Here is a 131302-nt window from a genome sequence, read left to right as displayed (position 1 = left end):
GGTCATGGGGGAAGGCAAGGCTGGGGCAACGGCATGTCTGCCCACAGAGAGGGCTCCGAGTGCCGCCTCTGGCACCCGTGCCTTAGGTTCGCCACCACTGAGATAGGTATTCCCTTGTCTCCCAGAGCATTAAACCAACCAGAGATCACTATTGGGCGATCTCAAGTCCTCTCTTTGTCCAGAGAGGAATTATCAAAGAGCCAATCTATTCTCTGGCTTTCATTCTGCCACAATTGTCAGATCACCTTTTAGTGGTGTCTTCAGTTTTACCATTTCTGGAAATCAGGACTGCGGATTCAGGAAAGCGATGGTATCGCTATTGATTGCCTATATGGGTTTCGCTTCCTTGAGTGAAGATACCATACTTCTCCTCTGCTTCCAACCTATCAATCAATTTTATTAATAAGCAAAGAAGCAGTTGCAAAATCAAAGCTATCCTGGCTGTGTAGAGTCCCTACAGGCAACAGCAGCCTTAATTTGTCACGCGTGGCTTCCACATGGCCTAATAATTCCTGAACAACACCAGTGCTGGGATCATACAATAGTTCAGCTAGTTTAAAACAAAGCTAGCTAAATTATGTGATGGCCAATAAAGTCATGGGAGAACACGAGTCTTCTACCAAATAGGGTGAGGGAAGAACAAGAGTTTTAGCTTCCAGTTTCTATTTTTGGAAGTTGTTTGCGCGGGTGTAGAAAAGTATGCAATGACAGAATTGCATAATTGTAGAAACCACCCAGGAGAGTCAAGCTTTGCAACATCTTGATTGTTGTGTAGATTCTAGAGAGACAATGTCAAGATGAAGGTGTCAGCATCCAAGTAAGGAAGGGTAGACCATATCATGAACTGGCCATTCAGAACTTACCAAATATAGAGACACAGACCAGTAAGAACATGTTTTGCTAGTCTACAGGAGCGCCAAGCAGGATAATCGATTCTGACATTGCTAAAGCATTAGATCAGAGGTCCCCAACCTTTTGGGCACCAGGGACCGGTTCTGTGGAGAGAGGTTTTTCCACAGACCGGAGAATGCGTGGTTTTGTGTGCTGCCTTCATCCCGCGAATGGGGCTTTGTGTGGACCGGTTGCTGCAGCCCGGTACCGATCCGGAGGTTGGGGACCCCTGCATTAGATGACTCGAAGCATGAACACAACACTCTATTACAATTGAGGAAAGATTCAGAAAGTTAAAAGATGCAGAGAAGCGTACAGTCCTTCCAATGGTGTCAAATTCAGGATTTATCATTACCTGTGAGTTTTGGTGAGTCACTTGACAAGCTTTGGATTGGTACAAAGCTTCGTTATTTGCACTTAGCATATCTCCTTGTTTATTCATGCGCACCAAAGGATTAAACTGTATGCACCATTCAAACATTGATTTGTAATTTATGAATGTTGAAGTGAAAGTTAGACAGTGGAAAAACAGGTCTGGCAGTGTCCTTCCCAGGAAACTATCCTGCTTTTTTTTTCCTGCTTGCTATTTTCACGTAACAGTGGGATTTCCCCTCCTTAATGTCAGCATTTAGCTTCAGAGCCATTATATCTTCATTTATAATTCAAAAAGCTTAGAAGAAGTTCCTTAGAAGCACAACACAAAGCCCCTTTATACGATATATCCAGAATAAGGAGTAAGATATCAAATATAAGAGGCAAGGATAATTTTATAACATTTGTGCTCATGGAATGGAATGCACTATCATGTGGACTGAAAAATTACATTTTGTGCATGCGTGCAAATGAATTTTATCCCAACATGGAGCTTATTAAACCATGAAAGGCATTGAGAGGACTTCAAAACTTGTTTGTGTTCTAAATCACAAAGATTCTGACAGCTTTGTGTGTTGGAATCATAATCTCAGATAAGGCCGACATTTGTTCTTCTCTCTGTGCCCTTTTAAAAAGGCAGATACTGTTTGGCAAATACTAGTAATCTTCATTTAAAGGATGAAAAACAAGTCGGAATGCTATGAATATATGCATCTGTTTATGATCTACAAACATCTCAACTTATAGAAAAGATACTACAGTAGCTGCCACCACAGAACGATCTTCCACTTAGCCTTGAGTTTGTTTACTGGATTTACTCCCTTCTCTCCTTTATTTTGCACAGCTCAAAAGGGAGTACACAATGTTCCTTTTCCCTCTTAAAACAACAGTCCCACCATTTGGGTTGCCCTGGCAGAGAACGTCCAATTTTACTTAGCTTTTCATGCCTAAGAAAGGATTTGAATGCACATGACTGGATCCCATTTGCAGCCTAAGTTCTGCAGCCTGCCGTTACCTCACGATGCAAATTTAAAGTGAAATAGGTGACAATGTGCCCTGTCTTTAGACAAATGTGCTTTGGGTCTCTAATCCTCGGTGAGTCGTGACAAATATTTAAAATAAAAACTTGTCGATTTTGTTCCCATGTCTGAATTTACGATTCAGACAGAGGCTCAGGCATTTTTGACCACCTATTGAGTGCTTCCCAAGGACCTGGGATGGACAGATGTGGATATTTGGTGCCGTTCAACACGTTCAAATGTATTATTATTGTTGTTTTTATTTAAAAATCAACTGGAAACCTCGGTCAAAACTGCTATTTGGATTGCTTTCTTCTGTTATGAAGTCATAGCTTTTCACAGCCAAGGGTCACAGGAGATGAGCAGAAGTTAAGCGCTGGAAGGGCCACTGCCATAATTGCTAGAATGATGATTAAAATGAACAAGCAAATAAAAAGGAGAAAAAGGGGAGAAGTGATATGGGTTTTCAAGAAAAGATTGGACGACATTTGTCCGAGATAATACCGTGTTTTCCCCAAAATAAAACTGGGTCTTATTTGTTTTTGCCTCCAAAAGAGGCACCAGATCTTATTTTCGGAGTAGGCCTTACCTCACCTCCGGCACCGATAGCCCCACCCAGCTGGTCCACTTCTTCTGGGGCCGAAGTTCTGCAGCTGCATTCGGGCCTGCATTTTGCAGTCAGGCCATTCCAGAAGGTCTAAGCAACTGTGTACCGAGCTATGGATTCAATCCATAGCTTGGTGCTCAGCTGCTGAGATCTTGCAGAACCGAGCTACGGATTGGATCCATAGCTCAGTTCTTGGCTGCAGAGGCCTTCCGGAAAGCCCTGTAACTGCGAAATGCAGGCCTGGCTGCAGAAGAGGCTTCAGAAGAAGATGTGGGCTGGCAAGGAGGGGCCTGGCTGCAAGGCAAGTGGGTGCAGGGTGGGTGGGGCAGCTCCACACCCTCACCCCCGCCCTAGCTTGATTTTTAGGTGTGTGCTTTGCCCCCAAACTAGGGCTTATTTTGGGGATAGGGCTTATATAAAATCAAGCTAGGGCTTATTGTTGGTGTAGGCCAGGGGTAGGCAACCTTGGCTCTTTTATGACTCGTGGACTTCCTCCCAGAATTCCTGAGCCAGCATGGCTCAGCTTGGAAATCTCTCCCTTCCCCTCAGCATGGCTGGCTCAGGAATTCTGGGAGTTGAAGTCCACAAGTCATAAAAGAGCCAAGGTTGCCTACCCCTGCTCTAAACTAATAAAGTCTATATTAATTAACATTAATTATGCTTTCATATGTTCTTCTAGGTCAGGGGTAGGCAACCTTGGCTCTTTTATGACTTGTGGACTTCAACTCCCAGAATTCCTGAGCCAGCATGACTCAGCTTGGAAACCTCTCTCTTTCTCCTCAGCATGGCTGGCTGAGGAATTCTGGGAGTTGAAGTCCACGAGTCATAAAGGAGTCAAAGTTGCCTATCCCTGGTGTAGGCCTTACTTTTGGGGAAACATGGTATAAGGGGAGAGAGTTGGACTAGAAGCCCTTCCAGCCCTGTGATTCTATGATTCTGTGAATACAGGTAATCCTCAACGTACAACAGTTCATTTAGTGACCATTCAAAGTTACAACATCAACTGAAAAAAAAAGCGATTTAGGGCCATTTTCTACACTTAGCAACCGTTGCAGCATCCCCCATCTTCACGTGATCAGAATTCAGACGCTTGGCCATTGGCTCATATTTATGACCTTTGCAGTGTCCCGGGTTCACGTGTGATTCCCTTTTGTGACCTCCTGACAAGCCAAGTCAATGGGGGAAGCCAAATTCACTTAACAACCGTGTTACTAATTTAACAACTGCAGTGATTCACTTAACCACTGTGGAATGAAAGGTCGAAATCTTGTGGAAAACGAAACGACTCTTACAAATTCCAGAGGGTTTTAGCAGAGAGATTTATTGCGCAGGTTCAGAAGCAATAGAACAAGCAATTCTGAACCCCGAGGGCGGCTTCAGACTTCAGTTTTATACTTTCCTTTCTTCCTCAGGAACAAAGGAATACACATTGAAATACACATTGTAATACATTAGGTTCGTTTCTCACGGGTATACAATGGAGAGTTTGCTACATACATTGTATCCAAGTGCAATGCGCATTAGGTTAGTCCAGGGGTAGGCAACCTCTGCTCTTTTATGACTCGTGGACTTCAACTCCCAGAATTCCTGAGCCAGCCATGCTGAGGGGAAAGGGAGAGGTTTCCAAGTTGAGCCATGCTGGCTCAGGAATTCTGGGAGTTGAAGTCCACGAGTCATAAAAGAGCCAAGGTTGCCTACCCCTGGGTTAGTCACATACTACTAACACAGCACTATTTCAGTAATTATGCAGACACATCATTATTCTAGTGATTGTTCATCATTCCACATTAGTAAAATGGAGCAAAACTCACTTAACAAATGTGTCCCTTAGTAGCAGAAATTTTGGGCTTGGTGGTGGATGTATGTTGAGGGCTACTTGTAGCTCGCCTGCTTGCACACACGTGAATCAAATGAACAAAGACGAGCACTTTTAATATTCTGCAGTAGGGAAGGAACTGATCTCTGGTGTCTCAAGAGAGAAGACAAAGGACGGATTAGGTGTGCTGCCACTTGGCTCGCCTCTTTTTTTGTTGCAGAACCAGTTTCTTTAGTCCTGAACCCGCAGAATTTGCACACACAGTATAATTTGGCCTCAGGTCTTCTCATTCATCGCTTGCCAGGAGTTATGGAGATCCTGCTTTGAACAGCCACGCTGAAGTCCGAGGGATTAACAAAGGAGAGAATTGCTCCACGCATGCACAGAGGCAATGCACTGTCATAAACATGACAGCGTCTGAATTTTGACCATGGGTCTATGGCAGTGGTAGGCAACCTTGGCTCTTTTATGACTCGTGGACTTCAACTCCCAGAATTCCTGAGCCAGCATAGCTGGCTCAGGAATTCTGGGAGTTGAAGTCCACAAGTCATAAAAGAGCCAAGGTTGCCTACCCCTGGTCTATGGGGATGCTGCAATGTTAAATGGAGGAAAATGGTCATAAGTCCCTTGTTTTCAGCGCTGTTGTAACTTTGAACGGTCACTAAAGGAATGTTTTTAAGCCTTTACAGCAGTGGTTCTCAACCTTTTTAATGCCGCGACCCCCAACTGGTCGTAAGTCGAGGAGTACCCAACCGGTCGTAAGTCGAGGACTTTCCCTACCTGGGAGTGCCGCGCATGCATGGTGCCGCCCCCTGTGCCGGCCGAGGTGTAGCTGGCAAGCAGCAGAGATGGACCAGGCCGACCACCGGCTGGGCCACCAGTTGGCCCAGCCCAAGGGAGGTAAGGCACCTGCCAGGCCCCATGCGCGCCAGCAACCCTCCCTGCGCCCGCCGGCCTCCCACCTCCCACCCCTGGCCCTCTTTTCCTTACATTTTTAGTAGTTGCTCAGCAGGGAGGGGTGGAAGCTTCCAGACAGCTCGCCTTCGCTGCAGACAACTTGCAGCACCGTTTGCAGAATGGGACTTTTGGTGGGCTCAGCAGGGCAGAGACAGCCTGGACAATTCCAATTGGCTTTTGAAAGCCAATAGAATTAGACTCTATTCAAGAGAGTCTATTCTATTGGCTTTCAAAAGCCCACAGAATAAAAGGGAGTAGCACAGCTAAGGAAAAGGGGGGAAAAAATGGCGGACTGCGTTGTTTGGCGACCCTCATGAAATGGTCGTTCGATCCCAAATGGGGCCCCAACCCACAGGTTGAGAACCACTGCTTTACAGGATGTCACAGGAGGACACTTTCTTGGTTTGGATGTTAAGAGCTGAGGACGTCTCCTAGTGGAGCGAGGCACCAAATTCCCAACATTTCCAGGGAAAAGGTTTAATGTTAATATTTATATAAAGGAGTTCTCTTTATTAGGGAAACTGACGGTGATTTTCCTTCTGTGCTCTCAGAAAGGGGGAGGGAGTCTGGATCTTAATTCAGAAGATCATGCCTTCTGGGGTGGTCTTTGGAAAAAGAAATATATACATCAGGTATTTATTTAGCCTCTGTGCTCAGTTCAGGGGCATTAATACACTCAATTTTGTTGTGCGGTCTCTGGGGCTGCCCAGTATTGCCACAAAGAAGAGGGGTTCACGTTATTCTCCAAAGCACCAGAGGGCAGGACAAGAAACAATGGTTGGAAACTGATCAAAGAAAGAAGCAACTTTGGAATTAAGGAGAAACTTCCTGACAGTGAGGACAATTAACCAGTGGAACAACCTGCCTCCAGAAGCTGTGAATGCTCCAACACTGGAAGTTTTTAAGAAGAGACTGGACAGCCATTTGTCCGAAATGGTGTAGGGTTTTCTGCCTGAGCAGGGGGTTGGACTAGATGACCTCCAAGATCCCTTCCAACTATTATTATTATTATTATCGATCATCGCATATTATTATCATCATCATCATCATCATCCCTGGCTCAATGTTATAATCTAAATCAGGGGTGTCCAACCTTGGCAATTTTAAGACTTGTGGACTTCAACTCCCAGAATTGGTTCTCAGGATAAACGGTTGTCCAGGATAATATAAGGCAGTGAGGGTGAACCTTTTAGAGACCGAGTGCCCAAAACCGCAACCCAAAACCCACTTATTTATCGCAAAATGCCAGGACTGCATCAGCATTGTGGTGCCCTCCAATACTAGAAGAATGAAGGAGGAAGAAATAATCAGGAAAAATATTGGAATGTGCAGAGATGGACAGACTAACTATGAGGTTGAAAGACAAAGAAGATACGGACTACCATCAAATTTGGAATGTATTTTATTCTTGGTTAGAGAAAAGAATGAAGGATTAGGAATTGAACATGTATTAGCTTAGCAAGCTCCAGATAACTTGTTGATTGGAAAAATTAACATATGTTGATGAAAATAATAATAATAATAATAAAAAGCATTGTGGTGCTCTCAGGGTGGGTGTGGGTGTGGCCCACGGGTGGGCATGGCTGCGGTAGTCATGGCAGACTGAGTGGGCGTGGCTGGGATGGGCGTGGCCACCTTGATGTTGCTTGTGGGGGGACTCCTGTGGGGGCTGGGCAGGATTGGGGGAGATCCAGAGTGTTTTTGGTGGGTGGGGCAGTGATCAGTAGGCTTGTTCTGTGGAGTGAGGCAGAGGTGCCATTTTTGCAGGGCAAGGTGAGGCAGGGGTGACTGAGGCCCGATACCATCAGCCCCCGCACATAGAGGCCAGCGAGCACATGGGGGGGCATGCTCTACCATCTCTACTCCAGCTTGCTAGCCAGTTACTTCACCTCCTTTGTGCTGGGTGGGGCCGCCGCTCTGGGCACCAGCTATGGCCTAATGGACCTGCATGAGCTGGCGGTGGTGGCAGGTGTGCCCACAGAGAGGGCTTTGAGTGCCGCTTCCGGCATACATGCCATAGGTTCGCCATCGCTGATATAAGGTCTCCTGCCTTGTGCAGAGAGTTGGACTAGAACAGTGGTTCTCAACCTTTTTAATGCCGCGCCCCCCAACTGGTCGTAAGTCGAGGACTACTCAACCGGTTGTAAGTCGAGGACTACTCAACTGGTGCAGCACCGTTTGCAGAATGGGACTTTTGGCGGGCTCAGCAGGGCAGAGACAGCCTGGACAATTCCTATTGGCTTTTGAAAGCCAATAGAATTAGACTCTATTCAAGAGAGTCTATTCTATTGGCTTTCAAAAGCCAATAGAATAAAAGGGAGTAGCACAGCTAAGGAAAAGGGGGAAAAAAATGGCAGACTGCGTTGTTTGGCGACCCCCGTGAAATGGTAGTTCGACCCCAAATGGGGTCCCGACCCACAGGTTGAGAATCACTGGACTAGAAGACCTTCCAGCTTAACTCCTAGAATTCCCCACCCAGCTTAAATTTGCTGTGGTTGAGCAACACTGGATAAAGCACTAAACTGGAGCCATAGGATGTGGAAAGCAAATGCTTTGGGTATCCTACAGGAGGTGCAGGCAAGAGAGCACAGCCCATCATTCTTTTATGGCACTTCATGTTTCCAGGCACAGTCAGGAGAGCGAAAGCTCAGGGGAATCCAGCCTACAAGCGCCGATGGGATCAGACAGGATGGAAAAGGCAGGTAAAAGGAAGGGTCTGTTTGGGGCTTTAAAAAGGCTCTTTGTCCCAGATTGTAAAGTCTCCCGGATGTGCATTTAAAATTAAAAAGCAGCTTTTTTTTTTCCCACGCCAAGGAGAGAAAACCCGGCGTGCCATAATGGAGAAATCGAACACCTTGGAAGAAAGTCCCATTAAAGCCGAGGCAGTTTTCCTTCCTGATAAACACCCCTCCTCTCCCGAACATCAGCTGTTTTTTTTCCCTTTTCTTTTAAGGGATGCAAACAGATCCGTGCAAAGCGAGGAGGAAGGAGGGAACCGAGCGGGACTTTCCACGCAGCAGGGCGATCTCCGCCCGGTTGCACCGCCGCAGCTTCGCTCAGCGGGGCAGGGAAAGAGAATTGAATGGAACGGAACAGAATAGAAAATATGGAATGCAATAGAATAGAATAGAATAGAATAGAATAGAATAGAATAGATGGGATAGATGGGATAGGATAGGATAGAATAGGATAGTATAGATGGGATGGGATGGGATGGGATGGAATGGAATAGAATAGAATAGAATAAATGGGATGGGATGGGATGGGATAGATGGGATGGGATGGGATGGGATGGGATAGGATAGGATAGAAGGGATAGGATGGGATGGGATGGGATGGGATGGGATGGGATAGGATAGGATAGAATAGATGGGATGGGATGGGATAGGATAGAATGGAATAGAATAGAATTAGAATAGAATAGAATAGAATAGAATAGAATAGAATAGAATAGAATAGAATAGAATAGAATAGAATAGAATAGAATAGAATAGAATAGATGGGATGGGATGGGATGGGATAGGATAGATGGGATGGGATGGGATGGGATGGGATAGAATAGAATAGAATAGAATAGAATAGATGGGATGGGATAGGATAGGATAAGATAGGATAGGATAGGATAGAATAGAATGGATGGGATGGAATGGGATGGGATAGAATAGAATGGGATGGGATGGGATGGGATGGGATGGGATGGGATGGGATAGAATAGAATAGAATAGAATAGAATAGAATAGAATAGAATAGAATAGAATAGAATAGAATAGAATAGAATAGAATAAATGGGATGGGATAGGATAGGATAGGTTAGGATAGAATAAGAACTTTATTATCACTTTAAATGTACATTAATCAGCACACACTAAAATGAGATTTTGTCATAAATATGACAAAAATTATGCATATACCCACATGCACAGGCATATATGACCGAGGGAAACAACACAGTCTAGTTTGGATGTATACATATAAAGGGGGAGAGCTCCGTTTTGTCAGCCCAATTGCAAATGACACTTGCCTGCCACGCTCTCCCCACATCTACCTTGCACGAAGAATACCTCCTCCCAGTCAGCCTTTCCTTCCTTCCTTCCTTCCTTCCTTCCTTCCTTCCTTCCTTCCTTCCTTCCTTCCTTCTCTCCCTCCCTCCCCTCCTCCGTAGGCGAGCGAGCGAGCGAAACGCCGAAGAGGAGCAGGAGAAGGGAGGGGGAATGAGGGCAGCAGGGGAAAAGCAGCCTCGGCGTCGCTTGAGCCGGCTACGCATGCTCGGAGGGGCGGGGCTGCGGCTGGAGGAGTCCGGCGCCTGCGCGCCGCCCGGCCGCGGCGCGAGTGGGCCACCGCAGCAACCGCCGCGAGCGAGCGAGCGAGGGGGCGGGGCGAGGCGGTGGGCGGGACGGCGAGGCGGCGCGCGCCGGCTGGCTCGCGGGCTCCGCCGGGAGGGCGCCCATTGCGGAGCTGGAGGGTGCCGGCTCCGCCGCCCCGATGAGCTCCACCAACCCACCGGCACCCGCGGGCGGCGGCGGCGGCCGGCTCAGGCAGCTCCTCTGGCCGCCGCCGCCGCCGCTGCTGCTGCTCCTGCTGTTGCTCCCGCCGTCGGCTCAGGCGGATGTCGCCCTGACCGTCCCCGCCACGCCGGCCGGACGCTGCCCGTCGGGGGACAAGCGAGACAGCCCGGCCAAGGCTTCCGCTGAGAGGCGCCCGCTGGGAACCGGTAAGCTGAGCGGCGGCGGGGACGGGGACGCGGAGGCGGGGTGGGCGGACACGTGTCTCGGCGACGTGTGCACCGGACGCGGCTGCCACGTCATGCGCGGTAGCGGCGGCGGCGAGCGGGGCCCGGACGAAGCGGACAGGCGGGGATGCGGATGTGTGTCCGCGTGTGTATGTGTGTGTGTGTGTGTGGGGAATGAACAGTCGCCGCGAAAGGTGGGAAAGGATATTTCGGGGCACTGCTTGGTGGTCCCTTGTCCCCCGAGGGATGACCGGACACGGGTGTTGCGTGTCGAGATGAATTGCGGGGTGGGTGACTGGCAGGAGGGACGGGAGCTGGTTCCTGGTAGACAGACAGACATTGGAGATGATAGATAGATAGATAGATAGATAGATAGATAGATAGATAGATAGATAGATAGATAGATAGATAGATAGATAAGTAGGTTGGTAGGTAGGTAGGTAGGTAGACAGATCAGATCAGATCAGACAGAAGAGATGATAGAGAAGATACCATAGATAGATGTCGATAGATAAAGAGAAATAGACATTGGAGATGATAAATAAATAGATGGATGATAGACAGATAGACAGATAGATGGATAGATAGATATAGATTAGATCAGTGATTCTCAACCTTTCTAATGCCGTGACCCCATAATACAGTTCCCCATGTTGTGGTGACCCCCAAGTGGGTGTGGCCACCAATAAGAGGGAGTAGGACAGCTAGGGAAAAGGGAAAAAAATGGCGGACAGCGTGGTTTGGCGACCCCCCATGAAATGGTCATTCGACCCCAAATGGGGTCCCAACCCACAGGTTGAGAACCACTGGATTAGATAGATAGATGGAGAAAATAGATAAGAGATAGATAGATGAGACACAGACAAACAGAAGAGATGATTGAGAAGGTACTATAGATAGATAAGTAGATAGATAAAGAGAAATAGACATTGGAGATGATAGATAAATAGATGGATGATAGAGATGGATAGATATAGATATAGATGTAGATATAGATAGAGAAGATATAGAGGATAGATAGAGAAGATAGACATTACAGATGATGGATATAGATTAGATAGATAGAGAAGATAGAGGATAGATAGAGAAGATAGACATTACAGATGATGGATATAGATTAGATAGATGGAGAAGATAGATAAGAGATAGATAGATGAGACAGACAAACAGAAGAGATGATCGAGAAGGTACTATAGATAGATAAGTAGATAGATAAAGAGAAATAGACATTAGAGATGATAGATAAATAGATGGATGATAGATAGATAGATACAGATATAGATAGATGGATAGATAGATAGATAGATAAGATAGATAGAGAAGATAGAGAAGATAGACATTACAGATGATGGATGGATGGATGGATTGGGTGAGTGAGTGGATGATAATCCCTTGTTATTGTCTGAAAGATCCTTTGCAGGACTGGCAATGCTTGTTCCGGGTTTCCCCATTGCAATGACTGCTCCTATGCAAATGGGGTCTTGCAGGATACTTGGTTGGTTTCTTTTTTCCTCCCTTTCTTCAAAGGAGCTGCTTTTTGTCACCTAGCCCTGTGGCTGCTTTGGCCTTTCTCCACCAGCCCCTTGACCTCTGCCCAGTGAGGGTTCTTTTGCTCCTGGTTCTTTTTTTGCGGGGTGGGGGAGAGGGGGAACCCTATGCAGTTGGGAGGGATGTGTGTGTGGGGGGGGGAGGATCAACAGCAGCAGCAGCAGCAGCACCCCCAGCAACAGCAGTGCGCAACTGACGCTTCTCCATCCAGGCTTCGGAACCCGGCTCCAAGTTGCTGGAGCATCTTTACAAGACAGGAATATATTTTTGGGGGCAGGAATGTATTTTTTGGGGAGGGTGAGGGGTGCGAGAGAGGGAAGAGAAGGAGGGGCAATGAACATCAAGACCTGCGGCCCCAGGGGTGGGTGGTTGGGAGCAGTAGCCGTGGCCTTCAGCACAAGGGAAGGCACAACAACACACACCAGCACCGCGGGGCATCTTTGCTTTGGCGTCTTGCTGGAGTCTTCCTCCAGCCAAGTTGGAATGAGACAAAACAGTCCTGCGAAGGGTTCGTCTTGCACGATCAACAGGAAGACTCCCTGGAAAGTTGTGGAATTCAACCCCAGGAAACGGATTGGCCTTTTTTTTTTGTGTGTGTTGCCAATGAGGAGCTGGAATGCAGATTGTTTTTGTAGAAAATGTGCCGGGATGGTGGAAGATGAAGCTTGAGCCCCAGGCTACGGGGCCACTGTGGACTTCAGAATTTTTTTCAGAGGGAACATCCTGAGGGTTAAGGTTGACTCCTGGGATCCATCCATCCCAAACAGGGAAGCTGTTTTCAGAAGCCGTCTTTGTATGTTGTGTGTGTGTGTGTGTGTGTGTGTGTGTGTGTAGTACGTGTAAAACCAGCTTGTTACGCCCACACACCTGGCATGTCCTGGTGGTCTTCTTTCCACATATTAAGCTGATTCAACCCTGTTTAGTTTTTTTTTTTAGATCAGGCTAAGTGCTGCCACCTACTGTTAGGATGTATGTAACAACATGTAGGAAACATTTCATATTGAAAAAAGAGGTTTTTTTTGTTTGTTTTATTTCGTTTCTTCAAAAGATGGAAGTTGTGCTAAAGTTATCCCTATGACATCCAGTGTTAGATGTGAATTCTGGATTGGAAGCTGACCAGAAATTTGTGTTAGCTGAGAGCAAATATGGGTGAGAGTCTAAACAAAGAATTTTTTTTTTTTAAGTATGTAAGTAAATCAAAAGATATACATCTGAATAAAAAAATTACCTTCTGTGCTAGATCCATTTTAGGGTTTTTTTCCTAAGCGAAAAAGGCTTTAAGTTTTGTCAGTCTGTTACAAAAGACTGTTGCAGCAAAATTAGCAGCTTTATGGTACTTAAAAGACACAGCATAAACTCTTTTGGAGTACAATCTGATGAAGTACATTATTGTCAATAAGCACCACAATACGCCTTTATTGCTTAGCTTGGATAATTTTGATTTTATTTTCTGCCCTTTTTCAAACTTCTGAAGATCACTTTTGAGATGTGATATATGCCCTGGTCTCTCATCATTTTAAAATCAGATCATATCAGCATGCATAGGAACCTAAATTATTTTTATAATATATCACTTTGCATTGGTTTACATGTTCATTCTCCCACATCAAAGAGGTCTTACAGAACCAACCTTCCTTCCTTCCTTCCTTCCTTCCTTCCTTCCTTCCTTCCTTCCTTCCTTCCTCTAGCTGCAGATCATGTGTGAATAAATTAATGTATTGATCCACTACTTAACAATTCCACTCTGTGTATGCATTCACCCATTACAAGAGCTATCCATTTATTCCTAATTGACTTTTTTCTTCTTTAATCAGTTACCAAGTAACACAACAATTTTCTTCTTGTTCCATTATTGTTAAGTTTTCTGGGAGATATTCATGAAAAGCCCTTAAAAGCCACATAAACACAATTGATTGGGTCACTCTGCCCACTGGCTCTTGTCAGCATCCTCAGAGAACTCTTAAATTACTTTTGCAGAAGTTTTTTGTGTATGTTTATCCTGACAGTTTGTTATATAATGCTTTTACCAATTTAGAGGAGTGAACATTAAGATAAGAAGTCAGTAATTTCCTGCATCCTCCCTTGATTGCTTAAAAAAAGAGATGTTGCATTGGCTGCTGTCCAGTGCTCGGCTACAACAGCTGATCTTAAAGACATGGCACATGTTTTTGTTAAAAGATAAATAATTTCACATTTGCATTCTTTTACAGTTCCTGAGTGACTTCCATTTGGACCTAGGAACTTGTCCGCTTTCAATTTTTTGGGCAAACTTCAACTGCATCTTATTTTCACTCAAACTCCCTTTTTAAAATCTCCAATATAGAAACTGGAAAAAAGTAAAATATTTAGTTGGCTTTGGTATACTTTTCTTGACTATTTTAGAACTCCCCTTTGTTTTCCTGTAATCCAGTGGTCTAAACATCACCTTAGGCTGGATTCTTATTTTTGATATGTATTTAAGTTGTTGACTTCAAACCTTAAAACGGTTTTTTAAAAAAAATATATATATTTTTTTTGCATTCTCATTCTCTTTCTTCAGTGCAAGTTTTCATTCCCTTGTATTTTTCTTGATTAAATTAGGGCAAGAGCCTTATTTTCTGACAGTAGCCATACATTATTTCATCACTGTGCTTGTGATTGGACCTTAATTGTTTTGCGATATACCGTGATAATTCAATATTCTCCAGCTTCGTTTAATACACACATGCCTGTATAGACATAGCCACCCATCAAGAGTCAGATCACAGTGATCAATGTCATGTCATCTCAGCATAATGAATGTAACAATTTTGGGCTCCTTTATAGATTTGTCGTGCTTTGTATTCGCCATGACTCCTGTCTCTCGCAGGATGTGGGCAGCAGTGATAGAATCTACTTTCTGCATTGTCAGGATATTTATAATATATATTTTAAAATTAGGGAGATGGCGGGAGATGCTCTTCAAAACAGAAGTCTCTCTGACAGTTAAATAGCGCTCTGTTAAATGAAATAGGCAAAGATAAATAAATAAATACTAGTTGTCATTTTTTTTTTACAGTATACCTTAGGATCTTTTGGATTGGCACCAAAGACGGTCAATAGAAAAATATCACTCAAGCCATTTTGAACAATCACTCTCGATGTCATTTAAGTGATGCTATTGGAGACGAGTATTGTGGCTTTTTTGATTGGCATCTTTTATCCAGCTCTTGTAAGCCAGGACAAAGTATGGACGATATACTGTATATATCAACCTATATCAGGGGTAGGCAACCTTGGCTCTTTTATGACTTGTGGAGTTAATTCCCAGAATTCCTGAGCCAGCCATGCTGGCTCAGGAATTCTGGGAGTTGAAGTCCACAAGTCATGAAGGGGCCATAGTTCTCCCATGCTGGCTCAGGAATTCTGGGAGTTGAAGTTAGAAGTCATGTAGGAGCCATAGTTTCCCCATGCTGGCTCAGGAATTCTGGGAGTTGAAGTCCACACGTCATGACGGGGCCATAGTTCCCCCATGCTGGCTCAGGAATTCTGGGAGTTGAAGTCCACGAGTCATAAAAGAGCCAAGGTTGCCTACCCCTGACCTATATAAATGTCATATGTGCTAATCATGAAATGGTCAAATATTTCTGGTTCTCCCCCTTCCAGAATAATTTGTACTGTGGCAGAAATATAAAAATAAGAGCCCTGCTGAATAAGAACACCAACATTTTTTCTAGATATGTGGCCTTCGTTTTCATAGTTTATATAAATCAGGGTAATTTTAAACAGTGTTTGAGTTCCAACATCATTCTTTAGTGCAGCTGGTAATGTGTAGAAATGTGAGGTCTTACATTTGCATACTTTTCCTTTTCTTATGTGGCTGGGAGTATTTTTATGTCTGTTAATGCCAATTCCCTGGATAATGTGGTCCAAAACCTGCGGTTGATATTAATAATATTAGCTTAAAAGTATACCAAATTTGGAAACTATGTTTTGCAAAATTTCCTGGGCATCCTCCAGATCTGTAGGACATATCTGGAATAAGTCAGAGTGACTAAATCACCGTGTTGCATTTATAAAAATGTGATACTAACATCAAAGAAACTATGTAGCTGTGTAAAGAGCAACAGTGTGTGAATCCCACAAAGATAATTCTAAACGAGAAGACTGATAAGTTATGGGAAACATAAAAACTTCCAAACTCATTGTAACCATATAGGAGGAACAGTGTGAGAGCTGATGTCTCCATGTGAAATTGTTGTGTTTTAATGTAATTATTAAATTAGAATTCTAAGGCTAGTTCAGCCCATGGATTGGCTTCTTTCAGATCCACCCATGCACACCATGAGCCTCCCCCCTTTTTTTCATGCAGGACATAATTCACTTGATTTTTACAAAATTATTACTACAAAATGTGATGGTGGCCACTGGCCTTAAGAAGGGATGGGATAATTTAATGGAGGACAATTCCCTGAGATCTGTAAAGATAAGATAACCTCTATTGTCATTTTCATCAAAAATGAAATTTAGTTGCCTGCTCTCAAAGTGAACACATAGGTGACACGCACTTAAACATACTAGATCAGACACGTCAAATACAACGCCCGGGGGCCGGATGCGGCCCGTGAAGTGGTTTCATGTGGCCCGCGTAGCCATCTGGAAACAGTGAGGGAACGGCCCCTGCCGCCATGACCCTGGCCCAGGGTGGCCAGGAGCCAATGCACAATTTTGTGGAGGCATCTATGCTGCAACGCACTCAGTCTTAGCTCCACAAGGCCGTCTAGAAACAGCGAGGAACCAGCCCCTGCCGCGTCGGCCCTGCCCCCTGGGTGCATGCTGGGGAGGTGTCACCCTTTGTGAGGAATGAAGAAATGGACCATGCCTTGGCACTTGCCCCGGTCCCACCCCCTTCTGCCAGAGACCCTCAGATCTGTCCCACTCCTGCCCAGGCCCCCACAGGCACCATTGGCGCGAACGATGTAGAGCTGGCCATGTCCACCCAGTAGGCCACACCCACTCCATACACACTCACCCAGTAGGCTGCACCCACCCTGGCCACACCCACCCGGCCTCCCGAGGGCAACCGCAATGCTGATGCGGCCCTCAATGAAATTGAGTTTGATACCCCTGTACTAGATACAACATATGTATAGACCTACACCCCTACATATACATAACGTATGAATATTAAACACTGTCCAACTTGAATCTATAATGGAAGGAGATCTAATGAATTGTGGGCAGCATATCTACAAAAATGGTGACGGTGAGTTTGTTTCTACTTGGTTGCTGGACTAACAGAGTTTAACAAAATTAGAAGATCAGAATCTGTTGGAATTAAAATGAAATTAAACAGAAGACGGGTCTTGACCTGTTCCATCAAGTCACGCTGGCTGAGGAATTCTGGGAGTTGAAGTCCACAAGTCATAAAAGGGCCAAGTTTGAAGACCCCTGGTGTAGGAATGAGTCATGAGGGGTTTTTTTTTGCCTCTTCAGCAAAATTATACATTAATTATCAAAAGATGAGCCGAGGTGGCGCAGCAGTTAGAGTGCAGCTCTGCAGGCCACTTTAGCTGACTGTGTTCAGCAGGTCAGCGGTTCAAATCTCACCAGCTCAAGGTTGACTCAGCCTTCCATCCTTCCAGGGTAGGTAAAATGAGGACCCAGATTGTTGGGGGCAATGTAAAAATATATATATATATATATATATATATATATATATATATATATATATATATATACACACATACATACACATTGCTTACTGGTGTACACCGCTTAGAGAGTGCTTGCACTTAAAGCGGTATATAAGTCTCATAAATAAATAAATAAAAGTTGAAGGTTCTGGTCTTTCCTAAGTCAAATAAACACAAATGACAAATTCTTGACCAAGGCTTGATAAATATTTGAGTTGACATTCAGGATTTGGGATTGTACAACACTTGTAGCTAGGAGGACTCAGAGGAGTGGGGCTATCACTTGAGTTTTTCAAGTCTAGACTTGACCAGAATATTCCTCTTGCAAGTAAGTTACTCTGTCCAAGGAGCCCAGCTGCTTTGAGGATCAGAGATCGGTGCCTACCAAATTTTTTGACCCCACTGAAAGTAACTCTTCCAGTTTTTGAGAGTTGTATGTGCATTAGTACCTCTTGAGTTTGGGATGGCCCCGACTGAGATTGAAACTTGTATCTGGTTTTATAATTTACGACTTAATACTTTTCCAACTGGTCTGGTTCCTTTAACTTTGCTAGACGCCCTACCAACTGGAACAGCTTGCCTCCAGAAGCAGTAAATGCTCCAACACTGGAAGTTTTTAAGAAGAGACTGGACAGCCATTTGTCCGAAATGGTGTAGGGTTTCCTGCCCGAGCAGGGGGTTGGACTAGATGACCTCCAAGGTCCCTTCCAACTTTACTACTATTACTATTATTACTATTACTGAAGGGGGAAAAAAAAACTTCAGTCATACAGGTGTTCTCATGAATACAGGTGGCCTTTGACTTACAACAGCTCATTTAGCAACCGTTTGAAGTTACCTACCCCTGAAAAAAGGGACTTATGACTGTTTTCCACACTTACGACCGTTGCAGCCTCCCCGTGGTCACGTGACCAAAAATTCAGACGCTTGGCAACGGGCTCATATTTACAACGGGTTGCAGTCTCCTGGGGGGGGGGAATCACGTGATCACGTTTTGCGACATTGACAGCAAAGTCAATGGGGAAGCCGGATTCCCTGAACAAGCCGTGTTGCTAATTTAACAACTGCAGTGACTCCCTTAACAACTGTGGCAAGAAAGATTGTGAAACGGGACAACACTCACTGAACAACTGTCTTAATTACTTGTGGACTTCAACTCCCAGAATTCCTGAGCCAGCCACGCTGAGGGGAAAGGGAGAGGCTTCCAAGCTGAGCCATTGCTGGCTCAGGAATTCTGGGAGTTGAAGTCCACGAGTCATGAAGGCGCCTAGGCCTAGGCCAGAGGTAGGCAACCTCAGCTCTTTTATGACTCGTGGAGTTCAACTCCCAGAATTCCCGAGCCAGCCACGCTGAGGGGAAAGGGAGAGGCTTCCAAGCTGAGCCATGCTGGCCCAGGAATTCTGGGAGTTGAAGTCCACGAGTCATAAAAGAGCCAAGGTGGCCTATCCTTAGTCTAGAAATAATAGTGCACCCCTTACATCGGGCATGTCAAACTCGCGACGTGACATCGTGCAACATACCAGGCCAGTTTTGCCATTGCTGGCAGTGGGGTGGGCACGGCTTCCATGTGACACGTCCAGCCCGCGGGCCGTTTGACACCCCTGCCTTACATTCTCAGCTTTCCTTCTTCAAAGTGCCTTGTTGAAGGCTGTTGAGATAAAAATGCATTTTTCTATGTTGGCTGTGTCTTAGAGTTATCTGACTTAGTCATATAGTACTAGATACATGCCAAGCAGGACTGTTATGATTTAGTTACTTCCCCCCCCCCATTAGATTAGCTTTTGGCAATTTCTGAAGTTGCCAGGTTTGGGGCTGCTGTTTTTATGCCTTGTCAGGGAGTGACTCAGTCTTCCTCCCCATTGGCTTTCTCTCCATTTGTTCTCTTTCTCTTAAGGGTGTGCTGATTTTAAGTTAACCTTCCCTACGTGTTTTTAATGTCCTTATATGAGCCTACGGTTGCAGATTAGGACCAGTCGACATTTAACACACCCGAGCAGCCCACCAAATAATTTTGGGCACAGGAAAGACGTGGCTCCTGTGTTTTTTTTATTTATTTAAAAGTTTTATAAATTTATTACAATATAACCCCCCCCCACCCCTTCCCCCTTCCCCCACTTCCCAGAGCTGATTACAGGATAAAAAATAAAATAAACATAATCTAACTAACATTAATCAACTATATTATCAATCAAAACCATAACACACTTTAACTCCTTCTCCCAACAAATATTAACAAATTAAGTAAAAAATAATAAAATAATTAAAACTAATAATAATTATCTAAAATCTACTCAAAAGCAAGATAATATTTTTCAATCTCATATTTCTTCTGAATGTAATCAATCCATCTTCTCCAAACCATAATATATTTTTCTTGTGAATGGTCCTTCAAATAGGCGGAGATTTTCGCCATGTCTGCTGAATTAGACACTTTATCCATTCTTCCAAAGTAGGCAATAAGTTTTTCTTCCAATATTGCCCCACCAATAATCTTGCAGCTGTTATAAGGTTCAACATCAAATTAGTTTCTTTAACATCAAAATCTACAATAATACCAACAAAAACAATTGCGGAGTAAACTTTATCTTTCTCTTAAAAATCTTTTGAATATTCCACCAGATCTTAATCCTGTGTTTTTGAATCAGGCAATCTCAACCACTGTTGAGAACAGTCCTGTCAATGCTGCTAACATTGGATGTTTTTGCTTTGACAACATATGGAGATGCAACCATTTTCCTTCTTATGCTTTACTCTTAGAATTAGAGTTAGAATTAGATGATACTGGGGCGGGGGAGGAGGAGGAGGAATGTGCATAGGAGTTTAGTTAGACATAACAATACTGTAACTAGGGTGTGAACCAAGGTTATTGAAATAAGAGATGATAAGAAATGGCCGGGTTGAAGAACTGGAGGGAAAGCCTGCATTTCAAACTAATTGGAGAATGTGATTTATGACTGTGAATTAGAGGAGGGAATTGTGCTTTGATATTATGTGCTCAGGGGAGGGGAATTCAGTTTTTGGCTTTGACTGTGTAAGTGCCGATGCTTTGTTTCTCGAATAAAGATTCTTTAAGGTAAACAATGCCTCAAAGTTCTTTGAAGAGTTTCATCTGTCGGAACCGTGACATTATGCCAAAGTCCTTTTCTCAGTGCAGAAATATTTCTCAGCAGCTCATTTGACTGATGCTGGAAAGTTCTGCAGAGCCATTGAGCCCACCTACCCATTCCCTGTTTCACAAGAAGCTTTCACAAGGACACATCTGCCTGAGGTAGCCTTGCCCTCATTCCTAGTTTTTCTGTTTCCTTTTTAAAATGATTCTCTTTAACATGTTTTAAGATTGTGCCTGTTGTTTTGATTCTAACAACAGGGGCCTTTTATGATCCAGAAGTATAATTGTTCATGGTGTAGCATCTTCTTTGACACTCACTGAGGCCAGCCAGATACGAGTCTGTCTGATTTTTGAGGTGAAAAGAGTTATTTCCGTATGGAAATTGAATCATGCTGATTAGACTTCTTTTCTCTCTCTTTTTGGATCTGAAACGTAGCAGCAAAATATTTTGAACCCCAAAAAGAAAAACCCAGTTGACCTTTCTTTCATTTCATCACACGACTTTGCACAGCATGTGCTCCTTCGGCAATGACTGGTGATGACCCAGCACGAACTGGCATCTGCCTAGCTCGTCTTATGTGCTTAGTGCCAGCACATTTTGCTTCCTCCCTCCTGACTTCCCTCCATACCTATTTCGGGTTGGGTTGATGGACCGTCATGATACCATGGGAAAAGCAGCACCAACAAAGCTAGCGGAGAAAGCTATGGACCACTTCTCTTAAATGATAAACCAGGGCTTGTCTGAGAGGTCCTGGACTACCATTTTGCCCAGGTATATCCTTAGAAAAGGTAGCAGGATGTTCCTAAAGAAGTGTAAAAGTTCTGAGACATGTCTAATGTCATGGTTCTGACAGCTGAAACTCTTCAAAATAACTTTGAGGCATTGTTTACCTTAAAGAATCTTTTATTCAAGTAGCATAATATTGGCAGTTACATAATTGAAGCCAAAAACTGAATTCCCTTCCCCTGGGCACATAGTATCAAAGCACAATTCCTTCCTCCAATTTGCAGTCATAAATCAGATTCCCCCAATTAGCTTGAAGCATGGGCTTCCTCTCCAGCTCTCCAGCCTGCCAATTCTTTATCAGCTCTGATTTCAACAACCTTAATTCTCACACTAGGTTCAGTGTTGTTATGTCTAGCTGGAGTCTCACTCGCATCCCCCATCCTCCCAGCATCATCTAACTCAGTGTTTCTCAACCTTGACAATTTTAAGGCATGTGGACTTCAACTTCCAGAATTCCACAGCCAGCAATGGTAGCTGTGGAATTCTGGGAGTTGAAGTCCACATGCCTTAAAATTGTCAAGGTTGAGAAACACTGATATTCTAACTCTAAAAGCGAAAGGAAGAAAATGGCTACATTTCCATCTGTTGTCAGTGCAAAAACATCCAATGTTAGCAGCTGTTGACATCTAAACCTTCTGCTTTAGCCACTGTCAATATTAAAGAGGCTGCATGGATGGGTTCTTTGACTAGCCCAGGGGTAGACAACCTTGGCTCTTTTATGACTCGTGGACTTCAACTCCCAGAATTCCTGAGCCAGCCACGCTGAGGGGAAAGGGAGAGGTTTCCAAGCTGCGCCATGCTGGCTCAGGAATTCTGGGAGTTGAAGTCCACGTGTCATAAAAGCCAAGGTTGCCTACCCCTGGTTTAGCACTTCTCTAATACTGTGTTACTGTGTTGCTGAAGAACTCTTAGGGTTAGGGGTGTCCAATCTTGGCAACTTTAAAACTTGTGGATTTCAGCTCCCAGAATTCCCCAGCCAGACCTGGGAGCTGAAACCCACAGGTCTTAAAAGTTGCCAAGATTGGACACCCTTCCCTTATGTCCTTTACGTTACATGAATTTCTATCTCTGGTGCTTCCAGCTTCTCCCTTTTGAATCAAGTGCACATTTATGAACAGATGCTAAATCTGGTCGTTATTATAGCTACTCTGAGTCAGTGGCAGGTGTTCATTTCCTCATAGGTCAACTAGATGCCTGTGTCAGCCTAATATATATATGTGTGTGTGTGTGTTTCTGCCATGAGTGGCACAAAGAGCCATGGAAAGACACATGCTCCGCATCACAAGTCAAGGTAGAAAGATCCGCATGTGGATTAGAGAACAAATGAAAATACATGATATCACCAAGAGAGTGAAATAATTGAAATGGAAATGGTCACAGAGCAAGAAGAACCAAGGGCAGGTGGACCAAGGCAGTCATAGAATGGATCCCACCTGATAAAAGCATCCATGAAAGAGACCTAAAACAAGATGGATCAATGACATCAGCAAGTATGGCGGGCCCAATGGGCAAAAGAAAGCTCAGGACCGTATTAAGATAAGATAAGATAAGATAAGATAACCTTTATTGTCATTTTTTTACTGTGGGCACAACGGCACACATCAAAAATGAAATTTAGTTGGCCGCTCTCAAAGTGAAACATGTACATGACACACACCTAAACATACTATGTACAACATATTGGAAATATGCGGAAGAGGCCTTTATCCTGCAGTGGATCGACCAGTGGTTCTCAACCTTTTTAATGCCGCGACCCCCAGCCAGTCGTAAGTCGAGGACTACTCAACCGGTCGTAAGTCGAGGACTACTTGCCTGGTGCAGCACCGTTTGCAGAATGGGACTTTTGGGGGGCTCAGCAGGGTAGAGACAGCCTGGACAATTCCTATTGGCTTTTGAAAGCCAATAGAATTAGACTCTATTCAAGAGAGTCTATTCTATTGGCTTTCAAAAGCCAATAGAATAAAAGGGAGAAGCACAGCTAAGGAAAAGGGGAAAACAAAATGGCGGACTGCGTTGTTTGGCGACCCCCGTGAAATGGTCGTTCGACCCCAAATGGGGTCCCGACCCACAGGTTGAGAACCACTGGGCTAGGCGATGATGATGATGATGATCTCTCTCTCTCTCTCTCTCACACATACACACACACACACACACACACACACAAAAACACTTTATACGCAGTTAGTATCTAGCTAGGAATATTGGTCTTCTGTGTTTATTGTTGGTTCCAACTGACGATTAAATGTGTTTTAATCGGATAATGATGTAAGTGATCAGAACACTAGAACGAACACCAGGTACATTAACTTTAGCCTCAATCTTTTCTTTGAAAAAAAGAACAGAAAACCGAAAACAGCTGAAGCAGAAGTAATGGTTTCATGTGAATTGCTCTCTTGTTTATAAAATTGCTAATCTTGAGTCGAGCAACTCTTGATAATTTGGAGGCTTTTCATGATATGGTGTCCCTCTCCGAAAGTCGGGGAGCCAGTTCTTAGTGTATCCCTGCAGATGGTGGAATTCCATCTGATATTTATAACGACATTTTTTTTTAAACTCTGAAAGGTTGGCGTTGGTAGAAAACCAAGCGACGTGATACCCACAGTGGTTAAAAAAAAAAAAAAAGGCGAGAGAGATTACATAACACTTACACGCTTTCAAACAATCAACCATGCATTTGTGTCACCCATTGAAAATAATAAAAAAGGATAAAATTAAAAATAGGGGTTTCCCAAAAGCCAGCAAATTGCCGCACAGCACAGGCATGCGTTTCAGATTATTGCATAAGGCTCTATTGTTTGCCTGCAAGCATTTTAAGGCCTGCTTGAATTAAGAGAGATTTCCATAGCAACCGGGAACTTCGGAAATGCAGCTGGGAAGATGCAATGAGTACAAAGTAGAGATCTTAACTTTTGGTTTCTCTGCGTATCTTTGCATCCGTTGGGTTTGCCAAAAAACGGTGCAGGATTTCATTTGCATGCAGATCTTTGATACGAAGGAGTGGTGATTGTGCTTTGTTGTCCTGGAATTTTCCGCAATGTGTGTGACTCTGGAAAACACATTATGATTTTGCTTCTGGAACCATGACAGTCAGATTCAGTCCTCAAAGCCTGTTTTTGAAGCGTTTGCAATAAAGATTGGCCTGATGAAAAGCAATTAAGGGGGCAGTCGGTCATTTTGCAATACTACACTCTGCAAAACGTCGCACCACGCTTGCATTATAGCTTTTTGTAATTTTTATTTCTAGAAAGAAGAAAAAATCGTCTTTTCATTTTTAGCCTTGTTTTCTTTCTGGGTCCTTAACTTGGCTCCGGTTTCCGTGTCGGCTTGTTTTGAGTTTTCAGTCACGTTCATCGGTCTGTTTAGTGTTCTTTTATAAGCCTTTTGAAAAGCAAAGCCCACCCCCACAATGGGAGGCAAGGGGGATCTTTTATAATTCCCTGGAAACACCACAACTCTCAGCTTTTGTAACCAAAGCTGAAAATATTTTAAAATAAACTCTGTGGATACGAGGGTAATTCCTCGAAAAATAAGCTGAATTTTTTGGGGTCGTATATATTTAGGAAAGTAAGACAGTGACTGGTGTATCTTTTCATTTCCCCCAAATTCAGTTTAAAAAAAAAGGGTTTTTTTTTTCGTGTTCGCTTAAAATTGCTGGAAACTTTAAATCTTTAATTTCTTTTGGGAACTTACAACAGTTCATTTAGTGACCGTCCAAAGCTACAACATTACTGAATAACGTGACTTAGGACTGTTTTTTCACACTAACAACATTGCAGCGTCCCCCGTGGCCGGGTGATCAAAATTCAGATGTTTGATAACTGACTCTTGATGATGGTTGCAGTGTCCCGAGCTCATACGATCAGCTTTTGATGACATTTTGATGAGCAAAGTCAATGGGGAAGCCTCAAACTGGCTTAACAACTGTCTCACTTACCAACAGAAATTTTGGGCTCAATTGTTGTTGTAAGTGGACGACTTCCTGTATATAAACGTGGTTTATATATCTTAGTAGACCTGTTTGCCGTATCGTTTGGTTATGGTAGCAAGAGCTTTTATAACAAATTTTATTAATTTTTCAAAATTTTAACCAAGTAATTAGGAAACAGCGTGGTGACAAGGTAATCAATAATCCAATAACAGAGTAATACATAGATATCTCAGTTTACATCAATAAAGATTCCTTCTATTTCCCTTAAATATTACATCACACTCATATTAGTACATTTATAACTAAAGTTCAATCAATCTATACATTTATCAATAACATTTTAATTATACATATCCAAGTCCTGTTTTTAGGTTTTATTTAATTCCAATTATCATATTCCAATTTAGTCTTTTATAACCAATATTGATAATTCGGATAGGTTTAGTTTCCCTCATTTTATTATAAACTGATTCTCATGACTAAAATACAACTATTATTCCAGAATTTAAATTCTTTCTTTATTCACCAATATATTCTATTTCTCATCCGAATAACTCCTCATATACTAATAACATATCTCTCGTTGTCACAAATCCATTTCCCTATAACCATTAAGCCTATAATCTATCAGGTTATTTTAATTTCCCTTGTTAATCTAAATCCTAAATATTAAATCAGTCAATATCTCTAAGAACAGTCAAAATCTCTACAATGAAACTGCTTAGACCTCCAATAAATTTTTAAATCCCATTTTTAAATCTAACTCTGGCTTTCTTTTTATGCCAGGCAGGCTTCCATACCAGTGCCCTTAAATCCTCCAATGTGTCAAGAGCTTTATTTACCCTCCGTATGCCAATCTGTTTTTCTTCAGCTTGACTTTTTCGGCAACTCTGGCATGGCGCTTTTTAAGAGTCTGAGCCAGTGACAGGGTGATCTATAATTTAGAATAGATAGAATAGAATAGAGCTGGAAGGGACCTTGGAGGTCTTCTAGTCCAGCCCCCTGCTCAAGCAGGAGAGCCTATCATGTTCCATAATCGGCATTTGGCACTGTCAGAAATATGTTTGATTTTGGCTTTGATGGCATCGTTTTGCAGGGCGTGTTTTGAGCTTCCACAGTCCTTTAGGGCTTTTTTTTAAAAAACTAAAATTCTGTTAGATTTTAAACCTGCTTTTCTTTTAGTACTGTACTTAAAGTGGTTGGCTTAGCTCGTGTTCATTTAGCTTTGAATTACTTCCTCGTGTTCCAATACAGGATAGTATTTGATTTACAATCGTAACATTTAGCAAGTTACAACGGCAGTGAAAAAAGTGGCTTATGAACGGTCCTTGCACTTGAGTCCATCACGGCATCCCCACGGTCACAATGTACAAAATTCAGGCACTTGGCAACTAGCATGCCCTTCTGATGTTTGCAGTATCTTGGAGTCATTTGCAAGTCAAGCCAAGTCAATGGGGAAAGTTGAATTTTCTTAATTGGCCATGTGATTAACAACTGTGGCAAAAAAGAACATAAAATTGAGCACGACTCAATTAACAGCTGCCTTCTTCGGCAATAGAAATTCTGCTATTGTCATAAATCTGCCCGTCTATTTAACTATTTTCGTTTTTGTTCTTGTTTTATGGCTTTCCTTATAAGCTTAAGTGGACTTTTTTCTACTTTTGCCTGATGCACTAATTTGGACTTTTGTTTTATTGTTTGCAGTTGTCTTCCGTTATATATAATCTGTGGCTGTCACTTCTTGGGTGAAGTACACAGCTATGATAATTAGTTTCTTTGTAGCCTAATCAATATTGTCCAATTAGGCTTGAGTCCAGTCAATTATCTCTGCCCAGTATATTTAATTTAGAGACTGCCAAAGACATTGCTCCATTAACAATATTTCTATCATTTAGTCTAGATTTTATACTAGTTGTCTTTTTCACTTGGTCAATCAATAAATTGATTACGCTCAGCATGTAGTCCTCAGTGGAACTTCATCTACATGGAGATAAACCTGTGGCGGGATCATCTTGAGATTATTCACTAGCATAGTAATGCTAAGTGACTAATACAACAGTGTGAAAAGAAATGGAGCACCAGCATCACTGCAAATGGTATTCTCCTAGATCAGGGGTCTTCAAACTTGGCCCTTTTATGACTTGTGGACTTCAACTCCCAGAATTCCTCAGCCAGCGCATGCTGGCTGAGGAATTCTGGGAGTTGAAGTCCACAAGTCATAAAAGGGCCAAGTTTGAAGACCCTTGTCTTAGATGTTGCTGCTACAAATAGTCCTTGACTTACAACAGTTCATTTAGTGAGTTTTCGATGTTACGACACTGAAAAAAGTGACTTATGACCATTCTTCACACTTAATGATGCATTGCAGCATCCCTGGGAAAAAAATTGCTGTTCAGTGAAAAAAAGCAACCAGGGTCAAAACAACAATCACTGCATAAAACGATGCAAAACATTTAGATACATTTTCTAATCTATGTGGCTGAGCTGCACGTTGTTGTTTTTTTTGCAACTTTTACTGTAACGTTTCTCTTAACAACAATTGTTAACAAAAGTTACACAGCAAACAGAGGTCCCTTCCAGGAAACAGCATTAAAACATGACTCACAAACTTTTAATACCACATGGAGTAATTGTGCTACTTCATACGCACTGCGGCAAGTGCCCTGAAATCAGCCATAAACCAGTTCAGAAGAAAATAATATTTATTTATTTTTTTGGAAAAATGGGGTGACAACATGGGGTGAGATCATTGAGGTAATTGGTACACAATTTGTTGCTACAAATCCAGCCAAGGGAAACTGAGGAACATGTAGTATACTGCATATCATGCAAAAATAGGCAAAACTAGACCAATATTTACAAAGACGCTTTAAAATTGGACATAATATTAATAATAATATTTGTGTACCTGAAAAACCTTATTCACTTCAAGACATGTGGGGAAAAAAGGTTCCATTTGGATCAGGTGAAATTTCAGTTAATTCCAACTTTTTGCTTTCTGCTTTAGCCCATCTTATTTATTTATTGATGCATGGACAATGTCTCATTGACTTGCTTACATCTATTTTAATTTTGTGTCTACATAGCTTCTTCATTGTTTTTGACTCCTGATCTTAAAAGTAGATCTTAAATTAATTTCACACACACAAAAAAATGTTTATCAGCATTTTCCTTCTTCAGGTTTGCACCTGTAGAAAAATGGATCTCTTTAGGATTCAAGTGGTTGCGTTTCCCTCTGGATTTAGAGTCCTGCAAATATTTATGTCTACATCATAAATTCTGTTCCCAGTGAGAATTGATAGTGGTGCTGAATGAATTCCTTTTAATTCAGGAACAAGTCAGAATTTTCAATGTGCTTGAGTATCGTGGAATTGGCTCGGAAGGCAACATGAATGTAATGAAGGACCCTAAGGAAGACTTTTGGTCACCAAGGTGTAAAAATGATGTTGAGACTCTGGAAAGAGTAGAGAGAAGAACAACAAAGATGATTAGGGGACTGGAGGCTAAAACATATAAGGAACGGTTGCTGGAATTGGGTAGGTCTAGTTTAATGAAGAGAAAGACGAGGGGGGACATGATAGCCGTGTTCCAATATCTCAGGGGCTGCCACAAAGAAGAGGGAGTCAAGCTATTCTCCAAAGCACCTGAAGGCAGGACAAGAAGCAATGGAGGGAAACTAATCAAGGAGAGCAGCAACCTAGAACTGAAGAGAAATTTCCTGACAGTTAGAACAATTAATTAGTGGAACAATCTGTCTCCAGAAGCTGTGAATGCTCCAGCACTGGAGGTTTTTAAGAAGAGACTGGATAACCATTTGTCTGAAATGGTATAGGGTTACCTGCATGAGCGGGGTGGGGGGTGGACTAGATGACCTCTAAGGTCCCTTTCTTCTTCTCCTCCTCCTTTTATTGTTGTTGTTGTTTGGTCATGTTGATTTGCATTGGGTGTACCAGAGCCATGGTTAAGGCACCATTGTAGACATTGAGAGACCATGAAAGCTGGCTGAGTAACTTTGGGTCAATCACCAGGTGACGGTGAGTTCTAGTCCCACTTTAGGTGTGAAAGCTGGCTGGGTGACTTTGGCTAATCACCAAGAGATGGAGATTTCTAATCCTGCCATAGGCATGACAGCCAGTTGGGTGACATTTGGACCAATCATCAGAGACTTTGGCTAATCATTAGGAGATGGAGACTTCTAGTCCCACCTTATCCATGAAAGCGGGCTGGGTGACTTTAGGCTAGTTCCTGTCTCTCAGCTTAGCCCTGTGGTGGCGAACCTTTTAGAGACCGAGTGCCCAAACTGCAACCCAAAACCCACTTATGCGTCATTGGGTGCCGGGTGGGCGTGACCACCAAGCTGTCGGCTCGTGCTCGCTCGCTGTCCGCTCCGACTTGTGCTCACTCTCTCGTTGTCTGCAGCAAATGCTGCTTCCGCCGAAAATTGCTCCCTTTATAGCCTCTCGCTATAGTCTATTCCCAGACTGCGCATGCACGGAGAGCTGCGCATGTGCAGAGAGGAGGAGGGGACAGCTCCGCCCAGCAATGGCTCGCGTGCCACCAGAGACGGCTCCGGGTGCCGCCTGTGGCACGCGTGCCATAGGTTCGCCACCACGGGCTTAGCCCCTCTCATGGGGTTGTGGGGAAAACAGAAGGAGAAAGGAATATTATGTATGCATCTTTGTCTGGAGTTACTTTTTCATATAATAAGTAAACTTCCTTTTCTGGACCATGTTCAAGAGCTGCTCAGGAAAGAGCTAATTTTCCTATGTCAGCCTTGAGTTAACAGAGTGTAAATCACTGCAGTCAAGTTTATCTTCTGAGTAAGGATGCACCTGTAGTACCAGCTGTTCTTCACACTGATGCATCCTTAATGGAAGAGATAAATTTACAGATGTTAAAGTCCCACCCCTGGAATCACTAACCTTGCTGCCTTATCTGAATCCCACTTTATTGTTCTATTTTTTTAAATTAGTTTTATTCATTTATTACATAAAATGCGAAAATACAAAAGCAGATAGTCGGGGACAACAGCAGAAAAGGAAAAACAAAAAAAGTGTGAAGAAGGGGAGGGGAAGAATCAAAAGGCTTCCGACTCTCTGTTGCAGTAAAATCAGACATTAAAATCAAATCTCAACTTTTTACATTTCTGTGGCAGTAGGCGCTAGCCATTTCTGCATCAGCCAATCAGTCTAACCGGTAAAACCCAAAATTGTGATAGCATTGTTCTGCTTCTTTACAACCTAGAAAAATGGCCTGCAGTAAATTTTGAAAAATAGGAGAAATATGTATTTTGAATAGGGATTCTTTTGAATACGAATTTCATAGTACTCTAAGGTTTTATAACTGAAACATATTTTTTTTGTCACACCTGCAAATCCAATCTTGCAGTATTGACTTTTGTGCTGTATTTGGAATTGATAATTCTCTTTTATCACTAATGTTACTGCCCAGCATCTATTTATTTACCATATATATGGTAAATATATATGGTAAATAAAAGATATATCTACAGACTTTGGTTTTGCCTCTGGAACCAGCAACTTCTCTGCCTTGTCTGAATTCTCTTGATTTTAAATTACAGATCTAAGTTTACGTATAATGGCATTGTCAATGTACCGGCATATGTTTTTAAATACATCTGATGCCAAAATGATTCTAGGATAACTTGAGGAATTTTTAGACTATCTACTTGACTCCTGAAACACTAGTGATTGATACTACCTGAAGTAATATTGAGTTACAATATATTAGTTCAGGGATAGGCAACCTTGGCTCTTTTATGACTCGTGGACTTCAACTCCCAGAATTCCTGAGCCAGCATGGCTCAGCTTGGAAACTCTCCCTTTCCCCTCAGCGTGGCTGGCTCAGGAATTCTGGGAGTTGAAGTCCACGAGTCATAAAAGAGCCAAGGTTGCCTACCCATAATAATAATAACAACAACAACAACAACAACACCCCAGATTTAACAATAAGACAGGGTTAGTCTTTTAAGTTTGATACTCTCTTTAATACCTGAGCTATAGTTACAACAGAAATGAACACGAACATTCTGGCATATGTAAACAAGCAGGGCTGCACTGATTTCAAGAACAGTTTGTCTTCTTATTGCATAATTCGCCTTGCGGATAAATGATTTTTGAAGTTGAAAGTGAACCTTCACCAAAAGAGGAAGCACACCCTCTTGGAAATGTGCAATTTGATTTGGTGGTGACCGAGCTGCAGAAATCAAGAAATCTCTGGGGTTGACCTAGTGGTGATTTAAAAACATTTCTACAGGAAGAAATGACTAATACAGAACTAAATATTGTTCAACAAGATACTGTACCAGGAGCTTTTCTCTATAGAATAGTGCTCCAAGACCTGTAACATATTGCAGATATTTGGAAATAGATGATACATTTTTTTTAATGTAGCGATCATTCAGTTCCCAACATACAAGGAAAATTGATTTCTGTTTCTCTGCTTTAACTTTACACCAAGAAATGAAGTATACAAAGAGAGGAGCCATCTTTCTTTAATGGGACCTTCCTATTCATTACAGTTTGCTTCTTAGTATTTTGCTAATGTATAAAAAATGTTTAGGCAAATCATCACCTTGTTGCTATGTAATTTCAAACTAAACTCTATAAGTCTTCAAAAGAATGAAAGTAATTTCTCTTCAGAATACACATAATATACATTCATTTCCAGCAAATCGGGATTGACAGTTTATTGTTATGTTGTAATAAATAGCAGGACAAAAAATAATAGATATTAAATTAACTTAACTTAAATTAACTTATTTTAGAAGTTAATCCAGGGCATGATTCACAATCATGGGAGGGTGGATAGATGGATGATAGAATAGGTTTTTTTTTTTTGTAACCCAGAATAATCTGTGTTCTGTTCTGGTCCAGTTTTAGCACTGAATTAAGATAATTTCAGATTCAGTAAAGTGATTTTAATTCTGTTTGTTGCTATTTTGAGTTATCTCTGATGACCCTTTGATTGGTTACAATAAAATGTTGTACAACTATTGTATCCAATCATTTTTTGTTGAAAAAGGATTATTCTTAATTTACTGAATATTGGCAAGACAGTCTCTGGTTATTTAGTAATTCTGTAGCATATCTATATCCAAATATTCCTCCCTTTTTACAACCTTGTGCAGGTAGTCCTAAACTTATTGAGTCCATAACTGAGCCCACAATTTCTGTTGTTAAATCAGACATTTGTTAAATGAGTTTTGCCCAATTTTTTTTATGACACTTCTTGCCTCAGTTGTTAAGTGAACCACTGTAGTTGATCAATCAGTAACCTAGTTGTTAAGTGACTCTGATTTCCCCATTAACTTTGTTTCCTGGAAAGTTGCAAAAGGTGATCACGTGACTTTGGGATACTGCAACTGTCATAAATATGAACCGGTTATCAAGCATCTGAACTTTGATCATATCGTCATGGGGATGCTGCAAAGGTTGTAACTGTGAAAAATGGTCATAAGTCACTGGTTGTAACTTTGAATGGTTGCTAAACAAACTGTTGTAAGTCAAGGACTACCTGTAATCCCTTAATTCAACGTCGAGTCGGGGTGACTGGATCTATATCCGTACATTAATTCCTTAAAACTCTTAAAACGTTATAAGACTACTGTGTTTTCCTGAAAATAAGACCAGGTCGTATTTTTTTTTGGCCTACAAAAGAGGCACCAGGTCTTATTTTCAGGGTAGGCCTTACCTCACCTCCGGCACCGACAGCCCCACCCAGCCGGTCCACTTCTTCTGGGGCCGAAGTTCTGCAGCTGCATTCGGACCTGCATTTTGCAGTCAAGCCTTTCCAGAAGGCCTAAGCAGCCAAGTACCGAGCTATGGGTTCAATCCATAGCTCGGTGTTCGGCTGCAGATCTCTTACAGAACTGAGCTATGGATTCAATCCGTAGCTTGGTTGTTGGCTGCACAGGCCTTCCGGAAAGCCCTGTGGCTGAGAAATGCAGACCTGGCTGCAGAAGAGGCCTCAGAAGAAGAAGTGGGCTCGTAAGAAGAGGCCTGGCTGCACGGAAAGCGGATGCAGGGTGAGTGGGGCAGATCCACACCCCCACTCCCACCGTAACTTGATTTTTGGGTTGATTTTTAAGTGTGTGCTTATATTAGGCCCACCCCCCAAAAATCAAGCTAGGGCTTATTGTTGGTGTAGGCCTTACTTTCGGGGAAACACGGTATTTACCTACCATCTTTAGCAATCTACAAATGGTAAATGAATTAAGAGGCAATACAAAGAAAATTAGGAATTTGCAATCTTTTAATCTTTTTTGTAATTGTCATTTTTCCACAGCCAGGTATCTAGCAGGCAGGTAGTTCTTTTTCATATATATTTTTTTAAACATGAGAAGTATCAAATCTTCTTTTGTCTGAAAAAACTATAGCGTTCATATTGACATGTTGGAAGGTTTTAAAAATGGACTGAGTGCTATTGTCACACACCACAGTTTATTTTACCACTCATATATGATTAAAGCTAACTGCTTCCAATTTGCTTATATGTTCTCAATATGTAAATCATTTTTTTTTCTTATCTTCACAAATATTCCAAACAAAACTATGTGTTTATTTTGATTTCCTGTTTGCTTGTTTTATCCATTTGTATAAATAATAGATTCAGAAGTTTCTGATCTTTGAGCAGATCTACCCCAGATGATAATATATGCTGAACTTTTTAATAATCTGAAGAAATATGAGTAATAAAAGCTCATTTTTGAATAGTGTAAGTAAATTTTATTTTATTTTCTATTTTTGGTTGTGTAAAAGTTTTCGGCTTAATTGGTCTTCATAGATTAAGAGATAGATGCAAGTAGCCTGTGAATTGTGCCATCCCCATTATTAAAATAGGCTTTTTATTAATTTAGAAACACAAGGGCCATCTTTTAATATAACCTAGCTGCATAGTGCAGTTGTATTTCAATCAAGGAGAAGTTTTGTAACTTTGCAATTTGCTAGTAAGGGTGCATATAGGCGGCTTGATTTGTTTTTGAAATGTTTCGATGATCCTATTTTCTCTAAATAAAAAAAATAAGATCTGAAAGCTTGCATATTCCTATACAATTATAATAATTGTAAACTAAAACTTTTAAAAGATACATTGATCTCCCCTTACTTCCTCTTCTTTTTATTTCTTTATGAGACGTTAAGAAATAATCCCACAACAAAAACATATGCCAGTCACTCTTTCTCTAAGTTGCTAATGAATACTTTTGGCAAACAGTCCAAAATCAGGTCATGTGTTCTGGATTATTAAAAGGAATGTAGATACCAGTCTCTTAAATTTCATTTGCTTAAATCTTTATTCAGCAAGAAAGCAATTAAAAGTGTTTGTAAAGAACCACAACGAACATTGTGTTCTTTTATGAAGCTTAATTTGTGCAGTTTAGATGGAGATTGATTAAATCCTTTTGATTTTAAATTTTAAGTGGGTTGGGGTTTGTTTGTTTTTTGAATCCTGGCAAAACTTACAACAGAGAGATGGTAAATTGTATCAAACATCAAAATGACAGTTGATCTTGAATTTGCATTGAATTAACAATCTGTGAAAAACTAAAATGATATTCTTATAATGCACATTGTTGATAAATACAATTGTTCATTTTATAGCATTAACTAGAGGACTTATTATCTCAATTGATGCGAGTTCTGTTAAACTTCAAATGTTAGGATTGCAGTCATAACACAATTTAGTTTCTAAACCCCTGTAAAGAGGCAGTTGCTTTTTGGAAAACCTAGATAAATCATTATGTTTATATAAAGCGCATGGGTTTAAAACTAAGCAAGTTTACTTATTGGAATGTTTTAAAAGTATTATGGTATTAAAATTGAAATAAAAAAACCTTTTTATTACAGTTTATTTACTTGCTAATGAATGTGGCTTGGCTTTTTCGCTCTTATTGTTGCACATATTCAGTTTCCTCCTGTGCAAATATATAACGAGAATATTGTTTGTAAAAGAAATAATAATAATAATAGTAAAGTTGGAAGGGACCTTGGAGGTCATCTAGTCCAACCCCCTGCTCAGGCAGAAAACCCTACACCATTTCGGACAAATGGCTGTCCAGTCTCTTCTTAAAAACTTCCAGTGTTGGAGCATTCACTGCTTCTGGAGGCAGGTTGTTCCACTGATTAATTGTTCTCACTGTCAGGAAGTTTCTCCGTAGTTCTAGGTTGCTTCTCTCCTTGATTAGTTTCCACCCATTGCTTCTTGTCCTGCCTTCAGGTGCTTTGGAACAAGGGTAGAGAAATGTCCACACGGAGAACAATTAATGAGTGGTGGACAGCCAGACTCACTTCTCTAAATCATGCTGCAGAGATTGCTAAAGAGACATTGTCCATGACTAAAGTAGAGTTATCTACTCTGGGGAACCTTTGTGTATTTGTGAAAGCTTCATTGTCCATCACCTGGTCCATCACCTGGTCCATGGACCAGTACCGGGCTGTGGCATTCCAGCAACCAGTCCGCACAAATAAGTAAAGTCCCATCCACAGGATGCAGGTAGCACACAAAACCACGCCCCCTCCGGTCCGCGGAAAAACCTCTCTCCACGGAACCGGTCCCTGGTGCCCCACAGGTTGGGGACCTCTGAGCTAGAGCCCTGTGTGTGTGTGTGTGTGTGTGTGTGTGTGTGTGTGTGTGTGTATGTATGTATATATATTGAATTCTGCATAGGTATATAATATCTGAACATTATTATTATTTGTTGTTATTATTATGATTATATTATATAAATAATTCTGTTCATGTATGTGAAAGATGTTGCATAACGTAGCATATTTTGGAGTAGCTTAGAAAGGTGGAGTTAGATCTATTTATTTTAATACCTCATCTTTCTGCTTGGATAAATATTCATGGTGGTTCATGAATAAATGTATTCATGTCAAATGTATCTGAAACACTATTAGTTTCTTTCAACATCCTATGGATTAATAGCTAAACAATATACAAAATCTCAGCGTAAATACTAATATTTAGATGCCCAAGGCTAATCCTGTCACTATTAATAACAAACTCTTTTTAACATATCTTGCTAGAACAGTGTTTCTCAACCTTGGCAACTTTACGATGTGTGGACTTCAACTCCCAAAATTCTTCAGCTAGCAATGCTAGCTGGAGAATTCTGGGAGTTGAAGTCCACACATCGTAAAGTTGCCAAGGTTGAGAAACACTGTGCTAGAATGACAAAGACGTTGCAACTTTCCTTAATTATGAGTCTCTTCCATACTTTTTTACATGTCTTTTTGATATGACTTACACAATTTCTAGAGCTAATAGCCTGAAGGCTACCTAGTTAGAAGTAGGCAATACATATATTTTTCTTTATTCAATGGCTTAAAGCTGTATTTGGGGGTGTCACCTGATTTGCTGATAAGATACCTGTAAACCTGAGTAATAGACAACACACATCAAAAATAGATAGAGATATCTATGTTTACATTTCCTGGAGGAAGTTTTATGTTATCACCATATTTAGTAAGCAGAAAGACTGAGGTGCCGTAATAAGCACACAGCTACTATACAGGTAGTCCGTGACTTACAACAATTTGTTTAGTGACCGTTTGAAGTTACCCCGAAAAAAGGGATCTATGACCTTTTTTCACACCATTGCAGCTTCCCAATAGTCACATGATCAAAATTCAGACGCTTGCCAGCTGACTTGTGTTGATGACGGTTGCAGCATCCGAGGGTCACGTGAACCCGCCCCCTTTGCGACTTTCTGACGAGCAAAGTCAGTGGGGGAAGCCAACGTCACTTAACAAGCATGTGAATAACAACTGCAGCAATTCGCTTAATAACTGCGACCAGAAAGGTCGTAAAATGGGGCCAAACCCACTCAACTGTCCTGCTTAGCAACAGCAATTTTGGGCTCCATTGTGGTTGAAAGTTGAGGACTACCTGTATATAAACGATGGATTGTTGTGTATCTCAGCCAAGGAAAGTGATGATCCCTGGGAGAAAAATTGACCTCCAGCAGACCTGATGTGTAACATAATGCCGAGCTGAAGACCGATTTAGATCGCTTACACAGTAATCTTTATTGTTTTAAAAAAAAACAACCCGCAGTGGTATTCACACCGATCAAAAAGGGATTTGCAGTTCCACAAAAGTATATAGTGTTGGCGTATCCCACTATCAACTATTCTCAGAGGCTCAGATGGCATCACAGATTTGCAGTGGTTTGAAAAAATCAGAATCAGGATAGAACTGGAAGAGACCTTGGAGGTCTTCTAGTCCAGCCCCCTGCTCAATCAGGAGACTCTAATACAGTGGTTCTCAACCTTTTTAATGCCGTGACCCCCCACAACCGGTCGTAAGTCGAGGACTACTCAACTGGTGCAGCACCGTTTGCAGAATGGGACTTTTGGCGGGCTCAGCAGGGCAGAGACAGCCTGGACAATTCCTATTGGCTTTTGAAAGCCAATAGAATTAGACTCTATTCAAGAGAGTCTATTCTATTGGCTTTCAAAAGCCAATAGAATAAAAGGGAGTAGCACAGCTAAGGAAAAGGGGGGAAAAATGGCAGACTGCGTTGTTTGGCGACCCCCGTGAAATGGTCGTTCGACCCCAAATGGGGTCCCGACCCACAGGTTGTGAACCACTGCTCTAATACCAGTGGTGGCGAACCTATGGCATGTGTGCCAGAGGTGGCACTCAGAGCCCTCTGTGTTGGCACGCGCGCCACCGCCACCAGCAGCAGGTCCATCAGGCCACCACCGCCGCCCGGAGCAGGAGCCCCGCCCGGCACAAAGGAGGCGAAGCAACCCACTAGCATTTTACATGCGTGCATGCGCACATGGGGCCATGAGCACGCACGCACTGCAAATGGGTCAGGACTAGTGCCTGTGTGATACTCACTAGCCCTGCCCCGTTCTTGTGTGGTGCAGCGCCTTGTATCTGCATCTTGCGGCGCAGTGGCAGCCGTTTTTGTGCCTTGCAACATGGTGGTCCATTTTTGTGCCCCCGGTTTTTGCATGCCAGAGGCGGCACTCAGAGGCGCCTCCCTACCCCCCCCCAGGGTACCACAATGCTGATGCCCTGGCACTTTGCAATAAATAAGTGGGTTTGGGGTTGCGGTTTGGGCACTCGGTCTCTAAAAGGTTTGCCATCACTGCCCTATACCATCCCAGACAAATGGCTGTCTAGCCTCTTCTTAAAAATCCTCCAGCGATGAAGCGCCCACAACATCTGAAGGGAAGCCTTTCCACCGGTTAATTGTCCTTTACGTAAGGAAAAGCTCGCACGAGTAGTTACAACTTTGGACGGAGATGGCTTTCCAGTAATTTTTCACGGCCTGGTAACCTCCTGTTTGAATTGAGTTATTGTAGCCTGTTACGTAAGGAGCTGTCTCTGGAAATGGCCCGGAAACTTCACTTCAAAACACAGCAACTGTACTACCAGCTTTGAATGACTGATGCCATTATGTATTATGTTAGCACATTGCCATCTGCAGCTGCTGCCACTCATTTCTTTCGGGGACAATTCAGAATGCCGGCATTAACCTACTAAGCTCTAAATGGCTCTAGGCCAGGCTCCTTGGATGAGTAGCTGCTCCCAAGCTGCTCTTCATCAGAGCTCCTTATCCAAGTAGCTTTTTAAAAGAAGCTCCACCAGGTGTGACAGTGGGCGGACATCCATGTTCATCTTCTGTCCTGGAAGCTCACCGTGCAATATGTTACTACTTAGTAGTAACTGTGAGCTCAAGCTATCTTCCTGGGGTTTGGTTGGCAAATAAGATTAGAGGAGTAATATGTAATAGTAGTAAAGTCGGAAGGGACCTTGGAGGTCATCTAGTCCAACCCCCTGCTCAGGCAGGAAACCCTACACCATTTCGGACAAATGGCTGTCCAGTCTCTTCTTAAAAACTTCCAGTGTTGGAGCATTTACTGCTTCTGGAGGCAGGTTGTTCCACTGGTTAATTGTTCTCACTGTCAGGAAGTTTCTCCTTAGTTCTAGGTTGCTTCTCTCCTTGATTAGTTTCCACCCCTTGCTTCTTGTCCTGCCTTCAGGTGCTTTGGAAAATAGCTTAATTCCCTCTTCTTTATGGCAGCCCCTGAGATATTGGAATATTGCTATCATGTCCCCCCTTCTCTTCGTTAAACTAGACATACCCAATTCTAGCAACCGTTCCTTATATGTTTTAGCCTCCAGTCCCCTAATCATCTTTGTTGCTCTTCTCTGTACTCTGCGTGTGTTACTTGAGTACGGGAAGAAAGACGGGATGTAAATCTAATAAAAGAGAAAATAAACTACAGGTACTCCTTGACTTACGACCACAGTTGACCCCAAAGTTTATGTCGTTCAGTGAGTTTTGCCCCATTTTAACCACCTTTCTTACCACAGTTGTTAAGGGAATCACTGCGGATGCTAAGTTAGTAATGCTCTTGTAAAGTCAACCTGCCTTCTCCCTTTGACTTTGCTTGTTGGAAGACCACGAAAGGGGATCACTTGACCCCAAGGATGATTAGGGGACTGAAGGCTAAAACATAGGAAGAACGGTTGCAGGAATTGGGTATGTCTATCCTAGTGGAAAGAAGAACTAAGTATGACATAATAGCGGTGTTCCAATATCTCAGGGGCTGCCACAAAGAAGAGGGAGTCAAGCTATTCTCCAAAGCACCAGAAGACAGGTCAAGAAACAATAGATGGAAACTAATCAAGGAGAGAAGCAACCTAAAACTAAGGAGACATTTCCTGACAGTTAGAACAATTAACCCATGGAACCAGATTTGCCTTCAGAAGTTGTGGCTGCATTTCCTGGTCTGGTATCATCCATCCCCCTATTTCCTGTACTGGAAACATATTTTTGGAAAGTGTACAACTGAACCATAGAACATATTGAGATATTTTGTCTGGGTCTCTATATATTCCAAACTTTGTCAGGGTAAAATCTTTAGATTCTTATAAAACAAAATAAATGTTGGGTTTTTTTTGCCTCTCAAGGTTTTAGGTAATCAAATTCTAAAATTTAACTGTATGTTTAGTGGGGGCCGTACAAATCATTTGACAAGATGCACCACTTGTTACTTGAAATTTGCCTTTGTTGCTGTTTTTCACAGTTATGTAAGCCAGTTGAAGACTCTCCTACTTCAAGGTCTTTCCGAAGAAAATATGTCCATCAAGATACTCAGGAAAGAGGAGGGAAGTAGGGAATGTTTTAAGAGAGGGTGGACGCAGCCTGGGGGGGGAGTGGGCAGGTCGCACCAATGGTTATGAATTTATCTTATTTCAAAATTGTATTGTAATTTTTTTTATAATGTTTACATGGAAAAAATAAAATAAAAAACTTTTAATTCCAAAAAAGATAATCAGGAAAGCAGATTTGGAGATTGAAAATACCCCACTAATCAATTATTACCCCCTTAATATTTCTCATAATCTCTTATTTTATGCTCCAGGTACAGCAAATAAAGTATACAGGTAGCCTTTTCATACAGCTGTTCATTTAGTGATCATTCAAATTACAACGGCATTGAAAAAAAGAGTCCTGTGACCGTTTTTTCATGAGTTACAACTGTTTCATCCTCCCAGGGTCATGTGATCAAAATTCGGTCACTTGACAACTGGCTCAGATTTATGACGGTTGCAGTGTCCCGAGGTCATGTGATCCCCTTGAAACCAAGTCAATGGGGAAGCCAGAGTCACTTAACAACCGTGTTACTAGCTTAACAACTGCAGTGATTCACTTAACAACTGTGGCAAGACAGCTTGTAAAATGGGGCAAAACTTACTTAACAAATGTCTTGTTTAGCACTGGAAATTTTGGGGGCCAATTGTGGTCATAGGTTGAGGGCTACTGGTATAGGATTTCTCAATTGTTTGTGGAAGAGCCTTACCAAATAATGCCATCTTGTCCATTATAAGGTTTCATGCAGCTTATTTTTTCTGGGCAAGTTTGTTGAACAAGATTGTGCCCAAATGAACACCTGTATAATTTCACGAGATGTTTGAGGGACCAAAATTCAAATGTACAGGAAATCAATTGGACTAGAAGACCTTCAAGGTCCTACTCTACTCTACTCTACTCTACTCTACTCTACTCTACTCTACTCTACTCTACTCTACTCTACTCTACTCTACTCTACTCTACTCTATTCTTTCCATAGTCTAATCTATTCTGTTCTATTTTATTCTTTCCATATTCTATTCTATTCTATTCTATTCTATTCTATTCTATTCTATTCTATTCTATTCTATTCTATTCTATTCTATTCTATTCTAATTCTTATTCTTATTCTTATTCTTATTCTATTTCAATGAGTCTGAGTTTCTTTGTCGTATAGCCTACTCTAAATTTTCAGGATTTCTTTTTCTTTTTCTTTCTTTTTTTTTTAGTAATAGTTTGTCATTTGCCATATTAGGAAAATCCTTGGGAATAAACAAAAGGTCTATCTTAGTGCTATGATAATTAGGATCAGATGGAAGAAAAGGGCGTAGTTTTATATCTGTGGTAGCCCCATCATACTAAGCATGCAGTCACAAGAGGCTGGGTTTGCTGTTCCCCCACCTCCCCCCCCTTTTAGTTTTACAAGTATTGTAGTTCAGAAGTTTTCTTTCCAAGCAGTTGAAAATAATACTTTATTGAGATCTCAGTTAAAATCTTGTTCTGGCCTTGGGTCTTTCATTAGTACAGTATAGAGGAAAGCCAGTGAAGCTAAAAACGTATTGTTTCCTTGTTTATATTTCCTGTATTTGGCCCTGCAGTCATTTCCAGTTGCTGTCATTAATCATATACAGAAGAAATTGTCTCTTTCGCTAGAATTTGCTAGCTGGCGGGCCAAGTTTGCCGTCAAGCTCTTACAGGAACTTACATGACCGTGCCTATTAGAACCTCTTCAATTTGGAAATATATACATTTTCAAATCTTGAAGCAATCAGAACAGACCATAGTTTACTAGTGTTTGCATCTGATAATTTATAAATTTGATAAATAATATTAAGTTGTATATCAGTGGTTCTCAACCTTTTTAATGCCGCGACCCCCAACCGGTCGTAAGTCGAGGACTACTCAACTGGTCGTAAGTCGAGGACTACTCAACTGGTGCAGCACCGTTTGCAGAATGGGACTTTTGGTGGGCTCAGCAGGGCAGAGACAGCTTGGACAATTCCTATTGGCTTTTGAAAGCCAATAGAATTAGACTCTATTCCAGAGAGTCTATTCTATTGGCTTTCAAAAGCCAATAGAATAAAAGGGAGTAGCACAGCTAAGGAAAAGGGGGGAAAAATGGCGGACTGCGTTGTTTGGCGACCCCCGTGAAATGGTCGTTCGACCCCATATGGGGTCCCGACCCACAGGTTGAGAACCGCTGTTGTATATTAAGTGTAGGAGTTAATTGAATGGAGGAAGGTACTTTTCATTGCATTTCAATGCATCATCCCTTGGGGGCCCTGTAAGCTGAGGAGATAGAGAAATTGCCGCTCCTAGCTCTTTCCCCTCCTTAAAGTCTCAGTATTGCAATTTTACCTTTATACCTGTTTCCAGCTTAAGTAGTCCCACATCTCTGGCTGAGTCTGTTTGGCTGTTCTGATTAGCGTGGTCACCAACTATTTTGCAATGTGATGGGAAACTAAAACTAAAAAAAAGAACAATAATGCGTTGAAGCTGAAGATTTGTTTTTTTAAAGCAGTGTTTCTGAATCTTGGCAACTTTTAAGATGTGTGGACTTTCAGCTCTCAGTTGGCACGTCCTAAAAGTTGCCAAGGTTAAAAAAAAAAGTGGTTTAAATCAAAATCGATAAAGGTGCACCCATTGCTGCCCTATTGCCCTCAAATAATTGTCTGCAGAACCCTTCCAAACTGCATTTGTACATGTGCACACATGTTTGTGTATTTTTCTGCATGCATATAATCATAGTTACGGTGGGTTTCCCCCCACCCCCTTTCATAAGGTCACCAAGGGTGAGTTTTTGAGTGATCTGGTAATTTAGTGGTATCCTTTTTTCTGTTTCTCTCAGATGTTTAGACTTTTTTGGAAAACGTCTGCCACATAGGAAGAATCATGGACTCTGGCTTAAAATGATCCAGGACAAGATTATCACCTTGTGGCTGCTAGTTTATAGCTTCCCATTAAATTATGGATAATGCCAATATCAATGTCACCGCACTTTCCTTGCTTAGCAAACTTTGGCACATACACAAAATAGCGTTACGTCCTATGCATTTAACTTTCTGTAGCAGGTAGTGTATTTCTCTTGAACTGTTTCCTAATCTTTACATTATTATTGCTGTTTACTCAAACTCATTTTACTTTTTTTATAGTAATTTTATTAAAGGTTAGAATTATAACAGTAAGAGCTAAGGCAAGCTGTAAAAACAGAAGAATAAAAAGTTGAAAAGGCAGAAGAAAAGGAAGAAAACAAAATAAGAATGTAGTAGAGAAAAAGAAAAGAAATATATATAAAGAAATGACTTCCCCTTTACCATAAGTATCAACAATTTTAGTAATTTATCATCTTCTCTTAAAATATGGCTAATGGTGTCTTCTTCACCTGTACCATTTCTTATCTATAAACAAATTGATATTGTCACTTTAGCCCTGATGTCACCAAAAGTCCATTAAGAGATCAAATAAACCAACTTTATATTCATTCCTTTTATATTTAACAAACTTGACCTTTAGTTTTCAATCTTAAAACAATGCCCTAGAACTTAATTTGTTTTCATTTTTAATTTGTCCCTTTTCACAAGATTCTTCAAAGCTTATGTGTCTTTTGTAAAACCAATATGAGAAAATTAGGTGATTCTCTTAGTTTGTTATTTGTATATCCCTTTTAATTATTAAGATATCAACCTTTGGCATGTTCAGTATAAGGTATTATTCTTGCAGCTTATCATTTTTAAATTGACTTTCAACTCAATCTCGACCTTGTCAAGTAGAATTTGTTCCTTCTCTATAATATCTTTTAGAAAGAGTCTGTCCATATAGGTAGACACTACTAAAATTAACTTCTAAGTCCATTGTTCAAAAATATCCTTCTGTATATTTAATGTTATAATATTTTACTTCATTCTGTAATTGTAAGTGTTCTCCTTTAACTGTAACATTTAGTTCCCTCTAGTGTCCAATAAAATCTTTTCTTATTAAGTTTTTTTTTTAAAAAAATGAAAATAGCATTTTCCTGTGCGAAGAATTCTTTATAATTAATTCCAAAATCTTATTTCAAATTTATTCAGATCCTTAGTTTGTTTGTAATTTTTTAAAACCAAAGTTTTATACAACCTTTTACAAATTATTTGCATTTTTTTGAAGTTCTAAATCTTGTGTTAAAAGTTCATTGAAACTTACCTCATGAAGTATCTATGTGCATGTATATCTTTTCTGAAGACATTGATTAATTATATACAAATCAGTTCAGTTTTATAGAAACATTGGAGGTTCTTATAAAATAGCTGGGAATATAGTTCCCTATTTTATATAGCTTTTATCCCAGCCATATTTTAGTTTAAGAAAGAATATATTTTTTAAGGAAGATATTGAGCCAAGGGGATACAAACAATTGAAATTTCCAGGCTTAAATTCACTGATCATTTTTTTTTTTAAAAAAAGAATTGTGCTATATAAATCAGAGGTTCTCAATCTTTTCTTCACCACGGACCATCTTTAAATACCTTTTGTGGCCACAGATCATGGCCACAGGCCACCAAGATTTACCTGAAGATTTAAATCATAACATTTCTTCAAGCCTTTGCGTACCGCCAGTGACAACATCATAGCCCCCCAGGGGTCGTGGACCACAGGTTGAGAACCGTTAAATGATTTTAGTGTGGTTGAATTAGACTACACAACTGCCATTGTAGTGAACATACTATTGTATTGATTTACTAGTTTCCCTGCTGAGTACCAGAGCAAATCCTAACTTGGTTACAAGTTAGGACAAACTCTCTTATGAGTATTAAACCCTTTAATAAATTACTATAAGCAAAAACTATCAGAATAGGCATTTCTTCCCATTCTCTTCTTGCTTTCACTTTTATTCTATCACCTGTCAGCTGCTTCTTCTCACATGCCTTTAAATCCATTCTATCTCCTTACATTCTTAAATTTTTCATCAGCAGCACAACCCTGCAGATTTTTCTTCAACAATTCTGGAACTCCCAAAAGCACCATTTCGGTCATCTTCTTAATCGCTTTCTTTTTATTCTATCTATAATTAATGTGTCTCTTCATTATTTGACCACCAATTTTCAGTCTGCCTCTCCATTCTTGTTCTTTAAAGATTAGCAGATTTCCTGAAGAATAAGCTAATAGGATGGATTACCAGTCGTTTCTGGGGTCACGATGCTTGAAATCTTTCTTTCATCTCTCCTTACTTTGTGTCAAGTGCCAGGGAAATTAGTTAATTCGGGCAGTTTAAATGAGTATAAAGATATATTGCAAGATTAGCTCTCTATGAGAATCTGACCAACTAGCAGTCAAAGGAAATGAGCGGGAGATAAGAAAGGCCGTCTAGGCTTGAATATCTTGCAAGTGCACAGGGACCTGTGACTTATGACACATTTGACCCCTCCCTCGGGCTCAGTCTGGTCATCTTCTACACTTTGTTCTTGGGTTTTAGAATCTAAGATTTGTTTTCATGAAATTTAGCAGATCCTGTGGTTTCTGTCACACAATTAGTCCAGCATTCTGTGCCAATTCTACGTTTGGGAAACCCATAAGCTTGTACCGGGGACTGAAAATCTATCACTATTCTTTTTTTTGGCAAACAGCCCCTTAAAAGTCAAGCTGCCCGTGATCCAAGAGATAATAGAATAATTTTGCCACTCTGAACCATTTGGTATCATCTGCAAACATCTCTGCTCAGCCCTAACTCGGCACTAATCCCAATGAGAATTGATCACTTATTCTCACCCTTCATTTTTCTTTTTTTATATACAGTTAATCAATGAGATTATCTGTCCTCTTTTCCCATAGTAGCTGAATTCATATGGGGTTTGTGGAGGATGTTTTTTTTTTTTTTTTTTAAAAATCAAGTGTGCAATGTCTTATTTATAAAATCCTCAAAACTGTGTAAGACAGTGGTTCTCAACCTTTTTATACGGCGACCCCGGACATAAGCAGGCGGTGCGCATGCGCGGCGCTGCCCCCTGCGTGGCGTGCATGCGCGGTGCCACCCCCATGCATGGCATGCATGCGCGGCGCCACCCCCATGCGGTGCCCCCTGTGCGGCACGCATGCGCGGCACCGCCCCCTGCGCCGGCTGACAAAAAAATGGCGGATCGCGTTGTTTGGCAAGCCCCGTGAAATGGTCGATCGACCCCAACTGGGGTCGCGACCCACAGGTTGAGAACTGCTGGTGTAAGAGAAGAGCAGGTGGAGCTGGGAAGTGGTGGAGTTAAGCATGTCATTAGCTTAGAATCGTTACATTGGCACAAACGGTCCAAATCCAATCCTTCTTCAATTGCGGTGATCCTTTTCTGGTGCCAATTTCGGATTGAACTTTAATTGACCAGATTCTTGTGTCAAGGCATGAGCATGAACTGCAACATAGCATATGGTCCTAATCCTTTGCACCTGACAGGTAGCTAGCCAAGATCTTGCTTCTCATTAAGGCTCTTCCTGCATATTCGCCTCAAGTATCAAGATCATGGGAAATACGGTCCTCTGTAATATGTGTTTTGTTAAACAAATGTTGGATTTAGGGCAATTATGGAGCTGGGACCTAGTGCTGATTCACCTTCTAGCTTCCTTCCTTTAGACCAGGGATGTCAAACTGCTGGCCCACAGGCCGGATGCGTCACATGGAAACCACACCCACCCCATTGCCGGCAATAGCAAAATCAGCCCGATAGTTGTGTGACGTCACGTGACATCGCGAGTTTGACATGCCTGCTTTAGACAGAAACTGAACAAATTTTATTCCAAATGGTTCTTCAGCTGCAGTTATTTTAAATTAACTAACACGATTAGCACATTAAAATGGTATTGTTGTGAATTCCACCACTTTCTTGTAAGTTGTAGGATTTTTTACTTTCAGTTACACCTGAAAACCGAATAGAATTCTAGTGATAGCAGCAAGTGTAGAAACCACTAGTAGTTAATAGATTGCATTAATCTTAGTCGAAATAAACTTAGACAGGGGCAGAATTTGTATCTGTTTAGGCTGTCTGTTCCTTATTTCTCACAAAATGGTTGACCTCTGTTTTTCAGTCTGGTTACTGTTATCCTTCCTCTTGACACATTCAAGAACTCGATCTGGGAAGAGTATCAAGTGTTTTCCGGGGGAACTGACACTGTTTTCCCTTCGCTTCTCTTAAAAAGAACTTCATAAAGAGTAAATGGAGATTTTTTTTCCCCCAGTACCTAATTAGAAATGAACTGTTTTCTTCATTTCTCCATATTTGTAGGTTGTTGTTTTTTTTCTCCTTACTGTGCCTTTTGCATGCTGTCTTCCAAGTCGTTTATAATATAAACTATCAGCTGAGGTTTATACTTATTTATTTGGTGGATATTTTTACTGCTTTGATGTCTTTTAAACTATTTTAGAATTTTAGAATTGTAAGGCACCCAGAGTCACTCGGGTAAGTTGGCTGGCTAGACAGATTGAATAAACAAATTCCCAAAAATTAAAATACAGTGTTATTGATAATTACAGATAAGCTTAAGGAAAGCAAATATTAGTTTCTGGGTAATAGCACTTTGAATGGCATCCAAGAACATAATGGATTGTGTTTGTGTGTGTGTGTCTCTGTGTGTGTTTATAAACATATATGGGAAAGGATTTCTATAATTCTTGGAGGTCATCTAGTCCAACCCCCTGCTCAGGCAGGAAACCCTATCCCATTGCAGACAAATGGTTGTCCAGTCTTTTCTTAAAAACTTCCAGTATTGGAGCATTCACAACTTTTGGAGGCAGGTTGTTCCACTGATTAATTGTTCTAACTGTCAGGAACTTTCTCCTAGGTTGCTTCTCTCCTTGGTCAGTTTTCATCCGTTGCTTCTTGTCCTGCCTTCGGGTGCTTTGGAGAATAGCTTGACTCCCTCTTCTTTGGGGCAGCCCCTGAGATATTGGAACACCGCTATCATGTCACCCCTAGTCTTTCTCTTCATTAAACTAGACATACCCGATTCCAGCAACCGTTCTTTATATGTTTTAGCCTCCAGTCCCCTAATCATCTTGTGTTGCTCTTCTCTGCACTCTTTCTAGAGCAGTGCTTCTCAACCTTTCTAATGCCGCGACCCCATAATACAGTTCCCCATGTTGTGGTGACCCCCAACCACTTATACATCACCGGGTGCCAGGGGTGTGGCCAAAGAAAAGGGGGAAAAAATGGCGGACAGCCTTGTTTGGCGACCCCCGTGAAATGGTCGTTTGACCCCAAATGGGGTCCCGACCCACAGGTTGAAAACCACTGTTCTAGAGTCTCAACATCTTTTTTACATCCTGTGATCAAAACTGGATGCAGTATTCCAATTTGAGGATATATGTTTAAAATGCAGTGGAACCTAGAAGATGAACTTTTGAGCAATGGACTAATTAGTGGGTGAATGTCTATGGGAGTTGTTGGAAGTCCAGTCCAAAGGTGGTGAATGTTTTAAAATCAAACAAGCACTTTGAGTTCAGCATGGAAGTAAATAAATTAGTAACAAAACAATACAAATGAAATAAAAAAAACCCAACGTGTTCATGTTTGTAGTTTCCTCATCAAGTAAGATTTGGGAGCGGATGAAGTTTCGCAAGATATTAAACAGTAGTTTGGTCTCGACTGCAATAAAACATGCCTCCATGTTGTCTTTCTTGAAGAAGTTGGCTAACTGGCACATCCAAAAATTATTGTACCTTCATATTAATGTAGAATATTGATGTGTCTGCATAATTATTGAAATAGTGCTGTGTTAGTAGTATGTGACTAATCTAATGCGCATTACACTTGGATACAATGTATGTAGCAAACTCTCCGTTGTATACCCGTGAGAAACGAACCTAATGTATTACAATGTGTATTTCAATGTGTATTCCTTTGTTCCTGAGGAAAAAAAGGAAAGTATAAAACTGAAGTCTGAACCCGCCTTGGGGGTTCAGAATTGCTTGTTGCTATTGCTTCTGAACCTGCGCAATAAATCTCTCTGCTAAAACCCTCTGGAATTCGTAGAGTCCTTTCGGTTTCCACGAGAATATAGTATAACTTTGAGATGGAGCTTTCGGTTTCTTTTTTATCCATCTCTGTACCTAAAGTAGAAAATAACAATTTGTGTCATTTTGATAGCTAATGAAGAAAACTTAGCTAACTAACCCCTTAGGTCTCTTGGAATCTTGCTCTTCAATAAAGCAGCGAAATCTGAGTCACTGGCCTGACTTTTTGAGTGACTCTCTTTGAAAGGTAGGGCGGAAAAAAGTGATACTGAATCCACGTGTTGCATAAGGTTTTTTATTTTTAAATCTGCCCTCTAAAATCACAGACAGGATGTTGATACCCTGTGCTAGTAAACATTCTGCACTATTTAGAAATAGAAAATGAATCAGGGGTTCTGAAAGGTGTGTGATTATATGGAATAGAATGAAAATTAATTCATTTTTGGTATAATTCACCTGATAAGGGCTAAGTTTGCTGATTCATAAAAGTGAACTTCATCTTCAATTTACACTGACAAAAAAAATAAGTGGGAAGAGGGAGATTTCTTAGTACAAAATATAACTCCATTCAAAATTAAAAACAACAATGTGTGATTGTGGTTGAGAGAGTATTAACTGTTTCTCATGTCTTGTAAATAGAACAGAATAGAATAACAGAGTTGGAAGGGATCTTGGAGGTCTTCTAGTCCAGCCCCCTGCTGAGGCAGGAAACCCTATACCAGTGGTTCTCAACCTTTTTAATGCCGCGACCCCCAACCGGTCGTAAGTCGAGGACTACTCAACCGGTCATAAGTCGAGGACTACTCAACTGGTGCAGCACCGTTTGCAGAATGGGACTTTTGGCGGGCTCAGCGGGGCAGAGACAGCCTGGACAATTCCTATTGGCTTTTGAAAGCCAATAGAATTAGACTCTATTCAAGAGAGTCTATTCTATTGGCTTTCAAAAGCCAATAGAATAAAAGGGAGTGGCACAGCTAAGGAAAAGGGAAAAAAATGGCGGACTGCGTTGTTTGGCGACCCCCGTGAAATGGTCATTCGACCCCCAAATGGGGTCCCGACCCACAGGTTGAGAACCACTGCCCTATACCATTTCAGACAAATGGCTGTCCAGTCTCTTCTTAAAAACTTCCAGTGTTGGAGCATTTACTGCTTCTGGAGGCAGGTTGTTCCACTGGTTAATTGTTCTCACTGTCAGGAAGTTTCTTCTTAGTTCTAGGTTTCTTCTCTCCTTGGTTAGTTTCCATCCGTTGCTTCTTGTCGTGCCCTCAGGCGCTTTGGGAAATAGCTTGACTCCCTCTTCTTTGTGGCAACCCCTGAGAGATTGGGATACTGCCATCATGTCCCCCCAATCCTTCTCTTCATTAAACTAGACATACCCAATTCCTGCAACTGTTCTTCACATATTTTATCCTCCAGTCCCCTGAATGAAGGATTTGATGAATGATGAATGATTTTTAGAAAAAGGAAAATGGATCCAGTTCCAAGCAGTTTTATCATCTCCTCCTCATATGAAACAGGTGTCCTGTCTAACACGTCTGCCGCTTTGTTGTTTTGTATCTTCCCCCCACCCCAAGCAAAATATATATTATCTATCTATCTATCTATCTATCTATCTATCTATCTATCTATCTATCTTCATTCAAAATTTCTAATAATTAGTTTATATGATGGGTTTTCCTTTGAAACGATACAGATGACTGACTTACAGCCAGATGCTGACAGTATGGAATAGCTTATTTGATCCCTATTGTGCTCTCTTTTTAAAAAGATTTTAAAACTATTTTGATAGGAATTTGAGGCATTAGAGATACAGTTGAACTATCTTTTAATTTGGGGATATTTTTATGGTTGGTTCCGGCTTTTAGTTTAGATGATGGTTTTATTTAGCCACAGTCGGTGGCTTTGTTTTCACATTCAATATATTATACTGTTGTCAATCATTTGGAGTCTTCGCATTATGGCTAACATTCAAAAGTTTATACTAGTAAATATCTATTTTTAAAAGATCTTGCTGTGTGCGGCTTGAAAGATTCTGTCTTTTGTTTTCATGAATTAGAAATTTAAAAAAAAATGAAGATTTTTTTTCCCCCTAAAGCAATAAACTGTACATCCCAGAATGCGCCAGTATAGTTGGCGGAACATGGGCAAGAGAATGTCGGTTCTCTAGGTAAATCACAGAGGCTAACTTGCAAATACAGGTAGTCCTTGACTTATGACCACAATGGGCCCAAAATTTATGTTGCTAAGTGAAACATTTGTTAAGTGACAAACATTTTGCCCCATTTTATGACCTTTCTTGCCATAGTTAACAACTGTCAGTCATTACATCATTAGTAACACAGTGGATAAGTAAATCTGGCTTCCCCATTGACTTTGCTTTGTTAGAAGATTGGAAAAGGGGGAATCCCGTAACCCGGGACACTCCCAACCGTCATAAATATGATCAGTTGCCAAGTGTCTGAATTCAAGGGGATGCGACAATGTTCGTAAGTATGAACAACAGTCATACATTACTTTTTTCAGTGCCGTTGTAAGTTTGAAAGGTCACTCAATGAACTGTTATAAGTCGAGGACTAGTATGAATGAGATGGGAACAAAATTGGCTTTGGGTGTACTGATAGCAAGTTGCTCCCCCCCCCCCCAAAAAGGGGAACGTGTCATTGATGAATGGATGTGAATTGAATACTCAACTGAACGATCAGCCCCAAAAAGAAGCACATTTAGGTGGTTGGGTCATTTGGAGAGAAGTGAAGTGCAGGCCAACTCGTACAAAACAAATCTCTGAAGGGAAAGTGAACGGGTTGAGAGGAAGAGGAGGAACAAGAACATTGCAATTATGGCATTTCGTGAAATTGTCAAAAGAGAAAGCAATACATGCAAAGGCTTACAGGCACTCTGTGAATCAGTGGCAATGATTTTGCATGTGGCAAAATCAAAATCGTTTGCAGTGCCAGAAAGGCATCAAGAAGTATAGTGAACAGTGACGATGTAAATTTCCTTTTCCTTTTGTTTTCCTTCCCCCTCTTCTTGTTTTACATGTCTTCCTTCTGTATATTTATCAAATTCATCTCTGCCTGCTGATGACCAAAAGGACTGTCAGTGGCTTACATAGAATATAAGTAGAAGCAGTTTAAAACATCCACCTTTAAAACTATACACAATGTGCTTGCTACTTCTGTCTTTATGTTCTTTGTATAATATTGCTTACAGTGAAAAGAAATGGCATGGAGGGTGTGTGTGTGTGTGTGTAATGTATGTATATAATATGTATGTATATGTGTGTGTATTCAAAATTTTGTGGCTGACAGAGTCTTTGTCAGCTACAAAATTTTGGATTTACAGTATTCACAATAGTGAGGTCTGCCTGCAAAATATGCTCCTATATTGGAGCAAAATGCAGAACAGACTGATTTATATTTAGTAGACCGGGTGCTTCACCCAACAGATAAGATATATATGTGTATATATATACTCAACAGAATTCTCAATTTTATTTATATATATGTGTGTGTTTTCTGAGGTTTTTGCGGGTGTTTGTATGTAGGTCTTTGGTTATTCGGGTTTTCTCCCGCGTAAAATTGGAAGTGTCTTGACGACGTTTCGATGAAGTCCCATTCATCATCTTCAGGCTGGTGTTTTCGGCTTCGTGCTTCACGAAGCTGACAAGATATATTGCTGACAAGAGTTAAAGATTTAAGTGGGAGACTAGTATAGCTATTTTGGACTCATTTTGTCCTCATCAGCTAGCCACACCCTTTAGGGGATTCAAAAGTGGGCAATCTACATGCTAGGCAGTTGTATTAATCACCAGGCCACAGGCTCTCCTCCCCTCTTTGTCAGCCGAGTCAAGGGAGTATATACAGGAAGTTTTTCAGACAGACGGTCTGATTGATTGCACCTTAGGCATTTTGACTGCTATACTGCAGTTCTACTTTTTTATAATCTCTTTTGCCTTGCAGCCCCCCCAACTAGGGGCGTTAAGCAGGTTCAAGTCGCTATTGCGATACATTACAAATTGAGATTTCTTTTTTGCTGACAAGAGTTAAAGATTTAAGTGGGAGACTAGTATTGCTATTTCAGACTCATTTTGTCCTCATCAGCTAGCCACACCCTTTATGGGATTCGAACCTGGGCAGTCTACATGCTAGGCAGTTGTATTATATTACACACACACACACACACACACACACACACACACACACACACATTAATTGAGAATTCTGTTGAGTATATACTAATACAAATAGAAGGGACAGAGTAGAAAAACAATGCAGCAGATAGAATAAAATAAAAAAACCCAGGCAGGGCAACTCACAAAAGTTACCGCGTATATGGCATCCTGGAAGGATGTGTTGCAACTGAATATTTGAATTTTAAAATTACCCTTTTCTGAACTTTCAAGATAGAATGAGAATCCTTCCAGTCCCGTTTTGACACTGGTTCGGTTAGGAGTCAGGCATTTAAAATACTTGTGTTAGGGTCTGGGATAGCCAAACTGAGATAATAGACCAGGGGTGTCAAACTCAATTTCATTGAGGGCTGCATCAGCATTGTGGTTGCCCTCGGGGGGCTGGGTGGGTGTGGCCTACTGGGTGGGTGTGGATGGAGTGGGTGTGGCCTACGGTGGGCATGGCCAGCTCTACATCGTTCGCGTCAAGGGTGCCTGTCGGGGCCTGGGCAGGAGTGGGACAGATCTGAGGGTCTCTGGCAGAAGGGGGTGGGACCGGGGCAAGCGCCAAGGCATGGTCCATTTCTTCATTCCTCACAAAGGGTGACACCTCCCCAGCATGCACCCAGGGGGCAGGGCCGACGCAGCAGGGGCTGGTTCCTCTCTGTTTCTAGATGGCCTTGTGGAGCTAAGACTGAATGTGTTTCAGCATAGAAGGCAACCACAAAATTGTACATTGGCTCTTGGTCGGCCTGGGCCAGGGCCAAGGCAGCGGGGGCCATTCCCTCACTGTTTCCAGGATGGCTTCGCGGGCCTCATGAATCCACTTCGAGGGCTGCATCCGGCCCCCGGGCCTTGTGTTTGACATGTCTATTAAAATTAGGTGTGCTGAGTACCTCTGTCATAGTGTTTTGCTTCCATCACTTCAGCTTGAAAGTGTAAAAGAATAAGAATTGTTTGTGTCTTTTTTTATCTTTTAGATTTTTGCCATTTACTGAGCCCGCCCTGTTTCACGGAGGAAGATAAATACAGTCTGGAAGCCCTCTGTACAATTCATAAACAGATGGATGATGACAAAGACGGTGGCATTGAAGTAGAGGAAAGCGATGAGGTTAGTATGGACATATGTTAGTTTTAGTGCTACGTGTTCCTATGTAAATGTACAGCTGCGCTATTTCACATAATCCTGGCAGACAAATTAGAAGGAAAAAAAAAAAACCACCCTTCACTTGGCGTTTTGGCGCATTCCCCAAGAATGCAGATGACAGATTTAAGATAAATCTTGAAATTAATTTGGATAGCAGTGCATAGATATTTCTGCTAAAAGTGTAGTTTGTATACCGAAAGACAGACGGTGTATGCCGCTGGAATCCAAATAGTCAAGTTAAAACCAGCCGTTATTTTATTTTCTGCACATGTACAGGAACAGGGTAAAAGCAAGGCTGTGGTACATGGGGTTTTTATACTATTCTGCAGCATTTACTGTTCTTAGCAGATCTGCCTCTCCGTAGTGGAGAAGGACTGTATCAATCACATTAATTGAATCAAGGCCCCTCAAGTATTTTTCGTGCTTTTTGTGTTACATGTATTTTCTGTTTTCTTGGTCTTTCTGCTGCTTGCTTTTTAAAACGCCTGTTCAAACAAGTGGCTTAATATGAAAGCTATTTTAATTCAAACACTGGTTCAGTTTAGTAAAGATGGGAAAAGTTTAAAAAGCAGCAAGACAAAAAAACGAATAGTCTGACTCATCGTTAGTGGTCGTTTGGTGCTATTAATGGGGTATTAGTAGCCTAGTTCAAATAGTAACTCCAACTGTTCTCCCCCCCCCCCCGTGGTCCTCGTCTATCATCACCATAGGGAAATTAATAATGCGGTAAAATGTAGACTGCACCAAGATAGGAACAGGACACAGACATGTGAGAAAACGCGTGTTTTGGTTTGCGCTCCTCTCATGCAGAAGTGGGAATTTTTAACAATTCCTATTTAGATGTCCTCACAGAATGTATGTCATCAGGTTGGGTGAAGTCATCCTGATGTAAAGCTGCAACATGAAGAGCTTTCTAAGGGATAATAATCAGCAGTTTGAATTGGACCCCACAGTTGTGTGGCCACTGTATTCTCTTAACAGCTGTAGCATCTGCACATTGCAAAAGTCCAGACCTGTGGTGGGAAAGCGACTTGGTATTTCCACAACAGAAGATCCTGTCATATTTGCCACAAGTGACAGAATGTGACTTCGTGATTACCTGCAGTGAAGTGTTTTTCTTGGCTGCTTCTGTTTTTCTGAAGTACTTTTCCTGCTTAAATGTGTGAAGTACCTATTGTCACATCAATCTCCCCTGTGTTAACCTTCTATAGGTAAATATTATTGATGGATATATTTCATTGCCTTTTTTCCTTCCCGTTTTTCATATACACATTTTCATCTATTTGCTTTCTTTTACTGTAGTTTCTCAATCTATTTTAATGGCGTTTTTATTTGTAAATTCTCTTGAGATGTGGCTACATAGGAATCATAATATAGCAGAACTACTGTCAATAATAATAATAATAATAATAATATTGGGGCTTGTGTACTCTGAGGAAGATGAGAGCTATGCCAGAGGTTCAACCATACTGGACAGGTCTCATCAGAGGAGTCAGACAAAGAGTGTCTCTCCCATAAAAAATATGGTGAGACGTAAATTTCAGAATGCCATACCGGCTCGGACGTCGCCCGGGTTAACAAGGTCCGCGCTAGATATTGGAGTTCCTGGATATCTGGTGAAAAATGGGTTACAGGACTCAGGACTGTTGGCTGAGCAACCAGGGCCAGCAGCTGCAGAACTACTGGAAGAAAAGGTGTTTACCCGTCGCAGATACACAGTGATGGAAAACAAAGAAATAATGATCTGTTACTACAGATCAAGTCCAACAAGATGAGGATATCTAAAACGAATGCACCAGTTCTGGAAAGAACAACATCCAGAATCAGAAATAACAGAACAGAGACTAGCAGATCAACGCCGATTTATAACACGAAATAAAGTATTCACAGAAACAGAATTGGACGAACTGCAAAGGTTTACCCAGGGCAAAGAAATCAAAGCCTTACCAGAAGTAATTCAGAATGTAGAGGCAAACCAGGGGGAGTTGGCAGTGAAAGAATCCAGCAGAGATATACAACTGTTCTCATTTGGAAACCAGGCACCTCTTCCTCAGGAAGAACAAAACCCTCTAACTAAAGAAATAAAAGAATTGAAACAAAGAATAACTGAGCATCTAGAACAGCACAAAAACAACAGAATAAGGCTGCCTGCATTGAAGCTTGTTCCAAAGAAACAGCTAGCACAAGCATTAAAAGATGCAAATACTGCAATATCAAGTATAAGCACCAATTCACTGCAAGAAACAAACCAACTAATGTACAGCACAGCTGCAGTTATAACAGAATACCTGGGATGTAAAATCAACAAAAAAGAAAAACAAACAAACAGTGCACCACAAAAATGGAAGGTTAGACTAGAAAATAAGATCAGCAAGTTAAGATCACATGCAAGCAAGCTAGAACAGATGAAAGAAAAGAAGCTGAAGAACAAGAAGACCAAAGAATACCTAATCAAGAAATACCACTTAGAAACAAGGAAGATCAAGGAAGCACTGGAAATAATAAAGCAACAAATAACAGCTATAGCCAGGAAAATCAGTAGATATGAAGCTCGAATTGCAAACTATAGGCAGAACCTCCAATTTCAATCCAATCAGAAACGTTTCTACCAATCCATCAATGGAGAAACTGCAAGGAATCAGTCAGTACCTGACAAGGAAGAAACAGTGCAATTCTGGAAGCAGATATGGGATAACCCAAAGAAATACAACAAGGATGCGGCTTGGTTAAAAGAGGTGGATGCAAATAAAACAGAAGTTGAAATGAAAGAACTAGTAATAACAACAAAAATGGTAGAAAAAAGAGCAAAGAAAATCAAAAATTGGTCAGCACCAGGTGAAGATGAACTGCATGGGTTTTGGTTGAAACATCTAACTGTTATACACCCACTCATTGCCAAGCAATTCAACAATATACTACAAGGAGGAGAAATTGAAAAGTGGCTAACAACTGGGAAAACCTACCTAATAATGAAAAATCCAGCAAAAGGGGCAACACCAGGTAACTACAGGCCAATTACCTGCTTACCAACAACATTCAAATTACTAACTGGTGTGGTAGCTGATGCAGTACAACAGCATCTAGTTGAAAACAATCTCTTTCCACCTGAGCAGAAAGGAAACCGCCCCAATAGCAGAGGAACAAAAGATCAACTCCTAATAGACAAAATGATCTTGGAAAACTGCAAGAGAAGGAAGACCAACCTGAATGTAGCATGGATTGACTACAAAAAGGCATTTGACTCTCTGCCACATGATTGGATAATAAAGTGCCTAGAAATAACAGGAGTCAGTAGAAACATCAGAAAATTTGTGCAAAGATCGATGGCACAATGGAAGACACAGTTGCAGATCAATGGTGAGAAGCTGGGAGAGGTTAATATCAAGAGAGGAATATTTCAAGGAGATTCATTATCACCATTACTATTTGTTATTGCACTGTTTCCTCTGTCAACAATACTGAATAACTCAGGACATGGCTATCAAACATCAAAAACATCTGCTAGACTATCCCACCTCCTTTACATGGATGATCTGAAGCTGTATGGAAAAACATCATCTGAAATAGAATCGCTGCTCAACACTGTCCGTATATATAGCCAAGATATTGGAATGGAGTTTGGCTTGGACAAATGTGCCACACTTACTATCAAACAAGGAAAAATAGAGAAAACTGAAGGAATCAAGATGCCCCACGAAAATAACATTAAGAGTCTGGATGAGGAAGAATACTACAAATACTTGGGTATCCTTCAAGCTGACAACATCAAGCACACTGAAGTCAAGAAAAAGATTAGAGGTGAATACATCAAGAGAGTGAAGAAGATCTTAAAATCCAAACTCAATGGAGGAAATACCATAAAGGCAATCAACACCTGGGCAATCCCAGTCATTAGGTACACAGCTGGAATAGTGGACTGGACTCAAGCAGAACTAAAAGCAATGGATAGGCAGACCAGAAAAATAATGACAATGAATCATGCCCTTCATCCACGCAGTGACATTGATAGACTTTATCTACCAAGGCAAATAGGTGGGCGTGGAATGCTACAAGTACATCAGATGGTTGAAGAAGAAAAAATGGCTTTGGAAGAATATCTGAAGAACAATGATGAAGATGCACTGAAATTAGTATATCAGGAAGGCTTACTAACTACTGGAGAGACCAAACTGGCCTACAAGAAAGACCAAATGAAGAACAGAATAGAGGCATGGGAAGACAAAGCACTACATGGCCAATACATGAAAAAAATAGCTGGGAAAGCAGATAATAATAAAACCTGGCAATGGCTAAGAGCAGGAAAATTGAAGAAAGAGACCGAGGGACTAATTCTGGCTGCACAAGACCAAGCCTTAAGGACAAATGCATACAAAGTCAAAATTGAGAAGACAGCAACAGACAGTAAGTGCCGCCTATGCAAAGAAGCTGAAGAAACAGTGGACCACTTGGTAAGCTGTTGCAAGAAGATTGCACAGACTGATTACAAGCAGCGGCATGACAAAGTAGCAACAATGGTGCATTGGAAGATCTGCAAAAAATATCATTTGCCTGTAAGCAAAAACTGGTGGGATCATAAAATAGAGAAAGTCATAGAAAATGATAAAATTAAACTGCTCTGGGACTTCAGAATTCAAACAGACAAGCACCTGCAACATAACACCCCAGACTTAACAATTGTCGATAAGAAAGACAAAAAAGTCTGGATAGTGGACGTGGCAGTGCCTGGAGACAGCAGAATAGAAGAGAAAGAACTGGAGAAGATAACAAAATACAAAGACCTACAAATAGAAATAGAAAGACTGTGGCAAAAGCAAGCAAGTAGTACCAATAGTAATAGGCTCCTTGGGTGCAATCCCAAAACAACTGGAGCACCACTTGAACACCATTGGCATTGACAAATTTGCTATTAGTCAATTGCAAAAGGCGGCCTTATTAGGAACTGCTTCCATCCTGCGACGATACCTGTAATACCATCAAACATCCACATCTGCCTATCCCAGGTCCTGGGTAAGGACTCGATAGGTAGACAAAATGCCAAATCCAGTCTGAACATCTGGCTGACTGTGCGATGATTGATAATAATAATAATAATAATAATGTTGGAAGGGACCTTGGAGGTCATCTAGTCCAAAACCCTATACCATTTCAGACAAATGGCTGTCCAGTCTCTTCTTAAAAACTTCCAGTGTTGGAGCATTCACCGCTTCTGGAGGCAGGTTGTTCCACTGGTTAATTGTTCGAACTGTCAGGAAGTTTCTCCTTAGTTCTAGGTTGCTTCTCTCCTTGATTAGTTTCCACCTGTTTCTTCTTGTCCTGCCTTCAGGTGCTTTGGAGAATAGCTTGACTCCCTCTTCTTTGGGGCAGCCCCTGAGATATTGGAACACTGCTATCATGTCCCCCCTTGTCCTTCTCTTCATTAAACTAGACATACCGAATTCCAGCAACCGTTCCTTATATGTTTTAGCCTCCAGTCCCCTAATCATCTCTGTTGCTCTTCTCTGTACTCTTTCTAGAGTCTCAACATCTTTTTTACATCATGGTGACCAAAACTGGATGCAGTATTCCAAGTGTGGCATTACCAAGGCATTGTAAAATGGTATTAATACTTCACATGATCTTGATCAATATTTTTTTCCCTTAAGATAGGAAAGGAAATATTCTATACTGATGGAACCTTTTAGAGGGTGCTCAGTCCGACGCTGGAGTTTACCACTGTGCTTTCGATGAAGATGATGATGAATTAAATTCACATGCTGTCCAACTCCCCGCAACTCCAGTCTGTTGTCAATTGCAAGGAATTCAGATTTATTGATGGGCCTGTGATCATCTCGTCTTTTCTCTTTCTGTATCACCTGCTATTGCAGTATTCTTTTAAGAATTATACCAGAGGCAGTCAACCTTGGCTCTTTTATGACTCGTGGACTTCAACTCCCAGAATTCCTGAGCCAGCATGACTCAGCTTGGAAATCTCTCCCTTTCCCCTCAGCATGGCTGGCTCAGGAATTCTGGGAGTTGAAGTCCACGAGTCATAAAAGAGCCAAGGTTGCCTACCCCTGAATTATACAAAGGAAAAGAAAAGTATGTTCTTCATTTTTTGTTTTTTTTAGTGCGGGATGTGCAGTTTTATGTGAGGAAGGAAATTCTGTCCGAAGAAATTAGCCCTTTTTCCAAAACCGGCTTCCTGTTCATTTAATACATGCCTGAAACAATTAACCTTGTGTTCGGTGTTGATACAAGGAGTAGCTGGCAAAACTCTTAATTACTTTTTAGTAGTAATTCGTCTGTTCAGAAAAAAAAAAGGGTGGTGACATTACAGAATATAGTGTCTCACTACAAAATAACAATGGTAATCTATTTCCAGAAGGAAGCAGCGTCTTTACGTGTCACTGTAATGACATAGAGTCTAGTGCCAAAATACATAGTGCGTAGTAACCTTACGTTTTAGCTAACGGGCACATTTGCAATACGAGGACGCTCCTAGCTTTGAATCAGAGTGATTCAGCTGAATTTGAGAAAGGGAGAACGGCCTGTTCTTGAAAACGTTTTTTTTTCCCTTCTTCTTCAAAGAACAAGTGATGATAACCAGGACGCTTCCAGCTTTTATTGGAATGGATTGAATGGAAGGAAGAACAATCAATGGGTAGCTAATTTGAGGATAGCAATTGTTGTAAGGACAGCTGGGCAGGTTATCTGGCCTCTGGAAGGGTCGGCAGCATCGTCTCTCTTTCTGAGAATAAAGCATGTTGATCTGAATTAGAAGTCTAGTAATGGAGAGTGGGAAAAAAAAGGAAGAAGCAGACTTCCTAGAGCAGTGGTTCTCAACCTGTGGGTCGGGACCCCATTTGGGGTCGAACGACCATTTCACGGGGGTCGCCAAACAACGCAGTCCGCCATTTTTCCCCCCCTTTTCCTTAGCTGTGCTACTCCCTTTTATTCTATTGGCTTTTGAAAGCCAATAGAATAGACTCTCTTGAATAGAGTCTAATTCTATTGGCTTTCAAAAGCCAATAGGAATTGTCCAGGCTGTCTCTGCCCTGCTGAGCCCGCCAAAAGTCCCATTCTGCAAATGGTGCTGCACCAGTTGAGTAGTCCTCGACTTACAACCGGTTGAGTAGTCCTCGACTTACGACCAGTTGGGGGTCGCGGCATTAAAAAGCTTGAGAACCACTGTCCTTGAATACAGAATAACAGAGTTGGAAGGGATCTTGGAGGTCTTCTAGTCCAACCCCCTGCTTAAATAGGAGACCTTATACTAGGGGTAGGCAACCTCGGCTCTTTTATGACTCGTGGACTTCAACTCCCAGAATTCCTGAGCCAGCCATGCTGAGGGGAAAGAGAGAGGTTTCCAGGCTGAGCCATGCTGGCTCAGGAATTCTGGGAGTTGAAGTCCACGAGTCATAAAAGAACCAAGGTTGCCTACCCCTGCCTTATACCATTCCAGACAAATGGTTGTCCACTTTAGTCCTTTCTTAAAAACCTCCAATGGTGGAGACCCACACCTTCTGAAGGCAAGCTGTTCCACTGATTAATTGTTCTAACTGTCAGGAAGTTTCTCCTTACTTCTAGGTTGCTTCTCTCCTCGATTAGTTTCCATTTACTGCTTCTTGTCTTGCCTTCTGGTCCTTTGGAAACTAAGATGACCCCCTCTTCTTTGTAGCAGCCCCTCAAATATTGAAACACTGCTATTGTGTCAGCCCTAATCCTTCTTTTCACTACAGTAGACATACCCAATTCCTGCAACCATTCTTCATATATTTTAGCCTTCAGCCCCTCCCCCAATCATCTTTGTTGCTCTTCTCTGCACTCTTTCCAAAGTCTCAACATCTCTTTTTATAGCGTGGCGACCAAAATTGGATGCAGTATTCCAAGTGTGGCCTTACCAAAGGCATTATAAAGCGGTATCATCACTTCACGTGATCTTGACTCTCTCTCTCTTAATTCAACGGGATGGAAAAGCAGCAGCAAATTCACAAGTTAGAAATACATATCCAAGATGAAATGTGACCAGTGCAATCAACCATGGTGTATATATTTATTTATTTAAAAAAAATCTTGCTGGCCTATCCCCTTAGTTATCCGAATATCAGCCCTTGAGGTTTAAAAATCCTGATTTATGTCTTGGATCCCGTTTTCATTTCTGGTTTGATTTTTTTTTCCTCCCCCCTCCCTCTGTTTGTGTGATCTTCTGAGCTTTCAATCTTGGGCAATTTCACTTCACCACCGTATGTGCTTTCTGCTACCTGATTGCCAGGTTCTGTTAATGGCATTCAACCTTGGCCCAGGACAGCAAGTGAATTCTATATTTAGTAACCTGAAGTGAAGATTATTAGAGGAAACGGGGGATGATGAATCTTCCTTTGGGATTTTTCAGATCCTGCTTTGCCCAAACATTTGCCTTTAAAATTTTCTTTTGCTGTCGCTTCAAGTGCTCCGTTTATTCAGTTGCCTCCAAGAGGCTACGGTTTACCTCCAGCGTGCTAAACTTAGAGATGATGGAGGAAGGCTGCAGATGATATGAATGTTGCATGGGCTACTGAAGACAGCAGACTCTGTGAAATGAAGAAGAAGGTGTCAATTGCTCAGCTGCTTCTGCTCCTCTGCGCCTTCAGGGCAGCTTGTGTTACAAGAAGAGCATCAAGTCTGTGCCCATCTCCTCAATGCGAGGAAAACGCTCTGGGCTAAATCCGATTTGAAATGGCGGCGAGAGTGCAACTCCTGTGTATTTTCACCATTTCGTTACCTAGCTGGAGATCTGTGGCAGTTACAGATGTATAAATAGAAGGGTTTGAATCATTTAGAATTTGAAGGGCTTTTTCTAATTGCTTTAAAGGCATTTGTCTTTGGAGAATCTCAAAAGTGCTTTTTCAATAGGCAACTGGCCTTTGTTTTTCCTTGAAGACTTTTTGCTTCGCAGCAGCTTCCCATCCAAAAGGCTGCTTCCGTTCTGACGGAAGCTTTTCTTGGATGAGAAGTGAAACATCTTCAAGGAAAAACAAAAGTCCAGTTGCCTGTTGAAAAAGGACCAGTGGGACACTTTTTAAGCAAGTTTTTAAAAGATAAGTGTACAGCGGGGAAAAAAACCACCTATTGTTGTGATTCCGTGCCAGCCTGTGCTCCCAACAGCTGAGTCTGAGGAATCTGAGGAGGAGGTGGAGGAGGCATTTGAAGGGCCATCAGGGGCAGAGGGAGGCTCTGATGAATTACAGGACTCACGGTTTGATGCAGAGCCGGGGCCCTCCAGTCGTGTTCCTGATGAAGCTCAGCTGTGTGAGGAGAATGAGTCAGACATGGAGGACTCACACCTGAGGGACATGCTAATTGATGCACGTACACGTCGTCAATTAGCAAGAGTAAATCAGCAGCAGTCAATACGGCAACTCCAGGGTAAAAGGAGAAGGAACTGAGAGACAACGCCTTGGGACTGCTGTATAAAAAGAGAAGGTGTGGGCAGTGCTGGTTGCTGAAGGCAACCGTTTGCAAAGTAATTCTTTGGATCCTGGTCTGTTCGTCTTGCTTGTGACTACTATTCTGTTTGCATCGTGTTTCCTGTGGACTATTTCCTTCCTTTGGACTTGAGTTTTGCTGTTTGTGTTTTGGACTATTTGACAGTTTTGTCACCCATATTAAAAGGGGTTTGTTTTGTTTTAAAGTCTCCAGCCTATTTTATCAAGAGGGGTTTGGTCCTTGTGCCTTTAACAAGGACGGCAATAGGCTGGGATAGAACACCTATGAAGTCTAATATGCGATTACAACCACAGTTACAATTTTATAATTATCTAAGGTAAACCTTGTGCATACACACAATAATAAATTCCGCTCTTGTCTCCTCCCATTGATTCGGCCTGACATCAAATTAGAAAATTAAAATTAACACCAATTGTGTGCCTCCAGTGTTTAATACTTGGCTATGTAAGCTTGATGAAATAGCTCCAGATTTGGAAAAATCACCTCCTCCCTCATGATGAATTGGATTTTTTTTACAAATATTCTCGGAACTGCCTTACTTCATAAAAATTTTCAAAACAAAGAAGTTCTTTTTTGAAAACAGGAATTCCTCTCAGAAGGTAAATTAATCTGAGAATAATATTCATTTTGAGAGTGTTGACCTTTCCCCTAAGGGTGAGGCTGAGTGACTCCCATCTCTCCATATTTGAAGGAATCTTTTTTATATATTTTATCTATTTATTATTCAGTTTGTTTGTTGCCCACCTTGCTACAAGGTGACTTTATTTGTATTATCGGTTGCAAACTAAGTTGACATCTTTTGGTGTGCACATACCTGAATATTTAATAGATTTGGTACAAAAACAGAACTGGTATTCCTTAAGTGACTGGGTAAGCAATTTTTTAACTTACTGGCATCAACCCCAAAATTGTACCAATTGATAGAATATCCTGGTATTTTAATTAAAAGCATCTACCATTTGCATCAGCCCAGACCTAAAAGTGTGAGGTTTAGAAATAAACAAAACGATTGCCCTCAGCAAAGAAAACTGTTCAACTGAACAGTGCACAAGTAGTCCTCAACTTATCACCTCAATTGGGACCGAAATTTTCGTTGCTAAGTGAGACAGTTGTTAAGTGAATTTTGCTCCGTTTTATGACCTTTCTTGCCACAGAATCACTGCAGATGTTAAGTTAGTAACATGGATGTTAAGTGAATCTGGCTTCCCCATTGTCGGACGGTCTCAAAAGGTAAGGTGACCAACCGTCCTCCTTTAGGGAGGACAGTCCTCCTTTTGTAAGTTCTGTCCTCCCTCAAAAAGTGTCCTCCTTCATGTCCTCCTTTTCGATATTTGAAGACTAATTTGCAGGGCTTTTTTCCCCCTCATAGAACGCTCAGAACGGTGTTCCGGCACCTTTTTTTGATGGGTTTTGTTTTCACCTTTTGCATGAGATGTACTACTCCCGCTATTGCAGTGGTTCTCAACCTGTGGGTCGGGACCCCATTTGGGGTCGAACGACCATTTCACGGGGGTCGCCAAACAACGCAGTCCGCCATTTTTTCCCCCCTTTTCCTTAGCTGTGCTACTCCCTTTTATTCTATTGGCTTTTGAAAGCCAATAGAATAGACTCTCTTGAATAGAGTCTAATTCTATTGGCTTTCAAAAGCCAATAGGAATTGTCCAGGCTGTCTCTGCCCTGCTGAGCCCGCCAAAAGTCCCATTCTGCAAACGGGGCTGCACCAGTTGAGTAGTCCTCGACTTACGACCGGTTGAGTAGTCCGCGACTTACGACCAGTTGGGGGTCGCGGCATTAAAAAGGTTGAGAACCACTGCACTATTGGCTTTCGAAAGCCAATAGGAATTGCTGCTGAGCGCGCCAAAACACCCGGCTGGCAAACTTTGCACATGCAAGTTGTCTGTTTTATTGTTGCAATGAATAAAATGTTTCTTTTATTTACGATATTTTTTTTCTTCAATTTATTTGTGTCCTCCTTTTTACTGTAAAATAGTTGGTCACTTTACAAAAGGGGTCACGTAACTTGGGGACTCTGCAACCATCATAAACACGAGTCAGTTCTCAAGCCTCTGAATTTTAATCACCTGAGCATGGGGATGCCACAAAGGTTGCAAGGACAAAAAAATGATCAAAAGTCTCTTTTTCCCAGTTCTGCTGTAACTTTGAACGGTCACTAAATGAACTGTTATAAGTTGAGGACTGCCTGTACCACTCCACAAATGTCCCTACCTTGCCTACTAGCCCAAGTCAAGTGTTCTACACAAATATCAAAAAACAAGGGATGAAAATGGACATTCTTGTCTAGTTCCTTTAAATCAGGGGTAGATAACCTTGGCTCTGAGCAATGCTGGCTCAGGAATTCTGGGAGTTGAAGTCCACGAGTTATGAAAGAGCCAAGGTGGCCTACCCCTGCTCTAAATCATTGGGAAAGTATTAGAAAATATACCGTTGAACAATCAATTGGTAACTAATCTGAGGATAGCAATTGTTGTAGGGACAGCTGGGCAGGTTAGCTGGCTTCTGGAAGGATCTGCAGCTTTCTGGAATCATGGACCATCCCCTTCTCTCTGTCTCTCTCTCTCTGTCTCTCTGTCTCTGTCTCTCTCTCTCTGTCTCTCTCTCTCTCATCATGTTGATGATCTGAATTAGAAATCTGGTAATGGAGAGGGAAAAAAGGAAGAAGCAGACTTCCTACAATCATTGAACTTAAATTGAATACAGAATAATAGAGTTGGAAGGGACCTTGGAGGTCTTCTAGCCCAACCCCCTGCTTAAACAGGAGACCTTATACCATTCCAGACAAATGGTTGTCCACTGGAGGCTAAAACATATAAAGAACAATTTCTGGAATTGGGTATGTCTAGTTTAATGAAGAGAAGGACGAGGGGTGACATGATAGCAATGTTCCAATATCTCAGGGGCTGCCACAAAGAAGAGGGAATCTAGCTATTCTCCAAAGCACCTGAAGGCAGGACAAGAAGCAACAGATGGAAACTCATCATGGAGAGAAGCAACCTAGAACCAAGGAGAAACTTCCCGACAGTGAGAACAATTAACCAGTGGAACAACCTGCCTCCAGAAGCTGTGAAGGCTCCAACACTGGAAGTTTTTAAGAAGAGACTGGACAGCCATTTGTCTGAAATGGTATAGAGTTTCCTGCCTGAGCAGGGAGCTGGACTAGATGACCTCCAAGGTCCCTTCCAACATTATTATTGTTGTTGTTGTTATTATTATTTCTAATAATATTCTTTCATCAAATATTCCATCATACAAGTGGCAGCATTTTGGCACCATAAATATTTTATATGCCACTGTATACGACATCCAGTCAATCCTGGTGTCTTACCATTAGCCATTTTTTAAAATTATTTGTTTAAATCTCTGCCTCAGAAACTGGGACAAATAAAGGTTCTTTCTGTGTATAATTTAAGGGTGATAAGTTTGTATAATTTAGAAAGACCTCTAGACTCTCATTTGATATACTTTTTAGTTTACTATGTGGGTCTGAGTATGATTTTTTTTAAAGAATAATGATTTATATTCTTTGAAGTTTCATACATCACCTCTAATAATTAGACTCATTGCCCCTTGCTTTAAATGATTAGCCCAAATCCTATAAGATCTTCCACCATTCTCCTAGTATCTCTATTGTAAACATGTTAACATGAAATCTCTTAGTTTGTATTTCTGAGGTACTTTGCTTACCAATCTTTGCTCAAGAGCTACTACTGATAAAGGCAAGCATAAGGATATGCTCATTTTAATATACATTTTAACATATGTTCATCTTAAGATGAAGCCAAAACGTATATTTTGTAATCTAGATCACATTTGGAAATGTCAGTATACTGGCAGTACGGCTGCAGTGTTATCCATTTTTTTAAAAAAATAACAACTTTTATCTGAATTTTTTAATTTTAAATTTTTGAATTACATTAATTCCTTTTACTTTATGTTCAAGAAAATAATTGCGACACATAAGCAACATCTGTCACATATTTCTATTGTGAATAATTCATTTCAAATTTCTGGAAAGTATAGGACAGCCCAATATAGAAACATTATTTCTGCTCTGGAAGGGTAGTCCTTATAAATTTCTATAGCTAATCACACTTGGCCAATAAAGAATATTTCTCTTCCTATTCCTATTCCATTCCTATTCCTAATTCTTATTCTATTCCTATTCGTATTCCATTCCCATTTCCTAATCCATTCCTAATTCGTAATTCCTATTCCATTCCTAATTCCTATTCCTAATTCCTATTTCATTCCTAATTCCTATTCCAGTGATGGTGAACCTTTTAGAGACCGAGTGCCCAAACTGCAGCCCAAAACCACTTATGCATCATCAGGTGCCGTGTGGGCGTGGCCCATTGGCTGGGCGTGCCCATTGGGTGGGCGTGCTGCCTTGGTAATGGCAGACTGAGTGGGACTAAAAAGTTCAATCAATCAATTCCAACTTTGCAAGATTTTTTTCTTCCCGTGAGAAGTTGAAATTGACTGATTGATTGAATTTTATTTTTTTTTTGCACACAGCGGCGGAGGCCTAAAGCGAAAAGGTTTTATAAAACCCAGCTGAAGGGCTAGGACTGGGGCGACGGCACGCGTGCCCACAGAGAGGGCTCTGAGTGCCGCCTCTGGCACTCATGTCATAGGTTCGCCACCACTATCCTATTCCTATTCCATTCTTAATTCCTAATGCCTATTCCATTCCTAATTCCTATTCCATTCCTAATTCCTATTCCTAATTCCTATTCTTATTCCATTCCTAATTCCTATTTCTAATTCCTATTCCATTCCTAATTCCTATTCCCATTCCCATTCCTATTAGTTTAGCACCATTGTAAGTTTGAACCATCACCGGAAAGTGGTCATTAAATAAATGTAATGCAGTTTGAACAGCAGGAAAGCCGAACGCTCGAAGTTCATGCTGATTGATCGCCATCTTTCTTCATGCCTACCATGTTCCGGGGAGCAAGAAATTAGCCCAAAGTAGTGAATATCAAACTGATCAGAACGTATTTTATTTGCACATCATTAAAAATGGTGCCCAGCTTGAACCAGATGCATGTGGCATTCTCAGCAATGCGATTTGCAAGGACCGTGTGGAAGTGTGTTAAAAGTTCTGTTTTATTACCCATGATTACCCATTACTGAAAATTACTCTGAGAGGAGTGTTACTTTGCGGCGTTGGCAGAAAAGCACACATCCTTTGCAGTTGCGACTAGCATTCGCAATGATCTAAAAATAAAAAATAAATCCTGGCCTGTATTGATCAGCGCGATTTGATCCAAGGCCTTTCCCAATATTGATTCAAAGGAATGGTAGCAACTTGGTTATGTACATATAACGTATGTTATAGCATGTTACTGATTGACCAATTTGTCCTCTCAGGCACTTGCTTTTCCCAATGAATGAACAAGTGTATAATGTTTTGGGCTCATTTGTTTAATTGGGTTTTCGGTCTAATTTTAGACAAGAGTGTTCTTATGTGGAGAACACACCACATTTTCAATATTCAGAAACATTGAAAATTCACTTTTAATATTGAGTATCGGGACTCTCAAACTTTTCAGCACTGCTATATATAGGCTCCATTGGTATTTCCAGACCTTAGTGGCATAATTTTTAGGACTGTGCAGTGACCGTGAGAAGCCAGGAAATGAAAGCAGGTGCTGATGTGTGCAGTATATATACGCTCACACCTGTTCTGAAGCAGTTTTCCCAGTTTGAATTAAAAGTCCTGTCTATTCTTGGTAAACGAATGGATTTATGCAGATACACATATTCACATATTTCAATGGCTTATAAGTGCAAACATTTGGGAGAAAATACGTTCAGGCTTGGTTTTGGCTGGGATTCCCTAGTTGTGAGTGATGTACCACGTTTTTCTTTCTCTGTTCATGTATTTTTTTTCCATGTGATCTTTTCTGCAGGATTGTTTTAAATTTCAGGGTTGGCTCTTTTTTTGGTAGACAAGAGTGTGTTTCTATCTGGAGGGTTTTAACACTTCATATTCTCAAGTAACAGTGAATCTCTAGGATGTTGCATTCTTAAGGGCTTCTGAAGACCCTAGTCCAGTGGTGAGCAACCTTGGCTCTTTTATGACTCATGGACTTCAACTCCCAGAATTCCTGCGCCAGCATGACTCAGCTTGGAAACCTCTCCCTTTCCCCTCAGCATGGCTGGCTCAGGAATTCTGGGAGTTGAAGTCCACGAGTCATAAAAGAGCCAAGGTTGCCTACTCCTGCCTTAGTCTACCCTTCCTTTTTTAAAGACTACTTGCCAAAGGAGGTATAGGCTTGCCAAATGAAAATAATAATAAAAAGAAAATGTACTTAATGGTTATTGCAGTACAGATGAAAATCTTAGCTTCAGTAGGATCTTACTATATCAGAATATCAAGAGTTGAATGGGACCTTGGAGGTCTTCTGATTCAACCTCCTGCTCAAGCTGGAAATCCTACACCATTTTGATATGGCAGTCCAATCTCTTCTTGAAAACCTCCAGTGATGAAGCATCCACAACTTCTGAAGGAAAATCGTTCCACTGTTTAATTCAGTGGTTCTCAACCTTTTTAATGCCGCGACCCCCAACCGGTCGTAAGTCGAGGACTACTCAACCGGTCGTAAGTCGAGGACTACTCAACTGGTGCAGCACTGTTTGCAGAATGGGACTTTTGGCGGGCTCAGCAGGGCAGAGACAGCCTGGACAATTCCTATTGGCTTTTGAAAGCCAATAGAATTAGACTTTATTCAAGAGAGTCTATTCTATTGGCTTTCAAAAGCCAATAAAATAAAAGGGAGTAGCACAGCTAAGGAAAAGGGGGGAAAAATGGCGGACTGCGTTGTTTGGCGACCCCCGTGAAATGGTCGTTCGACCCCAAATGGGGTCCCGACCCACAGGTTGAGAACCACTGGTTTAATTGTTCTGTCAGGAAATTTCTCCTTAGTGCTAGGACTAGGTTGACTCTCTCCTTGATAATTTTCCACCCATTGCTTCTTGTTCTGTCTTCAGGTGCTTTGCAGACTATCAATCAAAGACCGGACACCCCTTTGATATCAGTCACCCATAACGGTATCTTTATATAGAAGTCAACTTTGGCCATTTCTTTCAAATACTACACTGTCCCAGCAATTTAAAATTTACCCTTTGCAATCCTTCCTAGAGCACGCTTCTTCGTTCATGCTTCTTGCCGGCTTTGGGACTTAATAATTCATTGGATGTCATGCCGCATGTTGAAGAAAGTGCAAATGAAGCTGAGGAATGGCACAGCTGCTGGAGTTGTGTAGCTGTTAAAAGAACTAAGGAGGTTCTGAGATCTTGGAAAGCATTCTGAAACCTAGTTGGTGGATGAAGGGTTAATAACTGGACTTCAAATGCAGGAAGAAAAAAAAACATCCTTCCTGTTTTAAAAGCAATGAGCAATTAATAGTTGGCGGTTTGTTTGGGCAAGATTCCGTAATTCTTATTTTAAGTATGTTCTTAAGTTAATTGGTCGTGTCAGAATATATTTATATAAATCCCTATTTAAGTGTTAGTATATTTACCTAGAATTTTGTGGTGGATATCTTGGAAATCATTTTTTTTTTTATTCCTAAAATTATTTTTTATACCATTATTTCAACAGAGCCAAATCGTGTAGCTCTCTTTGTGAAGGTTAATTTCTCTAGGACTCTTTGCTTTGCCCAGCCCTATAGTAGCTTCACAAGGGGTTGGACCACCATGTATATGATTTTGGAAATTTCCACTTCTAGGTTGACTGGATCATCCCTGATTTTATGATATCTGGGCACAGGGAACGTGATCTGCTGTTTTGAATACTATGGCCTGTGCCTCATTAAAAATTAGTAACCTCTAAGATTATGAGTTAATTGTAAGGGAAACGGGTGATTAATGGAAGATACACAATGTTTATCTATATGAAAATTATTATCTCTAATAAGATGATTTATTTGTTTGATGCTCAATGAATTGAAATAATTTAAGGTTTGATGTTATCTTGTCAGCTTAAAGAGATTGATGGATTAGATAGGTCTAGGATAGATCAATATTTTAGCTAAAAAAGGAGATATTTTCAGGAAATAGATTAAAGGTAATCTAGAATTATGGGTTGATTTTAGGATTAAGATTGTTAGAAGTAAGAGAAAAAGGGATGATTAATGGAATATATATTAATTGGATTAAGAATGTGTTCTCTTTTTAGGATGATAGGGTTACTTGTAAGAAAATTATTATGTAATGTTGAGTTAATCTAATAAGATGATTTGATTATTTGATAACATGGATCTTATTAGTTATGACAATTAACTGGATGTAATTTGAATTTTGTTTAATAGATTGAAATGATTTAAGGTCTGATTTTCTTCTATCAGTTTAAAGAGATTGATTAATTGATGGACTAGATATGTATAGAATATTAATATGTTATTTTAATTAAGGGATTAAAATTTAATTAATTAAGGGATATTAGTGGAAGAAGAATTAAATAAGATTTATGATAAAATCAAGAAACTAGAATATATTTAGAAGGGATACCCAAGTTGATAATGTTTGTACTTAAAGTTAATTTGATTATGATAATGTAAATTTCTAAAGCTTTAAAAATGGGTATAGGTTGCATAAATTTAAGCTAGAATTGGACTATTTTAAATAAATTATGTTACTTAAGGGAAAAAGAGAGGGAATATTAGATGTATTGACTGAATTATGTATATATGTTTTGTCTTTGGATGTTTGACTACCCTAACACCACTGCGTGTCTTGAGCATTTTGTTTGAAAAACCAAAAAACCAATAAAATTTCTTCCTAAAAAAAAATAAATGAAAAATTAGTAACCTCTTTTCCATGTACAAAGAATTGTATTATTCTTATAAGTTGCTAAGCACAAGTAAAAGAGCCTGTTCATTGACCTGTTGAGAAGCTTGTCTCTTTCCTTATAAATCTACCCTTGCTTTAGAAGACTAATCGATGGCAACCGAGAGAAAGACATTTTTAAGCCCAGCATACCATCTGTGGTAGAACTTGGATAAAGAGAATTTTATTTATCTAGATATTAACTTTCTAGATTGTGTTCACATAGCTTTTAAGTCCTTTTCTTTGCTTGTTCATGTTTCCTTCTCTAATTACATTATGGTAAGGCCCAGTGGACATTTAAAACTACAGCATGAAAAGCCACAAGACATAGTTTGAAATAAAATCTGCAGTAATTTAAGGCTGAAAATATAAAAGGCATGCTGGTAGAAATTGCAGAATTGGTTTATTGACTTCTTATCTTCAGTGACTTCCTCTGAACCACGATTGACCTTTTTTTCAGGCTGAAAAAAACATAAAATGAATCAGATAACCTGTGACATAAAATGTCAGCTACAGCCAGGGGTGTCCAGTTTTGGCAACTTTAAAATTTGTGAACTTCCAACTCAGAAAACTGCCCAGCCAGCATGGCTGACTGGCTGGGGAATTCTGGGAATTGAAGTCCACAGGTCATAGAGTTGTCAAGATTGGACAGCCCTGATTTACGCATTTGCTGAACTACATATAGCTCTGTGTAACAAATTTATTCCTGCACACCTTTGTTATAAAGCTCAAGGGGACTTAGTCTCGTCTAGATATTTTTTGATAGGTTTTTAAATACCTGATATTGGAAAATTTTTAACATAACAACGTTCAATGATGTATAGTTGCTGTCACAGATATAGAAAGGAGAGCTGTATTTTCTCTCCATTATACTGTAGTACAGGGGTGTTCAAACTTGGCCCTTTTATGACTTGTGGACTTCAACTCCCAGAATTCCTCAGCCAGGCACGCGTGCCTGGCTGAGGAATTCTGGGAGTTGAAGTCCACAAGTCATAAATGGGCCAAGTTTGAATACCCCTGCTGTAGTATCTAGTTCTCAAGTGTTAACATTAGATTTGAAAAAAATGTTTTTGAAAAATTAGAGTTTGTGATGATACACGTAGTCCTTGACCAACAATCATTCCTTTTAATGACTCTGCCAAATTACAACAGCACTGAAAAAAAAAGTGACTTATGACTGTTTTTCACATTATGACCGTTGCAGCATGTGATCAGAATTCAGAGGCTTGGCAGCTGACTCATATTTATGACGGTTGCCGTGTCCTGGGATCATGTGATCCCCTTTTGCAGACCTTCTGACAAACAAAGTCAATGGAGAAGCCAGATTCACTTAACCACCAAGTTACTAACTTAACAGTTGCTGTATTCCACTGACCAATTGTGGCAAGAAAGGTCATAAAATGAGGCAAAAACTCATTTAACAATTGTCTTGTTTTGAGAGTTTGGGCTCAATTGTTGTAAATTTAGGATTACCTGTACTATAAAATGAGGGGTACGGTTGACTGCATATTGGTATAGTACATGGGTAGGCAACCTTAGCTCTTTTATGACTGATGGACTTCAACTCCCAGAAGTCCTGAGCCAGCCATGCTGAGGGGAAAGGGAGAGGTTTCCAAGCTGAGCCATGCTGGCTCAGGAATTCTGGGAGTTGAAGTCCACAAGTCATAAAAGAGCCAAGGTTGCCTACCCCTGACCTAGAGGAACATATGAAAGCATAATTAATGTTAATTAATGTAGACTTTATTAGTTTAGAGCAGGGGTAGGCAACCTTGGCTCTTCTATGACTCGTGGACTTCAACTCCCAGAATTCCTGAGCCAGCCACGCTGAGGGAAAAGGGAGAGGGTTCCAAGCTAAGCCATGCTGGCTCAGGAATTCTGGGAGTTGAAGTCCGCGAGTCATAAAAGAGCCAAGGTTGCCTATCCCTGGTATAGTAAGGAAAGGAAAGCAAAACTCTTTTTCCTTTTATTAAAGGATGGTTAGGGAAGATTTATTTTTGTTAATGTTTTGTTTTTGCGGACGATTTATATAGGAAAATAAGAATACATCTTTTGCATCACCTTGTACAAAATGAAATCTACCTACATAGCTGTCATTGCTGTGAACATTCAGTACATCATATTGGAAGTGTTGTTGTTGTTAGTTGCAAAGTCGTGTCCGACCCATCGCAACCCCATGGACGACGTTCCTCCAGGCCTTCCTGTCCTCTACCATCTTCTGGAATCCATTTAAGCTCACGCCTACTGCTTCAGTGACTCCATCCAGCCACCTCATTCTCTGTCGTCCCCTTCTTCTATTGCCCTCCATCTTTCCCAGCATTAGGCTCTTCTCCAGTGAATCCTTCCTTCTCATTAGGTGGCCAAAGTACCTGAGTTTCAACTTCAGGATCTGGCCTTCTAAAGAGCAGTCAGGGTTGATCTCCTCTAGGACTGACCGGTTTGATCACCTTCCAATCCAGGGGACTCGCAGGAGTCTTCTCCAGCACCAGAGTTCAAAGGGCTCAATTCTTTGGCGCTCAGCCTTTCTTATGTTTTGGGACTGTCAAATTTTCTGAAGCATGGCTTGTGTTGTTTATGGTTTCAGCAGCTCCTTTATGTCTGTCTGTCTGTAAGTTTGTAAGCGTCTTTGTGTTACGCAGATGTGAAATACAATATTGGAGTATTCTCTTGAAATACCTATACCTCTGCACAAATCAGATGATAAGCCCAATTGAAACTGGCAATCTGGTGATTATTACAATTTACTTTTTGGAACACATTGGCCACAGCATTATAATTGCCACATACCTTTGCAAGTCTGTTCTTGTCCCTTTTAAAACTTTGCTGCTGACTTTTACAAGAGCGCTAGCTTTGCGGTGAGGACTAGTTTCAGAGATTCAGGGACAGAATATTAAAACAGTAACATCTCCCAGTCTTCTGGAGGCTTGATGGTCTGTTGCAGGAAGGGGTTTTTCCCCCTACTCTAATTAATTCCTCTAAATTGAGAGGAGCTGTCAGCGTCTCAGAAGCATCAGTGAATGGTTGAAAATAAAAGAGCAGGCGGGAAATAAAGCGTGTTTGGATGCCTCTGAAGGTGGTCCTTTAGTTGGAAAGGAATGGTTGCTTGTGAATTTAGAGCCACAAGCAGTCGGATGGCATATAAATTTAATTTTATTATGGTTGGTCACACAGCCAGGTGTTCAAGAGTGGGTTTCGCTTTTTTGTCCACCCGTGGAGTCCTTCCCAAGGACCTGGGATAGGCAGATGTTGTATAATAATACGTTTGAATTTGGAACTCCCGGAGCAGTTTAGCTTTTTCGCTTTCTATTTATCTATTTTGTGGTCCCACCAGCAGTTCTGCTTTCAGGCAACTGGCATTTTTTGCAGGTATTCCAATGTGACATATGTAGTCTGTCTGTGTGATCTTTTTCCACCGGTTATTTGGTGATCCACTGTTTGGTCAGCTTTTTTTATTATTATAATTTTTAACATCCACAGTTGTAGTTTTTGAATAGGGCTTTCTTTCTTTCTTTCCTTCTTTCTCTCTCTCTCTCTCTCTCTCTCTCTCTCTCTCTCTCTCTCTCTCTCTCTCTCTCTCTCTCTCTCTCTTTCTTTCTTTCTTTCCCTATTTGTCCTTCCTTCCTTCCTTCCCATTGTTTTTAAATCTGTTGACTAATTTATCAGACTCAAATAATTCTGGCTAATAATTAAGTTTTTTCCTTTCTTTCTTTCTTTCTTTCTTTCTTTCTTTCTTTCTTTCTTTCTTTCTTTCTTTCTTTCTTTCTTTCTTTCTTTCTCTCTCTCTCTCTCTCTCTCTCTCTCTCTCTCTCTCTCTCTCTCTCTCTCTCTCTCTCTCTCTCTCTCTCTCTCTTTTGCAATTTGCTACCCTCAACTCCACCTCCAACCTCTATTGTCTTAATTTTGTCTGGTCCTTTTGTAAGGGGAAAAACTGTATATGAAACAAGATAATTATTTTGACAAGGAGGAATCAGTGGAGGTAAATGAAATGTCTTTTTTAAAGGCACTTTATTAAAGTACATGGCATACAGTATGTACTTATTTGCCCATCTGAATGTTAATCACTGTGTGACCACGGGAATGTTGCAACCATCATAAGTATGAAAAAGGGTCATGTCGCTTTTTTCAGTGATCGTTGTAACTTTGAACAGTCACTAAACGAACTGTTGTACATCAAGGAATACCTGTAGTTACTTCAGCCAATATTCCAGTTATTTTGTCTTCTATTTTTTTTTTTTTGTTATTCTTCACTATTGGTAATGTATTTGTAGCATGTGGACTGAGAGAAATATTGTCCAGTTGTGTCATATTTGAAAGAAATAAATGATATTAGGTGGTGAAGTTGTCCATCCCTGCTTAGGGATTATTTCTATTTTTTTTTTAATTGTAATGACTATCCAATGGAGTGATTAAGAATAATGACTAGATATATAAAGAAATTTCTCATCTGAACCCGGAAGTGACTAATTTCAGCACCATTGGTTTGAGTTGTTACAACGTGCCCGACATAGCGTATTTCATACCACAATTTTCTCTTCTCAGTTTATCAGAGAAGATATGAAATATAAAGATGCGTCTAATAAACACAGCCACTTGCACAGAGAAGACAAGCACATCACCATTGAGGATTTGTGGAAACGGTGGAAAACGTCAGAGGGTAAGGCCTTCATTTTGTGCCTTTTTCCTTTCTGGTCTGTATAATAATAAAAAGCAATTTAATGCAATACAAACGAAGGAGAGGAAGAAAACGGAAGCTAAAACATGTAAAGCCAAAGTGTATAACGTAACACAAATTAATCTCTTAAAAGAAAATAAATGCTTCCTGCTCTGGGCCTGGATGGCTTTGGGAAATGACGAACTTTTGAGATAAAAATCATGATTTCGGCATTTGACAGACTATCCCATGAAAGGTGTTTGTAGACATTTTGAGGTAAGTGGAAGAAGCCTCTGCCAGGTGCGAAAGATCAGAGCCACATAAGGAAGGTTCAAGTCAGCTGATTTATTGCTAAAAACCTATGCACAGGAAACTTCTCAACTAAAGCTTAGCATATGCTAGGAGTTAGATAAGAGCCAACGATTTAAAGAGGGTTGGACTTAGTTCATTTGTTGTTACGTAGGGATTCTAGGTTGATTCCTCTTTTGACTCTTTCTCCAAGTTCTGCCCCTCCTTCTCCTACACCTATACCAAGGGTAGGCAACCTTGGCTCTTTTATGACTCCCAGAATTCCTGAGCCAGCATGACTCAGCTTGGAAACCTCTCCTTTCCCCTCAGCATGGCTGGCTCAGGAATTCTGGGAGTGAAGTCCACGAGTCATAAAAGAGCCAAGGTTGCCTACCTCTGGCCTAGGTCTAGGCCTCTTTATGACTGGTGGATTTCAACTCCCAGAATTCCTGAGCCAGCATGGCTCAGCTTGGAAACCTCTCCCTTTCCCCTCAGCATGGCCGCCTCAGGAATTCTGGGAGTTGAAGTCCACGAGTCATAAAAGAGCCAAGGTTGCCTATCCCTGACCTATACTATCAAATTTGATTTTGGAAATGCAAGTCAGATTTAACATAGAACTAAATCACAAATCTTCTTGATACAACAGGGATAACTCTTGGAATTTTTGGAATTCCTGTTTGCATTTGTGAATGTCAAGTGTTCGTTAAATACATTTTTTTCAACAACCCTTTGAACAGTTTAGGAAAGCAACTCTCAATAGCCCATATTCGTAAGTAGTAATCTCCCATATTTCAGGCAGTTTTTTGCATTCTCACTTACTGAAATGTGTGCAATTCAAGACAATATGGCATGTGGTTTGTGATAGCTAACAAATTCAATATTCTCTCTAACGCTCATTTTAAAAAAATACATATTTTACTCGAATTGCTAGGCATAGAGATGTCTTTCTTAATCATTTCTCAACTGTTTAAATATTGAAGCTGTGTACCTGTCAGTATTTCTTGCTTTTGTCTTATTTACTGGGTTTGTTTAGTAATGAAATTCCCAAATCCTTCTCTGCTGCCTCATTGTAGTAGTGGCATTCCTTGGAGAGAAGAGGAAAATAAAGAATTTTAAGAGCGTATATATAATTCCAGCAAGGTCACCAAAGTGACGAAGGTCATCCCTGTTGCCAACTAAAGCAAGCAGGCACTTATATTGGGCAGCAGATGCTCCCTTTGAGTTACCATGATTCATATTGCATGAAAGAAGACAATAATAAATCATTCCTGTATTTTACCAGAAGACCTGATATGATAAAGACGTGATAAAGGGATGATATAGTGCCTGACTATGGGCCCTCTCAGGTCAGATGGCATTCAACATGATAGCAGTATTATCAACAGGGCTGCCACAAAGAAGAGAGGGTCAACCTATTCTCCAAAGTGCCTGAAGGCAGGACAAGAAGCAATGGATGGAAACAAATCAGGGAGAGAAGCAACCTAGAATTAAGGAGAAACTTCCTGACAGTTAGAACAATTAACCAGTGGAACAACCTGCCTCCAGAAACGGTAAATGCTCCAACACTGGAAGTTTTTAAGAAGAGATTGGACAGCCATTTGTCTGAAATGGTATAGGGTTTCCTGCCTGAGCAGGGGGTTGGACTAGATGATCTCCAAGGTTGTGCCTTCCAACTCGGTTGTTCTACATTCTATTTTCTAACATGGTGCTGAGGAAGAGCTGAAGTCTTTTTCTGGACTAATGGCATGGCAAGATTAAGACCTTTAGGGCATCTAATTGCTCATGTTGGCGTGCAGGAAAAGCAAATACAAATCTGCAGAGGCAGAATTACAGTGGGAACATGGCACGCAAGAAGAAGAAAGCTGAACACAGTAGAAGATAAATCCATAATATGTTGACATTTTAAACATCAACTGGACTGGAATTGTACCGTCAGAAGATCATATTTTTATACAGTGTAGCTCTTTTTCATTGTAAATTGTTTTTATATTTATCTTTTGTATTATTTGTAAGCCGCCCCAAATCACTTTGTTTTGGTTGTTTATTTATTTCCCACCTTTATTATTTTTACAAATACCGTATTTCCCGGCGTATAAGGAGACTCGGCGTATAAAACAACCCCCGACTTCGGCGCCGATTTCCATGCCTAGAAAGTCGTCTTATACGCCGGAAACTATCGTAATTTCCGGCGTATAAGACGACTCGGAGTATAAGACGACGCCCGACCGGCGCCGATTTCCACGCTTTAGAAAGTTGTCTTATATGCTGGAAAATACGGTAACCAACTGCTCCTGTTCTCCACACAGCCACAGCCCTGTGAGGTGAGTTAGGTTGAGAGAGGGCGACTGGCTCAAAGTCATCCATCTGGATTTCATCCCTATGGTAGAACTAGATCTACCACTAGACTAGGGGTCTTCAAACTTGGCCCTTTTTTTGACTTGTGGACTTCAACTCCCAGAATTCCTCAGCCAAGCAATTTCAGTATCCTCTTCATGCTTTATTTCTCTTTGATTGTCAACTTCCCTTTTTTTCTAGATTTTAACAGCACAACGAGAACTTAGAGGGTATCCAGTGAAGAGTTCACACACAAAGAAATGCTAGCATTGGGGGAATTTTTCCTCTCACATTTAGTTTCCCGCACACCATCCCTGCTTCAGAAGTTGGAGATTTTTTTCTTTTCCAAAGAGTTAGAAAATGCCGGGGAACCCTAAGGTGCTTTTCCAAGAGGCAACTAGACTTTCTCTGTTTTTCCTCGAAGAAATTTCGCTTCTCCTCTGAGAAGCTTCTTCAGTTTCTCAGTAGTTCTGAGTTGTTCTTTTTCAGTTCCAAACTGAAGAAGCTTCTTAGATGAGAAGCGAAAAGTCTTCAAGGAAAAAGAAAGGAAAATCCAGTTTCCTTTTAGAAAAAAAAGCACGTTTGGGGCAACCATGACCTGGATAATTGAGAATCTCCATAGACAGATGCAGGGAAAATGCACGGGAAAAATAAGGGGAATGGGTTTGCAAAAAGAGGGCGCTGTTTCAGACATGCGGCCAAGGTTAGCAACTAATTTTTATAACCAAATAGGAATCCGAAGCTGCCATTGCTCTGTTGACTTAGCAAGGAGACAATACTGTGAAATATGCTACAGATAAGATCTCCCTTGTCCATCTCATAAACCTACTGATGAATTAATGTCTCTATTAAAGAGTGCATTTTTTTGTTAGATCTAAAAACATATACTTCAACAGTGTAGGCATTCCTGTGTGTGCAAACCATGATCTCTCCTGACCATGATTGGGCGTGTTCATTGGAACTGTCTCAATCCCATTTCTGTGTGGGTAGCACACCCCAGTTTATCATGGCAGGCATGTAGTTGAGGCTTTTTAAAGGAATTTGCTGGAGTGACAGTTCTACGTCTCTCTTCTTGAGAGAGTTCTGTAGCAGGATTAGTCTCTTAGTAAAATTAACACGATTAATCCTTGCGAGATCGTCAGCCAGATTCCACACGAAATCAGTTTTATGGTGGACAGAAACCCTCCCTGTTTCAGTAATGTGCTGCTGTATGGTGAAACTTCATGACTTGTACTAAATTGTTCTCATGACTGACTTCAGTTCAGAAGGATCTTTTAAACTCTTACTTGCCTCAGAACGATGGCTAGAAAAATAAGTTGAGATTAGCTGACTGGTCAGATCCCAGAATGAGATTAATTTAGTTAATTCATTTATAATTATTTAACTCCACTGATGCTGGAATCAGCAGCTGCATATTTATCACCCTAAAATAATGTTATTTTTTTTCCTGAAGCCTTATGCATCTTAATTCAGTGGCACAAACGGATAACTTTGACGTTTTTAGCTACTTTATTTATGTACTGTTTCCCATTTTGAAGCATTTCAGCATACTTTGCAATAAAAGCAGCAGGTTTTTTTTAAAAAAAGAAGCTTGATACTACTAACCAGGTGTGCCGAATTAAAAACTGTAAATAGAATCTTCTGGAAAACTATGATTAGTGCCAAACCAGCTTCTAAACGGCATGGTCTCAAGAGTTTTAGGATGATCCACTAGTGAACAGAACCTTCCAGATTTATCTGGAATTTTCCATTCCCAAATTGCCAAAGGTTGTACAGGTAGTTCTCAACTTATACCCATTTAGTTTACTGACCATTCAAAGTTACAATGCCGTTGAAAAAAGTCACGACTGTTGATCCTATGATCACGTGTTCAAAATTTGGAAGCTTGGCAACTGTTGTGTATTTATGAAAGTTGCACTGTCCTGGGGTCATGTGTTCTCCTTTTGTGACCTTCTAACAAGGAAAGTCAATGGGGAAAGCAAGATTCACTTAACTGCGATGTCACTAACTTAACTGTTTCAAGAAAATTCATAAAATGGGATCAAACTGCCTTAACAACTGCCCTGCTTAGCAATAGAAATTTTGGACTCAGTTGTGCTTGTAAGTAGAGGCTCAGTACTCTTCAACATCTTCATCAATGACTTAGATGAGGGAATTGAAGGGGAACTCATCAAATTTGCAGAGGACACCAAGCTGGCAGGAGTAGCCAATACCCCAGAAGACAAACTCAGGATCCAAAAAGATCTTGACAAACTTGAACAATGGGCTCTATCCAACAAAATGAGTTTCAGTGTGGAGAAGAACAAAGTTTTACATTTAGGCAGGAAAAAAATCAAAGATACAAGTACAGATTGGGCGAGATTTAGCTTAAAAACAGCAACTGTGAGAGGGATCTTGGAGTCCTAGTGCACAATCACTTGGGCGGAGAGCTTGATTGAAGAGTTTAATTAAAAAGAAATAGAGGCTGCTGTGCACGAGTTCTCTCTCTCTCTCTACCCCTCTCCCCCTCTCCCCCCCTCTCTCTCTCCCTCTCCCTCTCCCTCCCTCCCTCCCCTCTTCCTCTCTCTTTCCTTTCTCTTTCCTCTCCCCCCCCTCTCTCCGATCTTCTGCTCACCTGGCAAGCTGGCTTCAGGCTGTTCTCCAACAAGCTGACACACATTCTTATTGGCCTGGCTCTCTCCTGCCCTTCCTGCTTCCTGCTTCCTGCAGAGACGCAGCAAAGGGAGGAGCCCCGCCCAATAGGTTTGTCAGCTCGTCGCAGAACAGCGTGAGGCCATTCTCCTTTTTACACACATACACACACACACGGAGAGAGAGAGAGAGAGAGAGAGAGAGAGAGAGAGAGAGAGAGAGAGAGAGAGAGAGAGAGAGAAGAGCGCAAGTGCCTGTCTCTGTCTCTCTCTCTGCAAATGACGGAGGAGGCTGGGAGCCGTAGGAGAAGTCTCAAAGAGCCGCATGTGGCTCCGCAGCCGCGGATTTCCAACCTGTAGGCTAGGGCTGGACTAGAAGACCTCCAAGGTCCCTTCCAGCTCTACTCTATTCTAAGTCGAGGACCACCTGTACATTCCTAATAGTAATATATTAGTTCTTCTTTGACCTGCTGCATTTCAACAGGAATCCATTTCATCTCTCCAGACCTGCCTTATCACATCTTCTCTCCACCATAGCTTCCACTCTTGTGTCAACCAGAAATAGTTATCCTTTCCAGTGATTCCAAGATAAATGGCTGTGACGAAGCAGGAAGTTTGGGATACATCGCCATTATATACTCTATAAACACTTCTCTGTCTCCTTGGAAATAAATCGCTTCTTCTTTTCCTTGGGAGTAAACTATGCACCCCTCATAAATTGTGCAATTATATATTTGGCTGCCCAGTTACGCTCAGATGTCAAAAGTTTGTAGTGGACAGTGCTCTTGAGGAGGAATAATGGCTTCACATCACAGCAGTAAAAGTTTCTGTATTTTGCCTTCAAATCCTGGTATGGCCCCATATTTATAAGCTAATCATTTATCATTATTATTATTTTTAGATTCAAATGGTACACCGGCAAAATGTTAAAAATAAAAAGTAGGTGATAAAGTACACAAGCAATAAAAAGAATGTTGGAGTAAACATTAGAAAAAGTACGTTGGTTGACAGTGTTTATTAGTATCATATGTGTAATCTTTAGAGATATAAAGAAAGAAAAATGGCGTCTCTCTCTCTCTCTCTCTCTCTCTCTCTCTCTCTCTCTCTCTCTCTCTCTGTGTGTGTGTGTGTGTGTGTGTGTGTGTGTGTGTGTGTTAGGGTATAAGAAAAGGAAAGGGTATAAAAGGTGCCTTGATCTTCTGAATCATGGTGATATATACAAGTTTGGAAGTGAAGAGGCAGGGCTTACGCATATGCCATAAAGAACAAATTGCTATCTGCTACTCTATTGTAGAAGCAGTAAAAATTCCTACACTGGAGATAGCTGTATGTATCACATACCAATAAACTTGGATAAAATTGTGCAATGAATGTGCTCTAAAAAGAAATTGAATGTGATGTGGGAGGAAAGTTATTGCCTTAACTGACGTCAAGATAAAATACAGGTAGTCCTCGACTTACAACAGTTCACAACCTGCCTCCAGAAGCCGTGAATGCTCCAAACACTGGATGTTTTTAAGAAGAGACTGGACAGCCATTTGTCTGAAATAGTATAGGGCAGGGGTAGGCAACCTTGGCTCTTTTATGATTCGTGTACTTCAATTCCCAGAATTCCTGAGCCAGCCACGCTGAGGGAAAAGGGAGAGGTTTCCAGGCTGAGCCATGCTGGCTCAGGAATTCTGGGAGTTGAAGTTCACGAGTCATAAAAGAGCCAAGGTTGCCTACCCCTGGTATAGGGTTTCCTGCCTAAGCAGGAGGTTCGACTAGATGACCTCCAAGGTCCCTTGCAACTTTATTAATATTATTATGTGACTATTCAAAGTTACAATGGCACTGGAAAAAGTGACTTATGACCATTTTTCCCACTTAACGACCGTTGCAGCCTCCCCACGGTTAGGCGATCAAGATTCAGACCCTTGGCAACTGACTCATACCTATGATGGTTGCAGTGTCCCGGGGTCACGTGATCCCCTTCGGAGAAGCAAGTCATCAACGATTTGGACAAGGGGATAGATGGGGAACTCATCAAATTTGTGGATGACACCAAGCTGGCAGGAATAGCCAACACTCCAGAAGACAGGCTTAGGATACAGGAGGACCTGGACAGACTTGAACACTGGGCACTAACAAAATGAAATTCAATGGTGAAAAAAGCAAGGTTCTACATTTAGGCAAGAAAAACTAAATGCACAAGTACAGCATAAGTGGCACCATGCTCAATAGTAGTAATTGTGAGAGGGACCTCCGAGTCCTAGTAGACAGTCACTTAAATATGAGCCAGCCATGTGCTGCAGCTGCCAAAAAGTCCAATACACTGCTAGGCTGCATTAACAGAGGGATAGAATCAAGATCACGTGAAGTATTAATACCACTTTGCAATGCCTTGGTAAGGCAACACTTGGAATACTGCATCCAGTTTTGGTCACCACAATGTAAAAAAGATGCTGAGACTTTAGAAAGAGTACAGAGAAGAGCAACAAAGATGATTAGGGGACTGGAGGCTAAAACATATAAGGAACAGCTGCTGGAGTTGGGTAGGTCTAGTTTAATGAAGAGAAGGGCGAGGGGGGACATGATAGCAGTCGTCCAGTATCTCAGGTGCTGCCACAAAGAAAAGGGAGTCAAGCTATTCTCCAAAGCACCTGAAGACAAGACAGGAAGCAATGGATGGACACTAATCAAGGAGAGAAGCAACCTAGAACTAAGGAGAAACTTCCTGACAGTTAGAACAATTAGCCAGTGGAACAACCTGCCTCCAGAAGCGGTGAATGCTCCAACACTGGAAGTTTTTAAGAAGAGACTGGACAGCCATTTGTCCGAAATGGTGTACGGTTTCCTGCCTGAGCAGGGGGTTGGAATCAATGACCACCAAGGTCCCTTCCAACATTATTATTATTATTATCAATCATCGCACAGTCAGCCAGATGTTCAGACTGGATTTGGCATTTTGTCTACCTATCGAGTCCTTACCCAGGACCTGGGATAGGCAGATGTGGATGTTTGATGGTATTACAGATATCGTCGCAGGATGGAAGCAGTTCCTAATAAGGCCGCCTTTTGCAATTGACTAATAGCAAATTTGTCAATGCCAATGGTGTTCAAGTGGTGCTCCAGTTGTTTTGGGATTGCACCCAAGGAGCCTATTACTATTGGTACTACCCTTGCTTGCTTTTGCCACAGTCTTTCTATTTCTATTTGTAGGTCTTTGTATTTTGTTATCTTCTCCAGTTCTTTCTCTTCTATTCTGCTATCTCCAGGCACTGCCACGTCCACTATCCAGACTTTTTTGTCTTTCTTATCGACAATTGTTAAGTCTGGGGTGTTATGTTGCAGGTGCTTGTCTGTTTGAATTCTGAAGTCCCAGAGCAGTTTAATTTTATCATTTTCTATGACTTTCTCTATTTTATGATCCCACCAGTTTTTGCTTACAGGCAAATGATATTTTTTGCAGATCTTCCAATGCACCATTGTTGCTACTTTGTCATGCCGCTGCTTGTAATCAGTCTGTGCAATCTTCTTGCAACAGCTTACCAAGTGGTCCACTGTTTCTTCAGCTTCTTTGCATAGGCGGCACTTACTGTCTGTTGCTGTCTTCTCAATTTTGACTTTGTATGCATTTGTCCTTAAGGCTTGGTCTTGTGCAGCCAGAATTAGTCCCTCGGTCTCTTTCTTCAATTTTCCTGCTCTTAGCCATTGCCAGGTTTTATTATTATCTGCTTTTCCCAGCTATTTTTTTCATGTATTGGCCATGTAGTGCTTTGTCTTCCCATGCCTCTATTCTGTTCTTCATTTGGTCTTTCTTGTAGGCCAGTTTGGTCTCTGCAGTAGTTAGTAAGCCTTCCTGATATACTAAGAATCAATGACCACCAAGGTCCCTTCCAACATCATCATTATTATTATTATTATTATTATTATTATTATTATTATTATTATTATTATTACTACTACTACTACTACTACTACTACTACTACTACTACTACTACAACTGTATTTCTAATTTAACAAATGCAGTGATTTGTTTAACGACGATGGCAAGAAAAAAATATTGTAAGATGGGGCAAAATTCCCTGAATAAATGTCTCCTTTAGCAACATAAATTTTGGGCAAAATTGTGGTCGTAAGTCGAGAACCGCCTGTAGAGGAAAAAAATGATTGGCCCATCTGGAGAACCCACAACGAATGAGGGATGATGTAGCAGAACATTATTTGGGGTTACAACCGTTTTTCACACTTATGAATGTTACAGGCAGGTGGACGCTTGTCAGCTGGTTCATATTTATGACGGTCGCGGTGTCCCAAGGTCGTGTGATCCCTTTTGCAACTTTCTGACAAGCAAAGCCAGATTCACTTAACAGCCATGTTGCTGACTTAACACCTGCCATGATTTACTTAACAACCAGTGCAAGAAAGGCCGTAAAATGGGGCAAAACTCACTTAACAACTGTCTTGCTTAGCGATGGCTGCTTTGGGCTCAGTTGAGATCCCAGGTCCAGGATCACCTGTACAATTCCTTAAATGCCACAACTGATTGTATTTCGCTATCTGCCTGTTTCTGGTGTTTCTTTGTTCTCTTTGCCATTCTTTGGTGTTGTACACACGCCAGAATTACACAACTGGCGTGGGATTCCGAAGCAAACACATTGACTCCATTGTTTGAGAAAAAAGATGCCAGGTCAATTCCAAAGCCAAGTTTCTGCAGAAGAGGATGGCATGGATCAAAAGCTCCCGAGCGCATTTTATAGGTCACAAGATTTCATGTTTCAAATACGCCCTGGAATTTTTAATAAAGGAATATTTTAAAGAATTACTCGCTTATAATCTTTTGATAATCTTCATTCTGATGAGCACATGATGAGAACGGCAGACTTGCCAGTAAAGTAATTTATTTATTTTGCTTTGTGTTTGGACTGTTGATTCGGTTCCGGATAATCGGGCCTGCGCAAAATAATGTCTCTTTACATTTGTTGCAGTTCACAACTGGACGCAAGAAGAGACGCTTCAATGGCTGGTGGAGTTTGTCGAACTTCCTCAGTATGAGAAGAATTTCCGAGAAAATAATGTCAAAGGAACAACGTTGCCAAGGTCATTTTTTTTTCAATCTAATTAATTTCGGTAGAAGTTGTAACTTTACACCCTCCATTTTGATCATTTTCTGTGAAACACACATACTTCCTCTGTTTTTAATCCTGCTTCCAGCATGTACCGAACATGAAGAGTGAAATACTGTATACCAAGGCCAAAGCAATGTAGATATTTATATTAAAATATTGTTTACAGGTTCTTTTCTTTGAGTGCAGGATTACATGTACATGAAGCGATTATGTCCGTAATGACTATGTCTGATTATATGGCATCTATGTCCGTTATTTTTAAATTTCCTAAAATTGTACTTTAAACCAATCTACACATCTTTTGAACAAAAGCACAATCACTAATCAAGGAGAGAAGCAACCTAGAACTAAGGAGAAACTTCCGGACAGTTAGAACAATTAACCAGTGGAACAACCTGCCTCCAGAAGCGGTGAATGCTCCAACACTGGAAGTTTTTAAGAAGAGACTGGACAGCCATTTGTCTGAAATGGTATAGGCCAGGGATAGGCAACCTTGGCTCTTTTATGACTCGTGGACTTCAACTCCCAGAATTCCTGAGCCAGCCATGCTGAGGGGAATGGGAGAGGTTTCCAAGCTGAGCTATACTGGCTCAGAAATTCTGGGAGTTGAAGTCCACGAGTCATGAAGGGGCCAGAATTTTCCCCATGCTAGCTCCGGAATTCTGGGAGTTGAAGTCCACAAGTCATGAAGGGACCATAGTTCCTTCATGCTGGCTCAGGAATTCTGGGAGTTGAAATCCACAAGTCATAAAAGCCAAGGTTGCCTACCCCTGGTATAGGGTTTCCTGCCTGAGCAGGGGGTTGGACTAGATGACCTCCAAGTCCCTTCCAACTTTATTATTATTATTATTATTATTATTACTCTGCTTCAGTAGGAACATTGTAAACTACATTTATTTAGAGGGATTTAAGAGACAAAATTGTAGTTTTAAGCCTTTCTTAAACACACATACAAAACAAATTTAGCTTTCTGGACGTGAAGTCTTTGCTCTTACCACAGTACTGATGATGGTGAGGATGATGATGATGATGATGATGATGGGATGATGATGATGATGAGGAGGAGGAGATAACATTATTGGGGAAGAATGGATCCATCCATTATGTAGGATGATCTTTAACCTGCTGTGGAAATCTTACAGATGGACATTTTTGTACACAGGTAGTCCTTGACTAAGAACAGTACGTTTAGTGCAGGGGTAGTCAACCTTGGCTCTTTTATGACTCGTGGACTTCAACTCCCAGAATTCCTGAGCCAGCCATGCTGAGGAGAAAGGGAGAGGTTTCCAAGCTGAGCCAGGCTGTCTCAGGAATTCTGGGAATTGAAGTCCACAAGTCATGAAGGGACCATAGTTCCTTCATGCTGGCTCAGGAATTCTGGGAGCTGAAGTCCACGAGTCATAAAAGAGCCGAGGTTGACTACCCCTGGTTTAGTGACTGTTCAGAAACACTGAAAAATGTGACTTATGACCATTTTCATAGTTACGACCTTTGCAGCATCTCTATGGTCACGTGTTCAAAATTCAGACGCTTGGCAACTGGTTCATATTTATGACGGCCGCAGCGTCCCAGGGGGGTCATGTGATAAACTTTTGTGACTTCCTGACAAGCAAATGTCTTACTTGACAGCAGAAATATTGGGCTCAACTGTCATGGCAAGTCGAGGACTATCTGTATTTACTTTAATATATTACAGACCTATTGCTATTTCTGTACCTGTAATCCATGAAACCAGTTAAATAGGAAAAAAAAAAACCCTGCCTCCGTGATTGTAGGTCTTTGAACGTGACACAGAATGCATTTTAGTGACACCCTGAACAGTTCCTTTCAGGACAGTGTTCTTAAAACCTCTTATTTTATTGTGCACAGGATAGCAGTTAATGAACTTGCATTTATGATCTCTCAGTTGAAAATTATCGATCGGAGCCACAGGCAGAAACTTCAGCTGAAGGCCTTGGATGTCGTTTTATTTGGACCTCTTACACGTTAGTACATTTTGCACTGTCTCCCATAAAAGCATGTCTTATTTGTAACTACCAGCAGAGATTATACTTTTTTTCAATGTTTCTCCTACATTTATGCTTCGGCGTATTCTCAAGTGGTGTTTACAAGAGTGCTGTTACTTAAGTGTCCCTGTGAATGAATTTCCGTCCATTGTGTATTTTTGTGTCAGTGAGAAGGAGGAAATACAAAGCAGAAGCGAAGACGTGAACCTTTACATCAAGTGCCCAACTACTCTCTTTTGGCCAGAACTGAAATTACTAGTTGTTGTAGCAATACAGCTTCCTACCTCTAGATTTTCTTCCTGTGTATGTGCTGTATAAAGTCCATTCGGAGGAGAATAATCCAGGTCCAATTATATAGCTTAGGAAAAGTGAATTGTTGAAAATCTATAAAGTCGCTTTAGTTTAGCCTTTTGTGAAGTTCTCCTCCTCGTCTTTGACTCAGTTTGAAAAGCCTGTTGCAACCTAAGACTCTGCTATTCAAATATAATTTAGGTCAGGCACTTGAGAAACCTCCTGGGGTGATTATTAATTGCTTCCCAGGGCCAAGCATGGAAAGCTTTACATATTTTTTTTTTTTAAATTGTTGAGTCACAAGTGATTGAAATAGATGTGGGATCTATATCTTAGGCTAGTAGCTGTTTCTCTGTGTTTAGGGGTTTGGTTTGTTTGTTTGTTTGTTTGTTTTTTGGATTTGTTTTGCAAGGCTATTTTAGTCTTAACACCTGCCCAACTGGGTATCTTGTTCTTTAAGCAAGTCCAATAGCACTCTGTGAGTTTATTGTGGGATTCTTTCAATTTCAGAAGTGCGTGGCAGACCATTAACCTACAGAATGCAACCCTCAAGCTAGTCAGTGTACTTAGTTTTTGGGAAACAGGCTATTAAGTAAAAAAACAACAACGTTGGACTAGGTTAGATCGTGTGAAAGAGACCATAGAGACGAGTAAGATAGTTTTCAAAGCAACAGTTGATTCTGAACTCTTCAAGCTACAGTAAGATAATATAGAATAGTGGCCAAAATTGTGGAAACCTTTGGGAAATGTGTACAGTAGAAATGCCACCTTTGGTTAAGTTTCCACCTATTTTTCTTCTAATTTTTTTACAACTGTAGCCTTGTTCACTTAATAATACTATTTTACATTGCTTTCTGGGCAACCGGTCAATTCTTTCCACCATTACTTTAATTTTATTACATTTTGCAAGCTCACTCAATGAAAGAACACAAAAAAACCCCAACCAACTTGACAGCGATAACACACTGACAAATGTCCTCCTCTCAGCTTCAATACAGGACATCAATAACTGAATCCTCCCGTGATCTGATTGGCTCATTGCCAAAACAAGATGACACCTGATTGGCTGTCTAAACACTCACGCTCATTGGCTACAATCAGATGAAGGAAAGCTACCTGAGATCAACCTAAGCAAGTTGTGCTTCCTTTTTCTGGTTATTTGGCCATAACTTTTCATAGAATACAGTACAGATAATTGAACAAACTTCGTTGCATTACGTTCTTGATTAAATTATCTTTCCACTGATATATAATTTTATGGTACTACTCCAAAAATAAAAGTGGTGTCATTAGCCATCAAACCTCAAAAATACACTTTTCCCAAAAGGTTTCCACAATTTTGGCCACTACGGTAAATGATGATTAGTGGAAGGCGATAGGTTTTCAAAGGTTGCACTCAACGCTGCTAGCTTTAGAGTACAAGGAGTCCTAAACCTACGACAGTTCATATAGTGACCGTTCAGAGTTACAACGGCAGTGAAAAAAGTGACTGAGGGCCGTTTTTCACACTTACGACCGTCTCAGCATCCCCGTGGCCGCATGATCAAAATTCAGATCCTTGGCCACTGGCTCACATTTATGACAGCTGCATGTCCAGCCGTCACAAGATCACCTTTTGCAACCTCGTGGACAAGCACAATTAATGGGGAAGCCAGATTCTCTTAACAGCTGCGTTACTAACTTAACAACTACAGCAATTCACTTAACGGCAAGAAAGGTCGTAGAATGGGGCAAAACTCTCTTAACAAATGTCTCCCTCGGCAACATAAATTTTGGCTCAATTGTGGTCGTAAGTTGAGGAATACCTGTATTCTTTTTTTTTATTTTTTTAAAAAAAGATGAAATTCATATTAGGGCTGAATCCAACATGCTGCTTCAGAATGCACAATGATCATGAACGCTGCACTTGCTGGCAGTTCATTAAAGCAGCTGTGTCCTTTTCTATATTTCTATAATGAGTTACATTACAGCCCTGGAAACAGTTACAGTTGCTTCGGTGATACTCTTTGGAGGTCAGTCCGAAGCCGTGTGCCATCTGCCTTGCTTTTACTGTATGGGGAATGATTTTTAGGAGGAATGCTTTGTTTTAGAATAGCTTGAAAAAAAATAATACCGTATGTTCCGGTGTATAAGACGACTTTCTAAACCCTGAAAATCTTCTCAAAAGTCAGGGGTCGTCTTATACGCAGGAATATACGGGTAGCTGTTCTCTGAATTTAAAACCAATCTGCCCCCTAGTGGCCAGCCCTATTTTTTTTTTTCAGAAATAAGCACTAACAGGACAAAGCTTTCTAGCAGCAAAGGAGCTCCTATTGTGCTCATCTATAAACAGAAATGCAATATTGTACTGTATTTTCTGGCGTATAAGATGACTTTCTAAACCCTGAAAATCTTCTCAAAAGTTGGGAGTCGTCTTATACGCCCAGTCACCTTATACGCCGGAATATACGGTAACTGAGTTTAGATAGAGCAGTGGTGGCAAACCTATGGCACGCGTGCCAGAGGCGGCACTCAGAGCCCTCTCTGTGGGCACATGCGCCATGCCCCGGAGATGGCAACCGTCTCTCTTCAACCAGCCGCCCGCTAACTCACCGAGGTCCCACGTGGCTGGATGCATCCCAGCATGGATGGTTTCCCTCTCCCCCCCCGTCCCATCCCTCCTGGCCTCGCATGCTCTCCTTTTCCAGGGCACGACCCACTGCATTGCCTCCTCAGCTGTCGGCCGACCGTCCAGCTCAGAGGCGGCTTCTCTGAACTGCTGGTGGCGGGTTGCGGAGCCCCAGAGTGCGTGGGTCGAGGATCTGGCAGGCTGTGGCTGCTGACGGATACTGTCGGCTCCCATGCGCTCGCTGGCCTCTGTATGGGGGGGGGCGATGGTGTCAGGCAGCAGCTGCCTTGGCCCCTGCCTCGCCTTGCCCTGCGACAATGGCACCCCCGCCCTTCCTCGCCTTGCCTCACCTCACCCCGCAGGATGAACCTCCTGCCCACTGCCCCACCTGCCAGAGACCCCCTGGATCTTCCCCAACCCTGCCCGGCCCCCACAGGTGTCCCTCCCCACTAGCAACATCAAGGTGACCGCACCTACCTTGGCCACACCCACCCAGTTTGCCATGACCACCACAGCCACGCCCACCCAGTGGGCCACGCCCCCTGGCACCCGGCGATACATAAGTGGGTTTTGGGTTGCAGTTTGGGCACTCGGGTCTCTAAAAGGTTCGCCACCACTGAGATAGAGTACGTAACTATACTAAGTAATTTGGGGCTTTGCTTAATTCTTTCTCCTTTGTTCTGCTAATCACAATGAGGATGTGGGCTTCTGTTTCTCCTTTAGATTTAATTAACTAAATTAGCCTGTCATCAAAGCCTAAACTTTGGTTATTTTTTTTTTCCCCCTGTGGTTAATTAGTAAAGTAGAAACAAGCCAGAATCGTAAACTATACCGCAAGACGTGTCTGGCTAACTTTCAGAAAAAGGGAATTTTCAAAATCTTTCTCAAGTCTCCATCAGAGAAGAATAGCAGTGCCTCTCTTTTCTTTATCCAAATAATGCTGAAATATGTTTTTTTTTCCCCCAAACAAACCTAATACATAACTGCTTTTTCTAGGCCCACCCCACAATTGGATGAAAGATTTTGTACTCACAATCTCCATAATGATTGGTATCGGAGGGTGCTGGTTTGCTTATACACAGAACAGGACTTCAAAAGAACACGTTACCAAAATGATGAAAGACCTGGAAAGCCTCCAGACCGCGGAACAGAGTCTTTGTGAATTGCAAGAAAGGTACTTGAGAATGCTGCTTTTTGGATTAAGATACGGTGGAATATTCAAAGAATTTTCAAAAGAAGGATAAAATTTACTCCACAATTGTTTTTGTTGGGTATTGTTTCTGATTGTGATGATAAAGAAATTATTTTAATGTTAAACTTAATTACAGCAGCAAGGTTGTTAATAGGACAATATTGGAAGAAGGAATTTTTGCCTACTTTGCAGGAATGGTTTTTTAAAGTTTCTTACTTATCTGAAATGGCAAAAATTTCGGCTTTTTTGAAAGATCAATCGCAAGAGAAGTATCTCTTGGTGTGGAAAAGATGGATAAATTTTATACAACATAGGTATGATATTAGAAAATATTATTTAGCTTTTGAATAATTTATATTTAAAGTTTAAGATATTATTTAGAAGTGTAGAATAGTTTTCTTTTTTTTCTTTTTATTATTTTTTTATTTTCTTTTTTTCCCCCTTCTTTTTCTCCTTCTGTTTTTTATATATAATGGAGTTAAAGTACTTAACAATTCATTTATTGATGTAATCATATTTCTTTGAGGTTTATTTGGGTTTAAAAGTTTTTTCTTTTAAGTTCTAGTTAACCCTGTATTCAGCTCTGGGAAGAATGGGGGGGGGGTTTGGGGTGGGTTGGGAGGGATTGGGGAAGGGGTTTTTATTGTAAAATTGTAAAAATTTATATATATATATAAAAAGAAAGGTACTTGAGAATGCTGGGATTATGCAGACCATTAGGGCAGGGGTCTTCAAACTCGGCCCTTTTATGACTTGTGGACTTCAACTCCCAGAATTCCTCAGACCCCTGCATTAGGCTGTTCAAAAACTTTATTATAAAGCTGTTATTACATTCTCTCTACATTCAGATTCCTGTGAAAGAGGAACAAGGATGTGTTTGACTAAGCCAGTGTTTCTCAATCTTGACAATTTTAAGGCATGTGGACTTCAACTCCCAGAATTCCACAGCCAGCAACGCTGGCTGTGGAATTCTGGGTGTTGAAGTCCACATGCCTTAAAATTATCAAGGTTGAGAAACACTGGACTAAGCCAAAATGCTCCTGGCCTGATTAAGGATCGTTTCAAGAATAAAACTCGACCGATCTGTCAAGAGATTGGCAATCTTTCACTGTGCTGCCTCCACTTTTACGCCCTGCTTAGAATCGCGTTAAAGTGTTTGCCCAGTGAATTGAACCGTGCACAGAATTAGATAAATGTGGTTAATTTGTGCTAAAAATGTTTACCCCCCCCCCAAGGCTTGAAAAAGCACAGGAGGAGAATCGAACCGTCGCCGTAGAAAAACAGAACTTAGAACGCAAGATGATGGATGAAATCAGCGATGCAAAACGGGAAGCCTGCCGACTCAAAGAATTGAGAGAAGGAGCCGAGTGTGAACTCAGCAGACTTAAATACGCAGAAGAGGAGCTGGTGCAGGTATTTTTCAAGTTACATTCAAAGTTTCAGTTTCCATCTGGATCCAGCAACGCTTGCAAAGATTCTTGTGCTGGCCAAAAATCAAACTTTGAACTTTACATCTCACAGGCAATTATCCCCCCGTACATTTCTCACGATAAAGGGCTGCCCTACGATGGCTTTTGAAGGGTAGAATGGAAGGGTCCAATCTGGAATTGGATCCGATCTTTTAATACAAGGGCCTCCATCATCCTACTCTAGGTAAATAAACAATAAAGCCAGGGACAAATGAAACTGTAAATCAGCGAGGCAAATTGAGGTCAGCCACAGAAAGACATTTCAGAAACCTGGAAAGAGATGGATAAAAACGGGGTAATTTGATCTATGGAAATAGAAAACATGGAATGTCTACAGGCTACCTGTGGAGCAAACTAGAACAAGAACTAGATCAGGGGTCTTCAAACTTCACCCTTTAAGTAGTGAACTGGACAGATTCTTGCTGGAAAAAACAGATCAACACTGATGAGAACATAAGCTAAATAGGGAACTCCTAGGGAATCATCAGCACCTTGAATTTGGCCAGTAGCCTACTGGCAATCAATGCATCTTCTACTGAATTGACTAAAGCTGGTCAGCTGCATTCAGTCCCAACTGTAGCTTCGAAGTCATCGTCATTGGCAGCCCTGCATCGTTTGAATTCCAGTAATCCAATTGATAGAAGACAGGTCATTTGTAGTCAGTGCCTCTTCTACCTAAAGCAGTGGTCTTCAAACTCGGCCCTCTTATGACTCATTGACTTCAACTCCCAGAATTCCTCAGCCAGGCATGCTGGCTGAGGAATTCTGGGAGTTGAAGTCCACAAGTCATAAGAGGGCCAAATTTGAAGACCCCTGATCTAGATTCATCTTCTGTTTGGTTAACTGAAGATCTTTCTTTCAGATGTGTTAATTGACTAATCAATTCATTAACTCAATATCCTAGTCTTGCTTATAAATGTTCAACAAAGCATTGGTTCTGTCAGACATTGTCTTGGCAATATGGTTAACAGGCCGGTGCCTTTATCAAATCGAGTGCCTTCTCTTCGCTCCCCTCCCACCCCTAGGTCCGTATGGCTTTAAAAAAAGCCGAGAAGGAGTTCGAACTGCGAAGCAATTGGTCTGTTCCAGACGCGCTGCAGAAATGGCTGCAGCTCACACACGAAGTGGAAGTCCAGTACTACAACATTAAGAGACAAAATGCAGAAATGCAGCTAGCCATTGCCAAGGAAGAGGTAAAGCTGCACGGTTGAACAATTCAGGTCAAAATTGGGAAAATGAAGATGCGGGTTCGGTGGGCGGCTGACGATTGTCACCTCTCAGGACATAGGGCTATCCCTCTCACCGGTGCCGAGATGAAACTTTCTCGAGAATGTCCTTAAATGTTCCATTTGCTGCTCTGGACCTTTTTCTGGACCATCCCCTTTTTTAGAGGAGGGTGGCGGCAGGTTTTTTATTTTTATTTTTAAAATTTATAAACCGCCCCACTCCCGCAGCACTCTGGGCGGCTAACAATTAAAACAACATAAAACATGACAAAACAAACAGTACAATAACTGTCATCCAGGGGTCAGATTTTATAAACCTCAGGCCTGCCGGAAAAGCCAGGTCTTAAGCAGCTTACGGAAAACCAACAGGGTGGGAGCGGTCCTAATCTCCGGGGGGAGCTGGTTCCAAGACGTGGGCGCGATCACAGAGAAAGCCCTCCTCTGCGGCCCCGCCAAATGGCACTGCTTGGCTGACGGGACCCGAAGGAGGCCCAGCCTGTGGGATCTAACCGGACGAAGGGAACTATGAGGTAGTAGGCGGTCTCGCAAATAGCCTGGCCCTGAGCCATATAGGGCTTTAAAGGTAATGACCAACACCTTGAATTGGACCCGGAGACCAATAGGCAACCAGTGCAGCTCACGGAGGATAGGTGTAACGTGGGTGTATTGAGGAGCACCCACTATCACTCGCGCGGCTGCATTCTGGACCAACTGTAGTCTCCGAATACTTTTCAAGGGTAGCCCCATGTAGAGCGCGTTGCAGTAGTCCAAACGTGAGGTGACAAGGGCATGAGTGACTGTAAGGAGAGCCTGTAAGGAGTTCTAGAAATGAATGTTGAGAACTTAAAAAAGTTTTCCAAAAGGCCACGATTGGGACACGTCCATCTTGCTAGCCTTAAGAGGATTTGCTTCTGGAAGCGGCTGAGGTGCTCCAGGGTAACGGCGTGGTTTCAAATCATGCTGGTGGGAGGACGGGACTCTCTGCTCCTGGATCTCAAATCAGTTTCAGATGGTGTGAAAAAGAGGTAACCCCTTGAATTCTAGAATTCCACGTTCCCCTGTCCCCCATTCTTAGGGCTGTAGCCTCTGTTTTTAAGAGTTGTGCCCTGTGGTTCTAACAACCTTTCTGTTAGACCAGTGGTTCTCAACCTGTGGGTTGGGACCCCATGTGGGGTCGAACGACCATTTCACGGGGGTCACCAAACAACGCAGTCCGCCATTTTTTCCCCCTTTTCCTTAGCTGTGCCACTCCCTTTCATTCTATTGGCTTTTGAAAGCCAATAGAATAGACTCTCTTGAACAGAGTCTAATTCTATTGGCTTTCAAAAGCCAATAGGAATTGTCCAGGCTGTCTCTGCCCTGCTGAGCCCACCAAAAGTCCCATTCTGCAAATGGTGCTGCACCAGTTGAGTAGTCCTCGACTTACGACCGGTTGAGTAGTCCTCGACTTATGACCGGTTGGGGGAGGTCGCGGCATTAAAAAGGTTGAGAACCACTGTGTTAGACACAGTGCAACCAGATTTTCATGAGTTTTTTGTGATTTTCACCAATAGTAACACCAGTCATCTCTGCCTCAGTAGTAGCTAGCTCGTGAAATGATACTGCAAAAGGGATGGGGGGGGGTCTTTGAAATAAACATGGCAGAGAACTGAATGATCAAATAAGATTTCAGTCTTGACTATTAGCTCACGCTGCAGCAGCAAGCTGTTGCTGGTCATTGGTCACTGAAGACCAATGACCAAGAGCCGAGGTGGCGCAGCAGTTATAGTGCAGTTCTGCAGGCCACTTTAGCTGACTGTGTTCAGCAGGTCAGCGGTTCAAATCTCACCGGCTCAAGGTTGACTCAGCCTTCCATCCTTCCGGGGTAGGTAAAATGAGGACCCAGATTGTTGGGGGGCAATGTAAATATATATATATATATATATATATATATAATATATATATATATATATATATATATATATATATATATATATACATATATATATATATATATAAATATATATATATATTATATATATATACATACACATACACATTGCTTACTGGTGTACACCGCTTAGAGAGTGCTTGCACTTAAAGTGGTATATAAGTCTCATAAATAAAATAAAATAAAATAAATAAGACCATCTGCAGATCTCATTGACCACGGTCTCAGAGCAACATCCTGGAGTCTACCTTGGTGTCAAAAGTGAGAACATATTTGTTTCGTTTTGAAGATGCAGCTGAGATAGAATGACTCTTCAGGTACTGGCGCCAAGAAGGGAATGCCTCTCTCTTTCCCCTTCTGTGCGACTTAAAATGGCTTTTCAACCAGTGGTACAGGTACCACCTGTGGTACATTGGCACCTGGCAGGTGGTACGCGACCATTCTAGAAAAGTGGTAGTGGGGGTGGGGAATGAGCTGAACTAGTGGCAGCACCGCACAAGCCTGAGCGAGAGACGGCTGGAGCTGCAGGGCTGTCAGGGCTCAGCGGAAGTGCCAGGATCAGCGCTTCTTCGGGGCTGTCAGGGCTCAGTGGAAGCGACAGGATCAGCGCCAGGCTCCAGCTGGAGCTCGGCACTGATCCTGGTGCTTCTGCTGAGTCCTGAAGAAGCACCAATCAGCTGGAAAGCAGCACTGATCTTGGTACTTCTGCTGAGCCCAGAAGAAGCGCCGATCAACTGGAATGTTGCAGCATCTCCAGGGTCTTGTGATTTACATTCAGATGCTTGGCAACTGATTCATATTTATGACGGTCACAGTGTCCCAGGGTCATGTGAAGCGACCAAAACCTGCTGCAACCACCCAGCAGACGGGGGGGGGAATAAAAACCAAACATCCCCCACCCCACCCCTGCTGCCAATCCTCAACAGAAATGCTCACAACAATGAAAACGTCGGACAGGAGGAAGAGCGCAGCCGGGTGGGCAGGCAGGTGTCTTGCTCGGCTGTGCCTTGGGGGGCACTTTTTTCAGTGCCATTGTAACTTTGAACAGTCATTAAGTGAACTGTTGTAAGTCAAGGACTACCTATACTTCATCACTTTTTTCCTTTTTTTTTTTGATCATCAAGTTTTTGACACCTTGCTAGGCGACTGGTGGTACTCGGATGTTGCCATATCCTAAAAGTGGTACAATGGGTGAAAAGGTTGAAAAGCCCTGGCTTAAAAGAAGCCTTAAATTCCTGTGATGTTTAATTTTAGGCAGAAAAAATTAAAAAGAAGAGAAATACTGTATTTGGAACGTTACATGTTGCACACAGTTCTTCACTCGATGAAGTGGACCACAAGATTCTGGAAGCAAAGTAAGACATTGAATGGATATTGGAAATCTTGTTCTTTTTTTTTTTTTTAATGGGGCTCGGACATTTTAAATTAAAAACTCAACATAATTTGAACAAAGTCCTTCAAGCTGGTGACGCTTGAGGAAGGGATTGGATTGTCTGTAGGATGACTACAGCTTCCTGCTGATTAAATATTGTCTATTATGGCTGATATTCTCTGCTAAAATGGGCTCAAAGGCATGAATCCAGTATGGACAGTCTGTTGTTGGAAGGGTAATACACCCAGTCCTTAAGGAGACAGGTGCTCCACCTTCTTAAAAAAAAGATCCCTGGGGATTTGGCCATCTTGGAGAAATATAATCCAGCCTTGCAAAATTCTGTTAACGTCGCCTCAGAATAATCATGGTTCATCTAGTCCTGCTTCTTGTCTGGCTCACCTGGCAGGGCTGACCCTAACTCAGGGGTAGGTAACTTTGGCTCTTTTATGACTCGTGGACTTCAACTCCCAGAATTCCTGAGCCAGCATGGCTCAACTTGGAAACCTCTCCCTGTCCCCTCAGCGTGGCTGGCTCAGGAATTCTGGGAGTTGAAGTCCATCAGTCATAAAAGAGCCAAAGTTGCCTACCCCTGCCCTAAGTGATACGGTCACATGATGTGTTATGCCTATGACCACATTGATTAATGGTGATAATTCCGGTCCCACTTACCGCCGTAACTTGGGGACTATTTGTTTGTTTGTAAAATGTATTAGCCTCCCATCTTACTGCACAGTAACTCTGAGCGGCTTACAGTATGAAATGATAAAACTATATAAACTAATAATATAAATACTACTTTAAAAAAAAATCAACCTAACTAAAAAGATGGGGAGGGAAGAAGCATGATGAGATGACCTACATTTGTAACTCTTGCTGGAAAAACATGGCTCTTAAATCAGGGGTCCCCAACCTCCGATTTGTGGACCGGTATTGAGTCACGGCATGCCAGCAACCAGGCCGCAGAAACAAGCAAAGCCCCATCCGCGAGATGCAGGCAGCACACAAAACCACGCCCCCTCCGGTCCGTGGAAAACCCTCTCTCCATGTAACCGGTCCCTGGTGCCCAAAAGGTTGGGGGACCTCTGTCTTAAATGAAGTAATACACAACCTAGGTGTTCTTGTGGACCCATAGCACCAGGTAGATGCTGTAGCCAGGAAAACCTTTGGCCAGCTTCAGCATTTCTGTCAGCCAGGTTGTTTCTTGCCCCAGCCCTGCATAAACTCATTTCTCAGTTACCTTAGTGCAATTTTACAAAGGGTTGCTCTTGAGCAGTGGTGGCGAACCTATGGCACGCGTGCCAGAGGCGGCACTCAGAATCCTCTCTGTGGGCACATACGCCATCACCCCAGCCTCACCTCCCCCCGTGACTCCCTCCTCACCATCAGCCCCCTGGAGGAGAGTCGCCCCCGAGCGCGGCCCACGCAGAGCAGCCCAGCCAAACACATGGCAGCCAGGCAACAGGGACAAGACTCCACCCTCATACCCCATTGTGTGCAATTGATGATGTGGGGTGTGGGCGGAAGGCATGGCTGCCATCGCTCTGCTGGGCCGCCTGGGCGGGCTGTGGAGGCGGTGGGTGGCCCTGTGGGTGGGCAGGACGGGGGCGGGTCTGAGTTTTGTGCACTCGGTCTCTAGGAGGTTCGCCATCACTGCTCTTGAGGATAGTGTTGCTGACCGGTATTTAAATATCACGGTGGCTATGTGACATGGCTTGTTTTAACCTCTGGCCTCTTCCCAGGAAAGCACTTTCTGAATTAACCACTTGCTTGAGAGAGAGACTCTACCGATGGCAGCAGATTGAGAAGATCTGTGGCTTTCAAATAGCCTACAACTCAGGACTGCCCAGTCTGACCTCCTCCCTCTACTCTGATCACAGTTGGGTAGTCATGCCACGAGTTTCCATTCCGCCCTACCCAATCGCGGGGGGAGTCGACGACCTCGATGAAGATACCCCTCCCATTATTTCCCAGTTTCATGGTACGTGGTGGGGGATATCTCCGATGACCTTGGACGACCGGGGTGGGGGCGTGGGAGACACACCTTTGTGGCTGGAGTCTAAAGCTCTGAAATACAATAGTCCTTAACTTACGGCCACAATCGAGTCACAGAATTGCTGTTGCTAAGCGAGACAGTTTTTAAGTGAGCTTTGTCCTATTTTATGAACCTTCCTTGCTCCAGATGTGAGGTGAATCCCTGCAGTTGTTGAGATATTAGCACAGTGTCCGAATAGCAAACTCAAAATAAAGGAACCTTCAAGGCAGGGGTATTCAAACTTGGCCGCTTTAAGACGTGTGGACTTCAACTCCCAGAATTCCTCAGCCAGCCTGAGGAATTCTGGGAGTTGAAGTCCACACGTCTTAAAGCGGCCAAGTTTGAAGACCCCTGCTTCAAGGCTTTGAAGCACTATGAAAGATAAACTTTACTGAACGCACCTCAAGGAACGGAAGAAGTAAAACCAGCTCTGGTTTTCCTGCGCTAAAATCTGCCTGGTTAACAATAGCTTCCCTTAACCCCCACCCACCACTTGTTCACGTTGCCCAATCATATACGAGGGCAATTCGGAAATAAACCTCCGTTTGGTTATCAACGACGGACACTCGTGGATACAGAACTTTCATTATACACATTAGAAAACTGCAACATTGCGTTACTTTCTGACATCACCGCCATTCAAATTGAGGCACTTGTTACAACGTTTTACAAGGTTTGAAATTCCTTAGTTGGAGTTGCTCGGCGCCAAATCTGGGCTATAGGGGGGGAGATCAAAAACATCCCAATGGAACAGTTTCAACAGTCCTTGGGTTGCGTCTAGCGGTGTGCGGGCGAGCATTATCACGAACCATGTTTAAATTTATTTGCCTTCAGCCCAAATCATCCAGTGTGGCTTCAATTCTGAGAACATTCCAAATTCTGGTGTACCTTTTTAGAAGGACCCCTGGTCCTTCACATGTTGCTGAACTAAATTGCCCCCACCACCCTGACAAAGTCTGTAGCTCAGCAACCTGTTCTTTACCCCTGAGGATGGCTTCAAATAAAGTAGGGTACTTGTATCGTTTTGTTCTGATCTGTGCTTGGTGTTTCTCGTCGCCTGTGTGACAATGCATTCTCCCGCCCGATACGTTTGAAGCCAGGCAAAATTTCAGTTGGCACTTTTAAAGCCGATGCCAGTAAAATTCCAATTTTCCAATGAAACCGACACAGGCAGCGAGACAGTTTCTGTTAAATATTGTGAGTCAGGTGGCCTGTTTTACTAGGCCAGGGGTAGGCAACCTTGGCTCTTTTATGACTCGTGGACTTCAACTCCCAGAATTCCTGAGCCGGCCTGGCTCAGCTTGGAAGCCTCTCCCTTTCCCCTCAGTGTGGCTGGCTCAGGAATTCTGGGAGTTGAAGTCCATGAGTCATAAAAGAGCCAAGGTTGCCTACCCCTGTACTATGCGATTACTAAAGCTACAGGGAAATGGCATCAAGTGGAGCTCAATTTCACCCTTGCCTTGTCTGTCTCCTTGGCTGTTGTGTTTTAAAGAAGAGTATTAGGAAGGGGGAAAAAAAAAACACCTCCATTTTATAAAGAAAGGACTTTTCAGAGCGTCTTTCTGTCTTCATGGAGCAGAGTAATGTTTTGGAGTGATGAATGGCTTCTGAATCCGGTTCTGTTCTTCTCAGGGTCTGTTGTGAAAACCACCACCTTAGCAAGGAGCAGCAGCGTGTACCGCTCCAGGCGAAATGTTGTGCCATCATCGCCTCAGTTGCAACACACAGCACAAACACAACCCACTGCGCACACACCAGCCACCCTGCAATCTGCAGACCCAGACCTCCTTTCGGTGTCCAGTTGTCCTGCTGTTTACCGTACGGAAGAGGAGGAGGAGGCGATTTACTTCACTGCTGACAAGCAATGGTATGAACCTTGGCGCATTCATGTACAGACCAAATTAGAATAGATCAGGGGTCTTCAAACTTGGCCCTTTTAGGACTTGTGGACTTCAACTCCCAGAATTCCTCAGCCAGGAATTCTGGGAGTTGAAGTCCACAAGTCCTAAAAGGGCCAAGTTTGAAGACCCCTGGAATAGATGATAAGAGGATGAACTCTGGGCATTAGCACACTCTGAACATTAGTGCAGAAAAGAAATATATATATATATATATATATATATATATATATATATATATATATATATATATATATATATAGACAGACAGACAGATAGATAGATAGATAGATAGATAGATAGATAGATAGATATATAGATATACCGTAAATACCAGTGTATAAGACGACTTCCGCGAGCGCTGAAATCGGCGCCAAAGACGGGGGTCATCTTATACGCCCGAGTCGTCTTATACGCCGGAAATACTGGTAGTTTCCGGCGTATAAGACGACGTTCTAGGAATGCGGCCCGGCTATAAAGACGGGGGTCGTCTTATACGCCGGGTCGCCTAATACGCTGGCATATATGGTGTATATGTGTGTGTGTGTGTGTGTGTATATATATATATATATATATATATATATATATATATATATATATATATATCCAAAATAAAATGAACACCAAGGTATTGACTAAAACTATAAAAGTTTAATTTAAAATCGCCAAGCTTTTGCCGTCACCTGCCGGCATCATCAGGGCTGGACCGCTCGGGTGTGGGAGAGTCATTTTTATAGGCAAGCCGGTGACGAGATCGAGAAGCTGAGTGCAGACTTCGGCTTGCCTATAAAAATGACTCTCTCACCCTGGCGGCCCAGCCCTGATGATGCCGGCAGGTGACGGCGAAAGCTTGGCGTTTTTAAATTAAACTTTTATAGTTTTAATCAATACCTTGGTGTTCATTTTATTTTGGATATGAATATTCCCAGGGTTCATATTTTAGATCAGGGGTCCCCAAACGAGGCGACTTTAAGACTTGGGGACTTCAACTCCCAGAATTCCTCCGGTCTTAAAACTGGCAAGTTTGCAGACTCCTGCCTTAGATTAGGAAGTGAGATTGTATTATTATTATTAATATTATGGTTAATCTTCCATTTGATTCACAGTCTGGGACTGGTAAAAACTTAAAAGTTGAAGTCCTAACCTAAGGGAGCATCTGAGTATATGGGCAGTTCCGAGTCAGGTGGTTTTTTTGCAGGGTCAGAATATTCAGGTCCAATAAAATTTCAAAATTTCCCAAAGGCAGCCCTTATGGGTATTGCTCCAATTGTGTAGTGTGTATGTGTGTGTGTGTGTGTGTGTGTGTGTGTGTGTGTGTGTGTGTGTGTATATATATATATATATATATATATAATGTATGTATGTATGTATTTATTTATGAGACTTATATACCGCTTTAAGTGCAAGCACTCTCTAAGCGGTGTACACCAGTAAGCAATGTATATATATATTTACATTGCCCCCAACAATCTGGGTCCTCATTTTACCTACCCCGGAAGGATGGAAGGCTGAGTCAACCTTGAGCCGGTGAGATTTGAACCGCTGACCTGCTGAACACAGTCAGCTAAAGTGGCCCGCAGTACTGCACTCTAACTGCTGCGCCACCTCGGCTCATTATATTTATTTGCTACCTATCTCGTTTTGAGGTGACTCTTTGGGTAGAGCTGGACACATCCATGAAGCTTTCTTGGATAATAGAGATTATTGCCTTCTTTGGAAGTTTTTTTTTAAATATTTCTAGTCCAATTCCTGGGACTCCAACATAGACCTCCATCCAGATACTAACCAGGATTTGCTCAGCTTTCTAGATTAGTCACAACTGGCTAACACTGCCGCCTAGTGACACCTTTGAAATGTAGCTCTAATTGTCTATAGGGCCTTGCATATCAAACCAAGGATTACAAATAGCCGGACGTTTAGAGCTACACAGGCTGGTTTTTCTGCCACAATTCACAAAGGAATTGCCAGTGTTTAGGCTGTTGAGATGGAAGCCACCGATGGCGAAGCCAGTGCAAGGGACTTTCTGCATAATTCAACTCTTGAGTTTCTTAATATGTTCAGTAGGCAAAAATTATCCAGTGACCTTCTATATCGTTAGAAATATCACTGCTATGATTGTATGCTCTCAGCTGTGGCAACTGGGGCTCGGGTTTTGTTGAAATCTGCAAGTTACCTCCCCTCTGGTCTAAAGCCTTAAAATGAGATAATGGGAAAGCCGTGGAAGGTTTTTGCACGTATTGTTTCCTTCATCTTTCTTTAAATTATATACATTTTATATACCATTTGTTAGTCACCTGCAAACTGTAGAAAACGGCAGCGTTGGTAAGTTGATGGTGTGTTTGGGGTTGCAAACTGAGCTAAAACCGTGTAAACAATTTTTTTTCTGACCTCTTTACACAGAAATTTCTGTAATTTTTAGCGCTTTGGGAATATAGTGTTGGATTAGATCAGGGGTAGGCAACATTGGCTCTTTTAGGATTCGTGGACTTCAACTCCCAGAATTCCTGAGCCAGCATGGCTCAGCTTGGAAACCTCTCCCTGTCCCTTCAGCATGGCTGGCTCAGGAATTCTGGGAGTTGAAGTCCACGAGTCATAAAAGAGCCAAGGTTGCCTACCCCTGGATTAGATAAACAGTTGTTATTTCTAAACATTCTTAATTAATTACACAAATGTTTTCATATATCGGGGTGTCAAAGTCGCTGTCTCACGTGACGTGTCGTGATATATCACAACTTTTTTCCACTTGCCAGAGCTGGGGTGAACGTAGCTTCCGTGTGACACATTGGACCCAGGGGCCGGCAGTTTAACATCCCTGATATACATACATACATACATACATACATACATACATACATACATACATACATACCGTATATGCCGGCGTATAAGATGACTTCCGAAGCGCTAAATCGGTGCCAAAGACGGGTCGTCTTATATGCCGAGTCGTCTTATATGCCGGAAATACTGGTAGTTTCCAGCGTGTAAGACGACATTCTAGGAATGCAGCTCAGCGATAAAGACGGGGGTCGTCTTATACGCCGGGTCGCCTAATACGCCGGCATATACGGTACATACATACATACATATATATGCTGAAAAATTTGCATAAAAATACGACTCCTGGGCATGTCTATGGTACAAATAAAATACGAATACCAGGAGAATATAAATATAAAAATATACTTTACTAAAAGCTGCCGAGCTTTTCATGGATGCCCCCAGGGTGGAAAATGAAAAGAAAAAGGAGATGAGGGTCAATATTATGGGAGGAAATAAGGATAAAGGGGGGGTTTTGGAGGAGATGAGTGTTAGTAATGGAGTGGTGGGAGGAATGAACTGGGAGAACGATAGAAGGCACTTCCTGCAAGGAGAGTAATAAAGAAACACCTGGAACACAAATTAACCGGCCGGGACCGGTGACGCGTCCAGGAGCCGGGTGCAAATGTCAGCCAAACCCATTTAAGTCATCATTGTTTATTGGCTCCTTAGCCCTGATGATGTTTGGAGTTCCCAAATGAAAGTTCGGCAGCTTTTAGTAAAGTTTATTTTTATATTTATATTCTCCTGGTGTTCGTATTTTATTTGTACCATACATATATATATATATATATATGTAGGTCTTTGGTTATTTGGGTTTTCTCCTGCGTAAAATTGGAAGTGTCTTGGCGACGTTTCGACAAAGTCCCATTCGTCATCTTCAGGCTGGTGTTTTCGGCTTCGTGCTTCTAGGAGCATTTGGTTTTGTGTGCTGCCTGCATTCCATGGATGGGGCTCTCCATGTTCGTGTGGACCGGTTCCTGGCATGCCGCGGCCTGGTACCGGTCCACAGACCGTAGGTTGGGGACCCCTGGATTAGAGTGATTGTCTAGATTAACCGGATCTCTTGTCTCCTCTGCGTTGTAGGGAAGCTCAGGATGCAGGTTCCGAATGCGACTCCTTCAATTCTTCCACCGGAAGGAAGCAGTCTCCTCCTTCAAGCCTTGACATCTATCAACCCCTGTCACCTCAAAAGACGTCCCAGGAAGATGTCTCCTTAGAACAGTCCTCTACCGGAGACTCTTCCTCCCTCACCGCCGATATTTCCAGGGGTTCGCCGGACTGCGTGGGGCTGACAGAAACTAAAAGTATGATCTTCAGTCCCGCGAGCAAGGTGTACAACGGCATTCTGGAGAAGTCCTGCAGCATGAACCAGCTCTCCAGCACCGCTCCTATCCCTAAGCCTCGGCACACCTCGTGTTCTTCCACCAGCAGTGAAAGCCGAGCCGGGCACGAACCTTCTCCCGTCTCCCGGATCAGTAGCGTTTCACACGACCTGTATCAGAACGGAGAGCGAAGCAAAAAATCGTCCAAAATCAAGAGCCTTTTCAAGAAGAAGCCCAAGTAAGGCTGCTGGAGGAGAGATTTTTTTTTTCCCAACTACGGCATTCTTTTGACTTTCTGGTCATTATTACTGTTGTTATTATTATTATTATTTAAATTAAGAATGTAGTTGTCAGACTTTCCTAGGTTTGTGCAGCACAGCAAGAAAATCTCTTAGGTCAAGTCTTTTTTTTTTTCTTCCTTCTCTCCTGTTTTAAAGTCACCTTGCATCCGCTGTCAGTGAGAATTTTCAGTTTCAAGACAGTTTTACAGTCGGTTTGTCTATTTATTTCAGCTTTTTTTTTTTTTTAGTTTATATATAAAACGTTTTTAAAATTTGAAAAAAAAAATATATATATATATAAATCAGCAACACTTTAACACAAGCTTTAACGGACTTGTAAAGCCTTCACGGGCTTGTCAATTTTTCTTTCCTTGTTTACCAGAGCATCTTCTTAATCTTTCCATAGAAGCTATGGCATTGTGGACTGGACACGGGGCAACTTTTGAATGAAGTACAACGACTTAAATTGCACTACTGTTCTCCTGACTGGAAAGTTATCTTTGCAAGCGAAACGGTTTTAAACTCGTCAAAATAAAAGAAAAAGATGGGCTGGTTCAGCAGTTGGGGTTTTTTTTTTTAAGGTGGTTTCTATGTAAAAGCTAGCATTTCTAACCGTTGATTTTTGGAACTGGAACCTCATTTTAAAATGCATTTAATTAACCTAACGGATTGGCTCCTGTTGTAAAGATAATCCAGAGACTTCACTATGATCTTATGGCATTGCACAGGCTGACTGGGTGGAAATGTATGTCGAGAGAAGGAGCTTCTGATTCCATATCCAAGTGGTAAAATGTCGGTCTTTTTACCAGGATGGACTTTCTCAGATATTCACAAAGTTTAAACCTGGGTGAGGGAGAAATGTGGGCGCTTGTTTACAAACTTTGACGGTGAGAAGATGGTTGATTTGTGAATATTTGTACTGTGGCAAAGATAATAAATTGAAAATCCTATTGTGCCATGACTGGTTTGGATCGTAGACGTTCCCTTTTCCAAGTCAAACTTTTTGGGTTTTTGTTCTTATATGTAATGGTACGTACACGTTACTTGCTGTGTTGTCTATATTCTCTTTATTGCAGACATGTCAAACACAAGGCCCGGGGGCCGGATACAGCCCGCGAAGTGGTTTCATGTGGCCCGTGAAGCCATCCTGGAAACAGTGAGGGAACGGCCCCCTCTGCCTTGGCCCTGGCCCAGGCCAGCCGGGAGCCAATGTACAATTTTGTGGTGGCCATCTTGGCACTTGCCCTGGTGGACCATGCCTTGGCACTTGCCCTGTTCCCACCCCCTCCTGCCAGAGACCCTCAGATCTGTCCCACTCCTGCCCAGGCCCCCACAGGCACCCTTGACGTGAATGATGTAGAAATGGCCATGCCCACCCAGTAGGCCACACCAACTCCATCCACACCCACCCAGTAGGCTGCACCCACTCTGGCCACACCCACCTGGCCCCCCAAGGGCAACCGCAATGCTGATGCGGCCCTCAGCGAAATTGAGTTTGATACTCTCCTTCTTGGGAATACACAGATTGCTTTTACAGCAGAGATGATGCAGAAGAGAGAAGAGAGCTCAGCTTTCCAAAGCATTGTTAATCAGAAGTGTGACGTGGGAAACAATCCCAAACATATTGCCTTAAAATGGCATGTAAATCAGAGGTGTTGAACGTTGGCAGCTTTAAGACTCGTGGACTTCAACTCCCAGAATCCCCCAACTCCTCAATTCTGGGAGTTGGAAGTCCACAAGTCTTAACGTTGCCAAGATCGGACACCCCAGAGTTACATGCCGTGTGAATTGTAATTTCACTGCTATAGCAACGTTGGGCCATTTTTGCAGGGTTAGGAACGCAACGGCCAGCCTGCCAACTGTGACGGCCATGAGTGGAAGCAATAGGGCAGAATCTTTTCAGCCCCTTCCCTTTGTAAAGATTTTAAGGCTACAAATGAGAGTAACTGGCTTCCAGAAGGCCAAGTTATCAGTTTCTCCACCCCCTTAAATACAGCTAGTCCTTGACTTACAATAATTTGAGGGTGAAGGTTGGTTGTTACTTCACAAAGATACCCCCCCCCTTTAACAAGTAGGCTGGAAATGCAGGGAAAACACACCCCTTTTATTAGTTAGGTACAGACCTGCAAAATATCCCAAAAGCAAAGGGAAACAAAACACAATGTAAACGGAGAATTGTCCAAGGCAAGCAAAACAGGATTCAAACAGAGAATTGTTCATAAGCAAGGCAAACAAAACAGAATTCCATGAAACTTGAGTCCTTTGCAAACGGTTGCCTTCAGCAACTAGCACCGCCCACACTTTCCCTTTTTATTATGCAGCCCCCAGGCGTGGCTTCTCAATGCCTTCTCCTTCTCCCTTGGAGTCACCCCATTGCCTCCCTCTGTCCTGCTCTTGTTGCCTGTCTGCATTTGCGAGCATCTATGATGTCTTCCAGATGTGAGTCCTCAAGAGTCTGACTCAGCTTCCCCGCATAGCTGAGTCTCAGCCTGAGCACGATTGGAAGGGCTAGGCCAGTGATGGCGAACCTTTTAGCGACCGAGTGCCCAAACTGCAACCCAAAACCCACTTATGCATCATTGGGTGCCGGGTGGGTGTGGCCCATTGGCTGGGCGTGGCTGCGGTGGTAACGGCAGACTGGGTGGGACTAAAAAGTTCAATCAATCAATTCCAATTTTTCCCGTGAGAAGTTGAACCTTTTTTTTTTTTTTTTGCACACGGCAGTGGAGGCCTAAAGCGAAAAGGTTTTATAAAACCCAGCTGAAGGCCTAGGACTGGGGCGATGGTGCGTGTGCCCATAGAGAGGGCTCTGAGTGCCGCCTCTGGCACCCATGCCATAGGTTCGCCACCACTGGGCTAGGCTCTTCATCAGATGGTAAGTCCTGCAGCTCATCAGAGCCTTCCTCCGACTCTGATGGCTCTCCAGCCCCCCCCTCCTTCTCTGATTCCCCGGATTCAGCTGCCGGGTCTAGTGGCTGGCACGGACTCACGACAGTGGGGTTTCATGACCAGGCTAACCTCTTCAGCAGAGTTTAGGGGATGTCCGTGTCAGTGTTCTGTTTATAAGGGCTTCGTGTGGTCAGTAGGTCTTGTCATGGGTCAGTTGTGGGTGTGTCAGGTGAGGGTCTTGTGATGGGTCTTGGGTAAGTGACTCACACCAGACCCATCACGAGAACCTCGTTTGACACACCCACATGTCTGCAGCGCCCTGCCATTTGTGCAAATCGAGCGGCGTGCGTGTGTGCAGTAGCCTGCCACTTGTGCAAATCGAGCTGCACGTGCCCCAGCCTGCCATTCACACAAGGGCTTTGTGCCTGGGTGTCTGCGCCAGCCCAGTTTCCCTCTCCCCTCCCCCCTGCCCTCTAAGCCACAAAGGTTGGGGACCTCTGTGCTAAAGCTAAGCCATGGCATTAAATATGATTCAGCCCCCGCTTCCCTCCCGGGTGTGCTATCTTGATTCCAGACGATAAAATGTGACGTTACGTAAAAGTACTACCAGCGTTGTAATTAGGACTCCTTTTAAAGCAGTGGTTCTCAACCTGTGGGTCGGGACCCCATTTGGGGTCGAACGACCATTTCACGGGGGTCGCCAAACAACGCAGTCCGCCATATTTTTCCCCCTTTTCCTTAGCTGTGCTACTCCCTTTTATTCTATTGGCTTTTGAAAGCCAATAGAATAGACTCTCTTGAATAGAGTCTAATTCTATTGGCTTTCAAAAGCCAATAGGAATTGTCCAGGCTGTCTCTGCCCTGCTGAGCCCACCAAAAGTCCCATTCTGCAAACGGTGCTGCACCAGTTGAGTAGTCCTCGACTTATGACCAGTTGAGTAGTCCTCGACTTACGACCGGGTTGGGGGGTCGCGGCATTAAAAAGGTTGAGAACCACTGGTTTAAAGCCTTCAAGATGACTGGAAATGTAGCAGCTGAGACTGTTTGTTGTGAGTTCTGACCCATCTCTTTGTGTCTGGTATTTTTGCATGACTTTACGATGCTAGTTTTAATGTACTTGTTGGAGTCAGGTGTCAAAATAGCTGAATAAAATGTTGTTTGGTGAATGTCAAGCAAGCAGGAGCGGCTACAGCATGGTGTCATTGTAGAAGTTGAAGTTGAAGTGAAAGACGTGAGCCAGCTCTGTTGGGAATCCCCACCTTGCAACTATTTGTTTACTGACCGTTTGAAGTGAAAAAAGCGACTTAATGACCGTTTTTCACACTTAATGACCGTTGCAGCATTCCCCATGGTCACGTCATCAAAATTTGGGCACTTGGCAACTGACATGGACGTAAAACAGTTGCAGCATCCAACAGTTGCAGTCGTGATCACCTTTTGGTAACCTTCCCAATTGGCTTCCCACAAGCAAAGTCGATGCAGGAAGCCAGATGTGCTTATTGACCAGGTGTCTTGCTTAACAACTGTAATGCTTTGCTTAACGACTATGGCAAAAGAGTTATAAAATGGGGCAAAAGTCACTTAACAACTGCCTGGCTTAGCAATGGAAAGTTTGAGTTCGGTGTTGGTGGTAAGTTCAGGCCTGCCTTTATGTTCAAGCTTTTATCTTCATGTTTGAATTAACCCCTTAGTTAATTTTTCCTGAGGAAAAAAAGAAAAGAAAACAACCGTCGGCCTATCTATCTATCTATCTATCTATCTATCTATCTATCTATCTATCTATCTATCCATCCTAGCACTTCTATCTATCTATTATATCCATCCATCCATCTATCCTAGCACATCTATCTATCTATCTATCTATCTATCTATCTATCTATCTATCTATCTATCTATCTATCTATCCATCCATCCATCCATCCTAGCACTTCTATCTATCTATCTATCTATCACCTATCTATTATATCTATCTATCTATCTATCTATCTATCTATCTATCTATCTATCTATCTATCTATCTATCTATCTATCTATCTATCTATCCATCCATCCATCCTAGCACTTCTATCTATCTATCTATCCATCCATCCTTCCATCCTAGCACATCTATCTATCTATCTATCTATCTATCTATCTATCTATCTATCTATCTATCTATCCCATCCATCCTAGCACTTCTATCTATCTATCTATCTATCTATCTATCTATCTATCTATCTATCTATCCATCCATCCATCCATCCATCCATCTATCTATCTATCATCTATCATCTATCTCTATTTATGCATCCTAGCACATCTATCTATCTGTCTGTCTATCTATCTATCCATCCATCCATCCATCCTAGCACATCTATCTAGCATCTATCTGTCTGTCTGTCTGTCTGTCCGTCCGTCCGTCCATCCATCCATCCATCCATCCTAGCACTTCTATCTATCCATCCATCCATCTATCTATCATCTATCATCTATCTCTATTTATGCATCCTAGCACATCTATCTATCTATCTACCTACCTACCTACCTACCTACCTACCCACCCACCCATCCTATTTTGATTCACAGCCTGAGGAGACTGGTAAAAACTTAAAAGTTCAAGTCCTAACCTATGAATTCCCAGCATAGAGAGCTCCCCAGCCAGCATGGACTTGTGGACTTCAACTCCCAGAATTCCATGGCTGGCTGAGGAATTCTGGGAGTTGAAGTCTACAAATCTTAAAAGTGGCCAAATTTGTAGACTCCCAGCTTTAAAGGAGTTAACATGTTACTGTTAATGGACTGCAGCTGAGTGGAACACCTGATAGTAATTAAAGACTGTCTCAGAGATGGTGGTTTGGTGCCTCATGAACCAGCTTTGAAGGAGAAGGGCAGGTTAGCAATTGGAAATATAAATAAATAGATATTGGCTCGCAGTTTAAGCCCACCTTCACATTTAGCAAGAAAAAAAGAACGACATGAAACTTCTTGAGAATGTCAGGTAAGTGAATATTGCAAAATTGCTTCTAATTTAACAAAACCATGGTTTGGAAGAAATATTGGCTTGTTGAGAGAGGCCTAATGCCATTTGGTAACTAGGACTCAAATGTTTCCTGAGGGAAAAAAGGGACTTGTAGCACCCTTTTTGGCTAACAAATATTACTAAAAAGCTATATCTTACCTCATCAGAAAAGCTATATCTTACCTCATCAGATGCCTCGATGGTAAATAATCATGATATAGAGAAATTGGATATATAGGCTAGGTGTGAGACAGATTGACAGTGCCTTATCAGTTTATAATTGTAATGTTAATTATTTAATAACAAGAGTTGGAAGGGACCTTGGAGGTCATCTAGTCCAACCCCCTGCTCAGGCAGGAAACCCTATACCATTTCGGACAAATGGCTGTCCAGTTTCTTCTTAAAAACTTCCATTGTTGGAGCATTCACAGCTTCTGGAGGCAGGTTGTTCCACTGGTTAATTGTTATAATTGTTAACGTTATATTGAGACCTAAGATTAACTGAAACTTTTTATATTGTAATATATATTGCCTAAACTAATATAATTCACACCTCCTCTCACATATGGTATATGCCCTAACTTACCTTGGCACATGTAAAACAAGCATTTGCCTCCCTTCACATGATATTACAAATAATTTTTATCAAGAGAAGATTTACAAATATTTAAAAGACTACAGAAACATTAGAAGAAACAATATTACAAAATGGTAAAAGTAACAACAGCAAAAAAGCAAAATAAAAATAAAGTGACTTCCCATCGTCACCACAGCTACAAATATTGCAATTAGCATCTCCACCTTTCCATATTGCATATTCTAGTTCTCTCCTTCCCCCAAACAATAAACCTCAAAATAACACTTAATGTTTAGCCATTTTCAACAAAAAGTCTATAAACAGTTTTCAAGTTTTTTAAAAAAATAAAAGTAGTTATAATTCCCTCCTTAACCCAGCAAGTCAGTTTTTAACCATTCTACAAATCAGCCATCTTTATAATATTTTTTTTCCATTATTGGTCTTTCTGTAGTCTTCCACTTTGTATATATAATAGCCTCATTGCAGAAATAGCATATAAAGCCAACCATCCATGAGCCTTACAACAATAACAATAAAAAAATTGGAAGGGACCTTGGAGGTCATCTAGTCCAACCCCCTGCTCAGGCAAGAAACCCAAGTGAGAGTCTAAGTGAGAGTCCATAAGTCCTAATAAGAAACATTCCGGTTTCATCTGTTAACTTTTAAAAATCTCTGCATCACCACATGCATTTTTATCCAGAGTCCTTTTGCTTTTTCACAAGTCCACCCTGCATGATAAAATATCCCTTCATATTTTTTTCTGGTGTCATTATACTGCACAAATAATACACTGGTGGGTTGTTGTTTTTTTTAAAGCTTTCTTTTAAATTGTTTGACAATGTAAATTTTGGATCTTTAAACCAGGGCTTTTCAACCAGTGGTACGGGTACCACCTGTGGTACATTGGCACCTGGCAGGTGGTACGCGACCATCCTAGAAAAGTGGTAGCGGGGGAGGGGAATGAGCTGAACCGGTGGCAGCACAGCACAAGCCTAAGCGAGAGATGGCTGGAGCTGCAGGGCTGTCAGGGCTCAGCGGAAGCGCCAGGATCAGTGCCGCTTTCCAGCTGATCGGCGCTTCTTCGGGGCTGTCAGGGCTCAGCGGAAGCACCGGTCAGCTGGAAAGCAGCACTGATCCTGGTGCTTCTGCTGAGCTCAGAAGAAGCCCCAATCAGCTGGAATGTTGCAGCATCTCCACGGTCTTGTGATCAACATTCAGATGCTTGGCAACTGATTCATATTTATGACAGTCACAGTATCCCAGGGTCAGGTGAAGTGACCAAAACCTGCTGCAACCACCCAGCAGACGGTGGGGAATAAAAACCAAACACCCCCCTCGGACAGGAGGAAGAGCGCCGCAGGGTGGGCAGGCAGGTGTCTTGCTTGGCTGTGACTTGGGGGGCACTTTTTTCAGTGCCGTTGTAACTTTGAACAGTCACTAAGCGAACTGTTGTAAGTCGAGGACTACCTGTACTTTATCACTTTTTTTTTTTTTTGGTCATCAAGTTTTTGACACCTTGCTAAGCGACTGGTGGTATTCGGATATTGCCGTATCCTAAAAGTGGTACAATGGTTGAAAAGGTTGAAAAGCCCTGCTTTAAACCACATTCTCTGAATTCTAAAAAAAAAAATGTATATGTACATCATTATTTAAAGATGCCTTTGGCCCTTTCATATCGTCAGGAAACACTGAAGACATGTTACTTAAAGGGAAAGGACATGTCATTGCCAAATGGGAGATTCAGGCTGTCTTTGAATAAAAATAATTTTCACAAATGGCTTCCTTTGAAGAGCTTTTGCTCGTATCTTCAATCTTATTTTAGAGACAGCTCATGCCCTTTCAGTTGCTACTCTATGCTACAAGGTTCAGAAATCAAAATGTTCCTTTAGAGAAGAAAAAGTGTAGTCCTTCACAGAGTTATAGTAATTATTTCTAAATGTGTATCTGTAGACGTAATTTTAGCCTTCAGGGTACAATTCTTTTATTAGGGGTGTGTGTTGAATGTGTTCATGTTTTTTGTTGTTAATTGCGAAGTTGTATCTGACCCATCGCGACCCCATGGACAACGTTCCTCCAGGCCTTCCTGTCCTCTACCATCTTCTAGAGTCCATTTAAGCTCACGCCTTCTGCTTCAGTGACTCCATCCAGCCACCTCATTCTCTGTCGTCCCCTTCTTCTATCGCCCTCCATCTTTCCCAGCATCAGACTCTTCTCCAGTGAGTCCTTCCTTCTCATTAGGTGGCCAAAGTACTTGAGTTTCCACTTCAGGATCTGGCCTTCTAAAGAGCAGTTGGGGTTGATCTCTTCTAGGACTGACCGGTTTGATCGCCTTGCAGTCCAAGGGACTCGCAGGAGTCTTCTCCAGCACCATAGTTCAAAGGCCTCCATTCTTTGGGACTCAGCCTTTCTTATTGTCCAACTTTCACAGCCATACATTGCAACTGGGAAAACCATGGTCTTGACTATATGTACTTTTGTTGGCAGGGTGATGTCTCTGCTTTTTAGTATGCTGTCTAGATTTGCCATAGCTTTCCTCCCCACGAGCAAGCGTCTTTTAATTTCTTGGCTGCAGTCCCCATCTGTGGTGATCTTGGAGCCCAGGAAGATAAAATCTGTCACTACCTCCATTTCTTCCCCATCTATTTGCCAGGAATTGAGAGGGCCGGATGCCATGATCTTGGTTTTCTTAATGTTGAGTTTCAATCATGTTTTTTACAGAAGGGTAAAACAAATTAAACGCGAACAGCAAAACTTCAGAGGCAATGTGGAGTGCTAATCTAGACAACCACATATGACCACATATTACATCACCACGATGTAAAAAAGATGTTGAGACTCTAGAAAGAGTACAGAGAAGAGCAACAAAGATGATTAGGGGACTGGAGGCTAAAACATATAAGGAACGGTTGCTAGAATTGGGAATGTCTAGTTTAACTAAGAGAAGGACAGGGGGGGACATGATAGCAGTATTCCAATATCTCAGGGGCTGCCATAAAGAAGAGGGAATCAAGCTATTTTCCAAAGCGCCTGAAGGCAGGACAAGAAGCAACGGGTGGAAACTAACCAAGGAGAGAAGCAACCTAGAACTACAGAGAAACTTCCTGACAGTGAAAACAATTAATCAGTAGAACAGCCTGCCTCCAGAAGCAGTAAATGCTCCAACACTGGAAGTTTTTAAGAAGAGACTGGACAGCCATTTGTCCGAAATGGTGTAGGGTTTCCTGCCTGAGCAGGGGGTTGGACTAGATGACCTCCAAGGTCCCTTCCAACTTTACTACTACTACTACTATTATTATTATTATTATTATTATTATTATTATTATTATTATTATTATTATTATTATTATTCTCGTGCGCATATATGAAATGCATTCTGCTGGGCATAGTGAGTATTTAACTAGCTGGTGATTTTTAGAAGCCCTGACAGTTGCGCAGTCTGACTTTGCTCGTGTGGAATAACCGGCTGATAATCGTACAGTTTGGCTGCAAAAATTAATACCGTCATGACATGATTTCCTATAATGGGCCTGGCATTCAAAAGGCTTTCTGCCTGCAATTCTGTTGGGCGAATAAAAGGAATCTTAACTGCATTGGAAGAGTCTAGATGCCTTTACGCATTTGAACCCCAGGTGGCAGAATTGTCCTGTTTGAAACCTTTGGATTTGCATGAATTTCAGGCCCTGTCAAATTTCGAATAAGATCCTGATTTCCCCCGTTCCTTCCCTTCTTTATCACCTCTTTCCCCATTAGTGTCAAATCTATCAGTAAGAGATAAGAATAGCAAGGCAGAATGTCGGAGATAATATTCATTTTTTGGGGGGGTGGGGGGAGCTGCAAATAGGAAAGCACAGGATGAATTTAAGGCGCGTGTAAGTTGTGAAAGCAAAACGCATCAAAATGAGTGTGTCAGCGCGGCCATTGAAGAGAAGTATTAAATCGGTGTCAGCAGGAAAGTGCAGGTATTTTAAAAGCTGGCCTGAAATCCTCATTTTCATGGAAGGCTGCTGCTTAAATGTCCCGAGACTGCATGTCTGTGGAAATTCTCAGTCGTCCAAGTCATAGTTGTCCCAAAAATGATTTTTTCAAGAGGCAACTGGACTTTCCTGTTTTTCTTTGAAGACGTTTCGCTTCTCATCCAAGAAGCTTTTTCCATTCTAACCAGATGGAAGGGAAGGGACAGCTGGTCATTTGCATTCTTTGAGAGAGTCGTTGAGGCCGCTTGGGGGTTTAGTCACACACATTTGCACTACTCAGCTGACCTTGAGGACACACAGGCAAAGCCCCCCCCCCCCCCGTGGCCTCAACGTCTCTCTGTCTGCCAGGAATATATATCCTTCCATTTCCCACCATCCAGTCAGAGCTGAAGAATCTTCTGGGAGGAGAAGCGAAATGTCTTCAAAGCAAAACAAGAAATTCTACAAATTCCCTGGTGCTTTTGGACTTGGCTTGGTCTAGGATGGTGACATTTTCCCAATTGAAACCATGGTTAAGTCTGTCTGTCTGTTGTCTATGGAGATTCTCAGTCATCCAGGTCATGGTTGTCCCAAAGGTGCTTTTTTTCCCATGAGGCAACTGGGCTTTCTTGTTTTTCTTGAAGATGCTTCACTTCTCACCCAAGAAGCTTCTTCAGCTCTGACTGGATGATGGGGAATGGAAGGATTTATACTCCTTGCAGACCGCTGGTCATTTGCATTCTTTTAGTGAGTCGTTGATGCCACCTGGAAGCTCATCTGTGCCTTCAGGATCACCTGAGCGGTGCAAGTGAGTGTGGAGCCTTCTTGAAACTGCTGAAAGGACTATGTTATAGATTGGAGATAGATGATAGACAGTCCTTTCAGCAGTTCCAATAAGGCTCCACACACATTTGCACTACTCAGATGACCCTGAAGACACAGATAAACCTCCAGGTGGCCTCAACGACTCTCAGAAGGGATGCAAATGACCAGCGGTCTGCAAGGAGTATAAATCCTTCCATTCTCCCACCATCCAGTCAGAGCTGAGGAATCTTCTGGGAGGAGAAGCGAAATGTCTTCAAAGCAAAACAAGAAAGTCCAGTTACCTCTTGAAAACAGCACCTTTGGGACTTGAGACTGCATATTGCTGATGTTGTTACACGGGACTGCAAGATTTTGGTATTAAACGGTGTTTTGTGTTAACTTAAAAAAAGAGGGAAGTGGTTGCAAGCTGAACTTAATTCCTGGTACCTGTATTCATCATGGTTCGCCATGGATATCGTCTGGATTTTTTTAAAAAAATCAGAGTCTAGCCAACCATTCTGCAATTCCCAGGTGCCTCCCCCCCTGCACTAATTCTGCTTAGCTTTCTGAATAGGCCAAGGCCAGACAGTGCTGTCCACCACTAAATTCGACAATTAAAGGAGTGTAGAATTCTCAACTTACTTCCTGGCTGATGGGAAGTGTGTGTGTGTGTGTGTGTGTGTGTGTGTGTGTGTGTGTGTGTGTATGTGTGTGTGTATATATATATATATGTATATGTTTTCTGAGGTTTTCGCGGGTGTTTGTATGTAGGTCTTTGGTTATTCGGGTTTTCTCCCACGTAAAATTGGAAGTGTCTTGGCGACATTTCGCGAAGTTCCATTCGTCATCTTCAGGCTGGTGTTTTTGGCTTCGCGCTTCTAGGAGCAATGTGTGGTCTTAGCTGTTTCTTCCTTTTAACTGCCAGTGGGGTTATGAACTGATTGGGTAGGAGCTTGGCTGTGTTCTGTTTGGATGGAGGTGTGTCTAGTCTAGTTCCATTCAGTCGGTTTGATAACAAGAGATCTCCCTAACGTAACATTTATGAGTGTTGTACTGTACTCATTTAAGTAATGAACCTGTGTTCTCGCTTGGTTTAAGCATCCTTTTTTTTATTAAAATAGTGATTATTTTACAATTAATCAAACAGGAGACAGCCTTGATTAGAAGATGAGTCGTTAACAAAGGAAAATTGGTGAGCCTCTTTAAGGATGTTACAACTATGAGTTTGAAACATGCAAGTATGTTTTTTGGAACTATATTTAGCATCACTATAGAATTAACCTGGTTTTCCACTCTCCTGATAATTTTGAGATGTGACCTATGGGGGAAGCAGGGAAGCAGATTGCTCGGCATCATTCTTTTGCGACTGACAGAAGTAAGCAGTTTTGGTGAATTATAGGAAAAAGAAAACCTCACCAGCCTTGCTTGCAGCGATCTTTTAGAAGAATAGAATAGAATAGAATAGAATAGAATAGAATAGAATAGAATAGAATAGAAAATGGAATGAAAGAATAGAATATGGAATGGACAGAATAGAATAGAGTAGAATATGGAATAGAATAGAATATGGAATGGAATTAGAATAGAATAGAATAGAATAGAATAGAATAGAATAGAATAGAATAGAATAGAATAGAATAGAATAGAATAGAATAGAATAGAATGCAGAGAATGGAATGGAATGGAATGGAATGTGAATAGAATAGAATAGAATAGAATATGGAATAGAATATGGAATAGAATAAGAATAAGAATAGACTAGACATAGAATAGAGTAGAATAGAGTAGAATAGAATAGAATAGAGTAGAATAGAATAGAATAGAATAGAATAGAATAGAATAGAATAGAATAGAATAGAATGGGACCTTGGAGGTCTTCTAGTCCAACCCCCTGCTCAGGCAGGAAACCCTATACTATTTCAGACAAATTTTTGGAGGATTTCTGGCAAGGGAAGAAGGCTTGTTTCCCACCATCCTATTTACAGTTGGGGATCACAAAAGAGCATGAAATTAACAATCTCTTTGTTACTGGTTTGACATCTAAGGGCGGGATCAAATCAAATCAGTTTATTACAGCCATACGTCCAGAAATAGTAAAATATCCAATTGTAGGCTACTTACATACATCCATATATAAAAATGCACTGAGCATGATCCAATGATGAATAAGAACACATATAATAAAGTTAATTTTAAAATTAAAAAAATGATTAAAAAGATCTAAAAATAATATTTATGTTTCCAATGAATCCCCAGTGCTGCTGCACAGAATCTAGCCACCTGTGCCATAATCACAGCCTGTTTGTCCTTAAGCAGCCACTAGAGATAAGTAGTGTCAGAACAGCCACAATACTTATTGATTATTGGGAGGATATGGTTTTTCCCAGTTGCAATGTATGGCTGTGAAGGTTGGACCATAAGAAAGGCTGAGCGCCAAACAATGGAGGCCTTTGAACTATGGTGCTGGAGAAGACTCCTATGAATCCTCTGGACTGCAAGGCGATCAAACCGGTCAGTCCTAGAGGAGATCAACCCCGACTGCTCTTTAGAAGGCCAGATCCTGAAGTTGAAACTCAAGTACTTTGGCCACCTAATGAGAAGGAAGGACTCCCTGGAGAAGAGCCTAATGCTGGGAAAGACTGAGGGCAAGAGAAGAAGAGGACAACAGAGAATGAGGTGGCTGGAGGGAGTCATTGAAGCACTAGGCGTGAGCTTCAATGGACTCCAGAAGATGGTGGAGGACAGGAAGGCCTGGAGGAACGTTGTCCATGGGGTTGCGATGGGTTGGACACGACTTCGCAACTAACAACAACAAAATGTTTTTTTTTTTAATATCTCTATAGAAAGAGCATTGACGGAGTCTGTGTCCAACGGTCTCCACCTCTCTTGAGCCACAGCAGCAGAGGCTTTCAGCCAATGGTATCTTTTTATACTTGCCGTACAGGATGGCCGATGGAAGCGCATGGCACCGTGTGAGCAAAAAATGTTTGCTGACTCCAACTGGCTAGATAATTGGCGGGAGTAACAACATATCTAATAGAGCAGGGGTCCCCAACCTTTCCGGGCTCACGGCCCGGAGGGAAGGAGAGCAGATCTGAGCTGAAGCTTCTTGGATGAGAAGCGAAACGTCTTCAAAGAAAAACAAAGTCCAGTTGCCTCGTGAAAAAAAAGCATTTTTGGCACGACTGAAGATGAATATTTTGAATGTGATGGCTTTCCTTGATCTGGGAAACATCTCAATTTTTCCGCCTCTGAAAAGGTCTGAAGTGGCAGGTGAAATTAATGTTTCATGTCTCGATGGCAGGCAATTGCTAAGTCAAGAATCTGTTTTGAAGCATTTGAGCTGATTTATTTTAGAATGAACACGTTCTGTTTTGACAGGCCGGCACGGTCTTCCCTTGAGCAGTTTAGACCCTATCAGATTAATTTAATGCATCATGTTCCTTTAATTATCTCCCATTTCCAGATTATGTTTTGAAGTACAGATTTATACAGATAAAAACATCACTGGCCTCTTCATTAACTTCTACATGGCCTGCAAGAAAAAAAAAAAGGCCCCTTTGTAGAGCTTCACCTGACACAACAATTAGCATAATCAGGACTGAAATGCAAAATTGCTTGACCTTGCTCATAACTTTTGCATGCCTCGGCTTTAAAGTTTTCTGCCAATGGTAATTCGTTATGGAAATGGGGAGTCCTTGATGCTCTCTGAGCTTGGTTGTTTGTAGATGATAATGTTACTAGTTGGGTATTGAAACATCTGCCAGCAAACCACCAAGCTCAGAGAGCACCAAGATCTTCATACTTCAACCCTGAGCTTCAGAGATTCTCTTCTACTAGAACAGGGGTGTAAAACTGCTGGCCGGCCGGCCGGTGTGATGACCCAGGGCACAGCACCCAGGCAATGCAGTCAGCTAGCAATTCAAACCACCCTTTAATTGTTTAAAAATTTCCCCGAAATGCTCCCACGTTTCTGGTAAGTCTCCCCACATAGGAAGACCCACACACCTTCAGCTGCCTCTGGCTGCAAGCAGTTTCACATACAGTCTGATTAGGAGAGGATTTTACTCAAGGCACCTTGGACACAACTATGACCTGGATGGCTGAGAATCTCCATAGAGATGTTGGTAAGAAAAAAAAAAAAAACACATAGTAAAATCTTCAAGTCAAGCTTGATTTCAGATGGCTTCATGGGAATATCCATGTACTTGTCTTGGAAACATTGAAATAAATTGCAATTACTTTCCTCCAAGGTGTTCTTCCAGTTTCCCACTCTAATCTATTGCCTTCTCTTCTCCTGATAGCTTCCCACCTGGATGTTAACTAGGCATATAACAATAGAACTTACATACCGCTTCACAGCCCTGTCTAAGCGGTTTACAGAGTCAACCTCTTGCCCCCAACAATCTGGCTCCTCATTTTACCGACCTCGGAAGGATGGAAGGCTGAGTCAACCTTGAGCTAGTCATGATCAAACTGCTGGCAGGAAATGACACATCCAGCATAAATCTAATGAGTCTGTGTGAATACACACTTGCCTGCGCAGTTTCGAAAGGGAAGCCAAAATACAGTCTGAGATTTTTATCCAAGCAACGTTGTCAGCCAGTCCAATAGTCAAGAGTTTCAGGGTTTCCAAGCAGAAGTCACAGAACAAGAGATCAGCAACAACACACACAAAACTCCAAGGAATCAGCGTTTGTTCCCGACAAATGCCTCTCCCCACAGCGTCTCCTTAAATCTCAGTCTCCAGGTGTGCCTTGTGGAGAGGGGCGGGATGCTTTCCTCCCGAGTAGTTGAGCCTGCCTGCGTTGATCCCTCTTTCTCTCCACTCTCCGTGCTCTAGGATCAGGTGGGGGTGGCCCTTGCTTAGCACCTGTCTCTCCTGTTCTTCCTGTCCCACTCCTGAAGGGCCCTGGCCTGCCTCGGCCTGCTCTTCCCCACATTCCTCTGAAGCCACAGACACCACCTCTCTCTCGACCTCCATTAGGGTCCCGTTCCAGCTCATTTTCCTCCGCAGATTCAGGCTCCGATGGAGGCGTGACAGCCGGTTTCATCATACCGAAGCCACGCCCACCCCATTGCCAGCAATGCAAAAAGAGCCGCGATACGTCGCGACAAGTCATGTGACGTGGCGAGTTTGACACCCGTGCACTAGAATCACGGAAATTTCCGTGTGAATCTTTTACACTAAGAACGCTTCTTTGAGCAGTTCAAGCATGAAGACTAGGCTTTGTGCAGCATCCAGTGTTGAATTATGGTGCTAAAATAAGATACGTTTGGGGGTTGCCTAGTATCCAGTTGTCATGCTCCCCCAGGAAGTCCATACATTCATCCTTGAATTCTATTGGTAAGAAATCAATAGATACTATCTTTCCATCCTCCCCACCATCCAGATACAAAGGAAGGTTCTTGGGTGAGGAGGCAAACTGTTGTCTCTTCTTCCTCAAATAAAAAGCAGTCCAGTTGCCCTTTGAAAAAGGCACCTTGGACACAGCTATGACCTGGATGGCTGAGAATCTCCATAGAGATGTTGGTAAGAAAAAAAAAACACATAGTAAAGTCTTCAAGTCAAGCTTGATTTCAGATGGCTTCATGGGAATATCCATGTACTTTTCTTGGAAACATTGAAATAAATTGCAATTACTTTCCTCCAAGGTGTTCTCCCAGTTTCCCACTCTCATCTATTGCCTTCTCTTCTCCTGATAGTTTCCCACCTGGATGTTAACTAGGCATATAGCAATAGAACTTACATACCGCTTCACAGCCCTATCGAAGCGGTTTACAGAGTCAACCTCTTGCCCCCAACAATCTGGCTCCTCATTTTACCAACCTCGGAAGGATGGAAGGCTGAGTCAACCTTGAGCTAATCATGATCAAACTGCTGGCAGTGGGCAGAATTAGCCTGCAATACCGCATTCTAACCACTGTGCCACCATGGCAATGGAATAGAAGAATAGCATAGAAATAGAAATAGCACTTAGAATTACATACCATTTCAAAGAGCTTTACAGCCCTCTCTAAGCAGTTTACAGAGTCCACATATTGCCCTCAACAATCTGGGTCCTCATTTTAATCATCCTGGAAAGATGGAAGGCTGAGTCAACCTTGAGCCAGTCAGGATCAAACTGCTGGCAGTGGGCAGAATTAACCTGCAATACTGCATTCTAACCACTGCGCCACCATGGCATATATTCTGCAGGGGGAAAAATACATCTATGGATTATTATTATTTTTTGCCTAGGATGCAGTTGTTAAAACTCCACACATGAACTGGAAATAACTTAATCTACCCTTACCCTATCCAAGTTCTTTTTTTTTTCTTTTTGAAAACCTGTCTCCCCAGCTATATCAAATTCTTCTTCTTCTTCTTCTTCTTCTTCTTCTTCTTCTTCTTCTTCTTCTTCTTCTTCTTCTTCTTCTTCTTCTTCTTCTTCTTCTTCTTCCTTCTTCTTCTTCTTCTTCTTCTTCTTCTTCTTCTTCTTCTTCTTCTTCTTCTTCTTCTTCTTCTTCTTCTTCTTCTTCTTCTTCTTCCTCCTCCTCCTCCTCCTCCTCCTCCTCCTCCTCCTCCTCCTCCTCCTCCTCCTCCTCCTCCTCCTTCCTTCTTCCCCCCTTAAAGAATTCCTGAGCCAGCATGGCTCAGCTTGGAAGCCTCTCCCTTTCCCTTCAGCATGGCTGGCTCAGGAATTCTGGGAGTTGAAGTCCACAAGTCATAAAAGAGGCAAGGTTGCCTACCCCTGGAAGCTATGGGTCTTCCCCCACCTTCCAAGGTTATTCACACATACATTCACCCCATTTCTCTACTCCCAGAATTAGGATATCTCATACAATGCAGGAAAACAACTATGATTTCTGAAAGCTGGTAAGCTTTCATTGTTAAATGCTAAAAAGCATTGCAGTGTTAAATTCACTACTTTCTGTCTTTTCTAAACATTTTGCTAGGGTATCAAAAAGTTGAGTCAAAAAAGCCAAGATGGTGGTCACAGCAATGTAGTTGGACCTCTGCCTTTTCCCATCACACCACTAAGGCTGTCATATTAAGCTTTTTTTTAAACATATCTCATCTTATGCACCTAACATATTGGTCCACGTAGTAGGATGCTAGCATGCTAACTTAAGTTGCTTTCCTTCTTGTATAAGCCACAATCTCTTTTTCCTCCAGTAATGGTTCGATTTAGTGCCCTCTTTAGCTGTTTTCCTCTTGCAGATGTTCCCAGTTGATTAAAATTTACTGCATCCATTTCTGTATAAAATGCTCTTTTACTCCTGCATTTGTCTTGACATGTTTACGGTTTGAATCGGTAACTGTTGTGCCCGAAGCAAAATAGAGAAATAAAGACGAGTATTTTTGACTTACTTGTGGACTGCTGAGAAGTTTGCATTTGTTGTTCCCTAGCAGGCCAAGAAAATTAAAACGGTGATAATTAGTATGTAAACGATGATTGCATCTGAAAGTGGGAACAATCTGAATCACATACGTTAATTTTTTCTACTGAAATGCTAAACGTATCACAGATCAGTTATGACAGCTAACTCTCGTATTCAGAGAGATCCCAATTTTTGCATGCCAGACATACTGTATATGAACAGAAGGTATATATTCTTCCTTGTTAATTACTCTTGATGTAATTAAGAGGAAAAACACAAATCCATACTCAACAGCCAGTATTGGGGATTAATTCTGCAACCTTGTGCTCCTGGAATCCCCTGACCTATGGGCTAATTAAACTTGCCAAGCAAATTGTGTCACTATAATAACAACTGAATTGCGTTGATGCTGCACTTTGGAGTCTGTATTTTCTCGCGCCCTGTAACAGCTTAGGTAGCAAAAAGCTGGGGTGGTATGATGTTCATTTAGACATTAATTGCTGCTGGTTCCTCACCTAGCTCATTTTGCTCTAAACCAAAGGGATTTGGTTCATGGCGAAAAGGTTCATAACCGTTTTGCTTGGCCACGTAGCCTCATCAGCAATGAATGTTCCTTGTAACCCCAAAGCTTTAGCGCAGATGGTGGATCGTGTCTGCTTTTGAAGATGCCGAGTTGGGCCAATTCAAAAAAAGCGCAGTGGAGGTTTCCAGGGCTTAGCATTTGCAAAGCTGCTTTAGCTGCACACAATGCATCCTTATCGCTTTGTATCTTAATGGGGAGCCTTGCGTTTTCCTTCTTGGGGGTGCCCAATAGATGTCTCTGGAGTTTTAGAAATGGGACACGTCTACTCCCTTTAGCTCCTTTGTAAGAGGCTGGAATTCACGGATCTGCCCTTTGAACATAGATTGGCTATGCATTCCCTCAGTTTCCTTTTAGAATGGGTCTATTAATCTATACGAAATAGTGGGAAATAACACATATATGTCAAATCTACATAACTGAAATAACCAATGCAGGCATCTCAGTTGACCATGGAATTAGAATAGAATAGAGCTGGAAGGGACCTTGGAGGTCTTCTATTCCAGCCCCCCCCTGCTCAAGTAGGAGAACCTATACCAGGGGTAGACAACCTTGGCTCTTTTATGTCTCATGGAGTTCCACTCCCAGAAGGCAGGACAAGGAGCAACGGGTGGAAGCTAACCAAAGAGAGAAGCAACCTAGAACTAAGGAGAAACTTCCTGACAGTGAGAACAATTAACCAGTGGAACAACCTGCCTCCAGAAGCGGTGAATGTGCCAACACTGGAAGTTTTTAAGAAGAGATTAGACAGCCATTTGTCCGAAATGGTATAGGGTTTCCTGCCTGAGCAGGGGGTTGGACTAGATGACCTCCAAGATCCCTTCCAACTTTATCGTCATTATTATTATTAATTCCTGAGCCAGCCATGCTGAGAGGACAGGGAGAGGTTTCCAAGGAATTCTGGGAGTTGAAGTCCACGAGTCATAAAAGAGCCAAGGTTGCCTACCCCTGACCTATACCATCTCAGACAAGTGACTGTCCAGTCTCTTCTTAAAAACCTCCAGTGATGGAGCACCCACGATTTCCAGAGGCAAGCAGTTCCACTGGTTAATTGTCCTCACTGTTAGGAAGTTTCTCCTTAATTCCAGGTTGCTTCTCTCTTTGGTCAACTTCCAATCATTGTTTCTTGTCCTGCCCTCTGGTGCTTTGGAGAATATTTGACACCCTCTTCTTTGTGGCAGCCCCTCAAATACTGGAACACTGCTATCATGTCTCCCCTATTTCTTCTTTTCTTTAGACTAGCCAAACCCAAGTCCTGCAGCCGTTCTTCATAAGATTTGGTGTCCAGGCTTTGGTTCAACTTAGTTGCTCTTCTCTGAACTTTTTCCAAGGTGTCAACATCTTTTTTGTAGAATGGTGACCAAAATTGGTTGCAGTATTCCAGGTGTGGTTTCAACATTATCTCAACATGACGTGATAACTGTCTTCCAATATTTGAGGCGCTATCACAGAGAAGAAAGATCGACTTATTCACCAAAGCACCATAGGTCAGAACAAGAAACAAGGGGTAGAAGCTTATGAAAGAGCCATCCAATCTAGAAGTAAGGAGAAATTTTCAGACAGAACAGTTAATCAGCAGCACAGTCTGCCTCTTGAAGTTGTGGGGGCTCCATTGCTGGAGGTTTCGAAAAGTAGAATGGACAACCATTTGACCTCCTGCCTTGAGCAGGAGGTTGGACTAGAAGACCTTCAGTGTCCCTTCCAGCCCCCAAATTCTGCATTTTATGTTTTCTCCATTCTCTAGTTGCAGATCAGATCTTCAAAGTCTTCTTGATTTCTCCCTTTTCTCTGAGATAGTCTCCCCCTTCTCTTTTCTTTGCAACTCTTTTCCAAAGGAACTAATGATTTTTTTTTAATCTTTAAAAAAAAATCTTTAAATCTTTATCCCTAAATAACACTAGCCTGGTTGCAATCTTTCTGGAAGGGAATGCAGCGAACCACCCTCCTCCTGGCCTCATTTACTCTTATTTTATATGTTATATTCATTAGTTTTTCTATTTCACTTCTGAATTAAATCCACTGCTATGGCAACTCAGAGAAGTAAACTTTGGCCGAAGCTGCCCACGCATCTCTGGAGAAGAATGGATACTTGAATGTCTAGACTCAACACATTAAAACCCGTCATTCTTTCCAACCTCAATTGTAAAAAAGGGTCGTAAGAAACTTCTATAAGCATCTCGTTGGAAGACCCAGACAGTGAAAAAAAAAACGTGGGCAGTGAGTGCTTTCCCATTTTTATTTTGTTGCTACTTGAGAAGTTTCTTCTCCTGACTATATTTCTATCTGTGCTGAAACTGAGGCAGAATTTTGATGCTTCTGCTGTCGGAGTGTTGCTTTTGCTTGTGCGTTTTTAGCCATGTACCTCTCAAAACCTGTTTATATTTTGCTTTGGTTTCCACAAGAAGGTTTGGGATGCTGGGCCAAAACAACTTCATCCTTCGGTCCAACTCTTATGGCAAACATGTTTCTCTTCTGATTGAAAGCATCACTTTGTCCAAAAGTAATCCTGGTTTTATTTCTCTTCTTCCATCTTTTCAATCCCATCTAGGCCTCCTCCTGCAAGTTTGCTCCACACTTCTAAATGATTCAGGGTCTTCCATCTAATCAAAGGGGTCCCCAACCCCTGGGCTTGTGGTTCAATACCAGGTCACGTGAGTGATGGGCAAGTGCACACATGAGTGGAGGATAGCTGAGATGATTATAGAAAGCTCGCTTCCCATTATTTAGGACAGTGCTTTCAAGTGTTATGTGCTTAGAGCTCAGAGCATTGTTAGAGACCTCACATACCCCCACTGTCAACCCTACTAATATTGGATGTTCTTGCTTTGACAATGATGGAGATGCAGCCTTTTTCTTTCTGTTGCTTTACTCTTAGAATTAGATGATACTGGGGGGCGGGGGAGGAATGTGATGGGGGTTAGTTAGATATACAATATTGTAATAAGAGCTGAGAAGGAATGGTGGGATAGAAGAACTGGGCGGAAAGCCAGCATTTCAAACTAATTGAAGAATGTGATTTATGACTGTTAGTAGGAAGGAATTGTGCTTTGATCTATGTGCTGAAGGGAGGGGAAGTCAGATTTTGGCTTCAATTATGTACAGGCCAAAGCTATGCTGCTCGAATAAAGATTCTTTAAGGTAAACAATGCCTCAAAGTTCTTTGAAGAGTTTCATCTTTCAGAACCATGACACCCACTTCGTGGTCTGTTCCTGTTGCTCCCCTCTGGGAGGAGGTTTCAAAGTATGTCCAGCAGGACTATCAGATTCTGTAATACAGAAGTCCCCAACCTTTTGGGCACCAGGGACTGGTTCTGTGGAGAAAGGTTTTTCCACAGACCGGAAAGTGCATGATTTTGTGTGCTGCTTGCATCCCACAGATGGGACTTTGCTTATTATGGACCAGTTGCTGGCATTCTGTGGCCTGGTACTGGTCCACGGACCGGGGTTTGGGGACCCCTGCTGTAATAGCTTTGTTCCCTATGCCATTTGTCTTGTAAACTCGCAAGATTCATTTCTCTCGCCATGTATATGTATACATCCAAGG

General features: G+C 41.8%; 1 protein-coding gene across 1 annotated transcript; it reads left to right on the top strand.

Annotated features, from left to right (window-relative positions):
* Positions 1-10067: 10067 nt before the first annotated feature.
* STIM2 (stromal interaction molecule 2) lies at positions 10068-109553 on the top strand. Its single transcript, XM_039329865.1, has 13 exons — positions 10068-10373; positions 54649-54779; positions 77670-77784; positions 88005-88116; positions 90015-90130; positions 94047-94224; positions 95478-95655; positions 96737-96904; positions 100122-100222; positions 101979-102217; positions 103904-104138; positions 108073-108549; positions 108999-109553. Exons 1-13 carry the CDS (start codon positions 10145-10147, stop codon positions 109036-109038), a joined length of 2319 nt encoding a protein of 772 aa, XP_039185799.1. The 5' UTR covers positions 10068-10144; the 3' UTR covers positions 109039-109553.
* The last annotated feature ends 21749 nt before the right edge of the window (positions 109554-131302 follow it).

Source organism: Crotalus tigris, unplaced genomic scaffold, assembly GCF_016545835.1.
Source record: "Crotalus tigris isolate CLP2741 ecotype Arizona unplaced genomic scaffold, ASM1654583v1 scf7180000024420.512544, whole genome shotgun sequence".
Classification (NCBI taxonomy): domain Eukaryota; kingdom Metazoa; phylum Chordata; class Lepidosauria; order Squamata; family Viperidae; genus Crotalus; species Crotalus tigris.
Note: the sequence above shows the minus strand (reverse complement) of the source record. Positions and strands in the feature narration are given on the sequence as shown.

Coding starts and splice junctions, on each gene's coding strand:
- STIM2 (XM_039329865.1), top strand. CDS start 10,145: ATGAGCTCCACCAACCCACCGGCACCCGCGGGCGGCGGCGGCGGCCGG. Junction 102,218..103,903: donor CATTATTTCCCAGTTTCATG/GTACGTGGTGGG, acceptor TGTTCTTCTCAG/GGTCTGTTGTGAAAACCACC. Junction 108,550..108,998: donor CTTTTCAAGAAGAAGCCCAA/GTAAGGCTGCTG, acceptor ATCTTTCCATAG/AAGCTATGGCATTGTGGACT.